At 42.7% G+C, this 144,179-nt stretch overlaps 1 protein-coding gene across 1 annotated transcript; it reads right to left on the bottom strand.

Moving 5' to 3' along the window:
* Nucleotides 1–27,766: 27,766 nt before the first annotated feature.
* LOC106603262 (protocadherin-1) lies at nucleotides 27,767–120,843 on the bottom strand. The gene is made up of 5 exons (XM_014196662.2): nucleotides 120,151–120,843; nucleotides 110,054–110,875; nucleotides 107,295–109,478; nucleotides 48,794–49,004; nucleotides 27,767–32,454 (listed from the first exon to the last, which is right to left on the bottom strand). Exons 2-5 carry the CDS (start codon nucleotides 110,849–110,851, stop codon nucleotides 32,084–32,086), a joined length of 3,564 nt encoding a protein of 1,187 aa, XP_014052137.1. The 5' UTR covers nucleotides 110,852–110,875; nucleotides 120,151–120,843; the 3' UTR covers nucleotides 27,767–32,083.
* Nucleotides 120,844–144,179: the final 23,336 nt, after the last annotated feature.

Below are 144,179 nucleotides of genomic sequence, written 5' to 3'. Positions count from 1 at the left end.
TTACAGTAGGCCTAGGACTATATCAGTGTGAATGGTATTTCCATATTGAAGCCATGCAATTACTGTTCAAAAACAAGATCAACCTATTTAGCAAATATGGGACAGGCCTACATTTTGTTTGTGTAGACAATTTAACAAAACTAGGCTATACAGGACTAACATTTGAATTGGAGTTGAAGACAATGCAATACATGAAAGACCGTAAATACACAATCAATTCTGATTGGACAGTGAGGATCAAGCCTCGACACACCTTGAACTTGTTTATTCATCAAAAGCAAGCCCTTTCACACCACTGCAAGCTACTGCACCCATAATTCTGGTTGAGAGAATAGCCCAAAAACATCTGACACACCCCCAAACCTAAAGAGCCACTGCCAGAGCTTAGATTTACCATTGAGTTAGGTTTGTTAACTTCATTGGGATAGGGAGCAGCATTGGGATGTTTGGATGAAAAGCGTGCCCAGAGTAAACTGCCTGTTTCTCAGGCCCAGAAGCTAGAATATGCATCGATTTGGATAGAAAACACTCTAAAGTTTCCAAAACTGTTAAAATAATGTCTGTGAGTATAACAGAACTCATATGGCAGGCAAAAACCTGAGACAAATCCAACCAGGAAGTGGGAAATCTGAGGTTTGTAGTTTTTTTAAGTGATTGCCTATCCAATATCCTGTGTCTATGGGGTCAGATTGCACTTCCCAAGGCTTCCAGTAGATGTCAACAGTCTTTAGAAAGTTGTTTCAGGCTTTTATTGTGAAAGGGGAGAGAATAAGACCACTCACAGTAAGTGACTCAGCTGAAAGCCTTTAGTTGTTTATCGCGTGCGGCCGTGAGCGCGAGCTCTGTTCCCTTTCCTTTCTAATCACAACGGAATTGTCCGGTTGGAATATTATTGAAGGTTTATGATAAAAACATCCTAGAGATTGATTATATACATCGTTTGACATGTTTCTACGAACTGTAATGGAACTTTTTGACTTTTCGTCTGGACTTTGTGCTCACGCTTTGTGCATTTGGATTACTGGACTAAATGTGCGAACAAAACGGAGGTATTTGGACATAAAGATGAACTTTATCGAACAAAACAAACATTTATTGTCTAACATGGAGACCTGGGAGTGCCATCAGATGAAGATCATCAAAGGTAAGTGATTAATTTTAACGCTATTTCTGACTTTTGTGACACTTCTCCTTGGTTGGAAAATGGCTGTATGGTTTTCTGTGGCTAGGTGCTGCCCTAACATAATCACATGGTGTGCTTTCGCCGTAATGCCTTTTTGAAATCGGACACAGCAGCTGGATTAACAAGAAGTTGATCTTTAATCGTATGTATAACACTTGTATCTTTCATCAATGTTTATGATGTGTATTTCTGTAATTTGATATGGCTCTCTGCATTTTCACCGGATGTTTGTTTGAGACAATGCATTTCTGAACATAAAGCACCAATTTCAAATGGAGTTTTTGGACATAAAGATGAACTTTATCGGACAAAACACACATTTATTGTCTAACATGGAGCCCTGGGAGTGCCATCCGGTGAAGATCATCAAAGGTTAGTGATTAATTTTAACGCTATTTCTGACTTTTGTGAAACCTCTCCTCCTTTGGAAAATGGCTGTATGGTTTTCTGTGGCTAAGCGCTGACCTAACATAATCGCAGGGTGTGCTTTAACCGTAAAGCCTTTTTGAAATCGGACACTGTGGCTGGATTAACAAGAAGTTTATCTTTAAAATGGTGTATAATTTTTGTATGTTTGAGGAATTTTAATTATGAGATTTTTGTTGTTTTAATTTGATGCCCTGCAATTTCACTGGCTGTTGGCAAGGTGGGACGCTAGTGTCCCGAACGATCCCAGAGAGGTTTTTAAAATAGAGCGCTATATGTCTGTACATACTGTCATGACGTTGGCCTCTTTTGGTACAGGGAGGACAGTTGACCCCCTCCCCTTTGTACCATCCCCCAACCTACCTTCCCCCCAACCCAGGCCCTGTGTGAAAGGGTTGTAAAAACTCTAAGAGGAGCGTCTCCTACCACATGTTTCATAGAGAGACAAAGGAAATTCTTCCAACTCATAGAATTGGAGAACCGAGCGACAGGTGTGTTCTGGAGAAGGTATGGAAGATTGGTGAAGAATCCAGCTACGAACTGGTCCGCTTGGTACAATTTTGTGATACTCAGAAGAGACAATATAGCCATATTACCATAAAACTGGTTATATAATAGCCTCAGCGATGAGACTTGCATCATAATGGTTGTATAAAATGTATTAATAAGGATAAAGCTATTTGTAATACATTGAGATGCTATGTACTGATGTTAATGTGATAGAATTGGATTTCTGTACCAAGCTTCACTCAGCACGCCCCCCAAGGGACACAGACAGGACCAGGCGTCATTTGACAAGCCTGTTCAAGGGTCACTATAAAACCATACCCTGAGCGACATTTCTTTAGACCAGGCCTCCACTCCATTAGTGAGTTGGCCAGTAGGTTTTACCATCCAATTCCTCTACTGAAAGTGAACTACACCACGTGGTTAACTTTTAGACTATCGAGACCGACAGAATAAGAACAAGTCTTTGATATTAATTATTAGTCTGCAGCTAAGTAAATTATATCATCGAACGCGAAGACCAACGAAACATCCATTCTATTATGACATTAATGAATGTCGCTCTGAAAGATCCATTCTAACCGAGAGAGAGAGAGAGAACGCGGACAAAACTCCCAACAGAACAGAACTCTCCAACAAGGATCCCGACGACACACTGAGCGTAAATATATATTGATTGCAATTGTTCCCGAATGAGTGAGCGTTCATGTGCAAAGGATTAGCATATCAATTGTAATATTAATGAACTCTGTAGGTGTGCATCCTCAGCTGACTTTTATGATCCATTGTTCAACAGGCCGACCTGCCTGTTTAGCCCACAAGGGCACATTCCTCTACCAATTCTTTGTGATGATAATTACTGTTTGTATGTTTTCTGTTAATTACTTAGTGTAGTAAATAAATGATTTTAAGACAATTGATGTATGGATGATTTTAGTAAAGACTGGGTTCGTGCAGATACAACAATTTACGACGTTTGGAATGAGACTGGACAAGAGGTAAAATACGCCATTTAAACCACAAGATAATCGGCCTATATTATAATATAGGAAAGTTATATTAGGAAAATTATAACTTTGTAATCTGAATATTTTCCTTGGTGCCCCGATCTCCTAGTTAATTACAATTAAACGATTAATCAGTTTAATCGCGTGATAATAATTACAGGGAGTTAATTGATAAACATGTCTTCCGTTTAATGGTACCCCAAAGACACGACAATACCATGAACAAAACAAAGTGCTGGACAACAGTAAGTCAAGCTGTCCACTCGCATAGCCATTTACAGATTATAGTGCTATCCCAGCTAGCACATTTGGTTTCTTGGAAGTTGTGGGAATGTATGTTTTTGGTTTCACATTGGTTGTGGGAACGAAGCCATACGTTTCCAGGAAACCAGTAAAACAAAACGTTTTTTAAACATTCTGAGAACAGAAGTGAACATTTCACATGTTCTGGAAACGTTTATTTTTTAGGTTGCAGGGAGGTTCTGAAAAGGTTTTACTCTGGTTCCTTTAAAGTTAACCTGGGAGTTTTTATTAATGCTCTGACAAAAAAAAGATAGATTATTTGAAGTTAATTGAATAACATTCTGAGACCATTCTCTAAATGTTGTGAAAGTTTTGTTATGCTTATTATTGAACACTTTGTTAACGCTCTAAGAAATACATTTCAAGGTTGAAATAATAATTTAATAACACTGCAAGCACAGATAACATATGACACATGGAAATGAAAATACAGTTTGTATTTTTGTGACACTTCATCAGTGAGGTTTGAACCTATCATCTTCTGTTCTCTGTGCCTGAAAATAATCCACTACGCCACCAGGATGGAGCTAGCACGCCATGTTTTATTACGCATACAACGCTGTTCATTTTGTACATTCAAACAGACACCATTTCAAGGAGTGCAATGTCAAAAACATATTGTTAAATCATTTAATAGTGCATTTGACCTGGAAAGCAACAGTGGCTAAGGAGGGAGGTGATTGACAATTAGTGAATGACTTTATTATGCAGCCATCAATAAAAATGCTGAAAAACATCCCCACAGCGTGATGCTGCCACTACCATGCTTCACCATAAGGATGAGACCAGGTTTCCTCCAGACGTGACGCTTGGCATTCAGTCCAAAGAGTTCAATCTTGGTTTCATCAGACCAGAGAATCTGGTTTCTCGTGATCTGAGAGTCTTTAGGTACCTTTTGGCAAACTCCAAATGGGCTGCCATGTACCTTTTACTGAGGAGTGGCTTCCGTCTAGCCACTCTACTATAAAGGCCTGATTGGTGGAGTGCGGCAGAGATGGTTGTCCTTCTGGAAGGTTCTCCCATCTCCACAGAGGAATTATGGAGCTCTGTCAGAGTGACCATTGGTTTCCTGGTCACTTCCCTGACCAAGGTCTTTCTCCCCCAATTGCTCAGTTTGGTCGCCGGCCAGCTCTAGGCAGAAGACTCTTGGTGGTTCCAAACTTCTTCCATTTAAGAATGATGGAGGCCACTGTATTCATGGGGACCTTCAATGCTGCAGACATTTTGTGGTGCCCTTCCCCAGATCTGTGCCTCGATAATCTACGGACAATTCCTTCGACCTCAAGGCTTGGTTTTTGCTCTGACATGCACTGTCAACTGTGGGACCTTATATAGACAGGTGTGTGCCTTTCCAAATCATGTCCAGTCAATTGAATTTACCACAGGTGGAGTCCAATCAAGTTGGAAAAATGCATCAAGGATGGTCAATGGAAACAGGATGCACCTGAGCTCAATTTCAAGTCTCATTGCAAAGGGTCTGAATACTTATGTAAATAAGTGTTTTTGCCTGTTTTCGCTTCGTCAATATGGGGTATTGTGTTTGGATTGATTATGAAAAATGTATATTTAAGTAATTTAGAATAAGGCTGTAACATAACAAAATGTGTAAAAAGTCAAGGGGTCTGAAAACTTCCCGAATGCACTGTATATGAGTGACTGTGTTTATTGGTTGGTGATACGGTTTCGGACATGTCCTTACACTTTGACAAGCGATGATATTGAGGTGAGTGAAATAAGTAAACAGCAGATATATGTTTGGTGTTGTCGATGTTTGATACTGTGAAACTTGGGGGATAGCCCTCAAAATTAGCAAGTCCTGTCATGTAATGAATAACTTGGTTGGCAAAGGTGAGCACATCAGTGGTGAATCTCGAATGATTGCTCTATGTCTCATGGAAATAAATGCAGTGTTTAGCTGTATGTAGTCAGTATCTACTGATGTACTGTAATTCATATGGAAATGACAGAAGCTGCTTGACATAGCTAGCTACCAAGCTAACAAACTCAGCAAAAAAAGAAAGGTCCCTTTTTCAGGACCCTGTCTTTCAAAGATAATTCGTAAAAATCCAAATAACTTCACAGATCTTCATTGTAATGGGTTTAAACACTGTTTCCCATGCTTGTTCAATGAACCACAAACAATTAATGAACATGCACCAGTGGAACGGTTGTTAGGACACTAACAGCTTACAGACAGTAGGCAATTAAGGTCACTGTTATGAAAACTTAGGACACTAAAGAGGCCTTTCTGCTGAAAAACACCAATGGAAAGATGCACAGGATCCGTGCTCATCTGCGTGAACATAACTTAATAAACATGCTGCAAGGAGGCACGAGGACCGCAGATGTGGCCAGGGCAATAAATCGCAATGTCTGTACTGTCAGACGCCTAAGACAGCACTACAGGGAGACAGGACGGAAAGCTGATCGTCCTCGCAGTGGCAGACCCAGTGTAACAACACCTACACAGGATCGGTACATCTGAACATCACACCTGCGGGACAGGTACAGGATGGCAACAACAACTGCTTGAGTTACACCAGGAACGCACAATCCCTCCATCAATGCTCAGACTGTCCGCAATAGGCTGAGAGAGGCTGGACTGAGGGCTAGTAGGCCTGTTGTAAGGCAGGTCCTCACCAGACGTCACCAGCAACAATGTTGCCTATGGGCACAAACCCACCGTCGCTGGACCAGACAGGACTGGCAAAAAGTGCTCTTCACTGATGAGTCACGGTTTTGTCTCACCAGGGGCGATGGTCGGATTCGTGTATATCGTTGAAGGAATGAGCGTTACACAGAGGCCTGTACTCTGGAGCGGGATCGATTAGGAGGTGGTGGGTCCGTCCGTCATTGTCTGGGGCGGTGTGTCACAGCATCACCGGACTGAGCTTGTTGTCATTGCACGCAATGTCAATGCTGTGCGTTACAGGGAAGACATCCTTCTCCCTCATGTGGTACCCTCCCTGCAGGCTCATCCTGAAATGACCCTCCAGCATGACAATGCCACCAGCCATACTGCTCGTTCTGTGCATGATTTCCTGCAAGACAGGAATGTCAGTGTTCTGCCATGGCCAGCGAAGAGCCCGGATCTCAATCCCATTGAGCATGTCTGGGACCTGTTGGATCAGATGGTGAGGTCTAGGGCCATTCCCCCCAGAAATTTCCGGGAACTTGCAGGTGGAAGAGTGTGATAACATCTCACAGCAAGAACTGGCAAATCTGGTGCAGTCCATGAGGAGGAGATGCACTGCATTACTTAATACTGCTCGTGGCCACATCAGGTACTGACTGTTACTTTTGATTTTGACCCCCCCCCCTTTGTTCAGGGACACATTATTCCAATTCTGTTAGTCACATGTCTGTGGAACTTGTTCAGTTATGTCTCAGTTGTTGAATCTTGTTATATTCATACAAATATTTACACATGTTAAATTTGTTGAAAATAAACGCAGTTGACAGTGAGAGGACGTTTCTTTTTTTGCTGACTTTAGTTAATCAGGCCAGAAAAGTTGTGCAATTAGTTGGATATTTGAATAGTTAGATATTTGTATTGGATATGATGATGAGTTGAATATGACGAGTTGGATATTTGTATACATAGCCAGCGAACAAGTTGCTTTTTTTGTCCTGTTTCTACCAATGCAATTTATTTGGAAACTGTTTTATCTTCGTAACTAAATTGCAAACTCTTTAATAAGTCTGTTAGGCAAGAGCGTTGATTGGAGTAGAGAGAGCATGTGTCTGTGTGTGTGTGTGGAATGGGAGGTGTGTAACTGTATCACATTATTTATTTTGGAAACCCCTTATTAGGAAGAGAGTATGTGTATGGTTGAGAAAAAGAAAGAGAGGAAGGAAGAGAAAGACAGTGTGACAGGGAGAGAGATTATGTTCCTGACTACAATTGTATCCTATTTGTTGCTCTTCTCCTCTCCCTCTTTTACTCTGTTCCTCTAGGTCAGTGAAAGTGAAGGAATTGTTATGGAGAGTCAGGGCTCAGCAGCAAAAGGCAGGGAGGAAGAGGAGTTAGAGATGATTGGAGGGATAGAGATGTGGAGCGAGAGGAGAGTGGAGGGAGAGAGGAAAAGGAGAGTGAAGGGGAGGGAGAGGAGTGTGGAGGGAGAGGAACATGGAGAGTAGAAGGGAGAGGGAGAGGAGGAGGAATAGGGAGGGGAAGAGGGAGAGCACACCCAAGAAAGGAGCCTACATTTCCATGGAGTGTGTCTGCCCCAGGTCCCACCATTCACTGTACCACACAGCCTGGGCCTAAAGTGACAGTAGCAGGGGTTTTGGAGCTATTTTTAAAAGTGGTAGGAATGTATATCTGTACCAGAGCTTGTAATAGATTACAACAAGAAAATTAGCAGGGTTGACCATCTTGTCCAACTGTAATGTATATGCCAGGACCCAGAAAGCAGCTGCAGAAGATACATTTAATACTGAAGAGATACAAAAGAACAAACATGGGAAGCGTACTGAACGTTAGAGAAAACCAATAAAAAGTCCAGGTGTGCGTAATGATGGTTGCCAGGTGTGCGTAATAATGGGTTGCCAGGACCGGTGTTTAGTAAACCAGCACTCGACGTCGAGCACCGGAGCGAGAGTAGACGTGACACCAACTGAGGAGCAATTACAATGTTGGACACACAGGCAGAAAATGGTGGAAGTATGTGTTTAGGGGGATGCTCAAAGGCCCTTTCCCAGAAACCTCAGGCTCTGGTCCCTGAAGGCATTCAAAATGAAGCTTGTGCATTCACTTGTCGATTGACTACAGTGGCAGGAAGAGTGTGCCACCAGGGCATGTGGACTGATTTGTAACTCATTTGAAAGCAGGTGCAGTTTGAAGGACGCAAATAAGGGTGTGTGGTGTGCATCCAGAGTGGACGCAGGGCAAGAGTGGGAGATGTATAACATCTCCTTTGTGTGGTCTACGTGTTCTGAGCCACTTTGCAGGATGGGGCCATGCTTCCAGAAGTTCCATGACATGTTGTAGGCTAAATGCAAACACTAAAGTGACAGTGTTGTCACACCCTGATCTGTTTCACCTGTTCTTGTTATTGTCTCCACACCCTCCAGGTGTCGCTTATTTCCCCCAGTGTATTTATCCCAGTGTTTCCTGTCTCCCTGTGCCAGTTCGTCTTGTGTGTTTTCAAGTCAACCAGCATGTTTTCCCGTGCTCCTGTTTTCTATTATTTTGTTGTATTCCTCCCGGTTTTGACCCTCACCTGCCTGCCTGACCCTTCTGCCTGCCCTGACATCGAGCCTGTCTGCCACTCTTTACCTCTTGGACTCAGAATCTGGTTTTGACCTTTTGCCTGTCCATGACCATTCTATTGTCTACTCCTTTTCGATTATAAATAAACTATAAAGACTCTAACCATCTGCCTCCTGTGTCTGCATCTGGGTCTCGCCTTGTGCCCTTATAGTACGAACTGGCCGTGACAGACCCAACAGACTTGGACCAGCTCCACCACGCTGTTTCCCTGCAGGAAGCCACCATTAGGAGACATGAGGAGTTGGTACAGGGCCTTTTGGAAGGGCTCAGGTCCTTGACGGAACACCACGACCATGGATTAAAGGCTGTTATGGAGCAAATCAGGGAGTTAGCTCAGAGGCTACCTGCCACCTCTGAAAAACCCCAATCACCCAGTAATTTTTCCCTTATCTGTGGTGAGTTTGTACAGCCTATACCGGCTCCCCGAGAACTCCGCTTACCTCCTCCGGAGTAATATTCGGGGAATCCTGGTACCTGTTCGGGTTTTCTTTCTCAGTGCCTGCTTATTTTTGAGCTGAAGCCATCTTCGTTTCCTTCAGACAGATCGAAGATAGAGTATATTATTACGCTAATGTCGGGAAGGGTGCTCTCCTACGGCAGTTTGGGAGCAACAATCTGCCATTTGTGGTCATCTGGAGGAATTCATGGCAGAAGTGAGAAAGGTATTTGAGTTTACAGTTTCCGGGAGAAAAGCGGCCAGTAAACTGCTTGACTCACGTCAAAACTCCCGTAGTGTGGCAGACTACCCTATTGATTTTCGCACGTTTTCCGCCGAGAGTGCCTGGAATCCGGAGTCTCTTTTCGCTACTTTTTTGCATGGATTATCTGAGGAGGTAAAGGGTGAGCTAGCTGCTCGGGAATTCCCGATGGATCTCGACTCCCTTATTGCCCTTCCCATTTAAATTGATGGATGCCTAAGGGAATGCAAGAGTGAGAGGAGATCTGGTCTCGGGCACACTCGTGCACCCGCAATGGCGCGTTCACCTCCAAAGGAATCCGAAGTTTCCAAAGGCAGCTCTTCAGAGAGGATTCGAAGCCACCCGAGCGCTCTATGACGGGTGAAGAATCTACGACGGGTGAGTTGGATACTCCTGAGCCTATGCAGTTGGGAAGAGCTAGGTTATCAGTTGGGGAATGCTCACGAAGGATGAATAATAACTCTTGTATGTACTGTGGAGGGGCAGGCCATTTTATAGCTACCTGCCCTATTCGGAAACCCTTGTCTCTAGTGGGTACCAGTACTATGGTGAGTCAGAATGGGAGTTCCCAAATTCCCATCCCCCGCACACCCCTTTTTGCTCTTGTGCTGTGGGGAGACCAATCTATGTTTCTCCGAGTGCTCATTGACTCTGGGGCTGATGAATGTCTTGTGGATGCCACAATAGCTTTGGAGCTTGGTATTCCCACTCAGCCTCTCTCTGTGCCTATGGATGCTAGGGCACTGGACGGCCACTCTATAGGGGAAGTCACCCATAGTACTGTGCCCGTTCAATTACGAGTTTCTGGTAACCACAGTGAGACAATACAGTTCTTCCTCATTGTATCCCTCCATGTTCCGGTTGTTTTGGGATTTTCCTGGCTTCAAAGCACAATCCGAAGATTGATTGGACCAAAAGCTCCATCCAGGGTTGGAGCCCATTTTGCCATTCCCACTGCCTTCAAGCAGCACAGCTTCCTCAAGTCTTCTTCCTCTGGATGTTAGCAAGACTGTGGATGTCTCTGCTATCTCCACAGAATACCATGACCTCCTGGAAATATTCAGAAAGGTTCCCCGCACCATACTTATGATTGTGCCATTGATCTTCTCCCAGGCACTACACCACCTCTGGGTCGATTGTATTCTCTGTCTGAACCAGAGCCAAAGCTATGGAGGAGTACATAGAGGAGTCTCTGGCCACTGGGGCAGTCCGTCCGTCTGCATCTCCTGCCGGCGCAGGGTTTTTCTTGGTGGAGAAGAAGGACAAGACCCTGTGTCCGCACATTGACTACCGGGGACAACCTCTTTGGGATAGGGGGCAGTATTTTCACGTCCGGATGAAAAATGTGCCCAGAGTAAACTGCCTGCTACTCAGGCTCAGAAGTAGAATATGCATATTATTAGTCGATTTGGATAGAAAACACTCTGAAGTTTCTAAAACTGTTCGAATGATGTCTGTGAGTATAACAGAACTCATATGGCAGGCAAAAACCTGAGAAAAATCCAATCTGGAAGTGGGAAATCTGAGAATTGTAGTTCTTCTTTTGAAGAAAAAATTTCAGGTAGCCTTCCACAAGCTTCCCACAATAAGTTGGGTGAATTTTGTCCCATTCCTCCTGACAAAGCTGGTGTAACTGAGTCAGGTTTGTAGGCCTCCTTGCTCTCACACGCTTTTTCAGTTCTTCCCACAAATTTTCTATAGGATTGAGGTCAGCGCTTTGTGATGGCCACTCCAAAACCTTGACATTGTTGTCCTTAAGCCATTTTGCCACAACTTTGGAAGTATGCTTGGGGTCATTGTCCACTTGGAAGACCCATTTGCGACCAAGCTTTAACCTCTCTAGGGTAGGGGGCAGTATTTTCACGGCCGGATAAAAAACGTACCTGATTTAAACTGGTTACTACTCTTTTCCAGAAATAAGAATATGCATATAATTGGTAGATTTGGATAGAAAACACACTAAAGTTTATAAAACTGTTTGAATGGTGTCTGTGAGTATAACGGAACTCATATGGCAGGCCAAAACCTGAGAAGATTCCATACAGGAAGTGCCCTCTCTGACCATTTCTTGTGCTTCTGTGGCATCTCTGTCGAAAATACAGCATCTCTGCTGTAACGTGACAATTTCTAAGGCTCCCATAGGCTCTCTGAAGGTGCCAAAAAGTGGAATGAGAGACAGATCTCTGCTGTCTCTGGGCTAGGTACAGGAGCGCTGTTAGTGAGTGGTCAGGCTGGTGGCTCAGAGACAGGAGATGCGCGGCCCCGAGAAGTGTCCATGTTTTGTCCCACATACCCGAGAGAGGTTAACCGCTATGGGCTAGGCGGGACATAATCGTCCCACCTACGCAACAGCCAGTGTAATCCAGTGGCGCGATTTTCAAATACCTTAAAAATCCTATTACTTCAATTTCTCAAACATATGACTATTTTACAGCTATTTAAAGACAAGACTCTCGTTAATCTAACCACACTGTCCGATTTGAAAAAGGCTTTACAACGAAAGCAAAACATTAGATTATGTCAGCAGAGTACCCAGCCAGAAATAATCAGACACCCATTTTTCAAGCTAGCATATAATGTCACAAAAACCCAGAAGACAGCTAAATGCAGCACTAACCTTTGATGATCTTCATCAGATGACAACCCTAGGACATTATGTTATACAATACATGCATGTTTTGTTCAATCAAGTTCATATTTATATCAAAAAACAGCTTTTTACATTAGCATGTGACGTTCAGAACTAGCATACCCCCCGCAAACTTCCAGGGAATTTGCTAACAATTTACTAAATTACTCACGATAAACGTTCACAAAAAGCATAACAATTATTTTAAGAATTATAGATACAGAACTCCTCTATGCACTCGATATGTCCGATTTTAAAATAGCTTTTTGGTGAAAGCACATTTTGCAATATTCTAAGTACATAGCCCAGCCATCACGGGCTAGCTATTTAGACACCCGGCAAGTTTAGCCTTCACCAAAATCAGATTTACTATAACAAAAATGTTATTACCTTTGTTGTCTTCGTCAGAATGCACTCCCAGGACTTCTACTTCAATAACAAATGTTGGTTTGGTCCCAAATAATCCATCGTTATATCCAAATAGCGGCGTTTTGTTCGTGTGTTCCAGACACTATCCGAAATGGTAAATCAGGGTCTCGCGCATGGCGCATTTCGTGACAAAAAAATTCTAAATATTCCATTATCGTACTTCGAAGCATGTCAACCGCTGTTTAAAATCAATTTTTATGCAATTTATCTCGTAAAAAAGCGATAATATTCCGACCGGGAATCTCCTTTTCGGTAAACAGAGGATAAAACACAAAGACGGGGGCGGCCAGTGCACGCGCCTAAGCCCACTGTCCCTTGATCGGCCACTTGAGAAAGGCGATAATGTGTTTCAGCCTGGGGCTGGAATGACGACATTCAGGTTTTTCCCGGGCTCTGAGAGCCTATTGGAGCCGTGGGAAGTGTCACGTTACCGCAGAGATCATAAGTTTTGGAATGAGATGTCAAAGAAAGACAATAAATGGTCAGACAGGCCACTTCCTGTAAAGGAATCTCTCAGGTTTTGACCTGCCATTTGAGTTCTGTTATACTCACAGACACCATTCAAACAGTTTTAGAAACTTTGGAGTGTTTTCTATCCAAAGCCAATAATTATATGCATATTCTAGTTACTGGGCAGGAGTAGTAACCAGATTAAATCGGGTACGTTTTTTATCCAGCCGTGTCAATACTGCCCCCTAGCCTTAACAGGTTAACTTCCTGACTGATGTCTTGAGATGTTGCTTCAATATATCCACATAATCTTATCTACTCATGATGCCATCTATTTTGTGAGGTGCACCAGTCCCTCCTGCAGCAAAGCACCCCCACAACATGATGCTGCCACCCCCGTGCTTCAAGGTTGGGATGGTGTTATTCGGCTTGCAAGCATCTTCCTTTTTCCTCCAAACATAACGATGGTCATTATGGCCAAACAGTTCTATTTTTGTTTCATCAGACCAGAGGGCATTTCTCCAAAAAGTTCGATCTTTGTCCCTATGTGCAGTTGCAAACCGTAGTCTGGCTTTTTTTATGGCGGTTTTGGAGCAGTGGCTTCTTCCTTGCTGAGCTGCCTTTCAGATAATGTCGATATAGGACTCATTTTACTGTGGATATAGATACTTTTGTACCTGTTTCCTCCAGCATCTTCACAAGGTACTTTGCTGTTGTTCTGTTGTTCTATACATATAAACAATGGTGTGTGCAATCAGTAATCAGTAGTGTAAGTGAGTGGTTGCGTGATTACATGTGATATTGAGGAGTGTTGAAAGATGCCAAAGCAAGCCACAGAAATGCCACAACCAAATTCAAACAGTGTGTCTGCATGAAGAGAGTCTCCTCAATGAATGGGGAAGTGATATATTTATCCCGGGACCCACCCGGGCCAAGGTGTGTCCCATTTCGCTGATGACCCTCCAGACTCCACAAACCGTCCTCCTATTAAGGAAAACAAGAACAAAGATAAAGACTTTGGCAGACAGAGTAGAAGGGTCCTGTGGGTGGGGTTATATCCTGCCTGGTTGGCCCTGTCCGGAGGTATCGTCGGACGGGGCCACAGTGTCCCCCGACCAACCCCTGTCTCAGTCTCCAGTATCTATGCTGCAATAGTCTATGTGCCTGGGGGCTAGAGTCAGTCTGTTATATCTGGTGTAATTCTCCTGTCTTATCTGGTGTCCTGTGTGAATTTAAGTATGCTCCCTCTAATTCTCTCTCTCTCCCTCCCGGAGGACGTGAGCCCTAGGATCATGCCTCAGGACTACCTGACCTGATGACTCCTGGCAGTCCCCAGTCCACCTGGTCATGCTGCTGTTCCAGTTTCAACTTTTCTGCCTGCGGCTAGGGCACCCTGACCTGGTCACCGGACGTGCTACCTTGTCCTGGATCTGCTGTTTTCGGCTCTGAGGGGCTGGCCACCCCTCAGAGCCTGGTTCTACTCTAGGTTTGATTGATTGATTTGATTGATACTAAGTACGTAATTGCTCATAGGTAACTATGTAGGTAACGTACTATGTAGGTCCACAATAATTACAAGTGCCCTCAGGTTACACTACATTTAAACTAGAGAGGTCCTGTGTAACACCTGGTAATTGCATTGTACTCTGTCTGGGGTGTACTAATGTGTTTATCATCCCACTTGGACGGCAAGGAGGTTCAGGTTGTCATAAAGTGGAACATACACATTAATTAAAGGTAAAAAATATATATCATCTGGGATTACACCCGTATGGTAGACCCCAGTCAGTGAGGTTGATCTATATCTGATCTGTTTCTGTGAACTCAACCAAGTTAACCCAGATTATATACTTCTGGGGGGCAACTTCTAACAACAACATTGAGTAAAGATTTTGAAGAGTACGCATTCACGGGTAAGTACTTAGAGCCTATTGAGCCTCCAACCTTGTTAATCTTAGACACCCAGCGTATCTGTCCCTGAAAGATTACAACCCTGTAACAGTTGTTACTGAACCGGATGCAGCTGAGAAGAAACAACACTAAATTGGTGAATTTAGTGGAAACTTGCCCATTTGTAACAAGCCTGGCAACAAACAAATCTTGTTACACCTCTTTAATAACAGACTGCAATTATCACCAGTTACATGTTGTTATTATAAGTTATTACAATTAACTACAATACTTGTTAAAATGGACTTAGACATGTAATTGCACTGCAATAATGACTCCTTAAAGTGTTACCCAAATTCATTATATTAAGCAAAGTATACAGCACGATTTTCTTGTTCTTGATTTATTTACGGATAGCCATTGGCACCCTCCAATACTCAGGCATCATTTACTACTTCTAATAATCATAAAATCACATTTTTATAACGCCTTTCCACCTATAGAAGGTGCTCAAATCACTTTCCATAGTAAGGGAGAAACTCACCTCTTCCACCACCAATGTGTAGCACCCACTTGAACGCTAGAACGCTCACAACAAATCAGCTATCATTGTGGAGCGTTTGTCTTAGTCCGCCAGACCAGAGGCAGTAGGGATGACCACATTTTCTCATGATAACTGCGTAAATTGGACCATTTTCCTGTATTGCTAAGCATTCGAAATGTAACAAGTACTTTTGGGTGTCAGGGAAAATGTAGTGGATTACACTCCTTATGTCTCACTTTCACACACACACTCCCTCTTTCACATGCACACACACACACGCCCACGCACACGCACACACGCAAGCACACACACACACACTCCCACTATTTGTCCTTTTTTCTTCCCAACGTGCACCTGCTCCCACTCACGTTTATAGCTTCAGCTTTTCAGTGTCCCTGGGGAACCACTTTTCACAGAACACCATGTTTTCACTGGATTAAATAAGTCCCCTGCCGATTACAGTTTTTTCTGATTGCTTAGGCACTATCTTTGAAACTATAGGCTATTTTTGCAAAACTCTACACACTAACCACAAAAACTTACACCAAACCAGCAAAACATTATACATCTCTTGCAAAAGCAAACAATTCTTGCAAAACTCTTCAAACTCTTTTAAACAATTGTGTTTTTGTGTCAATACAGTACACACAGACCATCATTTGAATAAGCTCATGAAGCACCAACTATGCACTGATAGTATAAATGAAAAACACTTGTGGCTTTTGCTTTTTCTGTGTGCAGGGCATAGCAGTTTGCAATAAAGTTTTGTCATACATGTAGTAAACACACATATACACAGGTATCCAAATGTGTAAAGTATGGATGTGTATTCCGAACATAACACACTATCAATACAAATAAGGGGGTAAAGTTTGTATTTTTTTCTCAAAATGTTCTAGCAATCCTCAAACAACAAAAGTGCAGTAGAAGAAAACAAAAACATTTGTGCTAGAAAAATAAGAACAGATAAAAATTAGGCTACATCTCACCTTCTTTGTGGGTCAAGCCATAAGACTTCATCCACATCACATGTGATGTTGTCTTGAGCTAGGCAGCGTGGAAAGTATCGCCTGGAGTGCCGTATCCTGGCCTGGCATGACCCCTGATCGATGTCTCCACAAGCCTCCACCACTGCCTGTAGAAGGGGTATGTGTTGGTGGGGCTGGCAATCATACACCTTCCAATGCCATGCAGAGAATAATTTTTCAATAAGATTCAAGAACAGAGAGTATGGGGGTAGATTGAGTGCGATGAAAAGTGGGTGACCTGTGAACCAATTGTGGACCACAGCAGCCCGGTGGAAACTACCATTGTCCCAGATGATAACATACCTGGGCTGCTCTGGCCCCGGTCATTAGGGATTAGTCTGTTGTGGAGGGTGTCCAGAAATGTGATAATGTGTGCAGTGTTGTATGGGCCTAGGATTGCATGATGGTGAAGGACGCCGTTTTGACTAATAGTCGCACACATTGTTATGTTGCCACCATGTTGTCCCGGGACGTTGATGATGGCACGGTGTCCGATGATATTTCTGCTGTGGCCCCTTGTTTTTGCAAGGCTGAAACCTGCCTCGTCCACATATATTAGCTCATGATGCACTGCATCTGCTTCTAGCTCCATGACTCTCTGAAAGAGACAAGACAAAACAATGTAGCACAGTACGAAAAGACAGTGGTCAGTCAATATGATGTAGCACCATACACTTCCAGATCCAGTACCAATGATAGTATAGCATAGCTTACCTGCACATATTCATATCTCAGTTGTTTTACACGGTCTGAGTTTATTGTGAAAGGGACTCTGTACAGCTGCTTCATCCTAATTCTATTGTGTTTCAGTAGGCGAGACAGACTCGCTCTGTTGACGTTTTGGAATATGGTGTTATCTGCCATTATGTGGTCCTGCAGTTCTCTGAGTCTGATGCAGTTATTTGCAATGATCATATTTACAACGTGGGTCTCCTGCTCTGGGGTGAACAGTCGACCTCTTCCACCAGATACTGGTTTTCTTGCAGTTCTGTCAAGACATTTGAATGGTTCTAGTGATAGATCCTTCTCATTATGAACGTACAGTACATATTACTGTACCAGTAAGACTTCAGCACTTACAGTTACTTACCGGTTCTCTTTTCGAAATATCCGGATGATACCTGCAACAGTATAGCGGCTCAGATATGGTTGAACCCGTTTCCCAGCCTCCCTCATGCTCATCCCATGATTGACAACATGGTCAACCACAGTCGCTCTGATTTCATCAGTTATTGTGTTCCTGAGTCCTCTTCCTCTTCCACGTCCTCTCCTTCACCCCGTCCTACTTCACCTCCTTGTCCTCCTCATCCTCCTCCTCATCCTCCTCCTCCTCTAGTTCTCACCCCTCTTACTCTCTGTCCAATATTGGCCTCCATTGTTGTCCAAACCAAATGTTTACCTGTGGCCTATTTATAGTGCTCAATCTCTGATTTCTAAGTGAACTCATTACCTAAAAGTGTTTTCACGTATCAATGTGGAAAGGCAATTGGCAAAATAGTGTAGCAATGTAGAGACCAATGTTACAGTTTTGATAGAAGTGTGTTATTAAATTGCAAACTGTGTGTAAAGCAGTGAGTTGTGTTCACAGTTTTGCAAAAAGTGTGTTATAAAATTACAAACTGAGTGTAAAGCATGCATTCAGTTTGGCACACTTGGTAAATGCATTGGCTACAAGTGTTAATGGTTTCAGAGATAGTGCTTCAAGAATCACTGTTAGTGTTTAAGCGTTCAGAATAAAATACAATTAAAGCTCCAGGAAAATGGTTGCCATAGATAGATAGCACACTGCTGGTAAGACAACATACTGCAGCACATGGTTCCATCATGGTCCACAAAACCGGAAATAAACAACTGACCACAGCACCTGAAATAAATACACTAAGCAACTGACCACAGTACCGGAAATAAATACACTAGCAACTGACCACAGCACCAGAAATAAATACACGAAGCAACTGACCACAGTACCGGAAATAAATACACTAAGCAACTGACCACAGCACCAGAAATAAATACACGAAGCAACTGACCACAGCACCGGAAATAAATACACTAAGCAACTGACCACAGTACAGGAAATAAATACACTAAGCAACTGACCACAGCACCAGAAATAAATACACGAAGCAACTGACCACAGTACCGGAAATAAATACACGAAGCAACTGACCACAGCACCGGAAATAAATACACTAAGCAACTGACCACAGTACAGGAAATAAATACACTAAGCAACTGACCACAGCACCAGAAATAAATACACGAAGCAACTGACCACAGTACCGGAAATAAATACACTAAGCAACTGACCACAGCACCGGAAATAAATACACGAAGCAACTGACCACAGCACCGGAAATAAATACACTAAGCAACTGACCACAGCACCGGAAATAAATACACTAAGCAACTGACCACAGTACAGGAAATAAATACACTAAGCAACTGACCACAGCACCAGAAATAAATACACGAAGCAACTGACCACAGCACCTGAAATAAATACACTAAGCAACTGACCACAGCACCGGAAATAATTACACTAAGCAACTGACCACAGCACCGGAAATAAATACACTAAGCAACTGACCACAGTACAGGAAATAAATACACTAAGCAACTGACCACAGCACCGGAAATAAATACACTAAGCAACTGACCACAGCACCAGAAATAAATACACAAAGCAACTGACCACAGCACCGGAAATAAATACAGGAAACAACTGACCACAGCACCTGAAATAAATACACTAAGCAACTGACCACAGTACAGGAAATAAATACACTAAGCAACTGACCACAGCACCAGAAATAAATACACGAAGCAACTGACCACAGTACCGGAAATAAATACACTAAGCAACTGACCACAGTACCGGAAATAAATACACTAAGCAACTGACCACAGCACCGGAAATAAATACACTAAGCAACTGACCACAGCACCGGAAATAAATACACTAAGCAACTGACCAAAGGACCAGAAATAAATACACGAAGCAACTGACCACAGTACCGGAAATAAATACACGAAGCAACTGACCACAGCACCAGAAATAAATACACTAAGCAACTGACCACAGCACCTGAAATAAATACACTAAGCACCTGACCACAGTACCGGAAATAAATACATTAAGCAACTGTCCACAGCACCGGAAATAAATACATTAAGCAACTGACCACAGCACCAGAAATAAATACACGAAGCAACTGACCACAGCACCAGAAATAAATACACGAAGCAACTGACCACAGCACCAGAAATAAATACACGAAGCAACTGACCACAGTACCGGAAATAAATACACTAAGCAACTGACCACAGCACCGGAAATAAATACATTAAGCAACTGACCACAGCACCGGAAATAAATACATTAAGCAACTGACCACAGCACTGGAAATAAATACACGAAGCAACTGACCACAGTACCGGAAATAAATACACTAAGCAACTGACCACAGCACCGGAAATAAATACATTAAGCAACTGACCACAGCACCGGAAATAAATACATTAAGCAACTGACCACAGCACTGGAAATAAATGAGTGACCATTAGACCAGAAATAAATGATTGGGCACAGAGCTGGAACTAAACCATTGACCACAGGAGGGGAACTAGATGGCTGACCATCAAGTGAGGAGCGGGCTTAACGCAGAGGGCTTGACAGCCGTGGGCCGTGCATGCACTCCCTGACTGAGCTCTGCAACTCAGTGGCTCTACTGTGAGTACAGCATCAGTCTCAACTCCTAGTCCAAGCTAGCTGTCCCTGAAGATATGGGTCAGCCACTCCTAAAGGTTGGAGTCTGTCACTCCAGAGGAGCCAGGTCAGCTGTTTGAAGAGATTACTATCAATCGGCTACTGATGTTTAGAGTCTGTGGAGTGTCACTGACAAAGGCCTGTAGCTGATACAAGTGGGTAGAGTAGGTAGCTCTTCAGCTGTGACTGTGTTGACTGTGAATGTATTAGAAGGAACTACGAATACATGATATGAGGCTTGGGAAAAGCATAATGAGGCAGGTGCATATGGCCATGAGAGGATGCGAGACTATGAAGGTAGAACAGATTGCATAATGGACAGTGATGGTAGATGATTTACCTCTACGGGTATAAGGTATGAGTATATGTGAGAATATTATGCCCTGAAAGTATGTGAGTCAATGAGAGCCTGTGACAGTTAGAACACTATCTCCTGGGCCTGTGTGTGTTATTGCGTACAGTAGTAGACATTGTGAGTGCACCGTATGAGCCTCTAATGGCTAGAAGAGTGTGAGGTGGAAAGGAAGAAAATGCTCATCTATGCCGACGATGGAAAAGGCAAACAACGCTAATTCCATTTGGATTTATAGTTATGGCTAATTAGATTACTGCTTAAGTGTCATGTTTGTCAGGTTTAGAGATGTAAATGGGAGCAGTTTAAGTGTATCCTAGGAGGCAGGCGACGGGCAGGCAGGGAAGTGATAAGCAAGCTCTCACAGCTGACACAGAGATCTTGTAGCCTTTATACAGGCTATAGTACTGCACGTTAATCCCTAACGGATAGATGCTAGGCCTCCATGATTTACAGCATATAATACTAAACCTTTAGGAGTGTAGAGGGCATAAAAAACATTGTGTAAAAATATTTTATAGACCCTATAATGAGATTTAAAGCATCCCATTGGTCTGTCCAGCCAAAATGAACATTTCAACCGTCTTGATGAAAATAATTAACTAAACTCAGCAAAAAAAGAAACGGCCCTTTTTCAGGACCCTGTCTTTCAAAGGTAATTCCTAAAAATCCAAATAACTTAACAGATCTTCATTGTAAAAGGTTTAAACACTGTTTCCCATGCTTGTTCAATGAACCACAAACAATTCATGAACACGCACCTGTGGAACGGTCGTTAAGACACTAACAGCTTACAGACGGTAGGCAATTAAGGTCACTGTTATGAAAACTTAGGATACTAAAGAGGCCTTTCTACTGACTCTGAAAAACATCAAAAGAAAGATGCACAGGATCTGTGCTCATCTGCGTGAACGTAACTTAATAAACATGCTGCAAAGATGCATGAGGACTGCAGATGTGGCCACGGCAATAAATTGCAATGTCCGTACTGTGAGACGCCTAAGACAGCACTACAGGGAGACAGGACAGACAGCTGATCATCCTCGCAGTGGCAGACTACGTGTAACAACACCTGCACAGGATCGGTACATCTGAACCTCACACCTGCAGGAAAGGTACAGGATGGCAACAACAACTACCCGAGTTACACCAGGAATGCACAATCCCTCCATCAGTGCTCAGACTGTCCGCAATAGGCTGAGATAGGCTGGACTGAGGGCTTGTAGGCCTGTTGTAAGGCAGGTCCTCACCAGACATCACCGGCAACAACGTTGCCTATGGGCACACACCCACCGTCGCTGGACCAGACAGGACTGGCAAAAAGTGCTCTTCACTGACGAGTGGCGGTTTTGTCTCACCAGGGGTGATGGTCGGATTCACGTTTATCGTCGAAGTAATGAGCGTTACACCGAGACCTGTACTCTGGAACGGGATCGATTTGGAGGTGGAGGATCCGTCATGGTCTGGGGCGGTGTGTCACAGCATCATCGGACTGAGCTTGTTGTCATTGCAGGCAATCTCAACACTGTGCATTTCAGGGAAGACATCCTCCTTCCTCATGTGGTACCCTTCCTGCAGGCTCATCCTGACATGACCCTCCAGCATGACAATGCCACCAGCCATACTGCTCGTTCTGTGCGTGATTTCCTGCAAGACAGGAATGTCAGTGTTTTGTCATGACCAGCGAAGAGCCCGGATCTCAATCCCATTGAGCACGTCTGTGACCTGTTGGATCGAAGGGTGAGGGCTAGGGCCATTCCCCCCAGAAATGTCCGGGAACTTGCAGGTGCCTTGGTGGAAGAGTGGGGTAACATCTCACAGCAAGAACTGACAAATCTGGTGCAGTCCTTGAGGAGGAGATGCACTGCAGTACTTATTGTAGCTGGTGGCCACACCGGATACTGACTGTTACTTTGATTTTGACCTTTGATCAGGGACACATGTCTGTGGAACTTGTTCAGTTTATGTCTCAGTTGTTGAATCTTGTTATGTTCATACAAACATTTACACATGTTAGGTTTGCTGAAAATAAACGCAGTTGACAGTGAGAGGACATTTCTTTTTTTGTTGAGTTTATGTGAAATTTTATCAGGTAACAATAATGTCTTTGCCAAAGCCTGCCAGCCTATCTTCCAAAGGAGATGTTTCTTATTAAGTGCCTAATTGTAATTTCTTCCACTGTACTTAGTTTTTTTGTGTTTTTTGTTGTTGTTGTTGTTTATGCATATATTTGTATATATTATTTAATGTATTATAGATGATGGCTGTACCATGTTTGACCATGACTGTTTTTAGTGTCTTAAAACTCAATTTGAGTGATACACAATTTGGTTGAAAAAAAATCTGTATTTTGTATTGTTGTATCATTTTGGAGTGACACTTAGCCTCCTGCTGTGTTCCGGTCGAATTGGACCAATTTACAAGTTTTCTCTTGGAAAAATGTAGTTAATTTAATCTGATTGCCATAAAGTTACATGACTTTGTCCACACAGGGCATTTGAACACACAACATACATTTTGATGATTTTCATTACATTTTGGGTGTTTTATTTAACTTTTGTACACCTGTGGTGTTCTTGGTCATTAGAATACTATGGGTGAGACTACAATTAGTGTATAAAATTGAGTTCAGGCACATGCCCATTCATCAGATGGACACACTTCCTCTCCCAGACCCCCACATGTATGTGTGTTTGAGCACACACACACACACACACACACACACACACACACACACACACACACACACACACACACACCTCACTTCCCTTCTTGGCTTCCATGGCAACCCCCACGGGAACCTTTCCCCAATATAATCTTTCCCCCACGGGAACCACACCTGTTGGCATTCTCACAAACAATCGCAACATTGTTTCAATAATATAACTTTTCTCGCAGCTCTGGTATATAAAGCTTTTTTGAGGCCTTGTTCACAATTCATTCTGTGGCAGCACAATGACCAAAGATATACTGTATGTGAGGCTCTTGATAATATCTTTGATCATGACACTGGTGAGGAAGAGAGGCCAGGAAACTGACAGTGAAGATGTATTAGAGGAGGAAGTTTCAGACGTTGAAGACAACACAGAAATATGATCCAGACGAAGAGACAACCGATGTGGAACAATCCAGTGATGAGGAAGAGGGCCCTGCTGAGGTTGTTGTTACATTCCGGTCAAAGAATGGGAATTTGTCCTGGTCTTCATCCCCACCTGAGGGGAGAGATCGGCTGTCGGCTGACAATGTTATCACGATGACCCCAGGGCCAACGGGATACGCCATATCCCGGGTTGATTACATAAAATGCTGCCACTATTGAAAAATGTGAAATGGTTTCAAAACAAATGTCCTTGTTAAACTTTGACACAAAGGAGTCTGTGATACATAGCACAATATGTTTCATCTGAGCATTTGTTATAGTCAAAATAATCCATACATTACGTTTTTTTTTACTCAAAAACAAGTTGTATGAGCTCAGGTCAATGAGGCCTACAGGCCATAAATAGCAAATAGAAGTTCAAAACTTCTAATGTTCACAAGAACTTAAGTTGAATAAAAAGATCTAACACAACATTAGGTAATAATATATGTATTATTATGGATTTATAATCAGCTCTAATGGGGCGGTCATTTAGTAAACATTAGAATTAGCAAACATGAAACGAACATAACTGGACGGTTTTAAATACATTTTTCTAACTCTAACTCTGTCTGAATTACAGGATATTGATGGTTTTCATTAACGCCATAGTCTGTCCGTATATATGTTAAAGCTGTACTGTTTCACTCTGTTCTTTAAAAACAGTAATGTTACAATGGAGGAGGACTGGCTGCAAAACACGATTTTGGGTTACTTTACTATACAAACAGCAAATGTTGCCTTTTGCTGCCATTGGCCCTGATATGCTAATGAAATGCAGGACAGAATCGCTTTTACAGATGCGTCAATGTTTTTTTTGTGTGTGACAATATCCTATTGGAGGCTGTAGGAGTGGAAATTGAGGGTAACAGTCATTTGTTATACTTAATCAGCTGTGTAATGCCAAATTTGAATGGAATATTGCTGAATCGGCAAGTACTGTACAAATTGAAAATGTTTCAGCAACAGCTTTTGAGAGGAAAGAGGATCATAATGCTAAAAAAATGTTTTGTGGTTTTTGTATGGTGATTTTCATATATTTTGATTAGTGCAGCAAGGCATAGAATTCCAATGGCCAATATGCTAACATTAGCTGTTTGCAAGTAAATTGGGGATTGCAGCCAGCCCTCCTTCATACACCATGTATCCAGAACCTATAACGATTAAGCAATACAGACAGCGTTAAACTGTGGGGGAATGGAGTGGAACAGATGGGAGACAGCACACAGTGGGAATAGGATAGACTACAGTTTAAAATGATCATGAAAAAGCAATACGTCTACATATTGGGGACACCTAACAAAATTTCAATGTAGTCCCCCATCAATCTAACAATCCAATGGTATAAGGGATTTATGAGGGATTTATCACCGTGTGCATTTTCATTGGTGAATATTTAATAACAACTCTGAATGTGTGGGCCTGGCTGTGTGCCTCAGACTGATCCTGACTCTGGGTGATCCCATTGGATGGTCAGAGTCACATGGATATGTGGATGATTATGTGATTGATTCTTGATGTGTCTGGGTCTAGTGGTGGTGGTTGTGTATAAGGCAGGGTACAGTGTTGGATGTGAGCTGGGGGCCTCTCTCCGAGTGGCCTGTGTATGTAACGCGGGAGCTGTGTCACAGCTAATGGAAGGCTCACAGGTATTTCAGGAATCAGAGACGATTGGGAGATTGAGGTGGGCGGTAATAGACTGTCACATGAGTATGATAGCGCTTTCAACAGAGTAGAGAGAGGTTGCTTTTAGAAATGGGCTGATAAGTGTGTGTTTTTATTCCTCACAGAACCTTTGTGTGTGTGTGTGTGTGTGTGTGTGTGTGTGTGATTGTGTGTGTCTTTGTGTGTGTTTGTGTAGTATGGGGGTTTGTGCGTTTTAAATAATGAAGTTGGTTTATGTAGGACATGCAGTGCGGAGTCTTCCCAAGTGTAGTTATCGACTTTACACCAAAAAACTTCTGTAATTATGACGCACTTTAAATTGGTCCATTGATTTTAACCCAGCAATTACATCTTTAGTGTATGAAAGTCAATACATAAGACAGTAATACAAATGGCTGGCTATGATTATACACCAGTGATTTTCTATGGGAGTTAAGGGCTTATGAACCACAAACCTTACTTCACTGAAATATATGCTCTGTTAGTATCGAGGACAGTCATGCATAATAAAATATATGGTAATTGAAGGCACGTTTGAATGGATATGTATCTGGGTGTAGAATGAACTGTAACTCCTGTATGAATGCTAAAGGAAAAAAAGAAATACATATGTTCACGTGTGCATTACCAGGGAACACATGATGATGTGTATCAATCAACCATCAAGTTTTTTCCAAATCATGTTTAGATGGTGTTAAATGTTGTTGGGAACATGTTCCTGCCTAAAGGAGCATGGATAATGCTTCTGAAAACATAGCATTTGGAACAATAACATCTTAAAATGGAACCTGATCCATTTTGTAAATGTACTTAGCATATTTGTAAGAAAGATGGCTTTTGGACATATTCATCTTCCAAAGCAAGCAGCACACAGTTCAGGCTTTTAGAAACATTGCTGTGGGGCACATGGTTTATTATATAGAGAGTGGATGTAGCTCTAAGAAACATTGCTATTTGACAGTGTTTAATTGGAGAGTGCGTTTCAAGGCAGCCAGCCCTGCCGCTGGTTTTATTTCTAATTGCCAGCAGCAGAGCGTTTAACGAAGCGAGCGTGCGTGGGTGAAAGAGAGAGAGAGAGAGCGGCCAGGTTTCCACGGCAACGGCAGATCTACAGCAGCAGTAGCCAAGGCGTAGTTTCATCTTGAGGAAATGGCTACAGGAGCACAGTGTTTTCCCTGCCGGAGCTGTTGAAACACAGTACTAACTGTCCCTGCACGCATCAAAGACTTGTCATTGCATCCCCATAACTAGTCATCTAATAATGGTATTCATACTCTATCTTCAATCTCAGAAACCTAATGGATAAGGATGAGTAGAGAGAGAGAAATAAATGCAATATGTCTCAGGAAAACCTGGGAGTCCCAAGATTGGACGACTGTATCTTTCCTCCATATATATCCTCATTATTTCTGTCCAACAGTTCACAGTGCAGTTTCTTCAGCATCCAGAAGGGGTCAGTTTGGTCTGCCTCAACCTGCATTGTGTCAAGTGATTTTGTAGCAGGTTTAGCATTTTCGCTAACCCTATCCATATTCCTAACCTTAACCTCAGTCTCTTAACCTGCAACGGTAATTCTGCAAACCTGCCGCGTAAGTTACCTGTAATAACCTGTTATGAAAAAGTCACTTCGGTCTCGAAGTGCAGTGAAAGAGTGTTTCCCGTGAGGCTGCATTGTGCTTTTCTGACCACTGCTGTTTAAAATCTCTGACCAGTTTGAATTTACACTCTCCTACTTGAGTTGGTGTAAACAATAACTTAAGACTAGGTAATAATTTCCGTACTAAAAAGTATTGGAACCACTGCCTAAAATGCTGCACATGTAATATGGATTCACTTATTAACTAATGTTTTACAGTGCCATCTTCATAGTCGTGGCTTTATTGTATGGTTGATTATTGTGGGGTCTTAGGTCTGTCCCTCTATCTGGTTAGCTGACAAAACAGTGAGTGACTTCTCTGAATAGCAATGTAGACACTTCCATGAGTCCTAAAATCAGGTAATATCCTTGACATTGAGCCAGCACATCCCTCAAGTGAGAGGCTCTCCTTCATATTTGCAGAGTGCAGACACATTAATAATTGATTGATAGACAGTCAGCACTACAGTGTAGTTCTGAAATGCGATGGCTTGCCCTCATACATGAGCCACATTGCAGCACGATAGGTCCTAGAGGTGTCAGATAAATGTTTCACCACAAGGCTGAAATGCAATACCTACCATGTCCAAAAAGCAATAGACACTAGCAGTCAGAGAACATGCTTTTCAGAGAAAATTTTAAGGAAAATCAAAATATGGCGAACTGCAAGAGCAAAGGGTATGAGTCATCACCTATCGACGCTATAAGAATACTAAACACTACCAAGCTACATGTGATGGGATATTTTATGTATTTACACAGAGTAGTGGATAAATGTACCAGTAGAAACAATTACTCGAATATTCTACCAATAACCACACTCAACACTCAATAAGTCACTGAAACCATTGTTTTTACTGGACTCATTTTATTACAAAGTTCTTGAGGACTTATTACAAGGGATTTTTCCTTAACATGCGAAAAACAGAACGAAACGGAACACATGGGAATTGAACAAACAGGTAGGATCCGACAATCCACTGTTCACGATAAACATAAGTTCTGATAAAGCCCTCGGGAGCAGGGAGCCAGTGAATGACTACGGTGCAGGCATAGAACGGCCACATTCACACTGACTCAGCAAAGATCAATCCAACCAAGGCAAGATGTGCACATCTCAAGAAACACATTACAATGTTTATATGCCATCGGCTTTTGTCATACGTTTTAAAAAGCTTCACTTGCATGTACATAAAACTGTACAAAAACATGGCATCACAAGCATTTTGTCCTATATAAATATAACCAACAATTAGGATAACAACTTGGTACTCTCCTGCTAAGACATACTTTCAAGGTAGCTGTCTTTATTTTAGTGTGAACTGTCTGTGACAGTGATGAAATGTGCAGTGAAGTGAATGTCAGCTCATTTGGGGAGAGGGGTCTTGAACAGAAACCAGCACTAACACCTCAGCAAAAAACAGTAAACAATTTCTACCAATTATCTTTGGAATTCATGCTAAACTCATAGCCTGCCTGACAGCACACACGGGGACGTGTAGATCTACATATGTACAGTTCACCTTCAGGAAAGATTTGTCACATACAGCTCACTTTGATTTACTATGTAACACCTGCAAGGAAAATCCTTTGCCCATTCTCCAGTGTTTCATAATGTCCCAACAATCTATAGCCACAATCACCATATAATACCACTACAGAGAGGCAGAGGATACTCAGGTGAACTTCACATTAAATAAAATATCAAAAATACAAACTAAACATGACTGGACATACTGTGGAGTGTATCAAAGATTTTCATGCTGTCCTCTACTTTGATAAAGGACAACAACCCTGCTTTCTCTAGAGAGCAGTCGACACAAATAATAAATTCAGCATGAGTTCAAAAGACAGGTAAAACCATGTGATTCAGTATATTCAAGGAATCAGAACAATTGATATAGGCTGGAGAAAAGGAGTATAACACAGTTATTCAGGCCGAAAAAACAAGAAAATGGATGCAAAGACCGGTGTTGGTAAGGACTCAAACTCAGTGGTTTGATTTTAATATGGTCTTGAGTCAAAACCAGTGATTCAGTCAAGCCAGAGAGAAGTGATTCAGACTGTCATTAGTAAAGAAATAAAACTGGTGATTCATGCCAGATCACTCAGGAGCTTCAGGCTCGAGTCAGAGGAGTCGGTGAATCACAGTAGTCAGACGAGTCAAAGCCAGTGAATCTGAAAGGAGTCAGACATAGCGTAGGAGCCAAAGCCAGTGATTGAGTCTGTGTGACGTTGGCTTTATCACTCATCGCTATCTTTCACACTTCTCATTAATTCCAGGTCAGTGAACTCACCCGCAGCTGTAGCTCTGTAAAGCTGCTCTGTTCTACACTGAGAAGGGGGTGGGGGGCAGCGAATGGTTCTTCATCACAGTGTATCATGACTCGCTGTATTTTATTTCAGCGGCTAAACCCTTGCAAAAATAAAAACATGTACAAGTTGCAGTTTCGCATGTACATTTTTTATGTGATTTATTCACACGTGTGTTCACACGTGTCCGAAACCACGTTTGTTTCACATGGGATTTTTTCTCCGTTTTTTTGTTGTTGTAAGAGAAATGGCTTTGAAAACAGCATAATGTGAATTTTTCCCTCAAGGCTAGGATAATCACCCACCTTATTTAGTCATGGCCGTGTCCAGTCATTTCCATATGTTTAATTATTCTACATGTGCTGCCAACGGCAGTGTGATGAGGTAAGTGCAGATAAAAATACCCCTTTTTAACTGATTTTGCGGATGGATTTGGATTATCTGGCTGCTGTGTTGTCCTCAGGGTGTGTGCTCAGTGCTCACATATGCCCTGGCTCAGGACTCATTACTCACAGTAATTAGGGGAGCGGAGCACCAATTCTAGGCCCTTCCACCCTTACTCAGACCATACCCACTGTTTCTCTCGCTATAGAAATACACTGCGGTCAAAACTAAGGTACAAATCTAATCGAATCAGTGTACAAATCAAAAGCTATGAGTAATGCTACTGTGCTGCAAGGCGGGCTGGTGGCGTTATCATCATCCAATTACATACTAATAGTACTGTGTCCTCCAGACGTCTGATTTTAAATGACTTTGAAATTATGTATTTGTAAAAGATAGCTGCTGCAGCCTACAGGAATGTCCTCTATCTACATCATACTCAATTGAAGAGTGAGGAACAACAGCTAACAAGCTAACATAACCTGTTGGCCTCAATGAAAGTCAACTGGAAATGGACTGGAAATATGGGACAGTAAATACACTCTTGCTACCAATACTTAACTTTATTTGAAATGGCACCATTTCACCATTGTTTATAACATGCACCAATGGATGCAACAGGTCTATTCAAACAAAATGGTGACCAGAGTGTTTTCTAAGGCATTGACAACCGCTTCCCTTCTTTGCAAATTGAAATGTCTCTTAGTCCCAGATTACTGAAACCTTTCAGGAGTCAGCCTGGGAATGTAAAAAGCTTCGTTTCTGTGAGACAGGGGAGTTCAGTCACAGCACTCTCAGTCACTTCAGTGGTTCTCAGGACTGAAGAGTTCTGTGCTGAAACTCGTGTGAATAACTCCTCATGCATTCATCAGAACCATTGAAATTCCTGCGGATCGTGAAGAGAAACCCTAACGAGGCTGGAGACACAGGGTTGAAGTTAATGGTGACCTCTACGTGGAGAGCCACTGATTAGCTTAGTGTTGTTCAGGCATAGGGAGGCCTAGCATTGGAGAGGAGCTTTTCACACAAGACAGAGAATATAGTCTCATCTAGGTGGAGAACCACAGGTTCTAAAGGAACTAAACTATAAAGGATTGGATAAAGGATTGGGAAAGGATTGGGAATGGTCAGTGCGACCAGGGGCGGTGGCCTCTAACTGTACTGTTTCCAGGAAAAGAGACAGGTCACAGTGCTGAGACTCAGTGAAACACACATTGTCTGATTAAATGCTGCCACACAGCTCTCCTCACTGGCTGAAGAGCTCTCCAGAGAGCATGAGGTACAAGGCCATGGTTCTATCATGATTGGGGGTCACGGGTGTGTATGTGTAGAATTCAATCAAGAGCTTTTCCACACTGTTCGTCCAAGCTTTAGGAAAACATTTCAATCAAGTTTTAAACAGCAGCAGCTCAAATGAAAGAAAAGCTCAACTGCAAAAATTCTGAGGCTATTGTTATCAGCTTGAGCCAGACAGAAATATGTACAGGATACAGTGTACACCATTCAAATGTATTTACAGCACTGTACATTAAGAAAGACCATTCAATTTGATTTGTAATCAAAAGCATTGTCTACCCTAGGGATTTATCGCCTGTCAGTTGAATGTTATCTGGTTATGGCACTAAAGCACTGATCACACATTAAAGTTCCAGCGAACATTCCACAGGCTGGGGCTAAGCTAAGTAAATCAGTAGCGTTTGAGGGATTGATTGTATATTTTTTTGTGTGATATTACCACAAGTGTTCAACCAATGCTTTCAAATAAACTGCATCAATAAATGAATACATTAACTAATTAATACATTATTGAACCAATAAATATGTAAATAAATAAAATAAATAAACTGAAAAACTCCTATTGCACATACCAATGGTTCCACGAATTACAAACCATATTTCCTACAGAACGGATATTTATTTAAATAAATGGACATTTCAGATCCTCATGCTGAGTTCTTAACCAAGTGGGAAGGTGGTAATTACCAGTTGTGAAGTCGTAAATACCAGTTGGATGCATTCGCATGCTTTAAATCTTTTGAAAAATGCAGATTGGCTAAAGGCCAACAAGCTACTTCAAACATAAACTAAAAGTACAGCTATCATGCTTGTAAACAAACTATAGTGTTAAAAAACCATATGAATAGATTACTTTTTATAAATACTATCTTGTCGTTGCATTTAACTGCCGAAAATGCTGTTATCAAGGTAATTTCCTTAGTAAGTGACAGAGGTGAGCATGTGGGAGAAGTCGGAGTTTAGGGATGATAGATGTGTTTCCCACTAGTAATTACCAGCTGGAGGGGCGTTGGAGCCGATTTTACCAATCTTATGAGGTAATTACCACCTTCCCACTTGGTTATGAATGCAGCATAAGAGCATGTTTCTTTTTATAAAGTGGGTGTGTCTCTGTGGCTCCTCTATCTGTGCACCAATCAGACATGGGAGATGAAGCTTTCTCACAGGTAGATCTCTCGTTTGGGGGTGTGGCTAGGAGGGGAGGTGGAAGGGAACTCGGTGGCCACGCTCATGGGCACCTCCTCCAGGGGAAAGTCCTGACTTGGGGCGTGACCGCTGTTGGAATAGGCACTCCGGGAGGGTGGAAGGTGGGCTCGGTGCTCCTCTCCACCCAGCCTGGCGCTCCCATTGGCCAAGCGGCCCAGGCTGCCTCTCTCCTGGTAAGGCACGAAGGTGGAGAGTTTGGGGGGGTTTCTGGTCTTGCGCACTGGGGAGGGCTGCCCAGGCATCCAGCAGGCGTCTGAGTGGCCCAGCTCGCTGCACTCTTGAGTACAGTTCCCCGTCATGGCCACATCCGGAATGGATCGCATATCTGCAAGGAGAGAAGAACACCCATGTTCAGAGAGGTTCAAATGTTAACAGAGAAGAAAGACAATAGAGAGAGTTTCACTGCTGATATAACAACGCCCAGTCTGTGAAAACCTTCCTGCTCTGTCTGCTATTTCCCTTGTAGTTGTTGCTATGCACAGTACAGCTGTTGCTATATAGCTGTTGCTATGCACTGTGCCATGGATGCTACAGTAGTTGCAGTCCGGTGGTGTGTTCTATGAAGTCCTTTCACTGATTTGGGCAATCATCGCTAAGCACTGAGCAAGGGTCACGACCGTGTGTCTAGTGGTGATTGATAGTTGCCATCATTTCCCTGTTGTTGCCATGTTCTGTGCTGCCCCGTGGCTGTATTGTGTTGTATGTAGGTTGCCATCTAGTATGCAGTGGGTGTAAATGGCGCCCCCAATGTGTTTCCAGGGAGAAAAAAAAGTTTAACACACAAACACGCATGCATGATCAGGCAACACACCCACACACACACTGCTGCATGTGGCTCCACAGGGATCCCTGCAGGGCCCCAGGGTAAACCCATTGTGGTATGGTTGTTATTGACTGGCAGGTCTGAAATGAGTCCATGTCCTTGATTGTTATACATTTTCCATTCTACCGTTCCTAATTAATTAAATAGGTCCACGACCTACTGACCTCATTCCAAACAGCACAGATCCAAATCAATAGCTGTTTTGCATACCTACACCCTTTTTGGGCAGTCACAGAAAATACAAGGTATGGTGACTGGGTCACAGGGAACACCCTCTCAGTCAATATGTACAGTAACTTGATAGCACCTATGAACCTCAAAACACAAACAACAGAGATATTCTGTCAGTTCAGCTTTCTGTGCAGTTCACAGGGAAACAAGCATGCAGAGGAACCCTTACATGTGTTTGCCTGGAAATTGCAGGCGGCAGCCTGTAGGCCTTCTTAGCAGCCCAGGGGACCTGTTCCCCACTGGTCTCTCTGTGTCTGTACACACAGCTAGCGCTAATGCAGCCATTATGTAGGACTTCTGGGCTGTTCCACCTGCACAACACAAAGCCACAGTATTGACCCTTTTACCTACTGTGCACATTCAGTTCAGCACAGCTCACACTGCTGAAATAAACAGACCCCAAACACACAGTGGACATGGAAGATACATCAAAGAAGTTGCACAGTAGGTTAAAGGAGCAGCCAAAGAAAGGTGAGGGAAAAGGAGAATTTTTTCTCCTGGAGTGGAGCCTGGAATAAATCAAGCTCTAGGCCTGAAACAAACCCTTTAAGAGTTCACAGTCTCATGTGTCACGGATGGAGAGTGCAGCTTCAAAAGGCCGGGAGCAGGAAGAGAGCGGGCAGCCCAGAGAGTGGATGGGTGAGCCGCAGCACTGGCAGGGCACTGGCTTTAACAGGGAGGTGATTGGATTTAGAGAGCAGGTGATTGGGTTTTGAAGAAAGGAGACTCAATGCCATTTTTCTCCCTACACAGCAAGTCCTGAACTCTCCAGATCTGGAGACAGCCCAGTGCAGCCCATGTAGCTATCGCTCATTCACTTACAGTCTGTTTCATTTATAAGCATATCTATTTCATATATTCCAATCATTACATCAGACACACTTAGCCATGAACAACAGGAAACCCTGCCGAGCAACATTCAATATCCCATCCACCTCTCGCTTTTTGATTCCCAGTGAACTTCATCATTGATTTCAAATGCACTTCCTTCACACTTTTGTAATACACACTCTGCCATGCACAGCCACAGAGGAGAGGAGAAGGGGAGTACATGCAGAACTTAACCCCCCAGCTGATACACGTGAGGGGTGGGTTTGCATGCTGCTTGCATCAGGGTGCCAGTGGGAGGTGTTGGCTGTCTGAGCCAGGCTTCCTCTCCGTCTGATCCCCTGCCCATGGGCATGGGGGGGGAAGCTGCTCTTCCTGAGATTTCACACTGCTCCTCTCTGTTTGATTGCAAATCCTCCCTCTCCCCACCGGCTGCTTTCCAGTGTGTGCCACAGCGCTTGTGATCGATGGGGAACAGACATTAGAGACCCGCAGTTCATAGAAAGATGGAGGAGAACAAAATAAAGTCATTATAGCTGGAAATTGACTGTGTGGTCTTATAATTATATAATTGTGGTTAATGCTAAAATGTTCATTTATGAATGAAACATTTATTCAAGGCACCCCACGGACAGTGGAAACAACACCCAATGTATTCATATATCTTTACATACTCTAGGCGTTCTCAATAGAGATGGAGCGTGCTATCAAAACAGGCTGTGATTAGATAGTGATCTGTTCATGCATAGTAGGATAAATACAATTCCGGGGTCGTGTTTGTTTTTCAGTGACATACTGAGCGTGTTTACTAAAGCATTCACAACAGTTCCCTTCGGTAAGCAGTGATACCTGACACTTTGTCTCCCTCAAAAAGAGGGAGTGAGAAAACAAGAGGCAAATAAAATATGTGGCAAAACAGAAACACAACAAAACACTAAAAATATCACATGTACACAAGGAATACACAATTTTCACGAATGAAATTGGGACTTTTCCTTGTTTTCTAGAAATATTGTTTTGACGTGTTTGGGATCATTTAGCATATACATTCTGCATACGCAGAATAACAGTCAAATTGTCATGGGAATTGTGGGGATTCTCTTTGAGAGGCTGACACTCGAGTGAGAGGAGAGGCAAACAGCATATCCTCCCAGTGATCATCCCTGCCCATCCTCCAGTCTTTAGCTGCTCTGTGGAGCCTTTCCTCAGGCTAAGGAAGCAAATCTCAGCTTGTGAATTTTTTACACCAAAAAAATGAGAAGTGGATACATTTCAAGAGAATATTTGATTAATTATTGAACCTGTGTCTGGTTTACTTTCTCACCGATAACGATCCCCCTTGAAGAGAGAAAGCGTCAGTAGAGCTTGTCTGAAGGCCACTCGGCCCCTGCCTACCACTCCCACCCTCCCAGTTGTTCCTGTCTGTGGACTAATCCCTTTCATTCAGCTTCCTGTGTTTCTGACCAACTTTTAGCTACGAGGAAGAGAGGTCAGCGCAAAGGTCCTTTGAAGAAAGTCTTGGAATCCTTAGATAGAAATAACCAAAGTAAAAAACCACGGCAGATCTAAGAGTGGCTCAGATGTGGCAGAATGGGCAAGAGAGGAGAGACACAAAGGCTCAGGTGTTTCTGTGAGGCCAAATGTTTTGGTTAAATGACCTTTAAAGTGCATAACAGAGCTCCCAACTGCCCTTCACTGATGGTTTTGTGGGATCAGCTGCCTACTGCTGCAATAAATCATGCACTATAGAGTGTAGTTTAATATAGGTCTACATTCAATGCAGCATTTGTATTGGCATGACATTGGCCTTATTACACTACCAGGATGTTTGGAATGGTTTGTTTTGTCCTAATACATTTTAATGTGCTTTGGCTGAGTAAGGATACTGGCTCTAACTTGAGGCTTATCATACTGATATTTGCCTACTATGGTATCTTGGGATCTTTGAGATCAATGCTACTTACATTTGGCTATGATAGTAGCCTATGTTTTGGTTTTATGATGCTTCAGTAATATTTGTCAGTTTGGTGAGAGCTTTGTTTGAGCGTGTTTGGAGAGCAGGTGGGGAGATCTTCTGTGTGACTGCAATGCTGCACTGTTCCTTGTTGAGGAGGCAGTGGCCATGAACCCCAGTGAATTGTGGGACACACTCCACTGGCTGTGAGAAAGCCTTAAAGGCCACAGCGGCTCCATTCCACAGTGACTCGCTGGAAATAAGGAAGTACATGTCAGACCCACACAGTTCCAGTCCCTCAAGTGCTATCCATCATGGAAGGGCAGTGCACTAGTTCGAGAGCTGTTGAGCGGCTTTCGGTCCCCGTCGCACTGTGATGGAGAGATGACCCCCAGGGCCTCTCTCTAATGCCAGTCTGAGCAGCCCAACTGGGGCGGAAAACGATGTGGCCCCAAGCCAGCTCCCCTCCCCAAATTACTGCGTGTTACCTGCTCTATGAACCCAGGGATGGTGAGACTGGGCTTAGCAAACCAACGCCACTAAGACCCACAGAACTCCATCACCACTTTCTATATCTGATCCTCTAATGACCCCCTTCCATGCCGCCCCCTGCCTGCCCTGGACCCCCTGTTGCTGCAGTGGGACCCACAGCCGAATGGGCCCTCTCCAGTGGCTGGGAGAAGAGATAGGCTAATGGAGACATTGTTCTGCCTTTCTCTTTATAACCACATACTCTCAAGTCCCAGCTCTCACAGATATCATCACTTCTAAATCTGCAGCTTCAGCTCGCCGGTTCCTGCTGATAAGGTGCTAGCAGGCACAATCCTATCCGAGATTTTTCTATGTACAGAGAATGATATATTTCTATTAAAGTAATACATGCACACACATTGTAAATAGAGCTTTGAGATACTGGCACACTCGTCCACTTTACAAGCTTAGCCGTAAAACCGTACATTTACAGTGAGTGCGTGGTATTAAGAGCAGTCATTTAATACTTGGAGAGTGTAGTTAGAAAGATTATTTAAGGGACCTAATGTGTATTCATATCCGTGTGCTCTGACTCTGACAAATAGCTACAGTAATTCATAGTGATCATCTATGTTTCACAGCACTGGCATGGCTTTAAAGAGGCTTATTCATTCACCCAGTTTTAATTTCAAGTGAAAAGGATTTCGGGATTTTGTCAATAGAAACAGAACGAATGTCAAAAATGTGAATAATATGAGAATGTTAATAAGCACTGTTTGATTCAATCACGTCCCTCGTGATTTACGCTCTTCTCATAATACTGTGGCTGAAACCCCAAAAGTGACTTTGATGAACACAACAGTGAAGAAATGGAAATACAGAACAATCTCCCTGACATCCATTTCAAATGCGACATGGAATATAGCCAAAATGAATTTAAGTTCCTGTCAAAGCAGCGCTGTTATCAACAGTATTATCAAAGCCTTACAGCGAACTGGACTGGCCTCACTGAATGATGAAACTTTTGGGAAATCTTTTTAAGTGGAAGAAAAAAATTGTGAAATTGCCGGCAATGGGTAGAATTTGGGCAGTAGAATAATAAGGACAGCATCGTAATGTGGTTGCTACTGCATGTTGTGGCTGCAATCTGTTTTATAAGCTTCCATTCCAATCCTCCAGGAAGGACAATGAGCCTATCTCCTATATGATACGGTCAATGGTTTGGTCCTTACCCTGTCCTCACTTAGTCCATCCCAATGGTCTCTCTTCTCTTTAGGGGTATCATTTTACAGTCATTGCAGTGAGTGGGTCGATGCATTGCCAGTGATTACAGACAGATAGATAGGAGTTTTCCAGACTGATATTTAATTTAATTATTTAACATTCATTTAACTAGGCAAGTCAGTTAAGAACAAATTGTTATTTACAATGACGGCCTACTCCGGCCAAACCCGGACGACGCTGGGCCAATTGTGCGCCGCCCTATGGGACTCCCAATCACGGCCGGATGTGATACAGCCTGGATTCAAACCAGGGACTATAGTGACACCTCTTGCACTGACATGCAGTGCCTTGGAGCACTGCGCCACTCGGGAGCCGAGGGGCCTCTAGAGACATCTATGACACCCTAAAACATCATCACTACATTAGCCTTTTGTGTTCAGCTCCATTGCCCCATAAACACATCACCAAAAGGGATATTGTGAAACATTGTCCATAGTGTCAAAGCTCGTGGCAGGTTAGAGAATGTAATTCTGCTACAGTAAGAAACTTCTCTACCACTGACCTGCTTGCTCTGCAGTAAAGATACCAACAACAACTAAAAGAATTGGGGGCAACAAACAGCAGCAGCTGATTGGAACTGAGCACAATAGCTGTGCCAGAATGTGCTCTGTATTAAGGCCAGATTGCTCATGACAACTTGCCTCAGGGGGACCCTTTGCATGGGACTGCATTGTTCACACATTTTCAACCAGGCCCAAAATAAGCTGTGAGTCACATGACCTATCGCCTCTAAGGTGGTGGCAGTCCCATGATATGCCTGCATAGGCCACTGTCCTGGGAGAGGCTGGCACAGGCCTCTGCAATCAATTCTACTAACAGGCAGGGACTCTGACAAGGCCCAGCACCATCTGTCTGGGCAAAACCATGCCCCCGCATCGCCACGCCACACTGGCACCCGGGCAGCAGCCCAAACTGGCACCCGCAAGACAAACAAGCCCCCTCAGACTCACACTGACTCTCAGTCTGTCTCATTCTCTTTCTCCATGTCCCCCTCTCTCTCCCTCTTTCTCCTTCTTTCTCCCTCAAACACAACAAAAATCAGTGCAGTACACACACACACACACACACACACACACACACACACACACTGCACTCACATACACACAAGTATGAACATGGACACACGCACAGACAGAAAAACATGCACAAACCCACCCACCCATGCACAGACACACATACAGGTGCTCAGTGGCATCCACATATGGCACCCTAGTGTGACATTAATTAGTTACATGTAGTCTGTTGGGTAGAAGGTGGGTGCAGAGCTTTTGAAACAACCACAGAACAAAACAATCTCTGATAGGAGTTCAAAAGAACAGAAATATAAGGCTACATGCATCATCGGAGACATCTGAGGGAGAAAAATCACACAGCATCGCTAATGGTCCTCATTATTATGCAAATGCCATTTTATTCAATTTTATCCCTTTCTCTCACTGGCCCATATGTGTAGTGAGTCCGCACAGAGGCAGACAGAGTGAGGCCCCATGCTGAGCACCTAGCCACATGGAAATACCTCCATCTGGGGTGCCCAGAGAGACTGTGTGTGTCAGTGTATGTGTGTGTGAGTGTGAGCATGCCCTGGTACCTGTCTCCAATACACAAGGGGTCCCATCTGTGCCAGTGCACACGCCACCACAGCCAGGGGGCTGAGCACTGATCCTAGTGGGAATCATCACCAACCCGGGGGAAAGAGGACATGACTAGAACACTGGGAGTAATGTTTTCACTGACCCAGAGTTTATGAGAATCCTAATTATACTGCTGGTCACCACTGACCCAGAGTATGCTGCAGCAGTCACTGACCTAGAGTGTATCATCTATGAGTGGGGGCTGTGGGCCCATTCAGGGTCCCCAGTGACCCGGACAGAGGGGATGTAATGGGGACAGTGGAGTGTCAAACACTTGAGGTCATTGATAATGTGAGGCAATGGCTGCGCTGGGGCTCGTTACTGGTCTGGGTTACTGCCTCATTGGTTTAGATATGATGGAAATGAGCTAATAGAAGCTGCAATGAGCATAGCTTCTCATAGTCATGACAGAAAGACTGGCGGCATTTCAGAACTCATATGAAGCAGAATCAAAACAACTCAATTAAGCGTTGAAGGAAGTACTATTTTACATCTGCAAAGACTTAGCTTGTGAACACCCCCACCACACACATGCACACCTAACACAGACACACACACACACACACACACACACACACGTGTGTGCACATGCACACTCAAACACTCACTCCCACTGCTTTAGACGCTTGTTGCAGATGTGCTAAAGTGTAAAAGGGTGAAAAAGGCATTTGAATAAAGCAGAATTCATGCACATGTATACACCACAGTGGAGAATGCACATGGGAGAAAGAAACCTAATGTAGAGCACTCCAACACAGCCTGGAGTCAAGAATGGAAATACAGAGGAGGCCTACAAAGAAAGGAACTGGAGAAATCAATAGCTGCAGATCATGTAGCATACAAATCAAATATCACAGATCTTCCGAACGCTGTCTGAACCTGCTCTCTGAAGACAAGAGGCTTAGCACCAGGGAAGTGCATGCTTCCGTCTCTATCAGTGATCCAGAGCCTGAGTCAAAGACCACACACTCCCACCCACACCACACAGGCTTATACCACCCGAGCAAGAGAACACATTCCATTACACAGTATCAACCCCAATTGCTTTCACAAAACTAGCCTTAATATAGTGGTTAATTAAAAAGCCACAAGAAACTACCACACATAGTTTCTTAGGTCAATCAGACTAGACATAGAAACCTAGGAAATTAGCTTTTTTGCAGTACATTTTCTCACATATGGTGAGCAGGAGATATTTCTGTATAAGATAGCTTGATGATAACGAAGGGTGTTGAGAAATCTACCAGAGTAGTTTGGAATTCACGTTGGCACTCAAATAAATGTGGGATTGTTGTAGTGTGGGTTAGCAAAGTTAATTGAAGGTCTAGTTTCAGTTTCTTTTCAGAAAGACTAACTTCATGCGACCTTCAAGGCATCCTGAACAACATGAACAAAGGAGGAAGTGTAACAAAAGACAACAGTGAATCATAACATCACTGAGTCATCCTAACTTCAATCTGCTAATACAGACTGACTACCAGTTCACACAGCAAAGGACAGAGCTGGACATCAACCATTACAGCAGGCAGCAGCACTGATACAGACAGATCCAGAAAATCCAGAGTTCATAGAACAGAAGGCCAGAGTGAATCATTAACCACAGTTCCTCCTGCTGTGGGCCATAGACACACTTTTAAAATGTAGATTTCCCATAACAAAAGGCCAGCCTGCATTGTAAACCACATACACGTCATTCCATCTGCGGGCCAACGACACACACGCTGAATGTTTCGAGTTCACATATTGCTTTTCATCCACCTTAAATGCAGTGACACCTCCCTGCTTTCCACCTGTCAATCATCTCAGGAGCCGTGAATAAAGCTCGGCATTGGTACAGCCGGTCACCCTGTCGCTCAACTTCGTTCTAACAGAGCAGGAAAAAGACCAGGTGGAGCTGGGGAGGGAGGAATCCCTCTGTCTCGCTCCGTTCCTTTCACATCCATCCTTTTCTGTGGGCCTTCTCTGTAATCTCCCTGAAGTGAGTATCACATTTTAATTAGGTCTATCCATTGTTAGCGGTTCATCTCCCAGCTCCCAGTCCCTACATGCTGCTACGTGCTCACCCTGTTGGCTTTGCATCTCTGTCAAAGACGACACAGTCCCGGCTCCCTGTCAGCATCCAACATCTCCCTCATCTCTCTGTCTTTTTCATTCTTTAACCGCTCCAGCTCCGATCACAATCTTGTCCTCCTGCCACCAACAACAAACAAGACAACAAAGTCCTCTGTTCTTTAAATGGAGTTTTTTTTCTTCTTTTTCTCAGCCAATATGCTTCCTTGGAAAGAATACAACACAACAACAGAGCCAGAAAATAAAGCATGCATAATATATCATATGTGAGGGAAGTGGCTGTGAACGCACAGAGCAGGAGACTGGCCCCACCTGTTAGCGTGTCACTCATCCTCTCCCCCAACACACATCGTTCCCGGGTGGAGCTGACATTTCTCTCCCTAACGTTTCCTTTCTCTTCCCTGTCTGCTGCTGGGCGGCTGACAGCCACTCCCCACATGGGGCGACTGAGGCTCTGGGAGAAAGCCACAGGAAGCCATGTTTTAACCAGAAAAAAAGGAAACAAAGACAAAGCCATGCTTTGGAGTAAAAGCAGTGGAATAGGTAAAAAGGCTTAATATTGGAGACGAAACCAATGAGGACATGTTGTGGAACAGTAAACTATTGGCAAGCAAACATAGTTGAAGCATTGCCCTTCTGGCTGGTGCTTGCATCCAGTGTATGATTTAGTGCATTGTGGTACAGGACTAACAATGCACTACGCTGAGCCTTAAGGACCCGCGGTTCTTATTGTCAGTGCATGCATGGATAATCTTAATAGGGTTATTGCTCTTTGCTATGGGTAAAGGCTTTTCCATGGACCTAGATGTCTGTGTGTATTAGGCATAGTGCACAGCACAGGAGGTTGATGGCACCTTAATTGGGGAGGATGGGCTCGTGGTAATGGCTGGAGTAGAATAGGTGGAATGGTATCAAAGACATCAAACACAAGGTTTCCATGTGTTTGATGCCTTTCCATTTGCGCCGTTCTAGCCATTATTATGAGCCGTCCTCCTCTCAACAGCCTCTACTGGTGCACAGCATATATGGATGTGGTATTGTGGTTTGAGCACTCTATACATAGCAAAAGGAAAGCATATCTCTATATCTGGCACACCTAAGTACACTTGGCTGCAGAGAGAAAGCTTGGCGTAAAGAGGGGAAAATGTTTACGGCAAACACACTGTTGTCTACACAGATATCACAGAGCAGATTTATTTGGAGGCCAAACGCTCCATTAGTTGGGGTTTTTAATTAGCACACTTGTGAGAGAGGGTCATTAGGAATGACTTACAGCTCTGAGAGAGGGATGAGAGGGCCTGCTAAGGGAAAAGACAGAAACACTGCTGACTCCCTCTGACACCACAACACATAGATCTATCTACCCACTGGTCACAGACATCAATTCAACGTCTATTCCACGTTGGTTCAATGTAATTTCATTGAAATGACCTTGAAACAACGTTGATTCAACCAGTGTGTGCCCAGTGGGTATCTATCTATCCATCCATCCATCCATCTGTGCCACCAGCCAAAACAACAGCAAAAATGTCAATACAACGCTCTGCAAACACAAAACACATAAGATGGCACCAGAGAAGAAGGCTAATGGTTTACGTGTCCCTAATCGATTGTGTTTTTTTATTTATTTTGTACATAACGTTGCCGCTACCTTCTCTTATGTCTGAAAATAACTTGTGGACGTCAGAACTGCGTTTACTCACCACGAACTGGCAGAATCCTTTTTTTCCTTTAACCTCTTGGGGCTATGTGGGACGCTAGCGTGCCACCCGTGGTGCACCCTATCAACAGCAGGTGCATTTCAAGAGCGGCAAATTTGAAACCAAATAAATGTCAAAATTCAAATTTTTCAAACATACAACTATCTTACACCCTTTGAAAGATAAACATCTCCTTAATCTAACCACGTTGTCCGATTTCAAAAAGGTTTTACGGCGAAAGCATAAAGTTAGATTATGTTAGGAGAGTACATTGACAATAGCTGTGTGTAATGTTTTGTCAATTCAAAGACAGGCGTCACCAAAACCATAAAACCAGCTAAAATGATGCACTAACCTTCGACAATCTCCATCAGATGACACTCCTAGGACATTATGTTAGACAATGCATGCATTTTTAGTTCTATCAAGTTCATATTTATATCCAAAAACAGCGTTTTACTATGGCGTTGATGTTCAGGAAATCGTTTCCCTTCAATAACCGGCAGTCAAGTCAGCACCACAAATTAAATAATTAAAATTAGAAAACATTGGTAAAATATTATATTGTCATTTAAAGAATTATAGATTTACATCTCTTGAACGCAATCGACTTGCCAGATTTAAAAATAACCTTACTGGGAAATCACACTTTGCAATAATCTGAGCACTGCGCCCAGAAAAATACGCTTTGCGATACAGGCAAACGGCCATGTTGGAGAGATCTAAAATCGAAAATACTATGTAAATAATCCATTACCTTCGATTCTCTTCATCAGATGTCACTTCCAGGAATCCCAGGTCCATAACGAATGTAGTTTTGTTCAAAAAAGCTCATCATTTATGTCCAAAAAGCTCTGTGTTGTTAGCACATGATCTAAGCCCGCCGGACTTCACTTCATGAACGAGGGGAAAAAATATATTTACGTTCGTTCAAACATGTCAAACGTTGTATAGCATAAATCATTAGTGCCTTTTTTAACCAGAACATGAATAATATTCAAGGTGGACGAATGCATTCTCTTTTAAAACGTATTGGAACGAGGGTACCCAACATGACCTCGCGCGCCAGAGTCTAATCGGCCATCACCGTTCCAAGGCTCTTGTTCGGTCAGATCTCACAGTATAAGACTCAAAACACTTTGTAAAGGCTGGTGACATCTAGTGGAAGCAATAGGAAGTGCCAAAACATTAATCAGCCCCTGTGTGTTTCAATGGCATAGGCTTAAAGGTAATTCAACACATCAGATATCCACTTCCTGTCAGAAATGTCTCAGGGTTTTGCCTGCCAAATGAGTTCTGTTATACTCACAGACACCATTCAAACAGTTTTAGATACTTTAGGGTGTTTTCTATCCATATATAATAAGTATATGCATATTCTAGTTACTGGGTAGGATTAGTAACCAGATTAAATCGGGTACGTTTTTTTATCCAGCCGTGAAAATACTGCCCCCTAGCCCCAACAGGTTAACAACTCCAACGAGCCCGACGTGAACAACGTACTGCTTTCCCGGGAACAGGCCCAGATACCGGTCATTTGTGTGAAAAGAAGATGGAGAAAAAGGGGCCGGAGGGCGGGCTGCCTTCTGAGAATTCAAAGGCGATGGAATAATCCCCCACTTCCTTCCATTCTGCTAGCAAACGTGCAATCTTTGGAAAATAAAATCAATGACCTACGCGGAAGATTAAACTACCAACGGGACATTAAAAACTGTATTATCTTATGCTTCACGGAGTCGTGGCTGAACGACGACATTATCAACATCCAGCTGGCAGGTTATATGCTGTATCGGCAGGATAGAACAGTGGCGTCTGGTAAGACAAGGGGCGGCAGACTATGTACTTTTGTAAACAACAGCTGGTGCACGATATCTAAGGAAGTCTCAAGGTTTTGCTCACCTGAGGCAGAGTATCTCATGATAAGCTGTAGACTACACTATCTACCTAGAGAGTTTTCATCAGTTTTTTTCGTAGCTGTCTTCATACCACCACAGACTGAAGCTGGAACTAAGACCGCACTCAACGAGCTGTATTCCGCCATAAGCAAACAGGAAAATGCTCACCCAGGGGTGGCGCGCCTAGTGGCAGTGGACTTTAATGCAGGGAAACTTAAATCTGTTTTACCAAATTTCTATCAGCATGTTAAATGTGCAAACAGAGGGAAAAACTCTGGACCACCTTTACTCCACACACAGAGACACATACAAAGCTCTACCTCGCCCTCCATTTGGCAAATCTGACCATAATTCTATCCTCCTGATTCCTGCTTACAAGCAAAAATTAAAGCAGGAAGCATGATCAATAAAAAAAAGTGGTCAGATGAAGCAGATGCTAAACTACTGTTTTGACTGTTTTGCTAGCACAGACTGGAATATGTTCCGGGATTTCTCCGATGGCATTGAGGAGTACACCTCATAAGTCATTGGCTTCATCAATAAGTGCATCGATGACGTCGTCCCCACAGTGACCGTACGTACATACCCCAACCAGAAGCCATAGATTATAGGCAACATCCGCACTGAGCTAAAGGCTAGAGCTGCCGCTTTCAAGGAGCAGGACTCCAACCTGGAAGCTTATAAGAAAACTCGCTATGCCCTCCGATGAACCATCAAACAGGCAAAGCGTTAATACAGGACTAAGATCGAATCGTACTACAACGGCTCTGACGCTCGTCGGATGTGGCAGGGCTTGCAAACCATTACAGACGACAAAGGGAAGTACAGCCGAGAGCTGCCCAGTGACACAAGACTACCAGACGAGCTAAACTACTTCTATGCTCGCTTCGAGGCAAATAACACTGAAACATGCATGATAGCACCAGCTGTTCCGGAAGACTGTGTGATCACGCTCTCAGACGCAGCAGATGTGAGTAAGACCTTTAAAACTTCTTAGGGATCAGGCCCCTTTTTCTCCATTTCCACCTGAATGACGTGCACAAAGCAAACTGCCGCTCAGGCCCTGAAGCAAGGTTATGCATATTATTGGTACCATTGGAAAGAAAACACTTTGAAGTTTGTAGAAATGTTAAGATAATGTAGGAGAATATATCACAATACATATGGTTGGAGAAAATCCAAAGAAATCCAACCGGATACTTTTTTTGAGATAGACCATCCTCTTAGAAAAATGCAAGAGAAAGCTCATTTGTAAAATAGCTCCCTGGGAGTCAGCAGTCTATGTTCAAAGTTTCAGGCTTGTAAAAAACTAATATGAAAAAATAGTTTTTGTATGAGGACACAGTCTTGAAAATCTGTGTCTTCGCACGCCATGATGTAGTTGCGCTCCTGCTAAAATCGGTTTCCTATTGAACATACTTCTTTCAGAAAGATATATTATAGTGTGATTACATTTTAGGGTGTCTGAGGAGTAAATACAAATGTATTTTGACTTGTTGAAAGAAAGTTTAGGGGTAGATTTTCGGATTCCTTTCTCTGCAAGTTGAACGAGTGGATTACTCAAATCAATATATGGACTTTTTCAGATATAAAAAAAGATTTTATCTAACAAAATGACACTACATGTTATCTCTGGGACCCTTTGGATGACAAATCCGAGGAAGATTTTCAAAAAGTAAGTGAATATTTAATCTTTATATGTGAATGTATGAAACCTGTGCAGGTGGAACAATATTTGGATGTGGGGCGTCGTCCTCAAACAATCGCATGGCATGTTTTCGCTATAATAGCTACTGTAAATTGGGCAGTGCAATTAGATTAACAAGAATTTAAGCTTTCAGCCAATATAAGACACTTATATGTACCTAAATGTTTAACCGCTATAATAACTATGAGAATCTATTTGAATTACGCGCCCTCCAGTTTCAACGGAAGTTGACCCGCTAGCGGGACACTAAACAGGTCAACATTCACAAGGCCGCAGGGCCAGACGGATTACCAGGGTGTGTACTGCAAGAATGCGTTGACCAACTGGCAAGTGTCTTCACTGACATTTTCAACTCTCCCTGTCTGAGTCTGTAATACCAACATGTTTAGGGCAGACCAACATAGTCTCTGTGCCGAAGAACACTAAGGCAACCTGCCTAAATTACTACTGACCCGTAGCACTCACGTCTGAAGCCATGAAGTGCTATGAAAGGCTGGTCATGGATCACATCTACACCATCATCCCAGAAGCCCACTCCAATTTGCATACCGCCCTAACAGATCCACAGATGATGCAATCTCTATTGCACTTCACACTGCCCTTTCTCACATGGACAGAAGTAACACCTATGTGAGAATGCTATTCATTGACTACAGCTCAGCGTTCAACACCATAGTGCCCTAAAAGCTCATCAATCAATCAATAAGATGGGACTAAACACCTCACTCTGCAACTGGATCCTGGACTTCCTGACGGTCCGCACCCAGGTGGTAAGGGTAGGTAACAACACTCCCGCCACGCTGATCCTCGAAACAGGGAACCCTCAGGGGTGCATGCTCAGTCCCCTCCTGTGCTCCCTGTTCACTCATGACTGCATTGCCAGGCACGACTCCAACACCATTATTAAGTTTGCCGATGACACGACAGTGGTAGGCCTGATCACCGACAACGACAAGACAGCCTATAGGGAGGAGGTCAGAGACCTGACCGTGTGGTGCAAGGAGAACAACCTCTCCCTCAACGTGATCAAGACAAAGGAGATGATTGTGGACTACAGGAAAAGGAGGATTGAGCACACCCCCATTCTCATGGAGCAGGTTGAGAGCTTCAAGTTCCTTGGTGTCCACATCACCAACAAACTAACATCATCCAAGCAAACCAAGACAGTCGTGAAAAGGGCATGACAAAACCTATTCCCCCTCAGGAGACTGAAAAGATTTGGCATGGGTCCTCAGATCCTCAAAAGGTTCTACAGCTGCACCATTGAGAGCATCCTGACTAGTTGCATCACTGCCTGGTATGGCAACTGCTCTGCCTCTGACCGCAATGCACTACAGAAGGTAGTGCGTACGGCCCAGTACATCACTGAGGCCAAGCTTCCTGCCATCCAGGACCTCTATACCAGGCGGTGTCAGAGGAAGGCCCTAAAAATTGTCAAAGACTCCAGCCACCATAGACTGTTCTCTCTGCTACCGCACAGCAAGCGGTACTGGAGCGCCAAGTCTAGGTCCAAGAGGTTTATAAACAGCTTCGATCCCAAGCCATAAGACTCCTGAACATCTAATCAAATGGCTACCCAGACTATTTGCATTGCCCCCCCCCCTCTTTTATACCGCTGCTACTCTCTGTTGTTATCATCTATGCATAGTCACTTTAATAACTCTACCTACATGTACATTTTACCCCAATTACCTCGACTAACCGGTGCCCCTGCACATTGACTCTGTACCGGTACCCCCCTGTATATAGTCTCACTTTTGCTATTTATTTTTAAACTGCATTGTTGGTTAGGGTAAGGGTAAGTAAGCATTTTACGGTAAGATCTACACCTGTTGTATTCGGCGCATGTGACTAATACAATTAGATTTTGATTTGATTTGATTTGTCACTAACACTGTCTACCCTCTAAAAAACACACAAACAGCCCAAACAAATCCCCGCCTTAGGTCACAACCCTGAATCGCTCATTTTACAAACACAAAACACTTTACAAACACAAAATACCAGACTACAAACTACTATTAGATACAACACACACACTGCAACTCACAGAGAATTCAGGATCGTACCGTTTTCAGGGTGCTCCATTTCCCCGATGCTGCCATCCGGGGTGGTCCTCTCGTAGTGGTCCTCAGGCAGGGTCAGTGGCCCGATGCGGGGGCCTGATGATGACTTACTGCTGGGCGTCTCAGATTCCTCCAGGCCACTGTCATAGTAACTGTGCTGAGATGCATCCTGCACCGGATTGGCTGTGGAGAATGTCACTCTGCGATGGGGGAGCTGAAACCAGAATAGAGCTCCATCAACATAAAAGTCTAACAGAAACCTTCTTAATAGAGGAGCATAATGATAAACGACAGAAGACCATGTCCTATATAAAGCATAGACTCAACTCTATTAGCTGTAATGGAGTTGACTCCGGTGGGAATCTCCCTCTTACAGAGATAAGTTTACTAAATGTCCAGTTGCCATATTCAACAATGGAAAGATGACTTCTCATGGCACACACACAAGCACACTCCCTCACCCATGCACACCCCTCGTAAAACGGAGGAAACCACTGATACAGCATAAAATGCCTTATTGCCTATTCTGTGCTGCTAAGAGTCTGTGGTGGAGATCAATAACCCAGGTCTGTACTCCACTCTCTCCTTCTCCATCCTCCCCTCTTCTTTCAGGCGAACTAAACAGATCCATTTTAGCAGGGATTGGAAGCATTTGGACAGTCATTTTAGCACGTATACTGTACAGGAACCAGCTTTTAGAGCATACATTACCATCAACACTGGGTTGTTCATCAGGTCTACCAGACCACTAATGCTGCCACGATGGTTTCGTTATTATCAATCATTTATAATCTAGCAACTCTTAATTTACTCTCTCTCTCCTCAGTTTCATTCATTCTGTCTTTCTTTCTTTCTTTCTTTCTTTCTTTCTTTCTTTCACTCACAATCAGTACTTCCTTTCTGTGTTCTGTAGTGCTGGCCAACATATGCTGCGTGTAAACTTCCTCCTCCCACATGCCCCAGTGCAAATGGTCATGGCCATACAAAAAGCCCATCGTTAACATTTGCACAGGAAAAGTTAGTGAGCTTTATCCATCAATTTAAGCCTTACTAAACGAGATGTTTACTACTTCTAAAATCGCTCTCTCACTGTGTTTGTGTGTGTAATGTACGTGTTTGTGAGTGTGTCTTAGGGCATAATCTTTTATGCGTTTCCTCCCTTAATTACATTATTTGATTTGAAATAAGGACCATAATGTGACGTCTTGATGAGTGGTAAAACAAATGTCTTGAGAACCTCTTACAAACATCCTAACATGCTTCTTAACGACGTCCTGGTAACTGACAGGGAACTACACAAAGGTCCACCAGAGAACATTCCCTTGGGACAATTACGTGATGTCCTACCCTGCAAACAAAAGTTTGTCGTTAGGACGTCCCTGGAGCGTCACAACATTTTTGCCTAAAGTGGTCAGGATGTTGTGTCATGGTCCCCTGCAGGTTTTGTCTAGTTCCCAGTTTGTCCCGGGGATGTCCCCAATAATGTTTTTAGGATGTTCTTGGGATGTTGTGTCATGGTCCCCTGGAGGTTTTGTCTAGTTCCCAGTTTTGTTCCAGGGATGTTCCAAGGACATTTTTAGGACATTCTCGGAATGTTGTGTCATGGTCCCCTGGCATCCTAAAAATGATCCCGGAACTAGACAAAAGCTCCAGGGGACCATTTATTTTGATTTATTTAACCAGGCAAGTCAGTTAAGAACAAATTCTTATGTACAATGACGGCCTAGGAACAGTGGGTTGTTCAAGGGCAGAACGACATATTTTTACCTTGTCAGCTTGGGGATTCAATCTAGCAACCCTTTGGTTACTTGCCCAACGCTCTAACCACTAGGCTACCTGCCACCCCTGCCGACCATAACATAACGTCCTGACTACTTTAGGTGACCATGTTGTGACATTCTAGGGACATCTTAACAGCAAATTTTGTTTGCAGGGACGTTCCTTTTGAACATTCACGCAATGTCCTGAAGATGAGTAAAGTTAAAGTCTTGAGAACAACCTAAAAAGGTAATGACATGGTCCTCAGTGACAACCTGGAAACTTACAGGTAACTAGACAAAGGTTCACCAGAGAATGTTCCCTTGGGACCATCATGCAACGTCCCCTTGACCATCATGAAACGTCCCCTTGTGGTCATCGAATGTCCCACAGATAACGTCCTGTAGGTACCAAATAGGAACCTTTTCGTAATGTTGTCTAATTGACATCAAAATACCTTATTATAAAGTTATTCAGTGACCAAACCGGGACCTGTACTAAACGTCCTCTTATGGTCCTGAGGATAACATCATGTTTTAATATCCCTAGAACGTTCTCAGAACGTCAGTGGGATAACGTCTGGCCAAGACTTAATGGGACCTAATCGGAATGTCGTCTAATGTCCTGAGGACATCCCCTCTTTGCTGGTTTGCTTTACTAGGATGAACCGAGGTAATGGTATTCTCAAGGAGAACTCTCAGACTGTGATTAAAGGTCTCCAAGGCAGACACATTACTATTTAAATGTAAGGGGGCATTTAGTTGTTTAAATATGGATTCTTGCTTAAACTGCTCCTCCAGGCATAGCTACAGAGTCAGCATTTTGGTAGGCTGGGAGGCCGAGAGGCTGGGGCTACGTAGATGGGAAATAAGATTCCCCCTTTTAGTCTGAACACAACTACTCCACCAGGCCTGGAGGGGGTACAAAGAGGAGACAGAGAGGGAGGTGGAGCAGTAGAGGGGGCATCAGGCTGGTAGTCGGGATCAACGCTTGGGGCTAGAGGCGACTTGCAGGAGATTCTAGAGGACTGGAGGCTGGAAACTCGGAAAGATTTAGAGCTGGGGGTGGGGCTAAAGCAAAATCAGAGAGGACTGTATGTAAATGTGAATATCTAATCAATCTGATCAGTGTCACATAGAATTATCCTTCCTTGCTCAATGTCACATGGTTTGATCATGATATGAGTGCAAAAGAATATACAGATGGGATTTGTCTGAATCAGAGAGTTTGAGGCCCAGACTGAGGATTCGTCTGGCCTGGCACAGTAGAGCGTAAATTATGCCCTGTAGCTGGCTGATGGAGCTGGCTGTTCTTCTCACAGTAGGTGTGGTCTGGTGAGAAGTGTTGCTCTAATGGAAGGAGAGACATTCTCAGTTCAGCATGGGCCTGTTGAGGCCGGTGGGAGAGCGTTTTTGTTGTTGTCTGTGAGTGATTCATTCACACCATTACTCCTGCATCCTGTCATTTGAAACGGTGTGAACAGTGAGATTTGTCATTAGTGGCAGCTACATTCACACTGGCTGATGCTGGCTACAATAATGCAGGGCTTCATAGTGACAACATTATGGCATTTCAAGGCCACTGCACTCATTGTTAAGTGCATGATTTCCTGGGTATAGAAAGGTTTTCCCATGGAGGGAAAGGTAGTCTCAGAGACAGTGAAGAGCATGAATACACATGAATATAACTCACCAAATGGCAATATATAAGGGTTTGGTAATCTAGCCATCTATGTGCTCCCTCTCTCCTCTCTCTCCCTATCCCCATCTTTATAAAAAATTATGTTTTTTCCTCCTTCATCCTTATCCTCTGTTCTCCATCCTATCTAGTCTCATCTCCCTCTACCCTAATTCATGTTGACCCCCGTATAGTGTCTCCCTCTTGTTCCTGCCTCTTGCCCCTGTCCCCCTCCCTCCCCCCTCTGTCTCTTGTCCTCTAGTTTTCTGGTAGCTGTGTCTCTTTGATAAGCCTGCAGTTTTGAAGACTCCAGTTCCACACTACTTGCCTCCAAGCTATTGCACCTACAATACAAAAACAACTATATGATAGAGAAAGAGAGAGAGAGAGAGCAAGAGAGAAAACAAGAGGGGGTTCGGTCAGTAACAGAGGAGACGGGAGTGAAATTGAAAAAATAAAAACAGATCTGAATGCAATTCTTTCACTTCTGCTTCACGTTCTATGATTTTATGCTTGCTGCATCTCTTCAGAGGTACACTCCTTCATTGTCATATTTGTTCGTGCAGCTCATATTTTCTGTGCTCTCCTCCACGCCTTCAGAGAACGCGGCTCATTGATCCCCGCGTACACGCCCAGACTACCAGAGCCACAGCGTACTCACAACACACTGTAACTAACTGGGAATGCTGCTAGGATTTACATGCAGGGCGGCTAACAAACTGTCAAGAGTTTACAAAACACACAGGGACTCTCTAACTAATGCCAGAGTTTGAGTTGAACAAGGCACTGTTTATACTGCTATAAACCTATACGACAGTATTGGATAGAGAGTTACAGACACACATGCATTGCATTTTGTTATGCTAGGATTTAATTGATCTTGGCAAAACTATGTCAAATGATTATGTAGTAAATCTCCAGATTAACTTTCAAGAAAAATCCTTGACTCCCTTACACATACTGTGAACCAAAATAGATCACAAGAGGCATCTCCCATACTAGAACTAGCCTTGCAGTAAAGCATCTGACTTTGATCAGTTAGAAAATAGGTAAATTGCTAAACACCCGGTCTCTAAAAAAAACTCCTCTTACTGGAATTGGTAGTTGTTACAAGCCCATTTACCCCCACTTCCTTCTAAAATGTCTACCTTGGCTCTGATTGTCCTAGCTAGACCATTACCCCTTTCTATCCCCTTTTCTCTCTCTTTCTCTGCTGTCTGTTCAATGCTCCCTGCAATTCTCTCTACCTCCCTGGAAAAATCCTACTCTCCCACCATACTCTCCCCGTTGTCTCAGTCTCAATCTCTCTCCGCACTGCTCTCTCTCCCTCCATCTTCCTCTATCCATCCCTTTCTGTCTCTCTGTCACTCTCCCTCTCTTTGGCAGAGTAGCTTGCCATTGGGATTTAGAGGAAATTGAATTGAATTATGAAGGAATTTCTCTGCAGTACGATTGGCATAATTTCCCCCCTCACAATAAAACATCATTCTCATATCTCTCGGTGTGGGAGAATGAAAATAGGCCGTGCACAATTCTTTCTCTCATCCTTTTAAATTGAATTTTTCATATCACAAGGCCATGGAGACATCTGCCATTTCCTTTAAGATGGGCAGAAACCCATTTCATAACATCCGAAAGGCACAGACTGTGATTCAATGGGGAAAAGTTATACTTCCAACAGCAGTGTATGTATTCCTCAACACTGAATGATAACAAAGGGCAGCATAGATCTCAGCAACTTGAAAAGGTAAAAGCATACCAGTACTATAAATTGTATATGTTTGCCTTCACAACCCATTTGGAGCACTTCATTCAAACCTTGGTGGAGCGGAGTGTCTTATTCCTAACCTCACTCTCTCTCTCCCACTCCTGTTGTCTCTGCCTCTCCCTTGGGCATATGAGGTTTTCTGTGTTTTAAAAAAAATATTAAACTGTACTGTGTACAAATAAAGAGGTAGCGGGTCTCATTCAATCTCCACTCCTTTTGTTTTAAGAGAACTAGTGCTGAATTGACAAACAAGGTAGGCTTTTACAGAAGATGAGAAAATGCTGCCTACATTAACATAATGAGAAAATGACAGTAATTGTCCTCCTTTACAATACCTCACCCATTCCAAGTAACAAGAAATGTTAAAAACCTCCCTGTAGAATATGAAATATAGTCACACAAGGCTTTGTCAATCAGGCCAGAAAGAGGGTGTGGAGGAGAGGAGAGATGGAGAAAGCCAGACACCAGAGAAATTAATCCGCAATATCCACTCCCTAGTGGGTACCTTAGTCCCCCTCAAAGTTCTCTCTTTCAGGGTGAATATCTCTATTCCTGCGCTATCGGGCTGGGAGGCATGCATGGAGCTCCAATTGCTTAAAAGAAGTGGAACATAATGGGGTTGTGAAGTGAGATGACAAAGCCTTCAAGCATGCTTAAAACTTTTTTCTGGGCTTCCTCTTCCTTTTTTTTCCCTTAGTCTTTTTTCCGGAATGTCTATTAATAGCGTCTCATATCCTTGGTGATCGTCTTCATTTGTTAGCCTACATAGGAGATGGAAGTTCTGATTGACAAGTCATTTTATGAGGAAGGGGATCTTGGAAATGCATCTCCATCTCATTCCTGCGCTCTAAGTAATCCGTTGGAAACAACTTGACGGGCATTCCATGTGTCCCTTCATCTTATCAAATCAAGGAACTGATGACATTAAAAAATCATTCTTAATTAGATCCGGAGCTGCCTTTTTCATCTCTGGCTACAAGCACCCTGCCACTGCCAAAGCAGTGGGACATGTTCCCTCCATTGATCTATCTCAGCAGACCAGGGGATTCAGCAGGGCCATAACACTGTGAAACGAGGCAAAAAAAACCCGACATACCAAAAATCATCAGATCAAGAGATTATTCTATCTGAGCTAGCGAGATGTGCTGTGTGTCCTCTATTGCCTCTCAATCACATTGCTTGGCAGGCTAGATAGAATGTAGTCAGAAAAAATCTAAAGGTATCAAAGGCTGAGAAGCATCAAAGCCTAGGAAACAAGCAGTCCAGATGATCCAGTGGTACATACATACTGTAGCAGTGTTTATTAGTGGCGTGAGGTTTAGCTGTTTGTTCACCCACATCCGACCACAATTGCAAACATCCCAACCCATCCACAACCCCCAACTATATGTGATAAAGTGAAAATCTGAGGCCCGCACCCGACCCTAACCCGCTAATATAAAATGAGCTGTTGGCTACAGTCACAGACCGCGTAATGATTTATTTGACAGGGGGTGCATGATTTTCTTTTGCCTGATTTAGATATGGTTCTGCTTATAATTTCAGACATTTTGGTAGGCTATTTGTTAGTCCACTTGTCTATAATTAGATACATGCAGCTTCTCTTCTGTCATTATATGTTGCCCTAGAAGACTACATAAACCCTTGCTCAGCAGAATAATGTCATAAATCGATAAAATAAATGCTTCAATCTAGTTGACATCAGTAAAGTTCTCTGTCATCTTTCGTGGCGCAAAAATGTTTAGTGACTGGGGAGAAAAATACGTATGACATTAGTTTGACTGGTTGTAAGGAAATAGAAAGCTCTAAAAATGACATGTTTTGATAAGATTTCAGTTCAGCATATTAAGCAAGAAATTAAGCAAGAAATGCTTAATTCTGCAGGAGTTCATATTAAGGCTATGTAAGAGAATATAGACCTATTGTCATTGTCCAGATTTCAGTTTCCGTCGAAACCATCTGAACAGTAGGCTACAGTTCCCTTGACGTGCCATAGGCCTATTTCAAGTCCCGTCTTATGACTGTTGAATTTGTATAGCGCCTCACAATCATCACACATAACAAAGCCGGCACTGCTATCATCCTCTTTTACAACTTCACCAAATCTTTCCCAAACATTACTTTTCTGTCCCTCCCTTCTCTTTATTTTTAACTCTCCATTTCACAGCTTTTCTTTTATTCAATTAAATTCCGACATTGTCCTTTTTGGATCGACGTTAACTTTTTCTGCCTGTTCCCAAAGCATTTGGTGATTGGCTGTGTAGGATATTTGGAGCACGAACAGTTAGGCCCTGAATCTCAGGCTGACACACTAATGCCAGATAGCCTAAGATAATGAAAGAAAAACCTTAATGTAGCCTATAGATATGACTTGCACAAGAGTTATACATATATGTCTTTTTTAAGGTATTGTTTTCTCTTTATTCAATCCGCCGCCACCCACCCTTCTTTCATCAACACAATATTTCATGACACTAAACCCCCCCCCGTGGATATAACAGCGGGGACTGTGGGTTATGAGTCAACCCGCGCATCACTAGTGTTTATCCAGCACGCTGTAAAGAGGCCAGGCTCAGATAGATGCCAGGCTGATGAATCTGCAACTTTCTCCACTTAATGAATTTAAAGCTGATTAGTGATCGATAGGGACAGGGCTGGCTGTTGGGGGAAGGGGTGCTAGGCCCAATCATAGAAGAAGAGGTTTTGTGAGGAAAAACACAGGTCAACGGTTGAAAAGCACTGTCGTAAACAATAAACAAACTATCCAATGAAGCCTTGTAATCAGAATGCATTGATCCAGCATTTCCAATTAAGTGGGAATGGATGTTGGGGTGAAAAGTTTGGAGAAGTGCTCACTCACGCTCGTGTTTGCAGGGTGCAGTAAAGCTCTGATGAGGGCTTGGTAATTAAGACAGGATTTTGAACATCTCTCTCTAAAACATAAATCACGTAAGCTTTTTTTTCTCTAGCGATGTGCCCAGAGTATGTTAAATAAACTCACACCAACACACCAACTGTTTATCATCTGGCCACAAAGCCACAAGCAACCTAACTGGAGAGATGCAGTAATACTGTCTTTTTAAAAAGATTGCTGAGAGCATTGCTATGGTTTTAAAAATGAAACACAGTATGTCTTAAAGAGAGTAGTATTGAGTTGGATACAATAACTAATAACAGTGCCCAGGCTAGGCCGTCGGATAATGTGTTATTGTTGAAATAGATCCAGCATGAGATTGATGACAGATCTGATTAAATGATGGCTGAACTAATAACACTGGGCCATGGTGGAAGTCCCTAAGCACAATATCTGGCAAAAATATTGTATCCCAATGTCCCTTCACAGCTCATTTGAGTCCTATGTGACATATTCATGGCTCATCGTGTCAAATTCTGGTCATCAGAGGACAAGAACGATGAACCCTATAATTACTGAGGGCCATTCTGTCATCTCCTGTTAGAAAAACACTGCTGATGCTTCAGGAACAACTTGAGTGTCTGATGTTCAGACTACTGCATGCGTGAGAAGCTAATTTCATCACTGTGGATTTAGTGAGTGGTTAGTAGGGTCAAGTAGGACAGGGTGTGGACTGTAGTCATGAGAGGTTAAAACATGTTGTACTGTCTATGGTGTATAAGGGTTGTAGTTTACAGGAGTAATCATAAGACAAAGCCAATGTAGAGATGTCAAAACATACTGTTTTATAAGGGGGAAAGGTTGTTATCCAAGTTCACTGCATATGAACAACCCCACGCACTGCTGCTATTCGCTGCTTATTATCTACGCATAGTCTCTTCATCCCTACCTACATGTATAAATTACCTCAACTAACCTGTACCTCCGCACATTGACTCGGTACCGGTACCCCCTGTATTTAGCCTCGTAAATGTTATTTTATTGTGTTACTTTTTTTACTTTAGTTTATTTAGTAAATATTTTCTTAACTCTATTTTCTTTAAATTGCATTATTGGTTAAGGGCTCGAAAGTCAGCATTTCACGGTAAGGTATACACCTGTTGTATTCGGTGCATGTGACAAATACAATTTGATTTGATTCGATATCACGTTGAAGTTGATATAACCAGCATGTCAAGTTTTACTTTAACTTTTAATGAACAACGTTGGATGCATTAGGGTCTCAAGAGGTACAAGTTATCACAGCGCTCATAAATCCAATTCCTTTACAGTGAATTAAAGTGCCAAACTATAAACAAGTCCCTGTAACCCACAGGCTACAACATTGATTTACTGTTAAACAGTAGAAATTCCTTAGACTGAAACCTTTAAACTATTAGCTAAGGTGGGCAGAGACTTCAAAAAAGAGCATCCTCTATTCTCTGCATGCTTATTATAATGGGAGCAAAGCAATATTGCCTTTGCTGTTGTAGGTGGCAAAGCAACGCAGCAACACAAATAATTGTCTTTCAGTAGCTGGCTGTAATTGCTACCTATTGTGCACCTAGGCCTGCAGGGTTACCGTTTTTGTCATCACACAGGATTATATAGCATGAGATAACGAATATGATCCGGGGGAGATATACTGTAAGAGATAGTGGAAAGTGATAGGCAGGATAGGATGAATGGCTGTTGCCCCTCCATTCTTTTAAATAATTGATCAGAGCGCTAGAGTTAAAACTAATTTGTATTTTCATTCTATATGTGTCTCCCAATAACTAGCCCATAAATTACACATCAAAACATGGCTGCATCAGAAAACACAACTGTACGTCTGTCAATGGGGCTGTTGTCCATAAAATGAATACAGAACTGACAAGCTGACAAGTGATGGACACACACACCCCCCCACACATACGCACGTGTGTACCCACCCATGCACACCCACACCTGTCTCATTCTATGCTGCTCACAAATAAGCCATGTTTATTTCACACTGAATAATGCTAAGTGTTTACGCAAAGGGACCCAAATAAGACATTGATTGAAGATGTATTCAGTGCCCAACCAACCCAACACAGAGCCTCTCAATCACACAAATGCATGATTAATACATCAAACAGTACCAGCTCCCCTCCCTTTACTTGTACATGCACACACACGCACACACACACACAAGTATGAACACAGACAAACACACACACACGCACGCACACACACGCAGTACCCACATACACACAAGTATGAACATGGACACATACACACACTCACACTGCCCCCTCCCTCATGGTTAATACATCAAACAGCATTAGCTTCCTGGATTCCTAAAGCTTAGACAGACACGGTTCTGACAGCCCATGATTCCTCAGTCGCTGCTGCCTCCCCCTCCAGCTTCACCAGCTTCTTTACTCCCTATGAAGTCTACTGTATTTGTGTGGTTACAGAACATGCTGCCAAACTAGATTCACTTACGTATTACCTTCTCTTTTGTAAGCTTGTATAATGTCAAGTTAGAAAGCAAACCATACAACAGGATGACAGTGGCGAAGGGCTTTATGTAGACTCCAGAGACATAGCAATCAATAAACACATGCATTGATCAACACCTCCTTATTGTAGGAATGCTACATCCAATTGGTATAGTGGTTATTAAGAACGATGTCCTTTATGAATACCCTGCACTAGTGGTATATCTGGAATCAGTTCTTGGATAGGTAATTTCACCATCCATCAAAACATTCAAATCAACATACACTGAATGAGTTAAATTACAGTGTGCCCTGTGCAATTAGGCTGCTTTTCTTTTAACCATTTGTAAAGCAGCAGTGAACAAGGCCTCTTCTGAAAACAGGCCAGTGAATGGAGAGAGCAGGTGGCCTATTGGATCCAACCCTAATGAAATGGACACTCATTAGTATATCAACAGCATTGAAATGCTTTATAATTACCATGGCAACTCCATGGCCTGTTACCCTATAAATACTGGGTTTAAGTGCCCCCTTTCCCCTTCACATTTACAATGCTTTTATTATGCTATTGGATTTAATTATTGGATTTAACTATTGGATTTTAAACAGGGTGTTGTATGCTTGCTGTGGCCGCATGAATTAAGCAACAAAAATACGCTGTCTTTAGCCTTCACTTTGATGCCTATCAACCACACAGGAACTATAATCTTGTTCCTGCCTCACACCGTTCAAACATCATCAATGTCTATGAGCTGTTTTTCACATCAAATGGATTTATAAAAAAATCCTATTCTCCCAAGTCTCCATTTGGTTACAATTTCTCATGTGCATTAGAAAATACAACTTGGACGCTATGAAGTTCTAAATGTGCCTTGACAATCTGAAGCCCAATTATTATGCCAACTTAATATTAGCATTGACATGCTACTATCTGGAGACTGGGGTGGTGTTATCTCCAATTACCTGATCATTTTCAGAGTGAGCAGGTAATCCGTGAAATAGCCTGTTAGGCTGCAAGGACAGAGATGCAACGTCTGTCTCATCTTTTTTACACTAGGACATTTCATTAACTTAAACCAGCAGTTCAGACGTTTCGACGTAAGACACTTAGCAGATGGATTTAGGTGTTTGAAAGGTATCCGGGGAGTATTATGCCAGTCTAAATGATGTCAGAGTGAAAAGGGGAGGGCTGTCTGTGTTAGGGGCATCCCATTGGGCTGCTGATAGCTTAAGCGTGGCGAGACTCAAATGGATGTGATCCGCTATACTGCAAATCCTAAAAAGCGGATAGAAGAGGCTTTAAAATCACATTTCCAGGAGCATCATGCAGCCAGCCAACCACAGCAGAGCAGAGGAGTCACGTAAATAAAGACCATGGTGTTAGACCCTGTCCATCAGCACATTGACAGGACCTGATTTCTTAACTGTCCACTGCAGCCATGTACACTGAACAAAAATATCAACGTAACATGTAAAGTGTTGGTCTGGTGTTTCATGAGCTGAAATAAAAGAGCCCAGGATGTATGTCTGTAATAAAGCCCTTTTGTGGGGAAGCATGTATTCTGATTGGCTGGGCCTGGCTCGCCGGTCGATGGGCCTGGCTCCCAGGCCCATCCATGGCTGCACCCATGCCTAGTCATGTGCAATCCATAAATTAGTGCATAATACATTTATTTCAAATTACTCATTTCCTTCTATGAACTGTAACTCAGTAAAATCTTTGAAATTGTTTCATGTTGCATTTATATTTTTGTTCAGTATAGATTGATGTGTTTCCTATGTCAGTCAGTCACAGACTACAGGGTGGGTGTCAGTGCAAACTAACAGGGCCTGATTCACTGGCCTGCGCTGCACTCACTCTCAATAACAGCACCAGTTTTGATACCCGTAGAACAACAAGGGCCAATTTAACTGAACTACGGCTGCTTGGATTCTTCATAAATCTCCTCAGTCATTTAGGCTGCCATTGCATTTTTATGGAGATGGAAATAGAAGCTTGGATATCACTCTGGGACTCTTTGGAATCCACCCAACTGACACAAAAGTGCCTCAAAATGTGAGGATGATATGGATTTCTGGAAGGGATAGTGTGTGTGTGTGTGTGTGTGTGTGTGTGTGTGTGTGTGTGTGTGTGTGTGTGTGTGTGTGTGTGTGTGTGTGTGTGTGTGTGTGTGTGTGTGTGTGTGTGTGTGTGTGTGTGTGTGTGTGTGTGTGTGTGTGTGTGTGTGTGTGTGTGTTTTCAAGACTCCTTTTATCATTTCAGTTCTGTATTAATTTGATGGATTGTTGCCATATCATAAAGCATTATATTGTCTGTTACAGCTATGTTAGGCTACACAGTGAGGACATAGGGAAGTAGGATGTGGATGTACAGTACAATACCAGTATAATGTGAAAAATGCACATCAGTGGTATTAAAAGTGACATAGCTCCACTTTTATTGGCAGAAACACAAAGAAACAAATTGGACATTGTTACACAGCAGGGTGTGCCTCACCACCCACAATAACTGTGTGGGCGAAGACGCACACACACACACACACACACAGAGAGAGAGAGAGCGAGAGTGCAACTGAGGTTTCACTGGAGGAAGGTCGGTTGGGTTTACTGACAAGATTCTTCTGTTTTCATTAAAACGACAGAACTTTTTCATAGACCACAATCTTCTCTTCCAGAAGAATCCTACTTAAGGATGAAACCAGTCAGTGTGACATTTCTAGAAGTGTTTTCTGCGTATCAGCCTGACATCTGCCTTCACCATAAACACATAAGGCAGACATACGAGAAGACTCCTAACACGCTGCAAGAGTTCATATCAAAGGGCCCCACATTAACTTGTCAGGATGGAAATAAATAATGAAAAGAAAGAGAGGAACACATCCCAAGTCAGCTAGTGTGGCAGTCCTTTGATACACTATCAAATATAGAGGATGTTGTTCCCACTATTGAAATAAAGTTTCTGCTCCAACTCCACTACGTGTGACAATACTGGGAAAAAAAACTGCACAAACAATCGGCTTGTTTTAAATAATTTCATTGTAATCTACATTTGATTTCCTGCCATTGTACTGCTAGCTGACATTCTATGAGTGTAAGCAGATCTACTGGTGTGACTCAGCGGAGAACGGTGATATTTGCTGGCAATAATGAAGAACCACTCGAGGAATCCTGCCAATAATTTTTTTTTAAACGTTGGTACACTCACAAAAGGTGATATCTAGAACCTAAAAGGGTTCTTCAGCTGTTCCCATAGGATAACCATTTGAACAACCCTTTTTTTTCCTAAAGGGTTCTCTTATGGGGACAGCCTAAGAACCCTTTAGGAACCATTTTTTCTAAGAGTGTAGAGTCTGTGAAAAATGCCTCCATTTCCCTGCTGGCATTTTAGTGGCATTTTGATGTGAGGGTGTCTGGAGTGTCCCCAGGAGGGTGTGCTGAAATCCAATATAGACATTACATATAACGATTTCCCTGCACTAGATAACCATCCCATCCCTAACATCTCAAATCAATAGCTAAACCCAAATCCAGATGACCATCTTAAATCAATAGGAAGAAATGAAATGTACTTTAACATTTCATTATACTAACTCCCCCATCCTTTCATGAATAAAGTGAGCATTTCTCCTCATTGTGGAGCATTTGGCGGATATAGAGCGGGTAACTCCCAGGTGGAGAGAAACAGTGGGAGAGTGGCTCATTTTTGGACTGAATGCAGTGGTGGCAGGTTTTCTCTGGTCTCTGCGGTAGGTTTGCAGGCTTTATTTTTCCCCCGGTTATGTAAGGGAGACGGAGCAGTGCTGGGCTGGGTGACTCAGTGGCAGGCGCTAGCAGCTTCCTGCTTTATTTATGAGAGCTGGTGGTTTTCTCCTGCGCTTCCCTCCCTGCCCCAGTGATTCATGAATGGACTGGACAGCCCCGGCCTGCATTAGAGTAGAGGTGCAATGGGACCATCCTCAACAAGGGTAGCAGGTAGCCTAGTAGTCAAACCGTTGGGCCAATAACCAAAAGGTCGCTAGTTCCCAATCCCTGAGCTGACAAGGATGAAAAATATGTTTATGTTCACTTTAGCAAGGCACTTACCCCTAATAGTTCGAGGATCATCATTAACAATGGCAGACCCTGGCCGTGACCCCACTGGAGTGTTGGGATATGCAAAATAAACATTGTCAATACACAAATAGGACAAATATAAGCACCCACCAAATTATTATTAATAAGGGAGCAACAAGGACTCTCTCCTATTCCCCTTTAACTCTCCATGTGACTCCAATCAACAGCGTTTCTGAGTGGTTGAGAAGGGTAGCTACGCCATAAGATTGTCTTCGAGACACTACCCCACTTTGGTGTATCTTGAAAGACAATTTTTCGTTTATTAATCCTCACTGGAAATGCACAGCACCCATCTAGTGTAATGACTGCTCGGCTGAGGCAGGCAGGCACGGTTACACTGTTAGGGCAGAAAAGAAGATGGGAGGATGCATGAAAAACTAGAACTAACGGTGCTGCTGTAATAGTCAAGGGGGTTAAGATCATAGCAGAAAACCCAATAATACTGCTCGGGAGCTTTTAACAGCGGGTTTATCATTAAGATGAATACTGAAGAAAAGGAGTGGAATAAGCCACAGTAGCTAGACAGCCGAGCAACATGACCCAGCTCCTGCTCATCATGACACTTTCATCTACACAGCTACAAGGACCAGTGAATAATAAGAGGGAATTGTATTTATTCTCCTTTCCCTCTCTCAACCCCCCCCCCTCTCCTTGGCTCTCTGTCACTCACTGTCTGATGGGTGGAAGACCATGTCGGACATGCTTCCATTAGAGGGGAGACTGTTCAATTACCTCAGCTCAAGATGTTTAAGCCCTGCCAATTACTGAAACATCTTCCCTTTAAATTATGCATACACAGAGCTGCTAAGGTGGTGTGTAATGATTTTCTCCTTTTGATACCATCCTAGTGTGTTCTAGTGTGTCGGGTTCAATTCGCCCGTGAGATAGGGAAAGGCTCATGGATATCTCATGTCTGTTTCAGCTCCCATGATGCACCAGTACTATATAGCCCAAAACCCTGTGTGTAACTCTAGGCATATTTTTTTAATGAGCATGGCCTTATTTCTATTACAGCATATTGGATGACTGTCATTCATATTCCATTCACCCAGTTCAATGTAACATCAGTAAGTTTAGGCTACTACATGATACTCTAATTCTCCATGTACCCATCATGAGGTTGATACATCCGAGCCTATGAATTAAAGTTTACAACGTAGATGCACAGGTCGAGATAAGTTTTAGTAAACAAGGTAATAGACAGTGCCTTGCCTGCATCTAGCTGATATAACAGTTCCAAATTCTGGTACGTTTATCCCCGTTTCATTCCGTTTTCTTCCGTTTAACAAATGTTTTTCAACAGAATCGGCGGAATGAATACACCCCTGAATACACCCCTGTTCACTTTCAAAGCAGACACATAAAAACAGCATGATCCCTTTGCTCGTTGTATATATAATTCCTTCTCACAACTATCTACGAGCTCTCCTCCTGTCACCTTTTCCCTTCGCTTGCGGACTTTAGTGCACAACACATCAGCTGCCTGTGACCAGGCAAAAAAACTTGAACTAATGCTTTAGTAAACACGCTACAATCATGCAGTACAGTGTACAGTCAGAAAGCAGCTTAGCAGTTACACCTGCGGGCACCGCTGGCAATAAATTAATAAAACCAAAAGCTTACTTTGACTTGGATGAGTTCCAGTGTTAGATAGCCATAGCCAGCTAGCTAACATAGCATCCCTCTCTGTTTGAGTTGGGGGTTTGAGTAGGCTAAACTAGCTAGCTGCATTTGCTAACTGAAAGTGGAAGTTTAAAAAAATACAACCAAATATAGCTAGCTAGCTAGCTCTCTCTCTCTCTCTCTTGCTTCTGCTTAATGTTCAAAACTGTTAAACTATTGTCTTTCACTCTCTGAGTCAACTACACACATAATTGTATGCACTGCAGTGCTAGCTAGCTGTATCTTAGGCTTTCAGTACTAGATTAATTCTCTGATTCTTTGATTGGGTGGACAACATGTCAGTTCATGCTGCAAGAGCTCTGATAGGTTAGAGGACGTCCTCCGGAAGTTGTCATAATTACTGTGAAAGTCTATGGAAGGAGGTGAGAATCATGAGCCTCCTAGGTTTTGTATTGAAGTCAATATACCCCGAGGACAGAAGCTAGCTGTCCTCCAGCTACACCATGGTGCTACCCTACAGAGTGCTGCTGAGGCTACTGTAGACCTTTATTGCAAAACAGTGTGTTTTTAACAATTATTTGGTGATGTGAATATATGTAGCATAGTATTATATAAAAATGATAACTTTTTAACGTTTCACTATTTATATTTTTATGAAATACACTGAGGAGGAGTTTCCACTGATACAATCCTAGGCTAAAGTAATCTGCAATCATTTGGCCTAGTCTGCCTAACATAAAATTCACACAGTCTCTCTGTATGCTCTGAGAAAGCACCCCCCTCTCTTGTTCCCCTGTATCCTAGCAACCCCTCCATTTCAGACACAAGGGATGCACTTCTGCACCTTCCCAGTCACGATGCTTCTCGCCTCCTCTTGCTGTCCTCTGACTTCCATCCTTCTACCTTTAACTGACCTCAACCCTCAGGTGAAAAACTATAGTAGGTCCACTGCTCCACATGGCCATGTCTGTCTCCATCTTCCTCCGACTCTACATGTTGGTTCTTCTCAATCCTTTCACACAATCCAGGCCTCAAAACTGCAACCAAAACACTTGTATTTACAACACTTGGACTGGGCAGTGCGACACCAATGTTTTATTGGCCGCAAGTGTGCCAGTGGAAAAAATATGTAGCTGGTCACATTAGTTTTTGGTTCACAATTTGCTTATTTTTTTATTATCATGATTTATTCAAACAGTAATGTGCAATTGACCAAAAATAAACCACATGAAAGTATCTGCCTGTCCCTGTTTCGCTGTCGGCTGCTGTGTGAGCGAGCCACTCCCTCTCCCTACTGTGCCCATGGAGGAGAGAGAGGTGCATTCTAATAAACACAACAACATGATCGTTGCTCAAAATGCAATTGCGTGAAAAATATAGTTCTTAAATTACTGTTGCTCTAGTTACAGAGAGAATAGTTACAGCTTTCTGTGTATATACCGTATAATCTACTTCTTACATCTCAATATTGAGTTCAAAGCACCACTTTACAACCAGAGTAGGCTATGTAGTATGGTTTTGATGCACCAGCAGAGCGGAGCCAAGCGGAGTGCACCATTTTGAGTGAATAGGCCTGCATCAAGTAGCCTTTAAAGGCCTATAGCTGGAAAGTTTTTGTAGGGCTTTACATTTACTGATAGATTAATCAATTAAATCTGCATGTCTATCTAGCATCATGATCATATTTAGAGTTAGCAATCTAGCTAAGTGTTTTGAGTTCCCACTGTCCTCAGGTGGTAAATAATATAGCCTATGCACAAAAATTTCTGGATAATTCGGAATATATTTTGACATGTATTCCCTTGATAACCCTACTGAAAAAAACAACATAGACCAGAATAGGCTGGTGACCAGCCTTAGTTTTGGACGCTGGTGACCCGTCGTTTTTGTGGTTTCACTGGCGACCAGCCTTCGCTGTTTTCGCTTTTGACCATCCTTCATTGTGTTTTCGCTGGTGACCATCCTTCATTGTGTTTTCGCTGGTGACCATCCTTCATTGTGTTTTCGCTGGTGACCATCTTTCATTGTGTTTTCGCTGGTGACCATCTTTCATTGTGTTTTCGCTGGTGACCATCTTTCATTGTGTTTTCGCTGGTGACCATCCTTCATTGTGTTTTCGCTGGTGACCATCCTTCATTGTGTTTTCGCTGGTGACCATCTTTCATTGTGTTTTCGCTGGTGACCATCTTTCATTGTGTTTTCGCTGGTGACCATCTTTCATTGTGTTTTTGCTGATGACCATTAGGGCTGTGGCAGTCATTACATTTTGTCAGCTGGTTGTTTTTATGCAAAATAGTGCCGGTCACACTTTAATTGACCGTTAATTAAAACATTTTTTACCTTTATTTAACTAGGCAAGTCAGTTAAGAACAAGTTCTTATTTTCAATGACAGCCTAGGAACAGTGGGTTAACTGCCTTGTTCAGGGGCAGAACGACAGATTTTTACCTTGTCAGCTTGGGGAATCGATCTTGCAACCTTGATACAAACCTTAGAATGTCTTAGAAATCAAAACATACATGGGCTGCGTGATCCAACTACAGGCTATTGATGATTTGAGAAAGTTGCAAACAAAGCCTCACACTGTTCTCTCATCAAGTGATCATATTATCGCCCATCAGACTATTCTCAATTTAATATTTTCTTTACTAATATGTTAAATTAGTTTAGATTTAGAACGGGCCAATATCAAATGGGCAGGAACAGGGTCAGGGGAAAAAATACAGGGTATATGCATTTGAATAGTGAACGGAAGGCTACTCTGGTTGTTTCACGCCACACACCAACCAGTGTTTGAGAAGCATTCAGCCTCTCACTGCGCAACAGGTGATATTCTGTCCAAACTCTGTATGCCATGGACTCCCCAACCCTGTTCATGAAGCTACCAACTGCTTGATTTTGGAAACCAAGTGAAATCTGTTTGGGAACATCGAAAGAAACATGTTTTCACAACGAAACCTATGTAATTAAACTGTTGACAGCTCCACTCTCTGCGTGCTTGAGAAGGTAATAGAGAGAGGGGAGGAGATGGAAACGCACGGTGGTGAGATATTCTGTAGCTAAAGGTAGCCTAATGTGTCTCCCTGTTAATTAGGAAATTATAAACAAATTCTCTAAGACTAGGCTATTCAAAATCAAATACAAATTCTCTATTGTAGGCTAACTCTGTAAGCCGCCCTGCATAATCAATGAACCGACAGCATCACCTACAGTGAGGGAAAAAGTATTTGATCCCGTCACGTCCTGACCAGGTGAAAGGGTCATTTGCCATAGTAGTATGGTCAGGGCGTGGCAGGGGGGTTATTTTGTGTGTTTTGGGGTTTGTTGGTTTCTAGGGGAATGTGTTCTAGTTTTTTCTATGTTTCGTTTTCCAGGTTTGGCCGAGTATGGTTTCCAATCAGAGGCAGGTGTCTTTCGTTGTCTCTGATTGGAAGCCATACTTAGGCAGCCTGTTTTCCTTTGGGTTTTGTAGGTGGTTGTTTTTCGTATAGTCGTTGTACCTTACGGAACTGTTGTTTGTCGTTTCTTGTTCTCTCAAAATAAAAGGAAGATGAGCACTATATACGCTGCGGCTTGGTCTATTCTCTACGACGCATGTGACAGAACCACCCAACAAAAGAAGACCAAGCAGCGTGGGAGGAGGTACGTGGAATCATGGACCTGGGAGGAAATCCTGGATGGGGCAGGACCATGGACAAAGCCGGGAGAGTATCACCACCCGCCGGAGGAGATAGAGGCAGCGAAGGCGGAACAGCGATACTGGGAGGAACGGCTGGAGCGGCAAGAGGAGGCTGAGAGGCAGGCCCAAAAACATTATTTTTTTTGGGGGGGGGGGCATATGGCTAGTTTGGCTAGGTCAGGGGGGAGCCGGAGCCAAGAAAGGAGTCAAGCGCCGAGTTCGATGCGAGATTCCCGGAAATGGTGCTGGCGGAAAGGGCACTGCGGAGCGGGCGTGCAGAGGGGCGAGAAATGCATTACGGGGTAGTGCGCACTATCTCGCCCATCCGCACGCACAGTCCGGTGAGGTCGGTACGGGCTCCGCAGCGTTGCCGTGCTAGAGTTGGCACTCAGCCAGGAAGGAGTGTGCCTGCTAAGCACATCTGGCCGCCAGTGCATCTCCTCGGCCCAGTTTATCCTGCGCCTGCTCTACGCACAGCAGCCCTCATTCCCCAGCACAGCCCAGTTCGCCCTGTGCCAGCACTCCGCCCGTGCCGGGCTACAGTGACCATCCAGCCAGGACGGAGTGTGCCAGCCCTGAGCTCCAGACCTCCGGTGCGCCTCCACGGCCCAGTGTACCCTGTCTCCTGTGCGTCTCCCCAGTCTGGTGAGACCGGTTCCAGCTCCCCATAGGAAGCCTCCAGCAATGATCAACGGTCCGAAGCCTCCAGCGATAATCCAGGGCATGAAGCCTCCAGTGATGATCCATGGCCCGGAGCCTGTAGGGATGATCCATGGCACGAAGCCTCCAGTGATGATCCATGGCCCGGAGCCTGTAGGGATGATCCATGGCACGAAGCCTCCAGTGATGATCCATGGCGGTCTGCAGCCCAGAGTCTTCAGCGACGGTCTGCAGCCCAGAGTCTTCAGTAATGGTCTGCAGCCCAGAGCCTCCAGCGGGGGTCGGCAGCGCAGAACGGGGGCTACGCCCGGAGCCAGAGCCACCTTCGTAGCTGGAGGATTGGCAGAAGAGTTGGGTGTAGCACAGGAACCGTCGTAGACGGTGGCCACCCTCCCTTCCCTCCCTTTAGGTTTGGGGGTGTTTTTGTGGTGTTTTTGTTTGAGGTGCAGTCGGGGTCTGCACCTTCGGGGGGGGGGGGTACAGTCACGTCCTGACCAGGTAAAAGGGTCATTTGCCATAGTAGAATGGTCAGGGCGTGGCAGGGGGGTTGTTTTGTGTGTTTTGGGGTTTGTTGGTTTCTAGGGGAATGTGTTTTAGTTTTTTCTATGTTTCGTTTTCCAGGTTTGGCCGAGTATGGTTTCCAGTCAGAGGCAGGTGTCTTTCGTTGTCTCTGATTGGAAGCCATACTTAGGCAGCCAGTTTTCCTTTGGGTTTTGTGGGTGGTTGTTTTTCGTATAGTCGTTGTACCTTACGGAAATGTTGTTTGTCGTTTGTTGTTTTCTCAAAATAAAAGGAAGATGAGCACTATATACGCTGCGCCTTGGTCTATTCTCTACGACGCATGTGACAGATCTCCTGCTGATTTTGTACGTTTGCCCACTGATAAAGAAAGGATCAGTCTATAATTTTAATGGTAGGTTTATTTGAACAGTGAGAGACAGGATAACAACCAAAAAATCCAGAAAAACGCATGTCAAAAATGTTATAAATTGATTTGCATTTTAATGAGGGAAATAAGTGTTTGACCCCTCTGCAAAACATGACTTAGTACTTGGTGGCAAAACCCTTGTTGGCAATCACAGAGGTCAGATGTTTCTTGTAGTTGGCCACCAGGTTTGCACACATCTCAGGAGGGATTTTGTCCCACTCCTCTTTGCAGATCTTCTCCAAACCTACCATTAAAATTATAGACTGATCATTTCTTTGTCAGTGGGCAAATGTACAAAATCAGCAGGGGATCAAATACTTTTTCCCTCACTGTAGGCCTATACGTTCTCTTCCAGACTCATGGATAGAAAGTTTGGAGCGTGGCATAAGGTAACCAGTCCATCCAGTATACATAATAATACAGTTCAAATTCAAAAGGTGATTACTAGAATTTGTTTAATTTTGGAATATAGGCTAGACCAATTAAAGACATCTTAAATAATTTTTTTCATGTTTTTTCTGTGTTGTGTAAAATGCGGTAGGATATGTATTGTATAATGAATGGCACAATCATTATTCTAATGTCGTTTTTTGGGGGGGCTTGGGCTCATAAATAGGCCTACGCATAAGCTCTAATATGTGTTAATCGGCACCTTATAAAGTACTGTCCATTTCGTTGTTAGACTTTGAAACAACATCAACAATGACCATGTTTTCCACTCAGTTTCAACCTGTTGTTGAACTTCTTTCTTCAAATTGATCAATCACAGTGAGGGGAGTTTTAAAAACACAATACTGTGTTTGAGTGTTTGATGTGATTTTCGATTGCATTGATGTCAGAGTGGTTAGAAGGACAATAGAGCCCTGAGTACCAGGCCATTAGCGAGTTGGATAGTACCAACGCAAGTCCTGAGTGTATAAAAGGAGATTACTGTGACTCAGCGGTCACGTAGAATTTTACTGCGGTCATGACTTATGACTGCCGGTATGGCGGTGATGCAGTTACTGCAACAGCCCTAGTGACCCAGCCTTCGCTGTGTTTTGGATACATATGCTGGTCACCCACTAAACCAGCATCAAGTCACATTATGCTGGCTTGTAAAGTGATGTCTAATTCCTATTGGAATCAAGCCTGACTGGGGATATTCCAAAATGTGAACTTTTATTCACTCACAATGTGCATTCAGAATGTATTTTTTTTAAAGCCTATAGATGGCATACAGACACTATAAACAGGCTTCCTGTGCAGCATGTCAGGATTTTGTTCAACATCGAGTCAGTATTTCATTTGAATAAACTAGATATCCTAAATAGTGCTATATTTGCATTGGCTCAAATAGGCAATACAACTACAGGCTATACAACACTAATTTAGACAGCCAGGAGTACCTGTAGGTGAGGATGGGGGAGAGTGACTGATCAATTGTTTCATACAGGAGAAATGTTACATCAGAGCAGGGCTCAATATCATTTGTGAAGTAAAATAGAAAAAAGTAATAATATTCAAAAGATCCAAAAATAGCCATAAACCCGTTCATTAATGTGTGGTAGTGTTAGTTAGCCCTAATTAAATCAGACTTTATTTGTCACATGCGCCGAGTACAACAAGTGTAGACCTTACCGTGAAATGCTTACTTACAAGCCCTTAACCAACAGTGCAGTTCAAGAAGAGTTAAGAAAATATTTACTAAATAAACTAAAGTAAAAAATGATAAAAATGTAAACAAAATAACAATAACGAGGCTATACACAGTCAGTGTTTATTTTTTTCATTTTTTTATTTTACCGTTATTTTACCAGGTAAGTTGACTGAGAACACATTCTCATTACAGCAACGACCTGGGGAATAGTTTCAGGGGAGAGGAGGGGGATGAATGAGCCAATTGTAAGCTGGGGATGATTAGATGGCCGTGATGGTATGAGGGCCAGATTGGGAATTTAGCCAGGACACCGGGGTTAACACCCCTACTCTTACGATAAGTGCAATGGGATCTTTAATGACCTCAGAGAGTCAGGACACCCGTTTAACGTCCCATCCGAAAGACGGCACCCTACACAGGGCAGTGTCCCCAATCATTGCCCTGGGGCATTGGGATATTTTTTAGACCAGAGGAAAGAGTGCCTCCTACTGGCCCTCCAACACCACTTCCAGCAGCATCAGCAGCATCTGGTCTCCCATCCAGGGACTGACCAGGACCAGGTGTGCGGGGGAACAGGTTAGTTGAGGTAATTTGTACATGTAGGTATGGGTGAAGTGACTATGCATAGATAATAAACAGTGAGTAGCAGCAGTGTACAAAACAAATGGAGGGGGGGTGTCAATGTAAATAGTCCGGTGGCCATTTGATTAATTGTTCAGCAGTCTTATGGCTTGGGAGTAGAAGCTGTTAAGGAGCCTTTTGGTCCTAGATTTTGTGCTCCAGTACCGCTTGCCGTGCGGTAGCAGAGAAAACAGTCCATGACTTGAGTGACTAGAGTCTGTAGCACCTTACGGTCAGATGCTGAGCACTTGCCATACCAGGCGGTGATGCAACCGGTCAGGATGCTCTCGATGGTGCAGCTGTAGAACTTTTTGAGGATCTGAGGACCCATGCCAAATATTTTCAGTCTCCTGAGGGGAAAAGGTTTTGGTGTGCCCTCTTCACGACTGTCTTGGTGTGTGTGGACCATAATAGTTTGTTGGTGATGTGGACACCAAGTAACTTGAAACTCTTGACCCGCTCTACTACAGCCCCGTCGATGTTAATGGGGGCCTGTTCGGCCCGCCTTTTTATGTAGTCCACGATCAACTCCTTTGTGTTGCTCACATTGACACTGCCAGGTCTCTGACCTCCTCCCTATAGGCTGTCTCATCGTTGTCGGTGATCAGGCCTACCACTGTTGTGTCGTCAGCAAACTTAATGACGGTGTTGGAGTCGTGTTGACCACGCAATCGTGGGTGAACAGGGAGTACAGGAGGGGACTAAGTACCCACCCGAGGGGCCCCAGTGTTGAGGATCAGCGTGGCAGACGTGTAGTTGCCTACCCTTACCACCTGGAGGCGGCCCATCAGAAAATTCAGTATCCAGTTGCAGAGGGAGGTGTTTAGTCCCAGGGTCCATAGCTTAGTGATGAGCTTCATGGGTACTATGGTGTTGAACGCTGAGCTGTAGTCAATGAACAGCATTCTCACATCGTTGTTACTTTTGTCCAGGTGGGAAAGGGCAGTGTGGAGTGTGATTGCTTAGTGATGCTATGAGATTGCTATGTTGCTACTTACAAGTAATGTCGAGCAGAATCCCTTGCATGCTCAAATGCGTAGTTAAGGCCATTCCTTGCTTGCTCGAATGAGTCTTCCACCAAAACAAGTCCACTCGCTGAAGAGCAACTAGCCAAACTGGGGTCTAAGCATTTCGGTGAGGGAAGGGCAGTGCTGGCTATGTTTACTGAACAAAATATAAATGCAACATGTAAAGTGCTGGTCCCATGTTTCATGAGCTGAAATAAAATCTATTATTGAGAATAGAATTGTATTGGACTCACCGTTTGTGTACCATGTCTCCTAGAGGTCTGAACCAAGAGTTTGATATCAGACCATTTCTTATATAAATAAGTCACTTTGACTTGTCTTCCAGGTTACCCACCTGGTCATTTTGTAAATATATATTATTTGCTGGGACTAATACATATACCCATATCATTGTTATTAAATTATTAGAGATACACAAAAAGTTTTTGCACCTACCATGCCTCATATCCACAATAATCATGTGAGGTGATGTGTATATTTTGGGATGTGAGCACTCAGTTTGTTTAAACTGATGAAGATCCGTTTCGGATCAAAAGGTTGTCTATAGATTTGTGAATTGGGAGCTTTAACAGTGTGTGGGAAAAGATTCCAGAAATTTCCATACGCACAAAAAGCTTATTTCCCCCAAATGTTGGGCACTAATTTGCTTACAACCCTGTTAGTGAGCATTTCTCCGTTGTCAAGATAATTCATCCACCTGACAGGTGTGGCATATCAAGAAGCTGATTAAGTTTTAAAGGAATTGACAGGTGTGCAATTGACATGACTGCAGGAATGCACACCAGAACTGTTGCCAGAGAATGTAATGTTAATTTCTTTACCATAAGCTTCTTCCAGCGTCGTTTTAGAGGATTTGGCAGTACGTCCAACCAACCTCACGTGTAACCACGCCAGCACAGGACCTCCACGTCTGGCTTCTTCACCTGTGGGATAGTCTGAGACCAGCCACCCTGACAACTGATGAAACTGAGGAGTATTTCTGTCTGTATTAAAGTCTGGTGATGTTGAAACTCTGGTTTTAGAAAATCTGGGATTTCAATATCTCTTTTGAAAAGCAGTCTGTCTTAAAGGGGCAACGTCCAATTCTGAAATGTAAAAAACATCTTTAATTGACAGGCCTACTTTAGAAACAAAAATGTATCCAATTAATGCAATGCAATTCTACAGAATAGAGTAATGTCTTACATTGCTGAATCAAATTGGGCTCCAGAGTGATGCAGCGGTCTAAGGCACTGCATCTCAGTGCAAGAGGCATCACTACAGTCCCTGGTTCAAATCCAGGCTGTATCACATCTGCCTGTGATTGGGAATCACATAGGGTGGCGCATAATTGTAAATGTAAATGCAGAATTGTCCCAGCGTCGTCTGGGTTTGGCCAGGGTAGGCTGCCATTGTAAATAAGACTTTGTTGTTAACTGACTTGCCTAGTTAAATAATGGTTACATTTAAAAAATAAATATCAAACCGCTTTTTAATACATAATTCATTAATAATCAAATGTAGCCTATTACTAGCTGAATATAAAGAGAAAGTATACACCCCAATTTATAAACTGCCAGTGAGATAAAAAGTTAACATTGAACCCTGAGTAAATCTATCCAAATCAATGTTAGAACACAAGGGCATGCTAATGTAAAAGATGGCTAGTCATTATTAGCCTGGTTCTGTATGGAATGCAGGCACATTATGGAACACAGGCAGGTCATTCTCACCGTGCTGCTGTAGAAAATTGGTGAGACCAAAACATGTGCTGGTGCTATCAACTGAAACATTTTTGGTAGCACCAGTGCCACTAGTTGAAAAAGTCTAGAGCCATGAATACCCTTAAAAAAATATAAAGTCTCATTTTCAAAATACTGTACATGCCCATCTCTATCGATCAAGTAATACCGCACATTCACTTCTCAGTCTCTCTCGGAATGCTCTGCCACAGGTGAGCTAGAGGTGAATTTGCCCTTTAAAGGGAAAAGTTGTAGCATTCACTGGGGCTCTCTAGAGGTACAGTGAGGGAAAATAGTATTTGATCCCCTGCTGATTTTGTACGTTTGCCCACTGACAAAGAAATGATCAGTCTATAATTTTAATGGTAGGTTTATTTGAACAGTGAGAGACAGAATAACAACAAAAAAATTCAGAAAAACGTATGTCAAAAATGTTATAAATTGATTTGCATTTTAATGAGGGAAATAAGTATTTGACCCCTCTGCAAAACATGACTTAGTACTTGGTGGCAAAACCCTTGTTGGCAATCACAGAGGTCAGACGTTTCTTGTAGTTGGCCACCAGGTTTGCACACATCTCAGGAGGGATTTTGTCCCACTCCTCTTTGCAGATCTTCTCCAAGTCATTAAGGTTTCGAGGCTGACGTTTGGCAACTCGAACCTTCAGCTCCCTCCACAGATGTTCTATGGGATTAAGGTCTGGAGACTGGCTAGGCCACTCCATGACCTTAATGTGCTTCTTCTTGAGCCACTCCTTTGTTGCCTTGGCTGTGTGTTTTGGGTCATTGTCATGCTGGAATACCCATACACGACCCATTTTCAATGCCCTGGCTGAGGGAAGGAGGTTCTCACTCAAGATTTGACGGTACATGGCCCCGTCCATCGTCCCTTTGATGCGGTGAAGTTGTCCTGTCCCCTTAGCAGAAAAACACTCCCAAAGCATAATGTTTCCACCTCCATGTTTGACGGTGGGGATGGTGTTCTTGGGGTCATAGGCAGCATTCCTCTTCCTCCAAACACGGAGAGTTGAGTTTATGCCAAAGAGCTCCATTTTGGCCTCATCTGACCACAACACTTTCAGCCAGTTGTCCTCTGAATCATTCAGATGTTCATTGGCAAACTTCAGACGGGCATGTATATGTGCTTTCTTGAGCAGGGGGACCTTGCGGGCGCTGCAGGATTTCAGTCCTTCATGGCATAGTGTGTTACCAATTGTTTTCTTGGTGACTATGGTCCCAGCTGCCTTGAGATCATTGACAAGGTCCTCCCGTGTAGTTATGGGCTGATTCCTCACCGTTCTCATGATCATTGCAACTCCACGAGGTGAGATCTTGCATGGAGCCCCAGGCCGTGGGAGATTGACAGTTCTTTTGTGTTTCTTCCATTTGCGAATAATCGCACGACTGTTGTCACCTTCTCAACAAGCTGATTGGCGATGGTCTTGTAGCCCATTCCAGCCTTGTGTAGGTCTACAATCTTGTCCCTGACATCCTTGGAGAGCTCTTTGGTCTTGGCCATGGTGTAGTGTTAGGAATCTGATTGATTGATTGCTTCTGTGGACAGGTATCTTTTATACAGGTAACAAGCTGAGATTAGGAGCACTCCCTTTAAGAGTGTGCTCCTAATCTCAGCTAGTTACCTGTATAAAAGACACCTGGGAGCCAGAAATCTTTCTGATTGAGAGGGGGTCAAATACTTATTTCCCTCATTAAAATGCAAATCAATTTATAACATTTTTGACATGCGTTTTTCTGGATTTTTTGGTTGTTATTCTGTCTCACTATTCAAATAAACCTACCATTAAAATTATAGACTGATCATTTCTTTGTCAGTGGGCAAACGTACAAAATCAGCAGGGGATCAAATACCTTTTTCCCTCACTGTAGCTTTCCAAGCAGCCATAACCCCTACTGTCTGGTAAGCATTATTACCAGTGAAATCAAGGAGAATTAATTGAATTATGTTCAAGTCATCAGGGTCCCCCATAGGTAATTGTTTCTGAGTCAGTGACCGTGGCCAACAGCGGATCACACAGGCTGAGAGACACAAACAAGCCCTCAGCTGGAAAACTAAATAGCACATAGTCACAGAACCGTAATCAAGCAGTGCATAAATAGCTATAATCAAATATGCAGGCTGTATCGAATGAGCACAGAGTCCTAGACACACACTGAGACGTTATCAGATACACAGATTGTATCAACAACAAAAAAATTATGACAAAAACAAAAAGCCATTATCAGATTCACGGGTCATGTGTGCTCGCGCAAGCAGTCGGAATGTGGCTTTGTCAAATACAAACACACAAAGAACATGAACTAAATGAACAGGCTAAACCAACACAGACACGCACACGCACAATACCATGATTACAGATACACTATAGGCAGGGAGGTGGCCTAATACAGTACATAGGCTTTAAGACAATTAAACAGAGTGAGGATCAAATATACAGTTTTAACCAATTCACAGAGAACCTTGATCAAAGACACAGGCTTTATGAAGAGCAATAATCAAAAGCACTGGCTTATCACACACTCACAGGGCTGCGATTAAAAACACGGGCTTATCAAACTCACACAGAAACCTTATCAAACACACACACTCTGTCAAACACACTCTGGGACCCACCCTGTCAAATACATAGGCTCCCTCAAACACACACAAATCTGTGTGTGCAATACTAATCTGTCAGATTTGGGTTTCTACACACAGTTCATGTTATGTAATAAGTACAGAATAAACTCTCTGGGAAAAAATGTCATTATTTGACTCTGGAATTGTTCCGATATGACAGCAATATATAATCCCAAGCTAGTGTGTAAACCCTGGTCAACATACACTACCGTTCAAAAGTTTGGGGTCACTTTGAATTTCCTTGTTTTTTAAAGAAAAGCTCATTTTTTGTCCATTAAAATAACATCAAATTGATCAAAAATACAGTGTAGACATTGTTAATGTTGTAAATGACTACCGTAGCTGGAAACTGCAGATTATTTTATGGAATATCTACATAGGTGTAGTGAGGTCTAGAAGGCCAGCATCCCGGAGTCACCTCTTCAATGTTGACGTTGAGACGGGTGTTTTGCGGGTACTATTTAATTAAGCTGTCAGTTTAGGACCTGTGAGGTGTCTGTTTCTCAAACTAGACACTCTAATGTACTTGTCATCTTCCTCAGTTGTGCACCGGGGCCTCCCACTCCTCTTTCTATTCTGGTTAGAGCCAGTTTGAGCTGTTCTGTGAAGGGAGTAGTACACAGCGTTGTATGAGATCTTCAGTTTCTTGGCAATTTCTCACATGGAATAGCCTTAATTTCTCAGAACAAGAATAGACTGATGAGTTTCAGAAGAAAGTCCTTTGTTTCTGGCCATTTTGAGCTTCTAATCGAACCCACAAATTCTGATGCTTCAGATACTCAACTAGTCAAAAGAAGGCCGGTTTTATTGCTTCTTTAATCAGTACAACAGTTTTCAGCTGTGCTAACATAATTGCATAAGTGTTTTCTAATGATCAATTAGCCTTTTAAAATGATAAACTTGAATTAGCTAACACAACGTGCCATTGGAATACAGCGGTGATAGTTGTTGATAATGGGCTTCTGTACGCCTATGTAGATATTCCATAAAATATCTGCTGTTTCCAGCTACAACAGTCATTTACAACATCTACACTGTATTTCTGATCAATTTGATATTATTTTAATGGACAAAAAATGTGCTTTCTTTCAAAAACAAGGACATTTCTAAGTGACCCCAAACTTTTGAATGGTAGTGTATCTCCTATTTGCCTTCATGGATAAAGGCCAACATCAATATTAAATCACTTAAGTTAACAGTCATTGTTAGCACAGTCGTTTTTGCCACCGGGAAAAGTGACAGCAAACAATGAGATTGACTGTGATGAATAAGATGCTTCAGAAGTAGTCAAAGAAACCACAGGCAGGCATGTGGGGGATCATGGCTCTGAATCTTTCTATTAAGACTTCTTCTCTGTGACAAATTAGTGTGTTAAAGATCTCTACAAAAACAACATTTGATTAAGCTGATTGATCGATATCAGGGGGACATGGTTTCAAGACAGCCTGAAAACACACAGATAACCTGTTGGGAGTAGCTGTTGGGCTTGTTGACAGAATTGACTGAATGTGGGACAACACTGATATATTGAAGCTAATTGAAGCCGTATCCATTATCTGGTGTTAAGTCGGAGACGTTTTCTGATAATGCTGCTCCTTTTCTGGAAATAAGTTGCTTTTATGGGCAGTTCACATATTCTTCCTGAAAAGTTCTAGGCAGTGGTGACCCGTCATTCAGGGCAGGCAGGGCAGAACCCACCTGTTCAGCTCAAATAAATATATACCAGTCAAAAGTTTGGACACATCTACACATTTAAGGGTTTTCTTCATTTTTACTATTTTCTACATAGTAGAATAATAGTGAAGACATCAAAACAATGAAATAACACATATGGAATCATGTAGTAACCAAAGAAGTGTTAAACAAATCAAAATATATATTAGATTTGAGATTCTTAAAAGTAGCCACCTTGATGACAGCTTTGCACTCTCTTGGCATTTTCTCAACCAGCTTCATGAGGTTTGCTTTTCCAACAGTTTTGAAGGAGTTCTCACATATGCTGAGCACTTGTTGGCTGCTTTTCCTTCACTCTGCGGTCCAACTCATCCCAAACCATCTCAATTGGGTTGAGGTTTGTTGATTATGGAAGCCAAGTCATCTGCACTACTCCATCAATCTCCATCTTTGTAAAATAGCCCTTACACAGCCTGGAGGTGTGTATTGGGTCATTGTCCTGTTGAAAAACAAATGATAGTTCCACTAAGCACAAACCAGATGGAATGGCATATGCTGTGGTAGCCATGCTGGTTAAGTATGTCTTGAAATCTAAATAAACCACAGACAATGTCACTAGAAAAGCACCCCCATACAATCACACCTCCTTCTCCATGCTTCACGGTGGGAACCACACATGCAGAGATCATTCGTTCACCTACTCTACATCTCATAAAGACACAGCACTTGGAACCACAAATCTCAAATTTGGACTCATTAGACCAAAGGACAGATTTCCATCGGTCTATTGACCATTGCTCATGATTCTTGGCCCAAGCAAGTCTCTTCTTCTTATTGATGTCCTTTAGTATTGGTTTCTTAGCAGCAATTCGACCATGAAGGCCTGATTCACGCAGTCTCCTCTGAGTAGTTGATGTTGAGATGTGTCTGTTACATTTATTTGGGCTGCAATTTCTGAGGTGCAGGTAACTAATGAACTTATCCTCTGCAGCAGAGGAAACTCTGGATCTTCCTTTTCTGTGGCGGTCCTCATGAGAGCCAAATTCATCATACCTCTTGATGGTTTTTGCGACTGCACTTGAAGAAACTTTCAAAGTTCTTGACATTTTCCGGATTGACTGACCTTCATGTTTTAAAGTAATGATGGACTGTAATTTCTCTTTGTTTATTTGAGTTGTCCTTGCTATAATATGGAATGGTCTTTTACACACTAGGGCTACCTTGTCACAACACAACTGATTGGCTCAAACACATTAAGAAGGAAAGAAATTCCACAAATTAACTTTTATCAAGGCACACCTGTTACATTGAAATGCATATTGAATGTGAGGAGTGTGCAAAGCTGTCATGAAGGCAAAGCATGGCTACTTTGAAGAATCTCAAATATAAAATATATTTTGATTTGTTTAAAACTTTTTGGGTTACTACATGATTCCATATGTGTTATTTCATAGTTTGATGTCTTCACTATTACTCTACAATGAAGAAAATAGTAAAATGAAGAAAAACCCTGGAATGAGTAGGTGTGTCCAAACTTTTGACTGGTACTGTATATATTTTGTTGTTATTGCCTGTTCTGCATTTTGCTTTGGCATTAATACGTGTCACATATCAGTTTGCTAACACTGTATTTAAAAAAATTATTGAGTTAATAAAACCGCATACAAACATGCTTTTTGAGTAAGGCAGCTCCAAAATGCAGGTGTTTCAGCCTAGCTCAGTGCTTTCTGTGGTGGTGGAGGGGCCAGCGGAAAATACATAGCGTAGGGGTTGGTAATGTTATCTAGTTGCGCTGTGATTGGCTCAGTGTTCTATCACTCATGTGGACACTACGTCACCGCAAAATCTATGGGGAGAGCTAAAAAATTCAAGCCCCGTGGGTGCTGTCATAGATTTACATTCAAAGTGCCCATCCAATAAGGATCAAGGTCATTGGCCACAGATAAAATTACATCAAATCACGTTATATCTACCATAGCTTTGATTGGACTGATCATGTCAACATCATACTTTCAAAATCTTAGTTAGCAAGCTAGACAAGCAGTCATTATCATGAATCATGTCGTCAATCTTCTGGCAAATTTTTTCAACCCTTGTCATAAATTATAGGTAAAACGTATCAGTGCTCATTGGCAATTGGACATAAACATCGCACAACAAGTTGGAAATCGCAAATACAACAATGAATGGTTTGGAAGGAATCAGTGGCTAACTGCAAGCATTGCAAAGCAATCACTAGCCTGCTATTCAGTGGAGTGGGTGGGGGGTCCAAGTCTGGGATTAAGGGTTCTTCTCCAAGTTTAAAAGGATAAACATTCACATGCCATAGGCCAGAAAAGGTTAAGAACATTGGCCATGCTGTCAATCCAGCATGACCTTTGCCGCATTCAGATCAACTGGAAACTCGTAAAAGGGAAATCTCAGACTTCAATGAGTTAGAGACAACTGGGAACTCTAGAAAAAAATAAGCTTCGACTGGGAAAATACCATTTGAAAGGTCATTCAACTCAGAATTCCAAGTCGGGAATTCTTTCTAGAGCTCCAACCTGAAGATCACTGACGTTATGATTCAACCTTGTTTTTTTCCGGGTTCCTAGTTGTCTTGAAAGCACCATAAATTCAGAGAATGTCAGACTTGGCAAAGTTTGATGACATGTTTTGCCCACAAGAAGGAGCACCGCGTCACCTTCCTGTTCAAGTGAGCACAGCACAACAAGGTAAGTCCAAAAATGTATTGTATGCTGCTGCAAAAATTATGTAATATGCCAGGGAGATACAGTTGAAGTCAGAAGTTTACATACACTTAGGTTGGAGTCATTAAAACAGTTTTTTCAACCACTCCACATATTTCTTGTTAAACTATAGTTTTGGCAAGTCGTTTAGGACATCTACTTTGTGCATGATACAAGTAATTTTTCCAACAATTGTTTTCAGCCTTCACTTATAACTCACTGTATCACAATTCCAGTGGGTCAGAGGTTTACATACACTGTCCCTTTAAACAGCTTGGAAAATTCCAGAAAATGATGTCATGGCTTAAGAAGCTTCTGATAGGCTAATTGACATAATTTGAGTCAATTGGAGGTGTACCTGTGGATGTATTTCAAGGCCTACCTTCAAACTCAGTGCCTCTTTGCTTGACATCATGGGAAAAGAAATCAGCCAAAACCTCAGAAAAAAAATTGTAGACCTCCACAAGTCTGGTTCATCCTTGGGAGCAATTTCAAAACACCTGAAGGTACCACGTTCATCTGTACAAACAATAGCACGCAAGTAGAAACTCCATGGGACCACGCAGCCGTCATCCCGCTCAGGAAGGAGATGCGTTCTGTCTCCTAGAGATGAACGTACTTTGGTGCGAAAAGTGCAAATCAATCCCAGAACAACAGCAAAGGACCTTGTGAAGATGCTGGAGGAAATAGGTACAAAAGTATGTATATCCACAGTAAAACGAGTCCTATATCGACATATCCTGAAAGGCCGCTCAGCAAGGAAGAAGCCACTGCTCCCAAACCGCCATAAAAAAGCCAGACTACGGTTTGCAACTGCACATGGGGACAAAGATTGTACTTTTTGGAGAAATGTCCTCTGGTCTGATGAAACAAAAATAGAACTGTTTGGCCATAATGACCATCATTATGTTTGGAGGAAAAAGGGGGAGGCTTGCAAGCCGAAGAACACCATCCCAACCATGAAGCACGGGGGTGGCAGAATCATGCTGTGGGGGTGCTTTGTGCAGGGGGGATTGGTGCACTTCACAAAATAGATGGCTGCATGAGGAAGGAAACTTATGTGGATATATTGAAGCAACATCTCAAGACATCAGTCAGGAAGTTGAAGCTTGGTCACAAATGGGTCTTCCAAATGGACAACGACCCCAAGCATGCTTCCAAAATTGTGGCAAAATGGCTTAAGGACAACAAAGTCAAGGTATTGGATTGTCCTTCACAAAGCCCTGACCTCAATCCTATAGAAAATTTGTGGGCAGAACTGAAAAAGTGTGTGCGAGCAAGGAGGCCTACAAACCTGACTCAGTTACAGCAGCTCTGTCAGAAGGAATGGGCCAAAAATCACCCAACTTATAGTGGGAACCTTGTGGAAGGCTACCCAAAACGTTTGTCCCAAGTTAAGCAATTTAAAGGCAATGCTACCAAATACTAATTGCGTGTATGTAAACTTCTGACCCACTGGGAATGTGATGAAATAAATAAAAGCTGAAATAAATCATTTTCTCTATTATTATTCTGACATTTAACATTCTTATAATAAAGTGGTGATCCTAACTGACCTAAGACAGGGAATTCTTACTAGGATAACATTTCAGGAATTGTGAAAACTGAGTTTAAATGTATTTAGCTAAGGTGTATGTAAAATTCCGACTTCAACTGAATGTATACTGTACTAAGGAAAGTAATACTAAGTGTATGTTGTGTAGCAAGCTGTTAGTAGCCCATGTGCCTCACCCTAATCATTTTGTCCCTTTCCCCCTCATAACTTAGCCTACTGTTTTGACTTGGTGGTGCACATGTAGCCTACAGACAGTTTGAAAGAAATGTAATTGGAACGTCTGCTTCCAACTCACACCCTCAAACACGTAGATCCCCTGAACGCAGCTCACTTTCCAGCCCACTTTCCAGCTCACACTCTCAAACACCTAGATCCCCTGAATGCAGCTCACTCTCCAGATCCCAATCACCTGAATTCTAATCACCTGTTCACACACCTGTATGTCATTATCACACACTATTTAGTTCAGTTCTTTGCACCCCATCACTGTGAGGTATTGTTTGTTTTGTGACACACGGCTTTCAGAGCGCTGGGTTTTCCTGTGATTTACTCATTCCTTGTGTGATAGTTTTTGTCTGCCTCACTAATGACACCTTTTGGCTATTCAATGCCTGTACTTTAACAGGATTTCCTGTTTTCTACCTATTGCCTGATCTCCCTGACTATGTTACTAGCCTTTTCCCTGCCTGTACTGTTGCCCTTTTGGACGCCCTGTGTATGACCTCGTGCCTGGAACTAGCTACCTGCCTCCTCCTGTGGTCCTTTGCAATAAACACCTGCTGCGCCCGGTGCTTGAAACCAGCTCTCTGTCTCCCATTGTGTTCATTACAGTAGTCATCAAATATTTTAAGAGCATTCATTGTCTGCTTATATGCCCCCTTTATTTATCCTTCGGTTCTGACTTTGTGTACAGGGAGAATACTGTAAGAACGGCCCATGTTCTGAATTCTGTTATATTGACTACTTCCGCAAAAAACGCTCATTAATGTCTTAACTGCTCGTCACAGTTATAGTGCAATTAATGTATTGTTTAGTATTGTGTTGTGTAGTGGCTTGGCTGGCATGCATCTAAAAAAATGTTGGGGAGTTTTCCGTCACCAATATTGACATGCTAAAATCGCCACTGATTCTAGGTCAGTAGGTAAGGTGTATGGTCAGTGTTTCTAGTTATAGCCTCAGATACACATTGATTGAGAACAGAACCAAGACTGACTATATGGGCACACAGTACATTTCTGAGATGGTTTTTCAAATGTCTCTTACTTGACAATGATGCCATTGTATGAGCACAGAAGACTGTGATAATAGTAGAATAATGGAAGCAGTGCATCCTAGCATAAGATGCCTTAGTGCTCCTGCTGTGCAGCCATAGAGATGCCAGGGTGCAGGACCGCAGGCCTTACAGTAGATACAGTCCACACTCCAACTGTGTTAGTAAACCTCGGAGCAGCTGGAATCCAGGACAGGAGCCCAGCAGACCCATTTGATCTCCAGCTGTGCTACCATGGCAATGGCAGAATGCAGGACATGGGAAGTACACATGCATTTGAACCCCCCGGCTGTGCTGCCAAGACAATGGCGGAATTAAGGAACTAGAAGTGCATTCCGCCTTCAGCCCCAGCTGGGATTCCCTGTTGATACCAATATCGACGTACAGATGGAACGCTTCGAAGATCTACCATGACCTAACCATGTGTTGTAAAATTCAATAGCACACTCTTAACTTTCTAAACTCATGTGCAATAGCTACAGTATGAACGTGTGCCTATTTGGCTGTCCAACACAGTAGGTACATTTTGATGACAATAGTTTTGATAACCCGTACTTTATGCAGCTGTGGAAACTAGCTTCACTGATTACTCCATTCACACAACATGGCAATTTAACTTTCCCCTAGTCAAATCCGGAGGGTGGGGTAAGCGAACAGTGTGACTAAACCCAGGGTGAAACTCTGCCAAGGTGAAAAACGACAATTGAACCGTCCTGTGATCTGTATGAATGAGAGATATGAACCCTGTTGACTTGTAACACAGTTTTTGTGCCAACAGCTAAACAGCATAATGAGGCCTCCAGTCATGTATCAACAGAGGGCGACAATCATCTCCGTGGATAATAATTAGCTTTATCACACAATGACACGGGTCACCCGGAAGGGCATAATTCTATCAGTAGAACAATAGCAGACAAATGTTGCGGCTCAGTGGAAATCTCCAAAGGGGATTGGCTGCTTCATATAATACTTGTCAAATCCCAGGTGCCATTTCATATGGCTGTAAATCAGAGGAAATCTGTCCCGGGCAGAGCTCCTGCAGTTCTGATAATAATTTTGTTGAGAGAGAAAAAAATCCCACGGGAGTGCTTTGTTTACATTGACATTTATCAAAAAAGGATAGGCGAGAGATACAATCAGATTTTCTAAATCGGTAGGCATGTCAATATAATGTTGGTTTATATGGAAATGGTTGCAAATTGCAAATACTAAAAACACAGTCCGAGAAATAAATCAATTTAGCGCTGTGCAATATTGACTGTGCAATGTAGATAGTAGGAAGCAAATATGGTTTATTTTCTATTTCTTAGGTATGAACAAAATAATTTACCAGCCCTGCAATAAGACATTTGTGCAATGCTAAATTGCCCCAGAATTGATTAACAATATTTGTGTGATATTTGTGTTATTTATCATGCCTCCCATTACTCACAGCGGACCATTCTCTTAATGACACTCCATAGTGTGCCTAGCAGAGAGGAAATGGGCCGATAAAGCTACATATTTGTCTGAATCCATCTGTATAATCGATGTGTTCTTGATCATATGTTGATTTATATACACAATTTGTTATTCCAATTTCATTAGATATTCAATATATTCTCTGGTGATTCTGATAGATTTGCATTCATCTTGTATGCACTGCACTGTATACTACTGCTGTATGGGCCCTACAATTTGCAATATAATATACTGTCAGTTTCCTGTGTGCTGTATTCCATTTATTAACAAGAATGTGTAAGCTTTGTATAGGCTGTACCGTAACTGCTCTACTGTGTTGTTAATATTGAGTATTGCCTTTTATAGTCCTCTTACTATTGCATAACACTGGGTAGTCTTCAGCAGAGTGGGGCTACTGTATTAGCATGGACATGATGGGTCTGGGAAGGGTATCATGGTGGCTCTGCTCCTCTCTCTCTCTTATCAGGCTTCAGGCCAATACATAGAATAACAGGACTAGAGGTAGACCGATTATGATTTTTCAACGCCGATACCGATTATTGGAGGACCAAAAAAAGCTGATACCAATTAATCAGCCGATTTTTTTTTTTATATATATATATTTGTAATATATGACAATTACAACAATACCGAATGAACAATTAACACTTATTTTAACTTAATATAATTGATCAATAAAATCTCAAATTTAGACTCAAATAAATAATGAAACATGTTCAATTTGGTTTAAATAATGCAAAAACACAATGTTGGAGAAGAAAGTAAAAGTGCAATATGTGCCATGTAAAAAAGCTAACGTTTAAGTTCCTTGCTCAGAACATGAGAAGATATGAAAGCTGGTGGTTCCTTTTAACACAAGTCTTCAATATTCCCAGTTTTAAGAAGTTTTAGGTTGTAGTTATTATAGGAATTATAGGACTATTTCTCTCTATACCACTTGTATTGCATATACCTTTGACTATTGGATGTTCTTATAGGCACTTTAGTATTGCCAGCCTAAACTCGGGAGTTTATAGGCTTGAAGTCATAAACAGCGCTGTGCTTTAAGCATTACTAAGAGCAGCTGTTTGAATGAATGCTTATGAGCCTGCTGCTGCCTAACACCGTTCAGTCAGACTGCTCTATCAAATATCAAATCATATACTTAATTATAATATAATAAACACACAGAAATACAAGCCTTTGGTCATTAATATGGTCAAATTCGGAAACGATCATTTTGAAAACAAAACGTTTATTCTTTCAGTGAAATACGGAACCGTTCCATGTTTTATAGAACGGGTGGCAACCCTAAGTCTAAATATTACTGTTACATTGCACAACCTTTAGTGTTATGTCATAATTATGTAAAATTATGGCAAATTAATTACGGTCTTTGTTAGGAATAAATGGCCTTTCAACAGTTCGCAACGAGCCAGGCGGCCCAAACTGCTGCATATACCCTGACTCTGCTTGCACTGAACGCAAGAGAAGTGACACAATTTCCCTAGCTAATATTGCCTGCTAAACATGAATTTATTTTAACTACATATGCAGGTTTAATACTTGTGTATTGATTTTAAGAAAGGCATTGATGTTTATGGTTAGGTACATTACTGCAACGATTGTGTTTTTTTCGCTAATGTGCTTTTATTAAATCATCACCCATTTGGCGAAGTTGAAGTAGGCTGTGATTCGATGATAAATTAACAGGCACCACATTGATTATATGCAACGTAGGACAAGCTAGATAAACTAGTAATATCATCAATCATGTGTAGTTAACTAGTGATTATGTGAAGATTGATTGTTTTTTATAAGATAAGTTTAATGCTAGCTAGCAACTTACCTTGGCTCCTTGCAGCCACAAGGTCCTTTTGATGCTGCGCTCGCGTAACAGGTGGTCAGCCTGCCACGCAGTCTCCTCGTGGATTTCAATGTAATTGGCCATAATCGGCGTCCAAAAAGGCCAATTACCGATTGTTATGAAAACTTGAAATCGGCCCTAATTAATCGGCCATGTCGATTAATCTGTCGACCTCGAAACAGGACTGGGAAAAAAACAACAACAAAGGAAGCCAAGCAATGAATTATATTTCCCTGGCATCCCATTTAAACAATCATGCAAAGAAAGTATATTAGAGAAGCAGGATGATCATTAAAGCTCAACAAACCACTGAGTGTACAAAACATTAGGAACACCTTCCTAATATTGAATTGCATCCCGTTTGCCCTCAGAGCAGACGGGGCATGGACTCTACAAGGTGTCAAATGTGTTCCACAAGGATGCTGGCCCATGTTGACTCCAATGTTTCCCACAATTGTGTCAAGTTAGCTGGATGTCCTTTGGGTGGTTAACCATTCTTGATTCACAAGGGAAACTGTTGAGCGTGATAAATCTAGCCGCGTTCCAGTTCTTGACATACTCAAACCGGTGCGCCTGGCACCTACTACCATACCACTTTCAACGGCACAAATATTTTGTCTTGCCCACTCACCCTCTGAAAGGCACACATTTGTCTCAAGGCTTAAAATGATTGTTTAACCTGTCTTCTCCCCTTCATCTACACTGATTGAAGTGGATTTAACAGGTGACATCAATAAGGGATCCTAGCTTTCACCTGGATTTATCTCGTCAGTCTACATCATGACAAGAGCAGGTGTTCCTAATGTTTTGTACACTCAGTGTATCGCTTCATCATCACTTCAGTTAAATAACACTAGACTGTGACCATACTGTTCAAAAGCAATAAAATGTTGATACATCCCTAGGCAGTCTATGGTATTTAAATGTCGTATTAGTGGCTCTGATATTAGGCAAGCTTGAATCATAAGCTTTTTTGTGTGCCGAAATTAACATCAACAAAATATTATTATGCACAGAGACCTTTTCTATGGTAATAGCTTCCTGTGCTTAGACAGCAAGGAAGGACAAGGGAGAATGTGAGCAAGCCAGAGGAGAGAGAGAAGCTAAAAGAAAGAGAGATGGAGGGTAAGAGCAGAAGGAAGAGCAAGAGAATAAAAGCAAGAGAAAAGTGGAAAGAAGAAGGAAATGTAGGACAGGTGGATGGAAGGCAGAGAAAAAGGTGGAGAGGTGAAAGTAAGGCAGGAGGGGACTGAGGGAGGGAGAGGGAAAGAAAGAAAGAAAGAAAGAAAGAAAGAAAGAAAGAAAGAAAGAAAGAAAGAAAGAAAGAAAGAAAGAAAGAAAGAAAAAAAGAAAGAAAGAAAGAAAGAAAGAGTATAAGGGTGATATGGGGGAGTTTGAGAGGGATGAGGCTGGGGGGAGAGGAGATGGTTCATTTGTCACTGTCAGATCGGTTTTCTTCTCCTTCATAAGAGCGAGGACAGGCCCTTCCCCATGACCCCCCCCCCTCCATCCACCCTCCGCCCCCACTTCATTCACCCATCCCCCCACCACCCACCTCCCCCACTCATCCTTCTGCCAACTCGTTCTATGTATAAAGCCCTAGTCTGTTTAGCGTCGTTCCATGTATAAAGCCCTAGTCTGTTTAGCGTCATTCCATGTCTAAAGCCATAGTCTGTTTAGCGTCATTCCATGTCTAAAGCCCTAGTCTGTTTAGCCTCGTTCCATGTATAAAGCCCTAGTCTGTTTAGCCTCGTTCCATGTCTAAAGCCCTAGTCTGTTTAGCCTCGTTCCATGTATAAAGCCCTAGTCTGTTTAGCGTCGTTCCATGTCTAAAGCCATAGTCTGTTTAGCGTCGTTCCATGTATAAAGCCCTAGTCTGTTTAGCCTCGTTCCATGTATAAAGTCTGTATAGTCTGTATAAAATACACTACAGCTAATAGATGAAAGGATGTTAATGCTATTGAAATCTTATTTAGAATACAAATGTAAAGAGATAATTTGCAGAATTATCATAATGGAGTGTGTTATGTGCTAGGTAATAAAGTACATTCATATAATCATATTAATTCTTACAACTGCGGTTGGAGAGGATGAGTGGACATTTTGATTTGGTGAAGCGGTAGCTAATATGCTGGAAAAACACAGCGCTTGTGCTTGCCCATTGCACCCCTGGACCCCTCTTCCCCCCTCCCTGTATGTATCCCTTGTCCGGGAGCAGAGTGGACGCTGATGTAGCACTCCTGGATGCATCGCAGGCAGAATTGGACAAACTCATTTATTGGCTGTGTGTCCACTGCGACCACCTCCATGTAATGAATGGTGCAGTCTGCCTCCTCAGTTAAAACCTCTCTTTCAAAGCAGAAAAAAACCTATTTGGCTCAGGAAGCATTGCGTAGTGGCAACCAGACTTATGACCTGGAGACTGCAGGTTTAATCCCCAGTTGGGGACACTGCTGTGTATTCTTCAGCGAGGGTAATTAACCTTAATTGTCTGTGGAGTGCAGGGCCGGATCTAGCCTTTTGGGGGCCCTAAGCGAGATTTGGTTGGGGGTCCCCCACCTCGCAGCAAATCATTTTTGTGGCCCCCTTCTTGACTGTGGAGAGAAAAATGCCTCCTGCCATTCTACTCATTTTGCCATGGGGCAGAGATAAAAAAAAAAAGTTTTACGGCTAATTCCCTGCAATTCTCCCATTTTGCAATGACTTACGCCATGTTAATATGATATATGAGTGAGAATGACTGACAAACAAAAGCAAAGGTTGCCCACTGGAGGTCAGGGCCCCTGGGCTATTTTACTATTCTTACTCAAAATAGTAAGTTGAGACCCTGAATGAGTACCTAAAAATCTATACAGTATCTCTTAATTGATACTTTTTTCTGGTCAGGGGGCCCCTAGTGGCCGGGGGCCCTAAGCGACTGCTTATGTCGCTTATGCCTGGATTCGGCCCTGGCGGAATGCACTCAACTGTGTAATATGAAAAACCCAGAGATATGTTATCCAGCCTCTCTGGATAAAGACATCCGCTGAGAAAGTAAACAACTACGGTAGTATTTTTATTATGATTTATAGTATGAGTATTATCAGAGGTCTGTGATGTCTGTGATGTCTCATGGTTGGGTCTTCCATAGTGGTCAGCCTCTTGCAGTCTAGAGCTAGTCCTACAGTGGGAGAGGAGGAGTATTTCACCACCAACACAGAGACACTACGGCAAATTACCCCTCTCATGCCTCTCTCTCCCATTCACTCACTAAATCTCCTTATCGTCTCACATACAATTTATCAAAATTTCTCACTTGTTTTAAAGCACTTTAATTGGAATTCATCATCCAGACAAGTGCTTTTAGACAGATAATTATCACTGGTGCTTCGTCCACCTCTCTCACACACACAAACCCACTTCATCTCTGTTTTTATCCCTCTCCATTTGCCCTATGTGTTTAAACACCCTTAATGTTGGAGATAATCTTGTAGAACCACTATGAAAATAATAATCTCTCCATAGGCTTTGGTTCACTGACGCACAAATCTCTTCTGAGAAATAGGAAAAGCACAAACCTCTGAGCAGGCAATCGTTTGGAAGGTCAATACAGTGGAAAGCCCTCCAATTGGTGGACAGAAGGAATGTATTAATAACACAAAAGTACTTTATATTGTATAAAAAAATATTTCCAAACATGATATTGAGATGAAACTATAACATTGAGGAAAATCGTTAACATTGACAAATGTTAAAGACTTCAGATACTAGCTATCTGTCACACCTACAGTAAATCAGTATTCCCCAATATAATCATAATTCTGCTGCATACCAATTAATCAACAGACAGTTATCTTCAGAAGGTTAATAAGGAAAGAGTTGAAATACCCCAATGACACTTGCATGCCCTACAGGCCTACACCTAAAGCATGAGCTGATCATTATTTTTCGCCATAGGCTAAACCAGTACATTCAGATCCAGAGTCATGCATCGTAAACCGAAAGAGATCGCAGGACATTAACATGGCTCAGAGAACTATTCAGTATGCACAATAAACTCTCCTTTTGACTAAAAACACAATTAAAAGCCTGGTCACATAGGCCATTAAAGCTGAGAATGCAAGGTTTTGTCTTCATCTATTTCAAGGCTTCTTTTCATCTGTTATGCTGGAACATATTGAGTTCAACAAAGCTGTGTATGACTCTGATACTGGCAGGCCGAGCCATCAGAACAATTCCCATTGTCATAGATGCTGAGTTCTCCCCTCATCCCATTTTCAGAGATTTATGCAATTAAGCCATGTTCTTCTTCAGTGCCAACATGAAACAGCAGTGAACATCTTTTTGGAGCAACCCAAGAGCCAGCAGGGTTCAATATTCATGAAATATTCTAATATCCTTGGTCTCTAGTGTGGTGAAGACACAGAGAGTAATGATCACTTCTCATGTCAGCTAGCGTTGGTCAGCAGGGGAAATGGAATTATGCAATAACTTATTTCAGAGTGTTTTTTCCAGGGCTTTTAGGGGATTTTGAAAAGTGGATTATTATCCACAGCAATACACTAGGAAACAATAATTTACGGCCAAGTCAGGGGAATCAGCTGTGACTTTACTTTGGATTTAGAAATTCCCACTCTCTGCCTTAAACACGTCGGCCTCTTATTAAAGATTTGGGTCAAACACATAAAAATGTAATCAGCACTGCACTAATCACAAAAGGGTTCTTTGAATGTCCCAATACGAGAACCCTTTTTGGTTCCAGGTAGAACACTTTTTAGTTCCATGTAGAACCCTCTGTGGAAAGGGTTCTTCAAAGGGTTCTGCTATGGGGACAGCCGAAGAACCCTTTTAGGTTCAAGATAGCACCTTTTTTGGGAGACAGTATGCAGAACCTTCACACCTTCATTCAGTGTTCCCTATAAATTATGCTACAGAGGAGGTGCTAGAGGAGGTGCTGTGTGTTGGAGTGCAGTTTAGTGGGATAAACTACAGGACAGGCAAACAATACACTATTTCTGCTCCATTCTTTTCTGTTTTTAAGTCAGAATATACTACATAATTCATGTCATGAAATTTTTATGTTGGGAATTGTTTGTGCCTTATTCTTGGTTACATGATGGTTTACTACAGTAACCTTATAAAACAGCACTTGCTGCCAAGCCTTGACCTCAGGTAAGCCAATCAGCTTTAATGAAGAGCATGTCATCAACTTCAAATCAAATCAAACCAAATGGTATTAGTCACATTCACCGAATACAACAGGTGTAGACCTTACACTGAAATGCTTACTTACGAGCCCCTAACCAACAGTGCAGTTTCAAAAAACATGGATAAGAATAAGAGATAAAAGTAACAAGTAATTAAAGAGCAACAGTCACAAATAACCACACAGTTGAAGTCGGAAGTTTACATACACTTAGGTAGAAGTCATTAAAACTTGTTTTTCAACAACTCCACAAATTCCTCGTAAACAAACTATAGTTTTGGTAAGTCGGTTAGGACATCTACTTTGTGCATGACACAAGTAATTTCTCCAACAATTGTTTACAGACAGATTATTTCACTTATAATTCACTGTATCACAATTCCAGTGGGTCAGAAGTTTACATACACTAAATTGACTGTGCCTTTAAACAGCTTGGAATATTCCAGAAAATGATGTCATGGTTTCAGAAGCTTCTGACAGGCTAATTGACATAATTTGACTCAATTGGAGGTGTACCTGTGGATTTATTTCAAGGCCTACCTTCAAACTCAGTGCCTCTTTGCTTGACATCATGGGAAAATCTAAAGAAATCAGCCAAGACCTCAGAAAAACAATTGTAGTCCTCCACATGTCTGGTTCATCCTTAGGAGCAATTTCCAAATGCATGAAGGTACCACGTTCATCTGTACACACAATAGTACGCAAGTATAAACACCATGGGACCACGCAGCGGTCATACCGCTCAGGAAGGAGACGCGTTCTGTCTCCTAGAGATGAACGTACTTTGGTGCGAAAAGTGCAAATCAATCCCAGAACAACAGCAAAGGACCTTGTGAAGATGCTGGAGGAAATAGGTACAAAAGTATGTATATCCACAGTAAAACGAGTCCTATATCGACATATCCTGAAAGGCCGCTCAGCAAGGAAGAAGCCACTGCTCCCAAACCGCCATAAAAATGCCAGACTACGGTTTACAACTGCACATGGGGACAAAGATCAGACTTTTTGGACAAATTTCCTCTGGTCTGATGAAACAAAAATAGAACTGTTTGGCCTTAATGACCATCGTTATGTTTGGAGGAAAAAGGGGGACGCTTGCAAGCCGAAGAACACCATGCCAACTGTGAAGCACGGGGGTGGCAGCATCATGTTGTGGGAGTGCTTTGCTGCAGGAGGGACTGGTGCACTTCACAAAATAGATGGCATCATGAGGATGGAAAATTATGTGGATATATTGAAGCAACATTTCAAGACATCAGTCAGGCAGTTAAAGAATGGTCGCAAATGGGTCTTCCAAATGGACAATGACCCCCAAGTATGCTTCCAAAGTTGTGGCAAAATGGCTTGAGGACAACAAAGTCAAGGTATTGGAGTGGCCATCACAAAGTCCTGACCTCAATCCTGTAGAAAATATGTGGGCAGAACTGAAAAAGCATGTGTGAGCAAGAAGGCCTACAAACCTGACTCAGTTACAGCAGCTCTGTCAGGAGGAATGGGACAAAATTCACCCAACTTATTGTCTGAAGCTTGTGGAAGGCTACCCGAAACGTTTGACCCAAGTTAAACAATTTAAAGGCAACGCTACCAAATAGGTGTATGTAAACTTCCGACTTCAACTGTATATACAGGGGGGTTCCAGAACAGAGTCAATGTGTGGGGGCACCGGTTAGTTGAGGTAGTATGTACATGTAGGTGGCATTAATTGAAGTGACTACGCATAGATGACAACAGAGAGTGGCAGTGGTGTGGAGAGGGGAGGTTGGGGCAATGCAAACAGTCTGGTTAGCCATTTGACTAGTTGTTCAGGAGAAGCTGTTCAGAAACTTCTTGGACCTAGACTTGGCGCTCCAGTACCGCTTGCCATGTGGTAGCAGAGAGAACAGTCTATGACTAGAGTGGCTGGAGTCTTTGACAATTTTTAGGGCCTTCCTCTGACACCGCCTGGTATAGAGGTCCTGGATGGCAGGAAGCTTGGCCCCAATTATGTACTGGGCCATTCGCACTACCCTCTGTAGTGCCTTGCAGTCAGTATGTATGTACGTAATCGACAACATCAATGATGCACTTATTGATGAAGCCAATGACAGATGTGGTGTACTCCTCAATGCCATTTGAGGAATCCTGGAACATATTCCAGTCTGTGCTAGCAAAACAGTCCTGTAGCTTAGCATCTGCATAATTTGACCACTTTTCTATTGATCTAGTCCCTTGTCTTTCCTGCTATAATTTTTTGCTTGTAAGCAGGTATCAGGAGGATTGACTTATGGTCAGATTTGCAAAATGGAGGGCGAGGGAGAGCTTTGTATGTGTGGAGTATAGGTGATCCAGAGTTATTTTCCCTCTGGTTGTACTTTTGACATGCTGATAGAAATTTGGTAAAACTGATTTAAGTTTCCCTGCATTAAAGTCCCCGGCTACTAGGAGCGCCGCCTCTTGGTGAGCGGTTTCTTGTTTGCTCATGGCGGAATACAGCTCATTCAATGCTAACTTAGTGCCAGCCTCTGACTGTGGTGGTATGTAAACAGCTACAAAGAATATAGATGAACATTTTCTTGGTCGGTAGTGTGGTCTGCAGCTTATCATGAGAAACTCTACCTCAGGCGAGCAATAGCTCGAGACTTCCTTAGATATCGTGCACCAGCTGTTGTTTACAAAAATACATAGACCGCCGCCCCTTGTCTTACCAGACCCTGCTGTTCTACCAGCTGTTCTTCATCAATAAGTGCATCGATGCTGTCGTCGATTACGTACATACCCCAACCAGAAGTCAAGTTACAAACAGCGCAGATAAACAAACAAAAAAATATAAACGGTTGGGGGCACCTAAAACGTCTGCCGTCTGCTCCGGCGCCATCTTACACATTCAGAGATAGAAACACCGTAAACACATGCGAAAATTAATCAGTGAATAACGGTTACCGATAAAATCAACTTCAGTTTTGCTGACATCCATGTCTCTGTTAACTTACTGAAACATTGTGTAAATTGGAATTATCATACTAATAATGATGTATTGAAATGAGCCTCGTGTAACCACAGCTGAGCGGATAAAAATCTATTGGGTCTAAAGATTTCCAATGAAATGTGGCCTTTGGCTGACTTGGGTATTATGCAAAACATGACATTTTAATCTACAATGAAATAAATAAACTTGATTGAATCTGTGTAACTGGGCACCTCTGTGGCTAAGTAGCATTAAAGGTGTATACTTTCCTAATGGATTTTTTGGTGCTCTATACAGGACCTCTAATGGGGTTATGGGTCTGTTGTCTGTTGATGAGTCTCTTGTTGTTCTCCTACTGACTCTCCCAAGCTCTGTCTGGGTTCCTTATCTGACCTGTAGACTTTCTCAATTCATTTCAATTCAAGGGGCTTTATTGGCATGGGAAACATATGTTAACATTTCCAAAGCAAGTGAAGTAGATAATATACTCTCTGTCTCTGTCTCTCTCTTTCTCTTTTTCACTCTCTCTCTCTCTCTCTCTCTCTCTCTCTCTCTCTCTCTCTCTCTCTCTCTCTCTCTCTCTCTCTCTCTCTCTCTCTCTCTCTCTCTCTCTCTGTCTCTCTCTCTCTCTCTCTCTCTCTCTCTCTCTCTCTCTCTCTCTGGGACTAAACGCCTCTGCAATGTTAAACATTCTGGAGGTTCTGTACATTTCCATTGGTTTGACCATCCGAATGCTTGGTTAGAGACAGTCTAGTCTGGGTTTTTATCTTAATCAATTCCCACACTGGATAGCTGGGAGCGATTACTCTGACTTTATTTTTTTATTTAACCTTTATTCAACTAGGCATGTCAGTTAAGAACAAATTCTTATTTACAATGACGGCCTACCCTGGCCAAACCCGGATGACGCTGGGCCAATTGTGCGCCGCCCTATAAATAATCATGATAGTTATCTGGACTTCAGAAAACAACAATCTTTTGACAATTAGCCAAACCCTGCTTAACTACACACAGGCAGATTTCACACTGCTCACACTTACAGATGAGAGGATGGTTAACAATAGTCAGAGTTAGAGAAAGTGGGAAAGTGAGAGAGGAGAAAGAGTGCAAGAGAGAGAGGGGAAGACATAGGGAGAGAGAGAGGGAGATGGGGAAGAGAGAAGAGTCTCAGAGTTATAGCAGCAGGAGAGAAAATACCATGGCACATTATTGAGGGACGCTTTGGCGGTAAGCTGCTTATTGATAAAAGCACTAATCTGCCTGGCAGAAGGTAAGGAGGCTGGGATGTGTGGTGATAAAATATCTGAGCTAAAGGCAATGCCATCAGGGAGCTGAGCCTCCACACAGCTTTACCTAAAGGAGCTTCTCATTAAATGTTTACATAAAAGTGGGAATCTGACCATGGGCAGCCTGCAGAAAGCATCTCTGTCTGCAGAGAAGTGAGAAGAGAACATAGGGAACCAAAGGCTCAGCTTTCCATTGGGTTCAGATAGATGCTGGGAGTGTCACTTTCTAATATTATTTCCCAATTATTTTCCAAATGCATCAACAAGTCAGGTAATTTGATCAAATCAACAGAGGTTATGGTTGGGGAAAAGGGAATAGAATTCTATTGTGTCACAGATATGAATACATTAGTGGTATTGCCAGAATCATGTTATAGGGGAGCATGTTGTGCTTGAAGATCATTATCGTCTTCCTTTTTCCTGTGTACAGGTGCCATATATAAGTTAATATGGCAACCCATCTGTAGGTTTGCTCTAGCTAGCCTGTGGGTTTGGTTTGGATTGAATGTGCCCCGTGAGTCTCACTTGGTATCCAGCTGTAATCTCTTTTAACAGGTAATCAAGGAAAAGTTAGCTTTAAATTGCCCACTTCAACACAGCGGCAGTGCAGAGTGCACTGTGATTTCACTTTACATTCTCACCGTTCACACCCAACATACCGTCTCAGAGTCCACCCAGCCCAGACAAGTCCATCTCAGAGAGGTTGCACACTTGCTAATCCCTTAATGCAAGGCCAGGCCAGGCAATCTCAGATGGCAAACCTAGACTACTCGGTCTAAAAGTCCCATGCCAATGAAATCAATCCCTTTGTCCTGGTTCAAAGATCCCCACTTTCATTAGAGCCAGTGTGCTAATTGAAGTTGTTTGCTTCTCGGCTGTCTTCCTTGTCCTCACTGTGTTGACTCTATCACCCCAGTGGGAGGCTTGCTGTAGCTCCAGGTGTATTAGAATTAGTCATTACATGGTGAATTTCCCTCAGTGGGACATGTCTCTCCAGTATCTACGAACAAAATATTTGCAGATAATTGCTGTTGTTCCCCTCAGGGTGAAGGCGGGTCTTGGTCTGCTACCAAATACTTCCTCCTAATTCTACGTTGTTCCCTGACTAAGTTCTGCTACAGAGGATGTGAGTGGGAAGTGTCTGGTAGAGTGTTTTGAATCAGATAGTAGAAGATGTATCTGCACCATGTGTCTGAGTGTGGGTGTGTGACTATGTGTCTGATAAGGGTGACTTCCAGATGGATGGATCAAGAGAGAAATGGTTAGTGGAGGGGGGAGAAAAACAGAGAGAGAATAAGCGAGGGAGCAGAAGAGAGCGAGAGAACGACTGCAGTTAAATACATCATGGATGTGCTCTGATCTGAGGGTTTCTGAGGTCTTAGGAGAAAGCAAGAAACGGAGTATTAGACATGACCGTGTTGTAAACCATCTGTGGAGATGAGGAGGAGATTCTGCTTGTGGCCTCGCCCCCTGAAATGCATCTCTGCACCTCTCAGATAGCGAACCCAAATTGGGTTAATCCCAGCTCACAGGGATGCCTAGAGTTCATCCAGTGTATGGCCAGTTGAACAATGAAGTAGGGTTAATTAAGGCTAGCCCTGAATCCTCTGTGAGAATCCTTCAGGTTGGCTGGAGATGGAGTTAGCTAGCTGCCCACTGCAGTGCCGAGATGAAGGCGGAGCCCCACAGGGGGACAACACTCAGCTATCTCTGACTAATAAGGCATTTTAATTGTGTGGATTTAATTTAAGTACAGATTTACGGCTTCACAAGCACTCATCACGCCCACTTAAAAATGAACTGGGAAGGCCTTTCCCTTGATCTTTCACTGTGTGCTAATATCTCTCACACTGGTTCTTTCTCTCCTAAGGAGGAGGGACACATCATTAAAATGCAATGTAAAAAGGTGTCCAATCTTTGGCCTGAATGGGCTAATTATCAACAATGGGCTCAATGTAAGCTAATGGTCTCCCCGGCAACCATCATGTAATTTCACACATTCGGAGTGAGGGAGAACACGTTGGGAAAAACTATAAATGCATCCCTGAACCCAACCTCGTGACCCCACCTTGCCTTATTAACGTCAAGCTCAATCAATCACTCACACAAACACAAACACACGTAAGCTGTATAGGCTGTGTCCCAATCGACAAAAGCAGCATTTCGAGGCAGAACATCAAAATTGGCATGTACCGATCCTAAGGTAACTTAAAATGCTGCCTTCTAAGGTGCCTTCATTGGGGCGATTTTGAAGGCAGCATCCCAAAATTCCCCAAATGTTGTCCCCACTTGGGAAAACATTTCTCAGAAGAATAAGGAATAAGTATAACGTTTATTTAACATCGACATTTTGTTAAAATTACCAACAGATCACTTTCATATGATGTTTATCAACTGGTGTTTATTAGCCCATTGCCAACATGCCAGACGCGACAGCTAGCCAGTAGTCGATTTCATCCTGTTTATCGGTTGTTTAGAGATGAACATGTAAACTAACTAGGCCTAATCATAGATTCAGCATTGCGTCAATCATGAAGACTCGGACAGTTTTTAAATAATGAATTGGTGAACTTGCTAGCCAGCTAAAGACATGCAGCAAATAGTTTTTTCCCATCTGTTTTCAGGGACTAAAGTGGGCACCACATTGCAATGGCTTGGCAGGAGAAAACAGCTCTGCCGGACTCGTTTGGAGATAAGACATTTTATTAACAACATCTGATGAAAACTATAGGAAATGCAACCAGCTGTGTTCTGTTCAATCTAGGCTTGTTAGCCAGCCAAATAATTTGTGCATTCCGTTGATGACTCTGTATGCAGTTTGCTAGCAAGCTAGAAAAACAGTGTCTGTTTACCTAACGTTAGCTAACTTTCTCTTGTCACTTTCCCTTCCCCTATTTTGTTGCACCATTGGGTTTGGTGTTACTAGTTTACATTAGAGGCTAAGTTATTCTACTCTTAGTGTAAACAACTTGATCAAGCTTAAAAATATGCAAAACTGTTACCAAAACGATTGCACATTAATAAAGGTAGTTGTGGCTTCAGCAACTTGAACCAGCACTGATATTTGAGGTTAATTTCTCCTCTGTTGTCTCTGCTTGTTCCAGGTTGAAGGACATCCCATCCTGACACCCTACAGATGTAAATAACTTGTTGGGAACCTCCCAGCAACCAGGATAATCACCATATCCAAGGATATTATTCAGGAGTGTGCAACATCACAATGTTAGAGATAAATAGATTCACCCATGTTATGGTTTATCATGCAGATTTGTCAGGAAATTTTAACTTATGAAGCTCATTCTAAAATACAGATGTGATTTTCTGTCCCAGGGGAATGCACAGTGTGTAAGTCTTCAATGTAGACCACAATTAGTTGACCTAGGTTAGTGAAGGGCTGGAACAAAAACCTGAAAACTCCTCGTCTGTCTATAAAAACAAGAACCTGTAAACTCCTGGTATGTCTATAAAAACAAAAACCTATGGCTATCATGACAAAATGTGCCCTCATGTATTGAACAAGCTTATGTATGTTGGAAGCTAATCTCATTGATGTCCCTCACTTGGGAATTGCTTCTTTTGTACAATGGCATGTGTTTTAAGGACTCATGCACAGATACAGGAAAACCAATACAAACGTTAACATTTATTCAAAATGACAAGTGTTGATGTCTCCACATGTTTTGAGTCTTGGGCATCTGGTGACTGCAGTTCATCTGACTCTGCAAGAGAAAGACATCAATAATATTACTATGCTGCATTAATTTAATTGAATATACTGTGCATTCGGAAAGTATTCAGACCCCTTGACTTTTTCCATATTTTGTTTACATTATAAACTTATTCTAAAACTGATTAAATAAAAAAAAATCCTCATCACTCTACACACAATACCCAATAATGACAAAGTGAAAATAAGTTTTTTGAAAATGTACCAAATGTATTAAACATATAAACAGAAACACTTTATTTATTCAGACTCTTTGCTATGAGAATCGAAACTGAGCTCAGGGGCATCCTGTTTACATTACACTGTTTACATTTACCTTGATATGTTTCTACAACTTGATTGGAGTTTACCTGGGGTAAATTCAATTGATTGGACATGATTTGGAAAGGCACACACCTGTCTATATAAGGTCCCCACAGTTGACAGTGCATGTCAAAGCAAAAAACCAAGCCATGAGGTCGAAGGAATTGTGCGTAGAGCTCTGAGACAGGATCGTGTCGGAGGTACAGATCTGGGGAAGAGTACCAAAACATTTCTGCAGCATTGAAGGTCCCCAAGATCACATTGAACTCCATCATTCTTAAACAGAAAACGTTTGGAACTGCCAAGACTCTTCCTAGAGCTGGCCTCCCGGCCAAACTGAGCAATCAGGGCAGAAGGGCCTTGGTCAGGGAGTTGACCAAGAACATGATGGTCACTCTGACAGAGCTCCAGAGTTCCTCTGTGGAAATGGGAGAACCTTCCAGAAGGACAACCATCTCTGCAGCACTCCACCAATCAGGCCTTTACGGTAGAGTGGCCAGATGGAAGCCACTGCTAAGTGAAAGGAACATGACAGCCTGCTTAGAGTTTGCCAAAAGGCACCTAAAGACTCTCAGACCATGAGAAACAACATTGTCTGGTCTGATGATACCAAGATTGAACTATTTGGCCTGAATGCCAAGCGCCACGTCTCGAGGAAACCTGGCACCAGCCCTACAATGAAGCATGGTGGTTGCAGCATCATGCTGAGGGAATGTTTTTCAGTGGCAAGGACTGGGAGACTAGTCAAGATCGAGGGAAAGATGAACGGAGCAAAGTATAGAGACATCCTTGATGAAAACCTGCACCAGAGCGCTCAGGACCTCAGACTGGGGTGACGGTTCACCTTCCAACAGGACAACGACTCTAAGCACACAGCCATGACAATGCAGGAGTGGCTTCGGGACAAGTCTCCGAATGTGCAGCGATGGTCCCCATCCAACTTGACAGAGCTTGCGAGGATCTGCAGAGAAGAATGGAAGAAACTCCCCAAATACAGGTATGCCAAGCTTGATACCACAAGCTTGGCACACCTGTATTTGGGGAGTTTCTTCCATTCTTCTCTGCAGATCCTCGAAAGCTCTGTCAAGTTGGATGGGGACCGTCGCTGCACAAGAAGACTCGAGGCTGTAATCGCTGCCAAAGGTGCTTCAACAAAGTACTGAGTAAAGGGTCTGAAAACTTATGTAAATGTAATAGTTCCGTTTTTTATTTTTAAAATATTTGCAAGAATTTCAAAAAAATTATTATGGGGTATTTTTTGTAGATTGGTGAGGGGGAAAAACAATTTTCCAATAAGGCTGTAACGTAACAAAGTGTGGAAAAAGTCAAGGGGTCTGAATATTTTCCAAATGCACTGTATATTCCTGTTTGGTATGCATTTACATAAGTATATTTGACATGTTATCCTTTATCACATGCCAGTATATTTTTGGGGTATCCAATGCATTCAGCTAACATTAGGATGAAGTAGCCTTCCAATCTAGTTAGATTGCATCATATCACCTTTCAATATTAGTTATCAACAAATATAAAATCATGTTATCTTGAGATCAGAGTCATTTAATAATATGTGCGGGTGTGATAGTTTAGGAATCACAATGCAAGCCTACTCATTAGAATAAAACATTAGCAGCTCTAACGCAGTATTAGCTTCACAGTGAAACACTACTATTCTGGCTATTTATCATTCTTAAACAGTCAGTAAAATAGCTTAGCTATCTCAAAAAACTGTAGTTCGTATCATGCATGCAAGCTTACCTGTCATGTCCACATTCCACAAAGATGGACCTGCAGACCAAGCAATATGCTAGAGGAGGACCCTATACTGTAGGCTAAGTATTCTGGTCGGTGTCAACTTAATTCATGGACAGGTACTGAGGAGATCAATCCTGTTACTTGTTTACTTTTTATTTGTGTCAGATATTTCCATTTTGGGATAGTTGTTCACTGAATTGCTAGCACTAGTTGCTCATGGTGCTACAGTGGCTACAATGTAACTAAATGTCTCGCGCTTGGTGGAACCTATATACAGTTATTGGGATGCTGCCTTAGAATCCCGTCCCTATCAGCAGTTGCCTACTGGAAAGGTTCTACCTACAAAGGTAGGTGAGGCAGGTAGGCATCAGGCAGCTGCCTTTGGATTGGGACATAGCCATAGGCTTCACACAGCTCTGTCCAGACCAGATCACGCCACTGGGAAATTAAGTGGTTGTTTACTTGATCCTAATACACTGATTGTACAAACATTAAGAACACCTTCCTAATATTGAGTTGCACCCCCTTTTGCCCTCAGAACAGCCTCAATTTGTCGGGGCATGGACTCTACAAGGTGTCGGAAGCGTTCCACAGAGATGCTCGCCCATGTTGACTCCAATGCTTCCCACAGGTGTGTCAAGTTGGCTGGATGTCCTTTGGGTGGTTGACCATTCTCCATACACATGGGAAACTGTCTCAATTCTCTTAAGGCTTCAAAATCCTTCTTTAACCTGTCTCCTCCCCTTCATCTACATTGATTGACGTGGATTTAACAAGTGACATTAATAAGGGATCATATCTTTCACCTGGATTCACCTGGTCAGTGTATGTTCCTAATGTTTTGTACACTAAGGGTGTTTTTCAATATGCGTACTACCCTGCTCCACATTCTCATGCTGTAAGTGCATTCTCCAATGATGTTCTCTTGAGTACGTTCTTGTGAGGATAAGAGTGTGGAGAATGCATAAAACATTATATTTGTAAAGCACTCACACTCTCCCTACTGTATTACCTCTCGCTGCAGCTTCCCATTCACTGAACCTTCTTCCAGCCAGGACAATGGCAACAATAGAGACAAAACAATTGTAATAATCTAGCTAGCCAGCTAGTTAAACCGTCACAAATGACCTAAAACTTATGTTATGCAAGTTAGATGTACATTATTCGTGGGTAGCTAGCTGCCAATTCTTAGTGGCTTGCTAGTTAGCCAGTTCGCCCTATTGATTTACTATGGACTTACCCATTCAATGAACCTTCTTCCAGCCAGGACAATCGCAATAGAGACAAAACAAGATATACACAAAGAAAATGTTTAACTATCAGCTAGCTATATGTGAATCATAATAATGTAGCTAACCATACAGTTTAACAGGAAAACAGGACCTATAATGAATGGTTAGATTCTTCGTGGGTAGCTAGCTAGCTAATAATTCTTTGTGGCTATTTGGCTAGCTAACAGTAGTAGCTAGTCAGTTAGCCCTATTGACTTACTATGGGCTTGCAATTTACGCAAGTCCATAGCTGTTGTAGGCAGGTATCAAGATAATGTATCAAGATAAAATATTGTAGTCAGGCATCATATGAGATGTGAATAGGCAACATTTCATTCCGAAGTCTCTCACTTCAGCTCAAATAATGTCCGGCATTTTTTACTTGGTTGCGTCATTTTTCTGTGCATACTTTCTGTTGAAGCTTGAATTGATGCATGCTGTAAAATATGTAGAAATGGAGTATGCATTAGAGAAGTGCTAGCCGTGCTCCGTTTCGCATACTGTACTTTGATTTGGGCATACTATGACACTCCCGTGCTCCAATTTTCATGCTCAGAGCATGGTAGTATGCATTTTGAGAAACACCCTCGTATACCAGTTATTGGAGCTAAGTCTAAAAAGAGAAGAGGTGAAACTGCCAGAGATATGAATATGTGCTGACAGCGAATGGTAGCACCAGTGTGTTTACATTCAGCACTGCCAAGAATCCTTGAGAAGCTCAGTTCTAGTCACAGACACCTGAGCACATCCCCACTGAAAATGTGAGTCATTGTTTAGACCAGCATGGTTGACCAGAGTAAGCTCTCCACTCCACATCTGTCACTCCAATAGGCAGCAACTTTATTATTTATTTTGGTCAATCTGTTCTTCCTGATGTGAGAGGGGATGCCATACATGAGGTAACATCTGCTGAGGTATGTCACATGAGTTTTAACATCTGTCCGTGTTTTTGCGGCACCTTTCCATCAACTCACACGTTTTGAAACACTTTACACACTCATGCAGAGAAACACAAACAGGGAGAGGTGAGGAGGCTAGCTTGATGCACAGGGGCACACAACACAGACACTAGCAGTAGCATATAACTAGAATTAGACATTTATATCCTCAAATAAAACACAAACACAAAGCCCACCTGGAAACACAGACTTACTCACATAGACCCAAACATGCAAACCCACTGCAGGGCTACAGTTCATTGTCACTTTGCTCGTATATGCTGTCCATCACTGAGACAGTGGTGACTGTACACACTACTGACTCTCTTAACCCACAGGGGCTTGCAATTGTCCAAGCTGTCAGACAACATCTGCTGAAATTACCCACCAGCTACTAGCCAACCAGTGGTGACTGACTGGGTTCTGGAGATAAGCTTCCTTATCCTCAAAGTGTCCCACACATATTCAGAGCCCAGTCACCCATTTCCCCTGAAGAATAGGATAATTTCTTGAACATATTGTACTGCGCAGGTCAGGTTAAGCTAATAGACACTTGTAGATACACACACACACACACACACACACACACACACACACACACACACACACACACACACACACACACACACACACACACACACACACACACACACACACACGGGCACACAATCAGTCAATCAAGCAAGCACGCATATATGCACAGAGACATACAGACATACTCTCCCTAACTTATTTTTGCATTCTAATCCTCTCTGAGCCTATTAATATTTCTGTTTCCATGGCAATGGTAGAAGTGTCAGAGCCAAGTCAAGTGAAGTGGAGTGCAGTGTAGTGAGAAGATAAGAGCATGTGACCTGTATGGACCACAGGGCGTGAGGTCAAGCAGAAGTGTAAGAGTAAGTCACTCAGACATGAACCTCACCCTCTTCCTCACCTCCTCCGTTCACCAGCTAGATTAATTAACCCATGGGAAGAGGGGGAAGAGGGGGGGAGAAGGGGAAGGAGAGGCAGACTCGTCTCCACCCCCGGTAAAAGAGGAGACCAAAAGCTATTTCTTATTACTCCCATGTGCCCTTTCTCCCTCCAAGTGGATGGAAGTTTTCCTAATTACTAAAGCCTTTTTTAGTTACTGATTGTGTGTGTAAATCAGGCAATGAAAAGCAGGTAGCCAACAGCATTCTGAAACGGCTGCTTGATTATTTTTGGGGTGGAATTTCCAACGTTAATGGCCCCCATCTATAGCCTTAAATATCACAGCCACTCCACTAACAACATACCACCTCCTACCTTTGTCACAGGCAATTTAAACAAATAATTGTTTTGCTTTCGAAGCTCTGGCTCTTACCTGCTTGCTGTTGTACTTTGGCTGGCTGGCCTTGTAGCTATAATCCGAGTACTGGTCTGAGCCTGTTGAATTGTCGTCTCCTCCAGTCCCTACGAAGGTGTTGGTAGCAGGGAGGTCCTGGACTGCCTGGTGCTTCTGGGAGGCCGAGGGAGACTGGGCCTGCAGCTGGATCGATGGTAGGGGAGAGTTGGAGCGGTAGTGTCTGCCAAGGTCAGGGCTGCCTGGGGGGTATGTCAGGGGCAGGTGGATCCTGGGGCTGTCGTTGACCCCATCCAGGTTGAACTTTAGACTCTTCTGGAGACTGACCTCCTCCTCCTCTCCCAAGGGCTTGGGGGACTTGGAGGGCTTTCCTTTCCTGCCCCTCTTGCCTTTTCCATTCTTTGGCCCCTGCTTGGGGGCGTAAAGGTCCTTGGTCTCCTTCTTGCCAGCCTGGTAGCCGCTCTTCGTCTCCCGCTGAATGCGGTGGCGGATAAACACCACCACTATGATCACCATGACAACGCCCGCCACTCCCGCCAGACTTCCGTACACAATGTTACTGCGCTGGGCTGCCAGGCCGTAGTCAGGGTCACCAGCAATGTCTGTCTCCAGAGGGGTGTAGAGACTGTGTCCCACAAGTGCTTCCACCAGGCTGACATTAGCAATGGTCTCATTGACGTAGATGTGCACCATGGCAGTGGCGTGGCGTGCGGGTTTGCCCGCATCACTCACCCTCACCACCAGGCGATGGAGCCCACCATGTTTCCGGGTCAGCTCCTTGGCCAGGGTGATTTCCCCAGTAGTGGAGGAGATGCTGAAGAGTTCATAAGGGTTTCCTCCAGTGATGCTGAAGACCATTTCTGCGTTGGGCCCAGTGTCCAGGTCTTCAGCCTCCACTAGCTCCACACGGCTTTCTGGGGCAGCTAGAGGGGACAGGAGTCTGAAGGAGGAGTTGGAGGGCTTGGTGACCACAGGATCATTGTCGTTTTCATCCAGGACATTGATGGTAACACCTACATATGAGGACCTGGGAGGCTCTCCCCCGTCTACGGCCTTCAGACGGAAGGTGTAGCTGCTCTCTTTCTCCCGGTCAAAGGAGATGCTGGACAGGATGGTTCCTGTTCCATTCTGAATCACAAACTTCCCTCCGTCTGGCTCCACAGAGAGCTGCACTCTGGCGTTCTCTCCCTGATCCATGTCCAGCACAGTCACCATGCCAACGGCGCTGAGTGGGGGCATGTTCTCCAGAACAGAGAAGCTGTAGCCACTTAGCATGAACTTGGGGTCGTTGTCATTGCGGTCCAACACCTTGACCACGACCGTGGCTGTTCCTCTGTGACTGGGAGAACCTTTATCGGACGCAGTGACCCGGAACTCATAGCGTTCTTTATGCTCTCTGTCCAGTGAGCTCCGTGCCCTCACCTCCCCTGAATCGGGGTCAATCTCAAACAGGCCCCTGGTAGATGTGTCTGCTACGATGCTGTAGACCAGCTCGGCATTAGTTCCGCTATCAGCGTCCGTGGCAACCACGTCCACAACCTTGTCCCCTGGCTGGTTCTCCTCTGCAAAGGCAACCTCAAACAGGGTTGGGGAAAACACTGGGGAGTTGTCGTTAACATCAGTCACCTGCACCTTCAATGAGTTAGTACTGGAAAGAGCTGGGTTGCCAGAGTCAACAGCCACAATCTCCACACGGTATTCCCTGACCCTCTCATAGTCCAAGGGGGTTGTAGTCTGCAGAAAGTACTTCCTCTTGTTAGTGGACGAGTCACTAGCCGGGCGCAGCTGGAAGGGCACGTCCCCCGCCACCACACAGGTGACCACTGCATTCTCCCCCTCGTCCCTGTCAGACACCTGGACGAGGGCCACCGCCGTGCCCACTGGCATGTCCTCTGATATGTTGGCCACCCCATCACTGTGGGTCACCAGGCCGATCCCACGGATCTCCACAGCAGGGGAATTGTCGTTCTGGTCAGTCACCTGGATTGTCACAAAGGTCTTGGAGCTTTTGGGTTGGGGACCTTTGTCCCTAGCCACTACGTAGAATGTCAAATCGCTGATTTCTTCCCGATCCAAGGGCCCTTTGACATAGATGATGCCAGTGGAGCGATCAATTCGCAGGAGTTTTGGCACTGGGTCTAATGCCTGATGTAGTGTGTATTCTATCTCTCCATTGGGGCCCATGTCAGAGTCATTGGCTTTCACCTGCAATCAGAGACAAGGGATTAGGTTAGAGGTTGGGATCAGGGTAAGAATTCAGGGATTATGTTAGCATATCTAGGTATGGGTAAGGGGTTTAGGTTTACAGCCCGATGTCATTGAAGTTAGTTTACAGCAAGAGGGCAATAAGCAAGGGAGTCTAAATGTGCATATTATAAACGTATCTTGCCATAATATGAAAACACACCATCCTAGCTTCAGAGAGACACATGTGTAATGAAAATAAATGTACACTGAGGGTTAATTTGACTTAAAAACTGTCAACCAAAATACCCACTCGGGAAGAAACTTTATTGAGTGGGCTAATTGTTTAAAAAAACCTTCAATAAATTGGCTAAGCTTTGCTGCTTTTGGCAGCAGTTCAATAAGACTACACTGTGAAATTGAAAATTCAGTAACTTCATTCAGGCATTTCATCATGGTAAGAACCTAGAAACCCAGCACTGCATGTTGGACCCTAATGAGTTGTGGATATAAAACACTTAGTCTTCTCACAGTCAAAGTTGTATCCAATCTACACAACACTTTGATCACTCTGCTAAATTAATATAATGTTTTACCTGCAAAACAGAGTGTCCCACAGGGCTGTTTTCTGAAACCTCTGCCTCGTACGTGGCCTTCTCAAACTTCGGAGCATTGTCGTTAGCATCAGCAACCACCACTCTCAGCAAGGCACTGCTATAGCGCTGGGGGTTACCTCCGTCCACAGCTTTGATTGTCAGGTCGTACGAGTCCTTGAGTTCCCGGTCCAGACTGCCCAGGACGATGAGCTGGGGCAACTTCTCCCCCCTGTCTTCCGCCACCTGCAGGCCGAAGAGCGTCGCCGCGTCTGGCCCAGCGGTGAGGGCGTAGTCGGCCACCCCGTTCCTCTCCGAGTCCCTGTCTGTAGCCAGGGGGATGGAGAACAGAGCGCCCAAGTGGGTGTTTTCTGGAACAGAGATGGTGAGCACAGGGGAGGGAAACTGCGGCGTGTTGTCGTTGATGTCCTGGACCTCGATGCGGCCCTCAATGAGCCTGGGGCTCTGGTTGTGGATTAGGTCTGTGACGGACACTTCAAACTCCAGGAAGCAGGGCTTGCCCCTGACCATACTGCGGCAGTCCCTCAGTGTCTCCCTGTCTATGGGGATCTCTGTAGTGAAGATGTCCCCTGTCTTCCCATCCACACGCAGGTATGGAGCGCCCACCTCCAGCTTGTACAAGTGACCAGAGTCTGGCAGGCCCTGGTCTGATGCCAGGCTGCCTATCAGCGTGCTGGGGGGCTGCTCCTCCTGGACCCGGTAGAGGATACCAGCCTCAGCCCAACCACAGCAGTCCAACACCAGGACCCACAACAGAACTGCTCCCAAGTGCAGTTCCATGAAGTCCGTCACCAGATTACCTGCCTGCAAAAAAATAAAAAAATAAAATAACACATTAAAGATGAAAAACTATACTTGGGCTTAAAGTTTATCGGTTATGTTGAATGTGCTCTGAAACAACATAGTTAATCAACAGCCATAGTTATACATACAGTATGTATATATATATATATATATATACACTGAGCGAACAAAATATTAAGAACATTTTTGTAATATTGAGTTGCACTCCCCGCCCTTTTGCCCTCAGAACAGCCTCAATTCGTCATGGCATGGACTCTACAAGGTGTCGAAAGCATTCCACAGTGATGCTGGCCCATTTAAACTCCAATGCTTCCAACAGTTGTGTCAAGTTGGCTGTGTGTCCTTTGGGTGGAGGACTATTCTTGATACACACGGGAAACTGTTGATACTATATATATAGTATCTTCGTTGGGGTTTAATTAAGATGTTTTATAATTCTCGGGATTTTAACGTTAGTGAAAAAAATGTATTCTCCCAGGTATGTGAAAATAATGTTTCTTCTGCAATGACAATACAAGGAACAATTCATCATATGTGGCATATTTACCAAAAACAAGCTCTCCACAGTGGAATAGATAATATCCTTGTTAAGAGAGCAAGGATTATCTTTTCCCTGTCAACAGGACAAAACCCAGGAAACATGAACAATGAGCATATCATTTCTCCCAAGGACCAGTTTTGCCATGCTTGAAGAATAATGGTTCAGATGTTGGAGATTTTCTCCACTGACTTAGTGACTTACAGGGAATTTATAAAGCAATGAGCACCCAATCTTCTATTTTGAAAGGAACAATTTAACAAATAGGGATGATAATGTCATTCATCTAAATGTGGAATCGTGTAACAATGCATGTTGGGTGATTTTCCCCTCCTTATTTTTGCCACATTAATTAAAACCAAATTGAGCTTTTGCAGCAGTTTGTAACTGTTTACATTCACTAAAACAGATCTTCAGCACAGTGCTGAGGATATTCAAAACGGCAACAGCCAGTATTGAAAACTTGTTTAAGCGCTACGATGAATATATATATTTTTCAAAGAATTGATTTCCAGACAGAGTTTACACAGAAGATAAAGTGAGAGAGGCCCAGTGTGCATTACGGCAGCTGTATAATCCAATGCAGACCTCAAAGACCTAGTACCGTGCCATGGTTCAAGGTTGAGCCTCCTAGACATCATTAAATGTGTATAGAAGCAGCTTGTGGACGCAACACCACAAAAAAAACACTGTTGAACAAACCATACAGTATGTTACGAAACCTTGACGATATGATATAAAGACAAGACTGAAAATGCATAATCTGAGAGATCTAATACTAGAGAGGTCTGACCCACCTAAGGCTCCAGCTGCAGCACCCAGAGTCTCCCAGAGGCAGCAGCACACCAGTGTTTGGCTTCATGTGGAACATGTTGCTGATCTGTAACCTGGCTTACGCCTTATCACAAAATACAGCTTTACTTTTGAGCAGATGAGATCTCCATCCTACTCTGCTGTTATGGGCTAATTTACACACTGTAATGTTCATGTTTGATTTCTAACCTGCTACGCCACCCCATTAATCACTACCCGCTAGTTTAGCTTCTGCTTTGATCCATATTCCCCAAGCTAAAGAATTCACTATTTTTCAGACTGCAAATGATTTTAGACTTTAATTATTTCATGTGTGAGAAGAGTTCTCGCTGTAACTTGAAAGAGGATGAGACAGTTCATTGGAGTGGTTTATATAGTTGTAATGCTCCAGCACATTTCCTTATAGCCTTTGCATGCTGATGTATGTATGTATGTATGTATGTATGTATGTATGTATGTATGTATGTATGTATGTATGTATGTATGTATGTATGTATGTATGTATGTATGTATGTATGTATGTATGTATGTATGTATGTATGTATGTACAGCACCAGTCAAAAGTTTGGACACACTTACTCATTCAAGGGTTTTTCTTAATTTTTCCAATTTTCTACATTGTAGAATAATGGTGAAGACATCAAAACTATGAAATAATACATGTAGTAACCAAAAATGTGTTAAACAAATTAAAATATATTTTAGATTTTAGATTCTTCAAAGTAGCCACCCTTTGCCTTGATGACAGCTTTGCACACTCTTGGCATTCTCTTAACCAGCTTCATGAAGTGGTCACATGGAATGCATTTCAATTAAAAGGTGTGCCTTGTTAATTTGTGGAATGTCTTTCCTTCTTAATGCGTTTGAGTCAATCAGTTGTGTTGTGACAAGGTAGGGGTGGTATACAGAAGATAGCCCTATTTGGTAAAAGACCAGCTCAAATAAGCAAAGAGAAACGACAGTCCAGCATTACTGTAAGACATGAAAGTCAGTCATTCTGGGAAAGGTAAAGAACTTTGAACGTTTCTTCAAGTGCAGTCAAAAAAAAACATTAAGCGCTATGATGAAACTAGCTCTCATGAGGACCGCCACAGGAAAGGAAGACAGAGCTGCCTCTGCTGCAGAGGATAAGTTCATTAGAGTTAACTGCACCTCAGATTGCTGCCCAAATAAATGCTTCACAGAGTTCAAGTAACAGACACATCTCAACATCAACTGTTCAGAGGAGACTGCGTGGATCAGGCCTTCATGGTTGAATTGCTGCAAAGAAACCAATACTAAACGAAACCAACAAGAAGAAGAGGCTTGCTTGGGCCAAGAAACACAAGCAATGGACATTAGACCGGTGGAAATCTGCCCTTCAGTCAAATGAGTCCAAATTTGAAATGTTTGGTTCCAACTGCCGTGCCTTTGTGAGATGCAGAGTAGTTGAACGGATTATCTCCGTTTGTGTGGATCCCACCGTGAAGCATGGAGGAGGAGGTGTTATGGTGTGGGGGTGCTTTGCTGGTGACATTGTTTGTGATTTATTTAGAATTCAAGGCACACTTAACCAGCATGGCTACCACAGCATTCTGCAGCGATATGCCATCCCATCTGGTTTGTGTTTAGTGGGACTATCATTTGTTTTTCAACAGGACAATGACCCAAAACACACCTCCAGGCTGTGTAGGGGCTTTTTGACCAAGAATGAGAGTAATGGAGTGCTGCATCAGATGACTCGGCCTCCACAATCACCTGACCTCAACCCAATTGAGATGGTTTGGGATAAGTTGGACCGCAGGGTGAAGGAAAAGCAGCCAACAAGTGCTCAGCATATGTGGGAACTCCTTCAAGACTGTTGGAAAAGCATTCCAGGTGAAGCTGGTTGAGAGAATGCGAAGAGTGTGCAAAGCTGTCATCAAAGCAAAGGGTGGCTACTTTGAAGAATCTCAAATATAAAATAGATTTTTTTGATTACTACATGATTCCATATGTGTTATTTCATAGTCTTGATGTCTTCACTATTATTCTACAATGTAGAAAATAGTAAAAATAAAGAAAAACCCTTGAATGAGTAGTTGTGTCCAAACGTTTGACTTGTATTGTATGTTTGTATGTAAACTCAGCAAAAAAAGAAACGTCCCTTTTTCAGTACCCTGTCTTTCAAAGATAATTCGTAAAAATCATAATAACTTCACAGATCTTCATTGTAAAGGGTTTAAACACTGTTTCCCATGCTTGTTCAATGAACCATAAACAATTAACGAACATGCACCTGTGGAACGGTCGTTAAGACACTAACAGCTTAAAGACGGTAGGCAATTAAGGTCACAGTTATGAATACTTAGGACACTAAAGAGGCCTTTCTACTGACTCTGAAAAACACCAAAAGAAAGATGCCCAGGGTCTGTGCTCATCTGCGTGAACGTGCCTTAGGCATGCTGCAAGGGGGCATGAGGACTGCAGATGTGGCCAGGGCAATAAATTGCAATGTCTGTACTGTGAGATGCCTAAGACAGCGCTACAGGGAGACAGGACGGACAGCTGATCATCCTCGCAGTGGCAGACCACGTGTAACAACACCTGCACAGGATCGGTACATCTGAACTTCACACCTGCGGGACAGGTACAGGATGGCAACAACAACTGGCGAGTTACACCAGGAACGCACACTCCCTCCATCAGTGCTCAGACTGTCCACAATAGGCTGAGAGAGGCTGGACTGAGGGCTTGTAAGCCTGTTGTAAGGCAGGTCCTCACCAGACATCACCGGCAACAACGTCGCCTATGGGCACAAACCCACCGTCGCTGGACCAGACAGGACTGGCAAAAAGTGCTCTTCACTGACGAGTCACAGTTTTGTCTCACTAGGGGTGATGGTTGGATTCACATTTATCATCGAAGGAATGAGCGTTACACTGAGGCGTGTACTCTGGAGCAGGATCGATTTGGAGGTGGAGGGTCCATCATGGTCTGGGGCGGTGTGTCACAGCATCATTGGACTGAGCTTGTTGTCATTGCAGGCAATCTCAAAGCTATGCATTACAGGGAAGACATCCTCCTCCCTGCAGGAAGGATGAGCCTTCCTGCAGGCTCATCCTGATATGACCCTCCAGCATGACAATGCCACCAACCATACTGCTCGTTCTGTGCGTGATTTCCTGCAAGACAGGAATGTCAGTGTTTTGCCATGGCCAGCGAAGAGCCCGGATCTCAATCCCATTGAGCACGTCTGGGACCTGTTGGATCAGCGGGTGAGGGCTAGGGCTATTCCCCCAGAAATTTCCGGGAACTTGCAGGTGCCTTGGAAGAGTGAGGTAACATCTCACAGCAAGAACTGGCAAATCTGGTGCAGTCCAAAAGGAGATGCACTTCAGTACTTAATGCAGCTGGTGGCCACACCAGATACTGACTGTTAATTTTGGATTTTGACCCCCCCCCCCCTTTTCAGGGACACATTATTCCATTGCTGTTAGTCACATGTCTGTGGAACTTGTTCAGTTTATGTCTCAGTTGTTGAATCTTGTTATATTCATACAAACATTTACACATCTTAAGTTTGCTGAAAATATATACAAACAGACCATAAACGTTTCTTGTGTGTGTGTGTGTGTGTGTGTGTGTGTGTGTGTGTGTGTGTGTGTGTGTGTGTGTGTGTGTGTGTGTGTGTGTGTGTGTGTGTGTGTGTGGTCTGGACCTGAAATTGCCAAAAGTCCCCATAAGGATAGTAAAACAAGGAAAATTCTTCCTCATGTAGACATTTCCCACGTCCCCACAAGGACAGGGCTTTAAGCTTAGCGGTTGGGTTAGAGCTAGAATTAGGGGTTTGGGTTAGGTTTAGAGGTCAAGGTTATGGTTAAGGTTAGGGAAAATAGGACTTTGAATGGAAATAAATGTTACTCTGTGACCCCACAAGAATAGAAAAAGTGTACAGTATGTGGGTGAGTGTGTGCGTGTGTGTGTCAAAAAGCATCCGTGAACAAATTTAGCGATCCTATAGCTGCATATATTTTTGGCCGTAAGCCAGTATTTTTCTGCCCCTCTTTGCATGCAACAATGTTCCAAAGTAGAGCAAAGCAAATACATGTTGAAACTAAACAGCAAAACATGAGCATGTCTAGAATTCCAATTAGAAATCCAATTCCTTTGAATCCGTTAAGATTGGAAGTGCACGTTATTGATGTACTAATTGCTTAGTTATTGATGTGTCCTTTTTACATTTGCAGGGCAGCCTCCAGTCGATGTGGCTTGAATGATAGCATGTGAAGTAAAAGCATGTTTAAAGAGTACATTGTAAAGCACAGATTTTTTAAAAACCTAAGAATACAGCTCCATAGAAACTAAACATGTTGCCATCTATTAAGATTTTATAAATAAACTAAATTAGAGGAGATCAGAGAATACATTACTCTTCCACCCTATAGACCTGTTAATGTGATCAGCTTGTGGTGACAAACATATGGAGACAAATAAACTTAATGACACAATGACAGCTAGTTAACCCAGAGCACATTATCACCCTCATCCTCCATGTCCACCATTGCTGAGGAAGACAGTCATCAAGTTCAACAGCAATGATCCATAACAATATCTCCTTTGAAATTGTGGCTTTACAAAGGAGCATGATGAAAGCAGCATTGAACTGCAGTACTGTATTGACTTGCGTGAAAACAATTCAAAAGCTTCTCAGATGACATACAGTATCTAAGACAGATCCCAAGAGATCCTAAATACTAAAGGGAAAAAAAGATACCACTCACTCAGTTAGGCTAATCATATAAAACTCACTCCCAATAAGTGTCATATGGCCCTTCAGGAGCCTCCATACAGTGAATGAATGTCTCTCAGAGGTTCTTTAAAATGTCTCCTTAATAAAGCCATAACCACACTTTCCTCTAGATAAGAGACTCCAAACACTCATTAAAGGTGATCACATAATCACTTCCAAGGAGATAATTACAACAATATTCTTTCAACAGTCTCCAGATCAGGTACACACACACACAACTCAGATTATAGTCACACATTCATCGTCAGATAAGAGTCTATGAAAGCCTCAATTCCAGAAGCAATACACAGAGTAACAAACATAGCTTACTCATACCTATGAGTGGACTACTCCACTGAAGAGTCTAAGCCCAGTTTCCATTTGAGATAAGAGTCCGTATACTTTCAGGTAACGGATAAGAGCAGATACACAATTACAACTCAACCTGGACTGTAATAACGTGTGCTTTTGAGGGCTGCAGCACTGCAAGTTGTGTGTATCTCCTCAACAGAGGGTGAGTTCACCAGCACTGGAATTTTGGAAAAGCCAGAACGAGTAATGAGGGCAATGGCTTGTGCTATATTCACCCTCAAAAATAATATAATAATAATAATTCTGATGTAATTGTGATATTAAATTACTCATGCAGTTCCAGCATATTTCTAAGTAAACATTAATAAAACATAATCCAAGAGTTCAGAATATGCATAACATTGGATTGCTATCATATTGAGTGAGACAAAATATATGAAGAAGAATATCAACTACTCCATAGAGATCCTATTAAATTACTAGAGGGGATATGTCATAAACTCTCAAAGTTCCACAATGGGGCGAAATAGCAGCCATCATGGTCAGTGAGAAGTCCAAAAGCAGTCTTATTGAAATGAATGGCAGTAGAGGCATAGGTGATGCATTTCCTGCTTTACATATGCAGGAAAATAAAAGTAAGGCATGTGATGTATCAGAAATTGTCTAATTGAATTATTGTGCACCTAACATAGTCATATAACTATAAATACAGTTAATATGGGTTTTATACACATTTTCTGTATAAATAGCTTCTAAAATATATACAAACAGACCATAAATGTCTCCGATTGTGTTTTCTTGGAAAGCTGTGAGTGCTATTATATGATACAATATCAGTGCTTGTTGTTGCATTTACAACTTGTCCTTACATGAACTGATTTTAGCCAGTATATGGCTGTGGATTGACTGCATTATTTGAATGGAATGTTGGTATATTGGCAGTTCATTTTTTTAAATTCTGGAATCATTCCTCTAAAACTGGCTGGCTAGCTAACATACATACATGTACATTGCAGATGCATTCTTCACATTCATTGTTTGACACAATATCTTATTACAGCACTGGCAACCCATGGTTGACCAACTCCCAGACCAACATGGCTGACCTTTGAACCATCATAAGAAGGTTAAGGTCCATTCTAGTATTCTAATTCCTAGATGTATGAAGAACCCAGTCCAGATGTATGAAGAACCATAGCACTAGCCATTACTGGGTAGTTTGCATGCATTGAACAATTATAGACATAAGAATGATCTAATCCTGATGTTTGTCCGCCATTTTCATTATCAGCAGCAGCACAAGCAGCTTTTATCAACAGTTTTTACGAGGCATCCTGGTGACATCAGCCTCCCGTGTGGCAGTGACCTTTTCTCTTCCCCACAGCCTGGTCACTGACAGATCATGGTCATCAGACTGCAACAGGTTCTGGGATAAGCCTCAGCAGCAATGCATCATTAACTGACTCATCATTCCTCTGTCTCACAATGATTCCATTTCAAACACAGTACAGTAGGCCTATATTGCTATGCCACTAATGGTTTCATTCCTTGGGTTCATGCCATATGGCAATACGTCTCTTTAAATCACCCTGTTACCATAGAAGTATAAGGGTTGAAATCACTTTGTCACAAACACACAGAGCTGAATTTGAGGAATGTGAGTGTAGCTCAAAGGCTTGTGTATATCATGCATTGAAAGCTTGAGTTAAGGCATGAATAAGCATGTGTACATACAGTAGGCCTTCACTGGAAATTCAAAGTAATTTGATAAATCAATGTCTGAAGATTGCACATCATAGACATGGCGGTCTGATTGAATAAATGTGTGTGAATGGCCCAAGATGAAAATCCCTTCCCTAGCACTGGCTTTAGCTTCAAGCCATACCCATGCTTAACATCTAATATGTGCAGAAACACATCACTTTATGCTGACTCTAAAACATACAAGAAGCAGCTCACCAATAAACACACAAATATAATTATTAAAACACAGTTCTTGAAAAGGGAACCAAACAACGGGTCTGTCATAGATTCTCAGACGGAACTATCTCCAGAAGAGCTAGTCTATACACTTCATATTGATTTGAGTAGCAAGCCAATAGACTGCATAACAGACTGCTCCCTTGCCTCTCAGTAATCTCTAATAATCTATATGAAGTTAGATGCATAGTTACTTTTTATGACAAGACAACAATAATACTAATCACCACGAGGAGCAATATTTATCCATACTCTGCCCATGTGTACTGCTTGTCAATATTTGGGAGGGTATGGACAAAGCATTGGCGTGTATCACTAAAGAAATGCGTTCAGTCTCTGAAAAATGTAAATACGCACTGTAGAGCTGCGTCTGGAGTCATGTAGACTGTCAAAATGACGTTTAATATGTGGGAAGTGGGAACGCAATATTGATAGACGATGCTAAATGAATATAGCCTGTATGGCTGGTCAGTATGCATAGTTGGTCGATAAGAGCATCTCTTGCTTTCACTGCGGGGAGGGAGAGAGCGAGATAGAGAAAGAGAGAGTGACGACTCCAGACGTTTAAGGGCTTTAGTCAAACAAGTGTCCGATTCAAGCTATTGCACCTGGTTAATCAGATTCGCAGGAAAACGAACTATTGGGGAGTGGTTTGAATGACCCATCTTTTAAATGTGTTTTGTACACTAGGCTATTTAATGAATGACTGTATATTGTATTAGAAATTATACCTACAGCAACAAATTATCTTATCATCAGACATACTTTCCTATTTAGAAAGAGGCAATTAACCTTTACTAAGAAACGTCTGACTTTTAAACATGACATACTGTACATGCTTTTATCTTGGAAAGCATTATTCTGTCAATATATTTAATTTACCTTTGCCAAAGACTTCTTAGGGTGCGATTGTCTCGTGGTTTTTCCTTCTGTCGTCCCAGAGGCAGGTATATAACCCTCAAACCTCAGTATCAATGAATCAATCCAAATACTGTATCACGACGACGAAAAAAATCACCGGTTTAGAGCAAATCCATTAGTACCACTGATAACTTTACCCTCAAATTCGATGAATCCACTCCCATGTCATTGTGCAGCCTTCCATTCTACCGCTGTAAAAAAAAAAAAAACGCTATTTTTTCTGACCGCGAAAAATAACACAAATCAAGCTAGAATTAATTTATTTCGTTTTTACAGATACTAACCAATAGTCATGAACTCTATGCTTCTGGCCACGACGTTCAATTGCTTTTCTCTACTCTAAAATCATGTTGCAACTGCACCTTAGCGAAGATATGCACTCTCTCATCTTCAACCTATCTATCCCTTTTAGTCCAAGTTTCTCAAGCGTTGCGAATGTCGTGCGTAAAACCCGCACACCACGAAATACAGATTTAACGATATTTTTTAAAGTATTTAAAATGTCACACGTGTCTTAATCACAAAACGGAATATGTCACCGTGTACAGTAAACGAAGCACGTATTTGTTATGAGAAATCAAGTGAGAATAATTTTTCAGCACTTGCTCTGCTCTCCAGACCGCGCATAAGAGCGTGGTAGGAGGTGGGGCTCCACCGAACTCCGCTCTCTGTCTCAGCCTCAGCAACTTCACGTCCACATCACTGGATGCCACAGGCTGAACACTTGAGACGTAAACACGGATTTACTACCTCAATCATAATGGTGGGACTTCAACAATTTATGTTAAAACAGAGGGTGACTGAAATTAATATTGATTTTAGGCTACTTGAGCTCATACACAGATGTGTTAGTCGATCTCCCGATGGGAGTTTCTATGGATAGGTTTCAGGTGTGATTTTATGTGTCAGTACACTAACCTCATGATATTTTGTTTCTCACAAACTTCTAAAACCATCTACTCACATATGTGATTATTTAGTTGTTGATATATTCAATGTATCATATTTTGGCATTAGTTTGATTGTAATGGAATCCAACTCAACAGAGGAAAGCACAAGGGGCACTATTTGCTCTTTTGGCGCCACCCTCAGGCGACTAGTTTACCGGGGGAAACGTCTCTCTCACCGTAAAGACTTAATATACCAGTCTGACGTCTCGTCTGAAATAATAGGCTAGGCTACTGTACTGTAGGCTACTGTAAACGTGAAATCTTTATTTGATGTGATGATTTGTTGGCGAAGTATATCTATAGTTGCCTACTCATGTGTATCCTATTATCCATTTGATTAAGGGGGTGGACATCAGTGGCCTCTGTGAACAGGCATCTAGCAACAGCTTATTGACCAAGGCATTGCAGTGCTGCACCTCACAAACACCTAATAATGTGTATCATCAATTAGAAAATGCAGGTGGGTTTAGTTATATAACATGGCATAGCTTTGGGCTATAAATCATCATTACTCAACTGGGAACACCATGTCCCTCTCCAGGAACCAGCCTCTGTGTCCCACCCCCCACCCCCAACAGCAGCTGCTGAGCATAAGCAATGGCCCAGGAGCAATGACTCAAACATACTGCTATGACACAAAGGAGAGCCCCGAACATCTTCCTCTAGAGGAAACATTATTTCCCCTCTTTCCAGCCCTGGTAAAGGTAGCCTTTATCAGAGAGTTCCCATCTCTGATACACACTCCTCCTCCAGTCTCTCATTAGCTGCAAACAAACAGCTGTCGGGTTACCTCTCCAGGGTTCTCATTAGGGGCTGCCACTCAAACACACAGCGGCCCGTAGCCAATCACGGCGGAGCTCCCGCCCACACACACCTGAGGGGTCAAAAGTGACACGTCGCCAAGATGCAGGTCTTCAACAATGCCTGTGGCTCTCACACTATTCTTCTTTCAACATTTGCATGTGTTACTCCAAGCATCTAACGATTGGCTGGTGGTGAAGACATCTCGAGAAGGAGAGACACATACAGTGCCTTCAGAAAGTATTCAGACCCTTTGACTTTTTCCACATTTTGTCACGTTACAGCATTATTCTCAAATAGATTAAATTAAATAATTTCCGCAGCAATCTACACACAAAACCCCATAATGACAAAATGAAAACAGGTTTTTAGAAATGTTTGCAAATGTATTAAAATTTAAAAACAGAAATACCTTATTTACCTAAGTATTCAGACATTTTGCTATGAGACTCGAAATTGAGCTCAGATGCATCATGTTTCCATTGATCATCCTTCAGATGTTTCTACAACTTGATTGGAGTCCACCTGTGGTAAATTCAATTAATTGAACATGATTTGGAAAGGCTCACGCCTGTCTATATAAGGTTCCACAGTTGACAGTGAATGTCAGAGCAAAAACCAAGCCATGAGCTGGAAGAAATTGTTCGTAGAGCTCCGAGACAGAATTGTGTCGAGGCACAGATCTGGGGCAGGGTACCAACACATTTCTGCAGCATTGAAGGTCCCCAAGAACACAGTGGCCTCCATCAATCTTAAATGGAAGAAGTTTGGAACCACCAAGACTTTTCCTAGAGCTGGCAGCCTGGACATACTGAGCAAACGGGGGAGAAGGACCTTGGTCAGGGAGGTGACCAAGAACCTGATGGTCACTCTGACAGAGCTCTAGAGTTCCTCTGTGGAGATGGGAGGACCTTCCAGAAGGACAACCATCCTGTAGCACTCCACCAATCAGGCCTTTATGGTAGAGTGGCCAGACGGAAGCCACTGCTCAGTAAAAGACAGCCCTCTTGGATTTTGCCAAAAGCCAACTAAAGACTCTCAGACCATGAGAAACAAGAATTTCTGTTCTGATCAAATCAAGGTTGAACTCTTTGGTCTGAATGCCAAGCATCACATCTGCAGGAAACCTGGCACCATCCCTACGGTGAAGCATGATGGTGGCAGCATCATGGTGTGGGGATATTTTTCAGCGGCAGGGACTATGAGACCAGTCAGGATCGAGGCAAAGATGGTAAGGTATAGAGAAATCCTTGATGAAAACCTGCTCCAGAGTGCTCTGGACCTCAGATTGAGGCGAAGGTTCACCTTGCAACAGGGCAATGACCCTAAACACTCAGCCAAGACCATGCAGGAGTAGCTTCGGGACAAGTCTCTGAATATCCTTGAGTGGCCCAGCCAGAGCCCGGACTTGAACCAGATCGAACATCTCTGGAAACACCTGAAAATAGCTGTGCAGCAATGCTCCCCATTCAACCTGACAGCGCTTGAGAGAATCTGCAGAGAAGAATGGGAGAAACTCCCCAAATACTGGTGTACCAAGCTTTTAGCTTCATACCCAAGAAGACTCTAGGCTGTAACCGCTGCCAAATGGTCTTCAACAAAGTACTGAGTAAAGGGTCTGAATATTTATGTAAATGTGATATTTCATTTTATATATATATATTTATATATATACAGTTTAAGTCGGATGTTTACATACACTTAGGTTGGAGTCATTAAAACTTGTTTTTCAAACACTCCACAGATTTATTGTTAACAAACCACAGTTTTGGCAAGTCGGTTAGGACATCTACTTTGTGCATGACACAAGTCATTTCTCCAACAATTGTTTACAGACAGATTAGTTCACGTAAAATTCACTGTATCACAATTCCACTGGGTCAGAAGTTTACATACACTAAGTTGACTGTGCCTTTAAACAGCTTGGAAAATTCCAGAAAATGATGTCATGGCTTTAGAAGCTTTTGATAGGCTAATTGACATCATTTGAGTCAATTGGAGGTGTACCTGTGGATGTATTTCAAGGCCTACCTTCAAACTCAAACACCTCTTTGCTTGACATCACAGAAAACTAAAAGAAATCAGCCAAGACCTCAGAAAAAAAATTGTAGACCTCCACAAGTCTGGTTCATCCTTGGGAGCAATTTCCAAATGCCTGAAGGTACTACATTCATCTGTACAAACAATACTATGCAAGTATAAACACCATGGGACCACGCAGCCATCATAACGCTCAGGAAGGACACGTGTTCTGTCTCCTAGAGATGAACATACTTGGTGTGAAAAGTTCAAATCATCCCAGAACAACAGCAAAGGACCTTGTGAAGATGCTGGAGGAAACAGGTACAAAAGTATGCATGTCCACAGTAAAACGAGTCCTATATCGACATATCCTGAAAGGCCGCTCAGCAAGGAAGATGCCACTGCTCCAAAACGCCATAAAAAAGCCAGAGTATGGTGTGGAATTGCACATGGGGACAAAGATCGTACTTTTTGGAGAAATGTCCTCTGGTCAGATGAAACAAAAATAGAATTGTTTGGTCATAATGACCATCGTTATGTTTGGAGGGAAAAGGGGGACGCTTGCAAGCTGAAGAACACCATCCCAACCGTGAAGCACGGAGGTGGCAGCATCATGTTGTGGGGGTGCTTTGCTGCAGAAGGGACTGGTGCACTTCACAAAATAGATGGCATCATGAGGATGGAAAATGATGTGGACATATTGAAGCAACATCTCAAGACATCAGTCAGGCAGTTAAAGGCAAAATGGCTTAAAGACAACAAAGTCAAGGTATTGGAGTGGCCATCATAAAGCCCTGACCTCAATCCTATAGAAAATTTGTGGGCAGAACTGAAAAAGTTTTTGCGAGCAAGGAGGCCTACAAACCTGACTCAATTACACCAGCTCTGTCAGGAGGAATGGGCCAAAATTCACCCAACTTATTGTGGGAAGCTTGTGGAGGCCTACCCGAAAAGTTTGACGCAAGTTAAACAATTTAAAGGCAATGCTACCAAATACTAATTGAGTGTATGTTAACTTCTGACCCACTGGGAATGTGATGAATGAAATAAAAACTGAAATAAATCATTCTCTCTACTATTATTCTGACATTTCACATTCTTAAAATGAAGTGGTGATCCTAACTGACCTAAGACAGGGAATTTGTACTAGGATTAAATGTCAGGAATTGTGAAAAACTGAGTTTAAATGTATTTGGCTAAGGTGTATGTAAACTTCCGACTTCAACTGTGTATATATACATATATGTATATAAATACAGAGGGGGAAAAAAGTATTTGATCCCCTGTTGATTTTGTACGTTTGCCCACTTACAAAGAAATGATCAGTCTATAATTTTAATGGTAGGTTTATTTGAACAGTGAGAGACAGAATAACAACAAAAAAATCCAGAAAAACGCATGTCAAAAATGTTATAAAATGATTTGCATTTTAATGAGGGAAATAAGTATTTGACCCCTCTGCAAAACATGACTTAGTACGTGGTGGCAAAACCCTTGCTGGCAATCACAGAGTTCCGACGTTTCTTGTAGTTGGCCACCAGGTTTGCACACATCTCAGGAGGGATTTTGTCCCACTCCTCTTTGCAGATCTTCTCCAAGTCATTAAGGTTTCGAGGCTGACGTTTGGCAACTCGAACCTTCAGCTCCCTCCACAGATTTTCTATGGGATTAAGGTCTGGAGACTGGCTAGGCCACTCCAGGACCTTAATGTGCTTCTTCTTGAGCCACTCCTTTGTTGCCTTGGCTGTGTGTTTTGGGTCATTGTCATGCTGGAATACCCATCCACAACCCATTTTCAATGCCCTGGCTGAGTGAAGGAGGTTCTCACCCAAGATTTGACGGTACATGGCCCCGTCCATCGTCCCTTTGATGCGGTGAAGTTGTCCTGTCCCCTTAGCAGAAAAACACCCCCAAAGCATAATGTTTCCACCTCCATGTTTGACGGTGGAGATGGTGTTCTTGGGGTCATAGGCAGCATTCCTCCTCCTCCAAACACAGCGAGTTGAGTTTATGCCAAAGAGCTCCATTTTCGTCTCATCTGACCACAACACTTTCACCAGTTGTCCTCTGAATCATTCAGATGTTCATTGGCAAACTTCAGACGGGCATGTATTCTTGAGCAGGGGGACCTTGCGGGCGCTGCAGGATTTCAGTCCTTCACGGCGTAGTGTGTTACCAATTGTTTTCTTGGTGACTATGGTCCCAGCTGCCTTGAGATCATTGACAAGATCCTCCCATGTAGTTCTGGGCTGATTCCTCACCGTTCTCATGATCATTGCAACCCCACGAGGTGAGATCTTGCATGGAGCCCCAGGCCGAGGGATATTGACAGTTTTTTTGTGTTTCTTCCATTTGCCAATAATCGCACCAAATGTTGTCACCTTCTCACCAAGCTGCTTGGCGATGGTCTTGTAGCCCATTCCAGCCTTGTGTAGGTCTACAATCTTGTCCCTGACATCCTTGGAGAGCTCTTTGGTCTTGGCCATGGTGGAGAGTTTGGAATCTGATTGATTGAATGCTTCTGTGGACAGGTGTCTTTTTTACAGGTAACAAGCTGCGGTTAGGAGCACTCCCTTTAAGAGTGTGCTCCTAATCTCAGCTCGTTACCTGTATAAAAGACACCTGGGAGCCAGCAATCTTTCTGATTGAGAGGGGGTCAAATACTTATTTCCCTCATTAAAATGCAAATCAATTTTTCTGTATATTTTTGTTGTTATTCTGTCTCTCACTGTTCAAATAAACCTACCATTAAAATTATAGACTGATCCTTTCTTTATCAGTGGGCAAACGTACAAAATCAGCAGGGGATCAAATACTTTTTCCCCCCACTGTGTATATATATATATAACTTAGCAAACAATTCTAAAAAACTGTTTTTGCTTTGTTATTATGGTGTATTGTGTGTAGATTGCTGGAAAAAACAACAACTATTCAATACATTTTTGAATAAGGCTGTTTAGAAACAATGTGGCAAAAGTCAAGGTGTCTGAATACTTTCCGAAAGCAATGTAGACTGCGTTGATGAGCAGGAAGACCTGTGTGTGGACATGATACAGTAGGTCCTGCCTGGCGATCTCTCACTTTCCCAAGTACTTCACAATAGTTTCCATCCATATTAAGGAAATAGACAACTGGTTCTGCGCCGGTTGTGTTCAGTGTTAAAGCAAATAAACGCCTATTAATGGAAGTTTTATGGTTAGGTGGACATTTACAGTGCCTTCAGATAGTATTCACACCCTGCTACTTTGTTTCCATTTTTTTTATTTTACAGCCACTGGCCTACACACAATACCCCATAATGTCAAAGTGGAATTATGTTTTTCAAAATGTTTGTTTAATAAAATATGAAAATATGAAAAGCCATGGCAAGCCTAATTAAATTCAGGAGTAAAAATGTGCTTACCATGTCACATAATAAGTTGAATTGGATTATCTCTGTGTGCAATAATATTGTTTAATTAGATTTTGAATGACAACCTCATCTCTGTACCCCACACATGCAATTATCTATAAAGGTCCCTCAGTCAAGCAGTGAATTTCAAACACAGATTCAACCACCTTGCCTTGCAAAGAAGGGCACCTATTGGTATATGGGTAAAAACAAAGAAGACATTGGGCTCCCGAGTAGTGCAGCAGTCTAAGGCACTGCATCTCAGTGCAAGAGTCGTCACTACAGTCCCTGGTTTGAATCCAGGCTGCATTACATCCGGCTGTGATTGGGAGTCCCATAGGGTGGTGCGCAATTGGCCCAGCGTTGTCTGGGGTAGGCCGTCATTGTAAATAAGAATTTGTTCTTAATTGACTTGCCTAGTTAAATAAAGATTAAATAAAATATCCCTTTGAGCAAGGTGCAGTTATTAATTACACTTTGGATGATGTATCAATACACCCAGTCACTACAAAGATGCAGGTGTCCTTCCTAACTTGGTTGCCAGAGAGTAAGGAAAGTTCTCAGGGATTTCACGAGGCCAATGGTGACTTTAAAACCGTTATAACGTTTAATGGCTGTGATAGGAGAAAACTGAGGATGGATCAACAACATTGTAGTTACTCCACAATACTAACCTAATTTAAATAGTCAAAAGAAGGAAGCCTGTACAGAATAAAACTATTCCAAAACCACCATCATGTTTGCAACAAGGCACTAAAGTAGTACTGCAAAAACATTTTGGAAAGCAAAACTTTTTGTCCTCAATACAAAGTGTTATATTTGGGGCAAATCCAATAGAACACATTACTGAGTACCACTCTCCATATTTTCAAGCATAGTGATGGCGACATCATGCTATGGGTATGCTTATAATCATTAAGGACTGGGGAGTTTTTCAGGATAAAAAATAAATGGAATGGCACAGACACAATCCTAGAGGAAAACCTGGTTTAGTCTGCATTCAACCAGACACTAGGAGATTAATTCACCTTTCAGCAGGACCATAACCTAAATAACCAAGAAGACACTGAATGTTCTTGAGTGGCTGAGTTACAGTTTTGACTTAAATCTGCTTGATCATCTAGCAACGATCAACAACCAATTTGACAGAGCTTGAAGAATTTTGAAAAAGATAATGGCCAAATATTGTACAATCCAGGTGAGCAAAGCTCTTAGAGACTTACCCAGAAAGAAACAAAGCTGTAATAGCTGCCAACATGCATTGACTCAAGGGTGTGAATTCTTGTGTAAATCTGATATTTCTGTATTTCATTTTCAAAAAAGATTCTTAAAACCTGTTTTCACTTTGCCCGTATAGCGTATTGTGTGTTGGTGAAAGAAAAATAGTAGTAATACATTTTGAATTCAGTCTGTAACACAACAAAATGTGGAATAAGTCAAGCGGTATGAATACTTTCTGAAGGCACAGTATGTACAATCATTTGGTGACAATGCTCACTGATTACAGCCCCAAGACGTTCAAAGATTTTCAGCTCCTACGTATGTAAAATATACAATCCCACTCTTTGGCCAGGTGTTGATTTTTCAAGATGTACTGTAGTGGACGTCTCTTTGGTTTAGAGCAGCCACTTAACAGATGAATTAATGGTTGTGATAATGTCTGAACACAAATTACTCCACCGCGTAACACTTTCTCAGAATCAGGAAGTTTTTGTTTCCTGATTGTGCATCACTGGTGACTCATTCTCAGTACAATGTGTGGTAGTGGCAGCCAACTCCGCTGTCAATCACCTGTAGTTAAGCCTTTAAATGTAATTATAAAATGGGTGGTTCAAGCCTTGAATACTGATTGGCTTAAAGCAGTGGCATATCAGACCGTATACCACGGGCATGACAAAACATTTATTTTTACTGCTCTAATTACGTTAGTAACCAGTTTATAATAGCAATAAGGCACCTCAGGGATTCGTGGTATATGGCCAATATACCACGTTGTGCATAAGAACAACCCTTAGCCGTGGTCAAATACCACACCCCCTCGGGCCTTATTGCTTAAATATACTTTATAATGATGTACTGTAAAGTGTGTGTGTGTGTGTGTGTGTGTGTCTGTGTGTCTGCGCATGTGTGTCTGTGTGTCTGTGTGTGTGTGTGTGTGTGTGTGCACGCATGTGTGTGTGTGTATGGGGGGGGGGTGGCGCACATGGACACATGTGCATCAGGAAGAGAGGAGGGGAAACATTGTACAGTAGTATTCTGTGAATCACAAACAAAGGTGTTTGATTATCCCTTTGTTCAGAGAGAGGACATGAGTTTACCATTTCAGCACACAATCTAACTTTGTACTATAGAAAAGGAGGATGGATTTTCTGCATGACAAAATGTCTGATGGTCTCTTGCAATGTGTCTTTATCACAAAGGGCTATTTCATGATTTGTTTAAAATGTACAATTCAACAATTTGAAGGGAATTCAAGAGTTTGTGTGTATGCTTCATTTTACAGTTTGCTACACCTTTCTGATACTGATAGAGATGATTACATTATAAAATGTTAACTACATCAAAGTTACCTAATAATGACTAATATGTTTATTTGTTTCCTCTCTCTCAAACCTAGTGTGTGGGACAGCGTACCATTGAAAGCACGAACCATCGCGTTTAACCATGGCAATGTGAATGGGAATATAGCCGAATACAAACAGTGTAGTTATTCCCTCCGTAAGGCAATCAAACAGGCAAAACGTCAGTACAGAGACAAAGTGGAGTCGCAATTTAATGGCTCAGACACGAGATGTGGCAGGGTCTACAGACAATCACGGACTACAAAGGGAAAACCAGCCACGTCGCGGACACCGATGTCTTGCTTCCAGACAAGCTAAACACCTTCTTTGAGGATAACACAGTGCCACCGACACGGCCCACTACCAAGGACTGTAGGCTGTCCTTCTCCGTGGCCGACGTGAGTAAGACATAAGCGTGTTAACCCTCGCAAGGCTGCCGGCCCAGATGAAATCCCTAGCCGCGTCCTCAGAGCATACGCAGACCAGCTGGCTGGTGCGTTTACATACATATTCAATCTCTCTCTATACCAGTCCACTGTCCCCACATGCTTCAAGATGTCCACCATTGTTCCTGTACCCAAGAAAGCAAAGGTAACTGAACTAAATGACTATCGCCACGTAGCACTCACTTCTGTCATCATGAAGTGCTTTGAGAGACTAGTCGAGAATCATATCCCCTCTACCTTACCTGACACCCTAGACCCGCTTCAATTTGCTTTCCACCCCAATAAATCCACAGACGATGCAATCGCCATTGTACTGCACACTGCCCTATCCCATCTGGACAAGAGCAATACCTATGTAAGAATGCTGTTCATTGACTATAGTTCAGCTTTTAACACCATAGTCATTAAGCTATAGGCCCTGGATCTGAACCCCGCCCTGTGCAACTGGGTCTGGACTTCCTGATGTGCCGCCCCCAGGTGGTGAAGGAAATAAAAAACACCTCCACTTCGCTGATCCTCAACAATGGGATCACGCAAGGATGCGTGCTCAGTCCCCTCTTGTACTCCCTGTTCACCCATGACTGGGTGGCCACACAAGCCTCCAACTCAATCATCAAGTTTGCAGACGACAATAGCAGTAGGCCTGATTACCAACAATAACGAGACAGCCTTCAGGGATGAGGTGAGGGCCCTGGGAGTGTGGTGCCAGGGAAATAACCTCTCACCCAACGTCAACAAAACAAAGGAGCTGATCGTGGACTTCAGGAAACAGCAGAGGAAGCATCCCCCTATCCATATCGACGGGACCACAGTGGAGAAGGTAGAAAGCTTCAAGTTCCTCGGTGTACACATCACTGACAAACTGAAATGGTCCACCCACACAGACAGTATGGTGAAGATGGCGCAACAGAGCCTCTTCAACCTCACCTAAAACCCTCACAAACCTTTACAGATGCACAATTGAGAGCATCTTGTCGGGCTGTACCACTGGCTGGTACGGCAACTACCACCGCACGCAAACGCAGGGCTCTCCAGAGCGTGGTGCAGTCTGCCCAACGCATCACGGGGGAAAACTACCTTCCCTCTAGGACACCTACAGCACCCGATGTCACAGGAAAGCCAAAAAGATAATCAAGGACAACAACCACCCGAGCCACTGCCTGTTCACCCCACTATCATCCAGAAGGCGAGGTCAGTACAGATGCATCAAAGCTGGGACCGAGAGACTGAAAAACAGCTTCTATCTCAAGGCCAACAGACTATTAAATAGCCATCACTAGCACATTAGAGGCTGCTGCCCTATATACATAGACTTGAAATCACTGGCCACTTTAATAATGGAACACTAGTCACTTTAATAATGTTTATATGTTTGCATTACTCATGTCATATGTCTATACTGTATTCTATACTATTCTACTGTATTTTAGTCTATGCCGCTCCAACATTGCTCGCCCAAATATGTATATATTCTTAATTCCATTCCTTTACTAGAGCTAGAAACACAAGCATTATGCTACGCCTGCAATCAAATCTGTTTAACACATGTATGTGACAAATAAAATTTGATTTGATTTGAAAGTGCACTTTTTGCTGATTCTAGTCCTTCAACATCAATTTGTGCAATCCCTCTTGGCATTAGTGATCACAGCTGAAATGAAGATATTGTTTTGGATTGACAAAAGGAGGTGGAGAGAGATGAGTGCAGAAATGGAAACCAAAGCCGACGGTCCAGGCAGAATTGGGTCTGACAGGACGTGGGATGAGACAGTGGCTGGTTTGATCTCTTGATTAGCCAGCTGAAAGACTACAGTGCTGTTTGATTCTCCACACAGCTCTCCTGACGGCCCATACAGTATCTGCATATTATAAGAGAAGGCCCAAAGGAAAGGATGAGGGCAACACATTAAAACAGAAATTGTGATTTTCCAGATGAGTTTTCCCTCAGCATTCAACCAGCATACACTCACCAGAGCTACAATGCATTCAGAAATTATTCAGACCCCTTGACTTTTTCTACATTTTCTTACGTTACAGACTTATTCTCAAACAAATAAATAGTTATTTTCCCCTCATCAATCTACACACAACACAAAACCCCATAATTACATAGCATAACCGGGTTTTTATAATATTTTGCAAATGTATTAAATATAAAAAACTGAAATATCACATTTACATAAGTATTCACACACTTTAGTCAGTACTTTATTGACACACCTTTGGCAGCGGTTACAGCCTTGAGTCTTCTTGGGTATGACGATACAAGCTTGGCACACCTGTATTTGGGGAGTTTTTCTCATTCTTCTCTGCAGATCCTCTCAAGCTCTGACAGGTTCGATGGGGAGCATCGCTGCAGCTATTTTCAGGCCTCTCCAGAGATGTTCGATTGGGTTCAATCCGGGCTCTGACTGGGCCACTCAATGACATTCAGGGTCTTGTCCTGAAGCCACTCCTGCGCTGTCTTGGCTGTGTGCTTAGGGTCGTTGTCCTGTTGGAAGGTGAAGCTTCACCCCAGTCTGAGGTCCTGAACGCTCTGGAGCAGGTTTTCATCGAGGAACTGGCTGTACTTTACCGTTCATCTTTGCCTCAATCCTGACTAGTCTCCCAGTCCCTGCCACTAAAAAACAGCATGATGCTGCCACCACCATGCTTCACCGTAGGGATGGTGCCAGGTTTCCTCCAGACATGGTGTTTGGCATTCAGGCCAAAGAGTTCAATCTTGGTTTCATCAGACCAGAGAATCGTGTTTCTCATGGTCTGAGAGTCCTTTAGGTGCCTTTTGGAAAACTCCAAGCGGGCTGTTATATGCCTTTTACTGAGCAGTGGTTTCTGTCTGTACACTCTACCATAAAGGCCTGATTGGTGGAGTGCTGCAGAGATGGTTGTCCTTCTGGAAGGTTCTCCCATCTCCACAGAGGAACTCTGGAGCTTGGTCAGAGTGACCATCGGGTTCTTGGTCTCCTCCCTGACCAAGGCCCTTCTCCCCTATTGTTCAGTTTGGCCGCCGGCCAGCTCTAGGCAGACGAGTCTTGGTCTTGGTTGTTACATTTAAGAATGATGGAGGCCACTGTGTTCTTGGGGACCTTCAATGCTGCAGAAATGTTTTGGTACCCTTCCCCAGATCGGTGCCTCGACACAATCCTGTCTCTGAGCTCTGCGGACAATTCCTTCGACCTTATGGCTTGGTTTTTGCTCTGACATGCACTGTCAACTGTGGGACCTTATATAGACAGGTGTGTGCCTTTCCAAATCATGTCCAATCAATTGAATTTACCACAGCTGGACTCCAATCAAGTTGTAGTAATAACTCAAGGATGATCAATGGAAACAGGATACACCTGAGCTCCATTTCGAGTCTCATTTCAAAGGGTCTGAATACTTATGTAAACAAGGTATTTCGTTTTTTGGAAACATTTCTAAAAACCTGTTTTCGCTTTGTCATTATGGGGTATTGTGTGTAGATTGATGAGGAACATGTTTTCTTTAATCAATTTTAGAATAAGGCTGTAACGTAACAAAATGTGGAAAAGGTCAAGGGGCCAGGATACTTTCCGAAAGCACTGTATGTAAGCCAACGAATAGCCTTCACAAATCTGTGTGCTTATATACCTGTGTAGTTTAAATGCAAAGAAAGACTATCCTTGACTCCTGCTAAATGGTTAGAGGGAGAGAATCTGTAAGGCTCTGGACATGGCATGCACGGGTTGTCTTATGTCAAGTTATGTATGGTAGGAGCCAGTAGAGCTGGGTGTTGTTGTTGGTGTTCCTGTTTACCTCAGGACTACTGGCATAAGGTTGTGTTGTGCCTCATGTCCGAACAGGCATGTAGTTGTGCTCCGAGTAGTGTCGAACAGCCTGGGTAAAAAAACAACAAGGTTGTTGTTGAAACAGGAGAGGAAGAGGAGAGAGGGCATCCGTTGATTATCACGGAAAATGGCACTCTTTATTATACCCAGTACACACGCCAGTCTATAATGCTCATTGGTTTTGGCAGGGAGAGACATCAGACACCAACTATATTGTGTTTGGATGACTACAAGCTGTATTGTTTATAGTCTGATCAATTAGAAAACGAACCCATCATTGTCATCCGGCATAATAACAATAGGAAACAGAAACAGCAGATGTTTCTTAGAATGATGATTATATTGCTTTCATTTTTTGTGCAAATGTACAAGATGATTTACAAGAGATGATTTACAAGCAGCCAACCATGGCGAGTCTGTAAAAATCAATAGCATCATTACATGAGCGGGCTGTCAGCACTCAGCACACTGATTAAATGTCTTGCATGCCAATCCTCCTTATGGATCAAGCAAGACAATACCAGGTTGATTATCAATGTAGGAGTTACTACTAGTAATCACACGCCCTATGATGTCGTGAAGAAACAAATGGAATGTGTGAATGTTCTATAGATTTATTTCCTCATATGACACCTTATTATCTGATTAGATCCAGAGATTCTTTGGCCAGATCAAGCTTAGGCAGAGCTACAGACGGGGACTTGGCAGGGAAATCCCTGATTGACAGCTTCAAGGGGTGAATGATTTAGGCTACCCTCTAATCTGTTCAGTAGCTGTCGATCAGTAATCACCTTTCCTCACATACGCTTGCCCACTCACACACATGCCTCCCTTTTTCCAGAGAAAAGCACAGAGCCTTGGTGAGAGAAGCTTGGTAGTGAATAAAAGACAATGGGATGAAGAATGGAGGAAGGATGGAAGAAGACAGGGGTGGAAAACAATAAGGAGGAGGCACCAACAGACTCAATGAGTGTGTGTTAGTCTATAGCAGGGAGATAGATGTGTATGGGATTTTTCCTCTAATATCTGAAACAGGTTTCCCTAGACAGGGGTGATACCTTTACCAGCAGGCAGCATCCCCTGACCATTACTCTTGCTGAGAAACGTCATGTCAGGGCAGCCAGATGAGGTTTTAAATGACTGTCACGTCCCCCTCTATTTCAAATGGCCTCGTGTTATGGCATCCTATAGCCATTTATTTTATTTACGGCTTCTGCTTCCGTCTGCTTTCCTTTATGGGCCAGAATATAAACTTGATCAAAGCAGGGGGGCAGGTTTGGCCTTGTCGTGGTGGGGCCGGTTTATTTATTTGTATTTTACCTTTATTTAAGCAGGGAGTTACCATTGAGACCAGGGATCTCTTTCACAAGGGAGCTTTGCATATACAACATTAAAAATGTAATACAATATAAATGTCACGACTTCCGCCGAAGTTGGTCCCTCTCCTTGTTCGGGCGGCGTTCGAAGTCACCGACATTCTAGCCATCGTTGATCCTCTTTTCATTTTCCTTTGGTTTTGTCTTGTCTTCCATCACACCTGGTTCCAATCCCATCAATTACATGTTGTGTATTTAACCCTCTGTCGGTGATTGTTTTTTGTAAGTGCTTGTGCACGTCTGTCCTGGTGTGCGTTGGGTTATGTACACATTTATTTTATTATTCTGTTTTCCGGTGGGATTTGTTACTAAACTGCGCCGTTGGAAACACAGTTATTTCTCTCCTGCGTCTGACTTCTCTGCCGCCAGTTTGCACCCCTTACAATAAAACCAGTAAAATACAGCACAACACAAATATTCAAGAAAAACAGTTACCTTCCTCAATAAGTAGGTCCCCAATCAATAGTTTTAATTGCCTGAGCGACGCCATAACATCCAATTGTAATGTTTTTTGTAATTGGTTCCAGCAATGAGGTACTTTAAAACTTAAAGCGGATTGACCTAGTTTGGTGGAGACCCGAGGAACCTCAAGAGTTAACCAACCTCGTGAACGGTTTGGTATTTCATGTTTTTATACAGGCGATTTTGTGAGAAGACTGATTTTCTGGATGTTTCATGGTCTGCCAAACACCACTCTTGCTCTGTCACCTTTCACTGCAGATGCGGAAGTGCGACATCGGTGGATGCGGTAGATTGAAACACATTCAATGCAGATATCTCTTGCTTAAACTGACAGATGTTTATAGGGATTTGTATCATTATGCTGATTAGAGTTCGGAAGGCGCAGGCGTCGACTCTAGTGGGTTAACAGTTAGGTAAGTTGGAACCTTGTGTTGTAGAGCTTTGTAAACAAAAAGGGAATAATGCAGTGATCTACGGGACTTTAATCAGGAGTGTGATGCTGTGGTACTAACATAGGCACTAGGACACTGGAATGGATAAAACACTGTGCTGCTCCTCCACCCCACCTCTGATTGAGTATTTAAAATTGTATTAAGATTTAATGAGCACTGGGCATTGCCTCTGCCAGGAACAGGAGAGAATCTGGAGAATCTGGGAAGAAGATCAGAATGGATGAAAAATAGCCTAGTTAATGTGGACTTGCTGTTGGATGGAGTTTGAACAGTAAGAGGAGGGGTTTAATAGGACTATGTTGGTGGAGAATAGGGGATCTTAGACCAATGGAAGACACCTATAAAGACTCGGTGGAATGCCACTTTGGGTAGTCAGATAAGTGGCTCATTAAAAGGGTGTGAGAGAGGCATTAGACCACTAAGACCACATATTACTAAGAAACTGGAGAGGGGGGGCACAGAGAATGAAGTCCTGAGACTTATGGAAAGGAATGGATCTGAACATTTTTAGATTTTTTTATTTATTTAACCTGGCAAGTCAGTTAAGAACAAATTCTTACTTACAATGACGACCTACCCCGGCCAAACCCGGACGACGCTGGGCCAATTGTGCGCCGCCCTATGGGACTCCCAATCACAGCCGGATGTGATGCAGCCTGGATTTGAACCAGGTACTGCAGTGACGCCTCAGTGTCTTAGACTGCTGCACTCGGGAGCACAAAAAAGAAATATGTACATATGACATAACTCAAGGCATCTTTGAGAGACACAAAGCAGCAGCCACATTGTGATCAGTGGGTTTTTCAGAGACCCCATGCTAAACAGAACACCAAAAGAGGGGAAACATGCATTTTAAACAATTTTAAACTTTTAATCTAAAACTGCTCATTGGGCACTGCAGTGTGGCTGCCCCGTTCCAGCCTCTCCAGCCTAATGTGCATGTGTGTGTGTGCGTGTGCGTGTGTGTGTATTGGATTAATGCAGAAGACACATTTCCATCAGGTATGTCCTTCAGTGATGGGAAAAATTCGACTTAAACCAGGAGAAATGGGAGATGTTAAGGCCGCACTTTACAGCCCCTGAAACCTTTGTGTGATGCCTCCCCTCTCCTCTCTCATCTCGTATTCTTCTCTGCTCTCACCAACTTTAATTTTGTCTGTAGATCTTAGTAATAAAGGTAGCCTCTGTGTTGCATACTATATATGATGCATACATAACTCTCTTTTCGGGTTAGTGTTGTGCAATAATGTATTGTAAGTGTGTGAACATGCTGCAAGCTAATTCTCCCCTTACTTTTTTAGCTATGTGTTTACTCGTCTCACAGACGTTTGTTTTTTAGCTGCCGGGCTATCTGCCACCGGGCTGTTTAGTAGGATTAAATCTCCATGATCCCCACAGCAACTGATGCACAGCGGAAAGAGAAACATGACTGATAGTGAACCAGTGGGGCTCTTTTGTTTCCTGCACTCATTTACTCTCATATACCAAACATTGAGCAAATCCAGAAAAAAGAAACAGCAAATTAAGCCGCTTAACGTTTTGGTCCTCCTTTTAAAATGGTTTGCCAGCAGAAGCCTTAAATCAATAGCACAGATTTGAATGGATTAGTAAATACAGTGTCTTTCATAACATTCTTGTAGTTCTGGATATCATTAGTCTTATTAAGCCTATTTTTTGCGTTGGATTAATACTGCCCCTTGGAAACCCTATTAATTTATGCAGTATGTATCATCCTTGGGTGCTGGTAATTATATATTGATAAATACTGTAGATGGCTAACTGCAGAGAAACAAATAGGTCTCTGTATTGAATACTGGGTAATGTCCTCTTGTTGTGTTTAATACGTGAACTAAACTCCATGCAGTATAAACTTGGCAAAAAAACAACCATAAGCTAGGCACAGATGAAACTCTAACAATTAATATCTCACCTATGTGTATTTCCACATCAGCAGGGGTCTATCATTTTCCCACATATCCCTGTCTCTGACATATCCCACACCTTATCACTGACAGATTCCAAAATAGCATAATGTCAGTCTGCTTCTGCATTATCACTCCTAAGCTTGCAGAAAGCTTTACAGCTACCACATACATCTATGAATTGCTATGCTTCACTGTTAATCTCCTGAATGTAGTGACTCAGGACGGAGAACTTTGTTCAACTGTAAACTTTTCTGGCCTTCAAGTGGTCTTTGTGGCACATCAACAATAACAAGATCACAATAACCCATTTTTGGGGTGCACAATAGCATGCCTGGTTCATGTACATAACGTATACCCCTCTATGTGTGTTGATTTTGCCTATGAGAATACCAATATGTTGCCATGTCTAATTTCAGACCGATAACCCTTCACTTACAATGTGTCATTGGAAAGATTGGTACGGCAGACCCAGATATTTGTGTGTGTAATAAAGAGGTGTGAACACAGAAGGGTAATGCATGCTTGGCGATAATGGGGGTAAAGTACATGGAAGCTACTGCTTTGATGTTGTGTGCTCTGCGCAATACCGCTTTGATCTCATAATGCGAACAGTCTGGAGCGGGCTGTCAGTGTATTACCTACTGCTTAGGGATGTACCTCATACACACTAACAGAGAGAGTATCAATCTGAACAAGACCACTCCTCTTTTAAAACTATTATTTACCTAAAGAAATTCCCTGTCAGACTAAATAAAGTCATCCTTACACGTACAGGTCGATGAGTACACAAACACACCCAAAATTGTGTTTTAGGCCTTTATTTCCACTGTAAAATGAGAGAACGGTCAAAGCTATCAAATTCCACTCCAGTAATTCTGATAAATGTAGTCACGTCATGTGAGATAATGTCCTTATTCTCACCTTTCCGTAAACATGGCAGCTGATGGAGAAGATGTCCAGATGTGCTGGGCCCTCGCTACCCCCTATCCAGACACACATGGCTGCCCTATAGCAATGGAGTGGGGGGGATAGAGGTGGGGAGAGGAGGGGTGCTGTGTGTGTGTCTGCATAGCCGCAAGGGTCCGCAACAAGGAAATGATGCAATTGCACAAGGATCTGTGCCGAAGCACCATCCACAGACCTGCACCTGGCTACAGGCTTACTAAAAATGAGTTTTAGCCGCCAACCACACTGTGACTAAATGCATATGTCAATAAAAGCATTATAAAGTATGAATGCTTACTTGTCGCAGACATCACATCCACATCCACTAAGAGAAAGTCCCAAGACAGCCACAACGGTTTTGGAAGTATTTATGTCTTATTTATATCAGACCATGCAGCCTTTATTCATGTATCGTCTTTGGAAGACTATAAATAACCCTGACTGTTCTTCTGCCTCTGTGCCTGCTCCTTACCCAAGCCCTGTAGACAATGGGCATCCTTATCAAGTCCTGAAAAGCCAAGTTTAAAGATACTCCTATTTTCTAGAGGATATCTTAAATAACTCTCACGACCCTCCCATAAATGCACTAATTGTAAGTGGCTCTGGATAAGAGCGTCTGCTAAATGACTAAAATGTCAAATGTAATGTAAATCTAAAACGTTGTCATCGCCATCCTTGCATAACAAAACAAGTTAAATAAGGTGACCAAATAATGGCATGGTAGGACTTCCCTGAAGCCTCATTGTGGTACTATACTTTCTCCATAGTTTAGATTAGAACACCTATTAAAAAGCATGTGGAATTGCGGCCCCCAGACCGAGGGCCATGGTACCCATTTACAGTGCCCTGCTGGGTAAGTGTTAGGTAGAGAAAGAAAAGTGCAGCGGTGCTGTGAAAAGAGAGCTGAGACCTGTCAGAAAAAAAACAGCACAGGGTAGAAAAGTGTTGCTTTTTTCCCTGTCATCCTAATTAATCCTGATTATGAATCTCACTTTCAGACACCTACCCAAGAAATTCAAATGGCAAACCAATTATTGAATTTGTCATACATGATAGCTTCTCCCTGTAAATGAAGAGTTTTATTTTTTATTTTTTTTCTAAAACAATATATCGACTATTTTTTTCATCTGAAATTATGACTTAAGTGGGCGGGTGGGGAACCTTCATATTTTTTATTTATAGGTTTTAGATGTGTATGAAAGCATGTTTTTTTGCAAAATGATATATATCCATTGTTTAGCTGGACTGGAATGTTTGTATCCGGTATATTTGACTGTGATATGTGGTTGTCTCACCTTGCTATCTTAAGATGAATGCATTTACTGTAAGTCATTCTGCGTAAGAGCATCTGCTAAATGACAATAAAAGTCAAATGTACATTTTTTACATACACTGTAACGGAAAACTGTAATGTATATGGTAATTTTAGGTATTATCAGCAGTAAACTTACACTACCATTCAAAAGTTTGGGGTCACTTAGAAATGTCCTTGTTTTTGAAAGAAACATTTTTTTTCCCATTAAAATAACATGAAATTGATCAGAAATACAGTGTAGACATTGTTAGTGTTGTAAATGACTATTGTAGCTGGAAACGGAGGCCAGAGGCCCATTATCAGCAAACATCACTAATGTGTTCCAATGTGTTCCAATGGCACGTTGTGTTAGCTAATCCAAGTTTATCATTTTAAAAGGCTAATTGATCATTAGAAAACCCTTTTGCAATCATGTTAGCACAGCTGAAAACTGTTGTTCTGATTAAAAAAGCAATAAAACTGGCCTCCTTTAGCCTAGTTGAGTATCTGGAGCATCAGCATTTGTGAGTTCGATTACAGGCTCAAAATGGCCAGAAACAAAGAGCTTTCTTCTGAAACTCGTCAGTCTATTCTTGTTCTGACAAATGAAGGCTATTCCATGTGATAAATTGCCAAGAAACTGAAGATCTTATACAACGCTGTGTACTACTCCCTTCACAGAACAGCGCAAACTGGTTCTAACCAGAATAGAAAGAAGAATGGGAGGCCCCGGTGCACAACTGAGCAAGAGGACAAGTACATTAGAGTGTCTAGTTTGACAAACAGATGCCTCACAAGTCCTCAACTGGCAGCTTCATTAAATAGTACCTGCAAAACACCAGTCTCAATGTCAACTGTGAACAGGCGACTCCGGGATGCTGGCCTTCTAGGCAGAGTTGCAAAGAAAAAGCCATATCTCAGACTGGCCGATAAAAAATAAAAAAAAGATTAAGATGGGCAAAAGAACACAGACACTGGACAGAGTAATTCCACCCCACAGAATACAGTGTCGTACCGTATCTTTGGAGCGCCAAAAACCACTAGTGGGTGCATGGTATTGCTGTTCCTTGCTCATTAACATATTTTGAGCTGTGCCTTGCAAGAGACAATTTATTACACCCGTGAGTGAGAATCTACTCAATGTTATGCAACATGGTAGGGGCAAGTCCATCAGTAACATAAAGATGCTATTGAATAATTCAGCAACAGAATAATGTGTTAACCTGGTCCGTAAAGCCATTTTAATTACTTCTTTCAGCAAAGGTAGGCTACATTCCATTGTACTGTATCGTGCCGACCTCTTGTTTTTAAATCCTGCAGAGTTTCTCTAAAGCTAAGGATTATTATTAACAAAGAAGTTGAGGAGATGTAAATGAAAAGCCTCTAATTTCTTCAGTCCAATAGAAATTGGTCCTGTTGGGCAAACCTTGCTGCTCTTTCATGCCTTCCTCATGTCACCATGGCAACACACCAACCCCTGCAGGCGTCTGCCAAACTGACAGTCCATGTAACAGAGAGCGCACACATACACCAATTCACCCACCAACCCATCCACCCACACACACAGAAGTACACACGCACACACTTGCGTGCACCATGCACCCACCCACACATGCACTCACACCCTCATATCGTCATGTAGTCGATAGTTGATATCTTTAATTGTGCAGTTTTATGTGAAGTCCTTTTACTGATAGCACATCAGCTTTGGGATTTGTCATATATTTGTAATAAAGCCAGTATTTGCTATATTCTTAAACCAGGGCTAATTTGCAATAATTCTAGAGACGTAAATGGCCGTAGGCAATGCACATCTTGCGATGCAGATCTGGCTAATGGCTTTATGTTGAGATAGAATCAGGCCTTGGGGGCAGGATCACACAGAGAGGAAGCCGATCACAAGCCCTTCCCCGCGGGGCGTAACGGCATTTTCCACGGATGAGCTGGGCTGTCGCTGCGCTTTTAGGAAACTTGAGACAACGACACACTCAATGTGACAGTCTACCACCTTCTGCAGTAGGTCTACAAATTGTGAACTGCCATCCTGCCTGCCAACCACTTCTTAGGAGATGTTCAAATGCCCCCTGCATAAAGATTCTGCAGAACGGATGCTTAGAAAGTGAACATGTCGCTGACTATCAATTATCATTTCTGGGTAGATTAAGTCGCAAAAGAAAGTTTCTCATGTGTGACAGTAATTTGACATAATTAGACTGATGATGGCAGTAGTAGCGGTTGCATCTAGAAAGAAAAAAAATAGGAACAATTGAATACAACCACAGTATTTATGCAGCATTAGGGCATATAATGCCTTCCGGGTCCATTTTAGCAGTTTTCCAATTCACTTGAGTTCAAGACAGCTTTTGTCTCATTCACACATTGAAAGAGCTCTCCGATGACCTAGCTCACTAATGAAAATACTAATTGGAGTGTGAAACAAAACCAACTTTAAAAAAATATTTTTGCAGATGTTTCCACTTGTACATGCTTAGTAGAGTAAAGCAAATGCTAGACATTTATGCACACATATACGATTGTTTTGTAATGATTCTGATATATGCTTCTTTTGTTGTTTTCTTGACTTCATAAATAGTGCATAATCAACTGAAGTAAAAGACATTGGCTGTCATTGAAAATATTCTAGACCTTCTAGAAATAGCCTGTATTGTGCCAAGTTAGTGTCAGAATTGTGAACAGCAGTGTGAATCATGATATCCGCAAATACAGCTCCCTGCCAAACTACTCACACATAATACATAAACACGACCACTTACCCATACCTTCACACACATGCACAGAGACATACACACACATGCACAGAGACATACACACACATGCACAGAGACATACACACACATGCACAGAGACATACACACACATGCATACACACACATGCACAGAGACATGCATACACACACACATTCACAGAGACATACACACACATGCACAGAGACATACACACACATGCACAGAGACATTGACACACATGCACAGAGACATGCATACACACACATGCACAGAGACATACATATACACACATGCACAGAGACATGCATACACATGCACAGAGACATTGACACACATGCACAGAGGCATGCATACACATGCACAATCACAGGTCTTAGGCCCCTCCACCGTGCCAGAGATTAAAATGATCTTCGCTCGTTAAATTAACGGTCCCTAGTGCAGTCTAATTAGCATGAAATAGGACACCAAATCCAGCACAGGAGGCTTGTTATTTAAGGATAAAGCACATCTCTCATTTGAATGCATTTTTCATAAGCTGTGCTAATTAAGTTTCATTAGCATTATTAATTAAACATGAAAAGTTCCTCATTCCCCCCTCTATGTCTGTGTCTGCTTCAGAACGGCACTGAGTGACAGCTCTCTCTGGAGCACCGTTGAAACTCACCCTCAAACAAAGCATGTTATCATGCCTCAAAGACTACATGGAGATGTGAATTGATCAAAAACTTATTTAGCTATAACTATCTAACAGCGTGACTCCCATTGTCAGTATAACCAAGGCAACGTTAGATTGGGAGCAACTATTTTA

This window comes from Salmo salar, chromosome ssa04 (genome assembly GCF_905237065.1).
Source record: "Salmo salar chromosome ssa04, Ssal_v3.1, whole genome shotgun sequence".
In the NCBI taxonomy this organism is placed as follows: Eukaryota; Metazoa; Chordata; class Actinopteri; order Salmoniformes; family Salmonidae; genus Salmo; species Salmo salar.
Note: the sequence above shows the minus strand (reverse complement) of the source record. Positions and strands in the feature narration are given on the sequence as shown.

Coding starts and splice junctions, on each gene's coding strand:
- LOC106603262 (XM_014196662.2), bottom strand. CDS start 110,851: ATGGAACTGCACTTGGGAGCAGTTCTGTTGTGGGTCCTGGTGTTGGAC. Junction 49,005..107,294: donor CAAAGTACAACAGCAAGCAG/GTAAGAGCCAGA, acceptor TTCTGGTTTCAG/CTCCCCCATCGCAGAGTGAC. Junction 32,455..48,793: donor AATGGAGCACCCTGAAAACG/GTACGATCCTGA, acceptor CTCTCCTTGCAG/ATATGCGATCCATTCCGGAT.